The 144,179-nt window shown below is 34.1% G+C and overlaps 8 protein-coding genes and 3 non-coding genes across 17 annotated transcripts; 4 read left to right on the top strand and 7 right to left on the bottom strand.

The window, feature by feature from the left end:
* Window positions 1-47,869: 47,869 nt before the first annotated feature.
* On the top strand, window positions 47,870-63,453 carry LOC132299615 (uncharacterized). 2 transcript variants are annotated; one of them, XM_059796346.1, is made up of 10 exons: window positions 47,870-48,244; window positions 49,336-49,546; window positions 49,651-49,742; window positions 49,896-49,967; window positions 50,819-50,943; window positions 51,252-51,307; window positions 56,027-56,201; window positions 59,527-59,610; window positions 61,062-61,358; window positions 62,325-63,453. In XM_059796346.1, exons 2-10 carry the CDS (start codon window positions 49,412-49,414, stop codon window positions 63,224-63,226), a joined length of 1,938 nt encoding a protein of 645 aa, XP_059652329.1. In that variant the 5' UTR covers window positions 47,870-48,244; window positions 49,336-49,411; the 3' UTR covers window positions 63,227-63,453. The 2 variants fall into 2 exon arrangements, with proteins under 2 accessions (XP_059652329.1, XP_059652330.1); XM_059796347.1 differs by lacking the exon at window positions 47,870-48,244 and having other exon boundaries at window positions 49,481-49,546; window positions 49,639-49,742.
* Window positions 63,454-68,764: 5,311 nt separating this feature from the next.
* LOC132299614 (uncharacterized) lies at window positions 68,765-77,126 on the top strand. Its single transcript, XM_059796344.1, has 6 exons — window positions 68,765-69,044; window positions 69,652-69,799; window positions 69,916-69,974; window positions 70,102-71,886; window positions 73,677-73,863; window positions 76,271-77,126. The coding sequence occupies exons 2-6, from the start codon at window positions 69,697-69,699 to the stop codon at window positions 76,942-76,944; spliced, it is 2,808 nt and encodes a 935-aa protein (XP_059652327.1). The 5' UTR covers window positions 68,765-69,044; window positions 69,652-69,696; the 3' UTR covers window positions 76,945-77,126.
* Window positions 77,127-83,010: 5,884 nt separating this feature from the next.
* Window positions 83,011-84,790, top strand: LOC132299613 (uncharacterized). Its single transcript, XM_059796343.1, has one exon. It carries the CDS (start codon window positions 83,314-83,316, stop codon window positions 84,535-84,537), a length of 1,224 nt encoding a protein of 407 aa, XP_059652326.1. The 5' UTR covers window positions 83,011-83,313; the 3' UTR covers window positions 84,538-84,790.
* Window positions 84,791-91,011: 6,221 nt separating this feature from the next.
* LOC132299611 (protein disulfide-isomerase like 2-1-like) lies at window positions 91,012-106,859 on the bottom strand. 3 transcript variants are annotated; one of them, XR_009480154.1, is made up of 12 exons: window positions 106,610-106,859; window positions 105,209-105,293; window positions 103,847-103,944; window positions 103,673-103,728; window positions 95,895-96,012; window positions 95,645-95,672; window positions 95,456-95,547; window positions 95,049-95,205; window positions 94,824-94,948; window positions 94,545-94,644; window positions 92,108-92,236; window positions 91,012-91,373 (listed from the first exon to the last, which is right to left on the bottom strand). XR_009480154.1 is itself a non-coding variant. In XM_059796342.1 (11 exons), exons 1-11 carry the CDS (start codon window positions 106,762-106,764, stop codon window positions 92,171-92,173), a joined length of 1,080 nt encoding a protein of 359 aa, XP_059652325.1. In that variant the 5' UTR covers window positions 106,765-106,859; the 3' UTR covers window positions 91,865-92,170. The 3 variants fall into 3 exon arrangements, 1 of the variants encoding a protein (XP_059652325.1); XR_009480153.1 differs by lacking the exon at window positions 91,012-91,373 and adding an exon at window positions 91,392-91,668; XM_059796342.1 differs by lacking the exon at window positions 91,012-91,373 and having other exon boundaries at window positions 91,865-92,236.
* A 3,971-nt stretch (window positions 106,860-110,830) lies between these two features.
* TRNAP-CGG (transfer RNA proline (anticodon CGG)) lies at window positions 110,831-110,902 on the bottom strand. Its single transcript has one exon. It is a non-coding gene; the product is annotated as a tRNA-Pro (tRNA).
* Window positions 110,903-110,940: 38 nt separating this feature from the next.
* On the top strand, window positions 110,941-118,455 carry LOC132299610 (uncharacterized). Of its 3 annotated transcripts, XR_009480152.1 has the most exons (11): window positions 110,944-111,271; window positions 111,418-111,498; window positions 111,617-111,641; window positions 111,847-111,929; window positions 112,272-112,304; window positions 114,505-114,583; window positions 114,684-114,736; window positions 116,754-116,814; window positions 117,054-117,136; window positions 118,118-118,275; window positions 118,371-118,455. XR_009480152.1 is itself a non-coding variant. In XM_059796340.1 (10 exons), the coding sequence occupies exons 1-10, from the start codon at window positions 111,251-111,253 to the stop codon at window positions 118,205-118,207; spliced, it is 609 nt and encodes a 202-aa protein (XP_059652323.1). In that variant the 5' UTR covers window positions 110,944-111,250; the 3' UTR covers window positions 118,208-118,455. The 3 variants fall into 3 exon arrangements, 2 of the variants coding, with proteins under 2 accessions (XP_059652324.1, XP_059652323.1); XM_059796340.1 differs by having other exon boundaries at window positions 118,118-118,455; XM_059796341.1 differs by lacking the exons at window positions 118,118-118,275; window positions 118,371-118,455 and having other exon boundaries at window positions 110,941-111,271; window positions 116,956-117,095.
* Window positions 118,456-124,499: 6,044 nt separating this feature from the next.
* Window positions 124,500-125,420, bottom strand: LOC132301135 (uncharacterized). The gene is made up of 4 exons (XM_059798414.1): window positions 125,342-125,420; window positions 125,173-125,237; window positions 124,741-124,966; window positions 124,500-124,621 (listed from the first exon to the last, which is right to left on the bottom strand). Exons 1-4 carry the CDS (start codon window positions 125,418-125,420, stop codon window positions 124,500-124,502), a joined length of 492 nt encoding a protein of 163 aa, XP_059654397.1.
* Window positions 125,421-127,881: 2,461 nt separating this feature from the next.
* Window positions 127,882-131,611, bottom strand: LOC132299609 (GTP-binding protein SAR1A). The gene is made up of 3 exons (XM_059796339.1): window positions 131,155-131,611; window positions 130,502-130,633; window positions 127,882-128,390 (listed from the first exon to the last, which is right to left on the bottom strand). The coding sequence occupies exons 1-3, from the start codon at window positions 131,281-131,283 to the stop codon at window positions 128,070-128,072; spliced, it is 582 nt and encodes a 193-aa protein (XP_059652322.1). The 5' UTR covers window positions 131,284-131,611; the 3' UTR covers window positions 127,882-128,069.
* LOC132302115 (small nucleolar RNA snoR83) lies at window positions 129,602-129,724 on the bottom strand. Its single transcript, XR_009480747.1, has one exon. It is a non-coding gene; the product is annotated as a small nucleolar RNA snoR83 (small nucleolar RNA).
* Window positions 129,866-129,989, bottom strand: LOC132302114 (small nucleolar RNA snoR83). Its single transcript, XR_009480746.1, has one exon. It is a non-coding gene; the product is annotated as a small nucleolar RNA snoR83 (small nucleolar RNA).
* A 1,245-nt stretch (window positions 131,612-132,856) lies between the features above and the next one.
* On the bottom strand, window positions 132,857-140,831 carry LOC132299608 (dihydrolipoyl dehydrogenase 2, chloroplastic-like). Of its 2 annotated transcripts, XM_059796337.1 has the most exons (16): window positions 140,267-140,831; window positions 139,447-139,593; window positions 139,008-139,142; window positions 138,733-138,850; window positions 138,255-138,379; window positions 137,533-137,658; window positions 137,349-137,429; window positions 136,320-136,382; window positions 136,146-136,220; window positions 135,995-136,073; window positions 135,804-135,904; window positions 135,330-135,443; window positions 135,023-135,136; window positions 133,768-133,839; window positions 133,405-133,460; window positions 132,857-133,252 (listed from the first exon to the last, which is right to left on the bottom strand). In XM_059796337.1, exons 1-16 carry the CDS (start codon window positions 140,588-140,590, stop codon window positions 133,192-133,194), a joined length of 1,791 nt encoding a protein of 596 aa, XP_059652320.1. In that variant the 5' UTR covers window positions 140,591-140,831; the 3' UTR covers window positions 132,857-133,191. The 2 variants fall into 2 exon arrangements, with proteins under 2 accessions (XP_059652320.1, XP_059652321.1); XM_059796338.1 differs by lacking the exon at window positions 133,405-133,460 and having other exon boundaries at window positions 140,267-140,830.
* Window positions 140,832-144,179: the final 3,348 nt, after the last annotated feature.

The raw sequence follows: 144,179 nt of genomic DNA, 5'->3' as shown, positions 1-144,179 counted from the left end.
TACTCGAGCTTGTGTACCGAGTATCCTTTCCCCCTTGTGTTGGCCTCGGACTGAGGCTATACCTTGGATCTCAGCCACCCATCCACATGTCTTCAGATTCCCGAATTCAAGAAGGTGAAGAACCTTCCTCGAGGTTCTGCCTTCGTGACCTCGCAGGGCTCTGTCTCGATTCTACAATTTAAGGTCCCCTTAACCAAAGAGGGGAGCTTGTGAAGCAAGTCGGTCGAGGTTGCTTTTTTAGAAGGCAACCTCGGATAAGCAGGGGAAGGGAGGAGCCCATTTAACTGGAGCGAGGCACTTCCACAATAGGAGAAGGGTAGCTACCCCTTCCTCTGTCAGCTAGTCCAGTTATTGAATAGGTAGCTCGAGGATACCTAATCTCATTGTGGGGCACACCAGATAAGCGTTGGCCAAGTGTGCCTATGTTGCAAAGGTAGCGCCACTTAAGCAGCTATCGTGGCGCGATCATCAACAATCTATAATACCCACCGCCTTTGATATGAAATGAAACTCTATTTTAATAACAAAAAATTTCCACCTCTTTTAAAATCACCCCACCTGTTGTACTCAAATGCTTCGCCATCTTCAATGATTAATGATGTCATGTGGAGATACAGCAGGTGCATGCACATTTACACTTATATATATATATTTATTTATGTAAACATGGATATGTGTATATACATATATTCTGAAATATTTTATAGACTAAAAAGCATAAAATTCTCTTTAACTATCAAAAATCAGCATTTTACCCTCTAAACTATAAAATCGAGCAAGTTAGTATCACAACCATAATATGCCTACCTAGGAGTCATTTTCGGTTACCGTCATTGTACATTTACAAAAATGTCCATTATAATTAACATTTAAAAAAACCCAAATAAAAGTAAATTTAAAAAATACGATCAATACCCTCATGCTATGTGCATCTGATAATATATATATATATATATATATATATATATATATATATATATATATATATATATATATACTCCCTCCGTCTCTTTTTAGTTGTCCGCTTCGTAAACTGTGATTCACACGGACAACTAAAAAGGGATTGTGAGTTTAAGAAGCGGATAACTAAAAAGGGATTGTGAGTCACAGTTTACGAAACGGACAACTAAAATGAGATTGTGAGTCACAGTTTAAGAAGCAGACAAGTAAAAGGGACGGAGGTAGTATATATGTATACTCTCTCTCCTCTCCTTTGCCGATTCTGCAGCCCCCTCTCACCTCGCTCCCTCCTCTCTTCCTCTATTTCTAGTTCTCTTCTTGTTAATTTTTCTCTCTATTTTCTCTTTCTGGTTCATTAATTCTTCCTCTCTCTCTGAACTCTTTTATCTTTGAGTCTCTTTCATCTTTGTTTCTGGGTGTATTTCATCCATATGAACAAAGAAATAAATACATCGATCTGGGAATCATTCATCCATCAAAATAAGAAAACAAAGAAATCATTCACCCAAAAATATCTAAGCACAACCATGGCCATGGAATACAGGAGCCAAATGAATCTAAACACCAATATGGCCATGGATTACAGGAACTAACATATAATATCTCTAGAGATATGTTTATACATAAATTATTCATCTCTCTGATTCTACCCCTCTCCAATTTCGCAAAATTGAAGGGAAAAAATGGAGCATTAAAATTCCATTACTGTTCATAAATATATCTTCCTGTTCATGGATTTTTCCTCTTTTCAATTCTGACTCTCTTTGATTTCACATATAAGCCCTAATTTTCTATCTTCATACATTCAATTTAGTTATGTATATGTTTACGTCTAAAGTCTTCTTTTTCTTTTCTTTTTTTTGTTTTTTTTTTTTTTTTGACGGAGCCCATTCTTCAATGAGTAAGATTTTTTTTTTTTTTTTTTTTTTTTTTTTTTTTTTTTTTTTTTTTGCGGATTTCTGTTGTGTTGTAGAGATTTTTGTCTTCTTTTAGGACTTCTATGTGCAAGAAGGATGCCAAATCACATAGAAAGAGTATGAAGAAGAATCGAATAACAAGAGGAGAAATTGACAAGAGAACGAGAAGGGGGTTAGAGAATCGTTTTGACTAACCAGATTTAGAGAGAGAGAATACCAGGTATTTCATTCATTCATTCATGATGATCTAAAAGAGTCCCGAACCAAAGAATGTGAGAGAGATTCAAGGAGAGAGAGTAACTTATGGGATGACGTGGTTGTGCCACGAAGGACTCATACAAAAGTTCGATCATTTTGGTGGGACCAAAATACACACATATATATTATCCACCCGTCTAACCTTAACGTCTTCAACTTTGATGGAGTATTTTTTCTGCACTTGGAGAGGGGAACACTCGGAGGAAGATGATACGGAATTTGGACTCAATTTATAGACTGAGCTACAACGATCATCTATTGGCCGGTAATAACTGCCAGAGGGCAAACTACACATTTGAGATAGTTAAGCTACCAACTTGTTCAATTTATACATCTTATTACCATTCACTAAGATCTTATAAGCGCTTGCTTATTTATTCAAAAACTTAAACTGTTAGATAGTGCTGTATACTTACCCATTTATACTCACTTCAATACCCATCCAAATCCTACGTGGAACAAAACATTTATCCACTACATCAATGAATATTAACCAGATTATGCAATACAAATAAGGAAAAATTAGACTTTGGTGACCAAAATTAAACAAACTTGATGTAAAGTGACCTTAAAGTCAAGAAAAGATGAATAGTCACCAAATCTAAAACTTAATTGCTAACAAGTGACTAGTTGATAGTTATTACGGAAATGTCCTTCTTATAATATATTATTTTATAAGTGGACAAATTTACCCTATAAATTAAACCCAATAAACACGTACTTATTATTTTAGCATCAATTGATTATAAATGAGTAATTTTTGAATTGATCTGATCCTTTGATTATATGTCACCAAATCATACAACAAGAAGGTCACAAATCCAGGTTGAGGGAAAGCACTAAAACAAGGGCTCGCAGCCCTAAAAGAGCCTTGGAATGACAAGAATGAGTGACCACAACTCTAGGATGATAAAAGAGCCTCTCTGTAGCCTTTACCCCATCCTTTAGCATGCACTAAGGTCCCTAAGCAATACCAACCCACCATTGCAGAAGACTCGCTAATGGCTATAGAAAAAAGAATGCAAAAGGATGATATTTTGGGATTGAACTTCCAAATTATAGTCGGAGGACCTCGCCCTTATATAGTCGGAGGACCTCGCCCCTATAAATATTATATAAAGAGTATTTTAAGATTGAACTTCCAAATTATCCTTAAATATTATTCTTGATTTGTCACTATAAATATTTATGTTTTGCGGCCATGGTGATAAAGAAACCCTAATTTTTTTAAATTGATAAATTGCAAACTAAAAATGGAAAAAGAAAACAATGAATGAGAGAGAGAGGAGTATGCTGAATCTAACAATTTATTCTTTGAATTGGATAGCAATTTTGTCATGTAAAATTTATTTTTAGAATGTTTATCATATCTTTAAGTTTGTTTTGACCAAATTATCCTTAAATGGTCACTTACTAGCAATTAAATTTCAACATTGGTGACTATTCATCTTTTCTTGACTCACTCTAGAGCAATTTTGTTTAGGTTAGGTCACTAAAATCTAATTTTCCCTACAAATAAATATAAATAACTTTAAGCTAATTATGGCAATCAAAGATAGGATTGATCTATCATGGCAAGAAATGGTAGGTGCAGTCGAAACTCAATTTAGGGGAATACTGAGTGCCCTAATGAAGGGTCAATGAAGTCTACACCTTTAGGGATTTCTGCACTTGAAAGTACTTTGAACTCATTTGAGTGGTGCATGCATGGTATGTTCATGTTTTACAGGGAAATAAATTGCAGTATAAATGAAGAAGAATATGAGCAGCCTCATATTCTTCTATAAATACCCCAATACTCTTTTCATCCTTCTAAGTTCCATTAGTATTCACTCAACTGAATCACTAATTTCCTCTGCAAATTTGAATAAGGAAAATTAAGCAAGATGGAAAGGAGAAGCTGCTGCTCTGGAAGGAGCTACGTCTCGACACCTTGCAATGCAAAGTCACCGAAGAAGGAAGCAGCGGTGACACCAAAAAAGGAAGAAGACGTGAGCCAGAGACTGTCAAGAAAGAAGCTTTGTCTTGTGGAACTGCGTGTGTGAGTATGAAGTCTCCTAAGGCTGAGTTGACAGAGACTGTTGCTGTTAAGAAAGAAGAAACTGTGAAGGTTAATGCTGGACTTAAGTAAATTAATTAAGATGCTTTAAAGAAAAAAGGTTTTGGGGGTTGGACTACACACACATCTGACATCTTTTTTTTTTTTTTTTTTGATGGAATTGGAAATATTTTTTGGCATTTGGTAATGGGTCTATTTTGTTTTTTATTTTGTTGGAATTAGACATGTAATGGTGTTGGCCTAAAGTGCCCTCTGGTATATATAAAAAGCCTATCTATTATGGTTTACTTCATTCTCTATCACTTGCAATGTGAGTTGTTTCTTTTACATGTTTGTAGATTTTGTTTGGGACTTTTGTTTGGTACAAAGGAAATTGATTATCTTCTGAAAAATAGAAAATATATGGTAAATTATGATAATTAAAGGGTATGGTATTATTGGAAAAATCCAAATCAAAGTAACCCAGTGTACTACTATTTAAAACTAGAAAACAAATACATTCGATGCGTACTCACAATATTGCCCCCCAGCAAGCCTGAACGCTTGGTCTTCGTAACACTTGGGCAATCGTGATCATCTTAATTCTTTTAGAATTATAGTATAGAAATCGCCCAAGAATAAGGTAATACCCACATATGGATAAAGGAAGATATTTAATTCTAACAAAAATATGTTTTGTAAAAAAATCTACTTCAAGTTTCCATTAAAAGAGGAACAATACAGCAGATGAATATATAATAATAATCAGAATAATTCTCCTAATTCTCTTTTCCTTTTAACACTATTTCTGTACCAACAAAATTTATCAAATTCTACATACTAGACCAAACACTCTTTTGGGCCGTCAATCGCTAAAACACTTCCAACAGTGTGCAAGCAACAAAAAGGGATCGACTTTCAGAACGCCAATTCCATGCAATTGAACATAACATAATTATTTATGAAGATTTTTCAGCACACTTTTAAGGAACCGAATTTCAGAGCCTGTTTATTAAACGAGTATAGCTCAAGTGGGTGCCTGTCGGATGTGGCTCCCTCCTGTTTGGAGGGGTGGTCCTGTGCACCATTCGGTGCACCATGTGTTGGCACTCCAGAACCGCTTTGGTAGGCACCAAAACTGCAGCGCTTTGGTGCATATCACAATGTCAAAAGGCTTTTATAACATGGAAGCAAATTTTAGCTGAACGCATTTCCAAGGCTGGTACCAAGCCTGACAATTTTCTACCAGAGATGGTCTGACAATTTTCTACCAGAGATGGTTGGTTTCATTTGCAAACAATATCCCACTGATCCAAAGACTACACCTAATGGGACTTCCAATACCTTCGAACCAGTTGAAGGAAATGAAGCACAAATATTGCCAACTCATTATCAAACTAATTGCAAGTGTCACTGTTTATATTTCTTCATGGACATAAATACCCTTTTACCCTAATTCCAACTATTACTAAAAAAAACGCACATCTAAATCTTCTAAACTTGGAGTATATATGGAATAAAGTGGTATTTGGCACCCTTACATGCAACCAAATCTTGATTTAGGGAAAAGTACTTGGATAGAGGGGAAACAAGAGTATGTCTGTACTTCCAGAAATCCTATTTGTATTCGTCAGCGGCCAAGTTAAGAAGCTCCATCACTGTAAGAAAAAATGGGAAAAAGAAAGTTAGCAATAGTTTATGGTTTATGTCAACAATAAAACAACAGAAAAAATGTGCAGCAAAAAAATAACACAACACTGTTTTGTTCTATAAGAATACCATGCCGGAATAACAAGGTGATCCACACCTCCACAAACATCATTGGATATGTTTTACTTTACACTAAAAGTTTTTAACATTTTTCTTATTTCTTAATATAACAAGAATCTAAGATAAAATTTTCGTGAGTGCAATTGTATAAAAAGAAAAAAGAAATGGATTATTTGTAACGTATATCATCACCCGTTAAATACATAAGATGAGGAGAGATCTGGTATAATAAGTTCTCTGATCTTTCTCTCCAAATGTGAGCTTCCCGTGACAACAAATTATTTATGTTGAGGATCTTAAAGAGATTCAGAGTCTACCACCAAGACATGTGGTCCAATGGTATCTTCTTCTTCTGCTTTTCAAAGCAAAGGTAGGGAGTTCAACTCTGATTGAAATGAAAAATGAAGAGTTCGAGTTTCCCCAGAAGTATATGCACTGACAATCGGTACTGGAGCTAATAAAACTTTTCAGTGGGAATGACATTGAATAATAAAAAAATTAATTTTACACGAGTAAATGTCAATTGTTCTCAAAGAAATTTTTATATTTTGAAATATTGATATGATAACCTATATATCAATGTTATATAACATTGTATATTTCGTAATGTGTATAACTAAATACGAAATTGTTATGGTACTTAAAAATAACTAAAGAAAAACCTTTGACAAAATACAATCCATTAGACAAACCTAGTCACTAAGGCGATGTTTCATAAAAATGAAAATTAAGTACTTAAAATCATAAGGGCTGAATTTTAGAAGTTAAATTTTAAATGCTAACAATAGACCCTTGCCTTCCAATTTTTAGGTCACCTGTTGCAGGACTGGAAGATATTATGGATAATCAAGTCATGTAAGTTTTCAATAAATCAGAGATAATCTTTAAGTGGGTTAAAATAAAATGCATCTTGGACTTCTTTTCCTTTTACTTTTTCTATTTTTATTTTTTATCTCACCTGTTGCTCTTCTGTTGTTCAGTTGTGCTATGTACAGACTTCCAGATGCTCATAAACATATAGCTCGACCACCAACTGGAGTTATATTCCCAAATAAGGTATTTAGGTGACTATTTTTTACACTTCGTCGGACCATCTTTAGTATTTTGTTTTTGTCTTATCTTATCTCCTATGTTGTTCCTACTTCCTACAACCTTGTCATTGATGTATACATATTTAGAAATTTTCAACTCGTCTTGCTACTAGTAAATCTGAATTTTGCATTTTATTCATGCTTATTTTTTGAACATTTGCCATCTGAAGTTCCTTTTGAACATGTTCTCTTTATATGGAGGTGTTGGGGACCTACTTCCTGATATTTGCTGGTTGTCCTGCGGTGGTGGTGAATTTGGAGAAGGACAAGGTGGTGACACTTCCGGGAATAGCAATTATTTGGGGACTGGCTGTGATGGTCTTGTTTCGAGACTGTTATTACATGGAGTCTCATTTGACGCAAATTCTCAGGATTTGAGACATTATAATTTTTTTTTTCTTTCATGGGCCTGTTTTTGAGACATAGCTACAGTCTATATCAAATTTCTTTATTGCACCATAATTCAATTTTTTTTTTTTAACTTTGATGTGGATTGGGTTTATCTCCTTAGTAAATTTTGTTTATGAATGAACTTGATGTTTAATTACAGGTTAACTTGTGTTATATTGGATGACATTTACCAGCCGTAAAGATATTTTAACATGCAAAAACAATAAAGGAAAAAAAAAAAAAAAAAAAGGGCATAAAATGACCCTTTACCAGCGCTTCTTAAGAAAGCGCTGGTAAAAACCCTATACCAGTGCTTTTTAAAGCGCTGGTAAATGGTCAATACCGGCGCTTTTCAAAAAGCATTGGTAAAAGGCTCTTTACCAGCGCTTTTGAAAAAGCGTTGGTATAGGGTTACTAATTAATAAAATAGTCTATATGTCTCTCATGTTTAAGGGTCAAATGTCATGACAGTGATAGAGAACAATTTCATACGACGGCTCTCGTAATATGTATATCTTAACCAATCGTGAATTTGGTTTAAGTCTTAATTAATTAAATGTCCATCCATAATTACCGAGTTTGAATCATTTATGATTACTATTTATAACACTGTATTGATCACCATCACATACATATAAATATATCTTGTAATTAAGTGGACATAATCAATTACATAATGAATCAAAAAATAATACATCACATTCACCAATTGTATAATTTATAAATAATGAAATTCAGATAAGGAACAATGACTTTTACAGTCCAAGCAATAATTTCTAATTTGAGGTCAAACTTGAATTTCTAATGATATTGAACTGGGCTCCTCATTTCATTTGCTAAGTATGTTAGAAATATATAATTTTTAAAATATATTGTAAAAGGAAAAAAATAAAATAAAATAGTTTGTGGAGTTTAACAAAATAGGGCAAAGTATAGAAAACCTCCCTCGACTTGTAACATTTTCTAATAAACCCCTATTGTCTATTTTTTTACCAAAGAACCCCCCTCGACTTGTAACATTTTTCCAATAAATCTCCCTTGTCTAATTTTTTATCAAAGAACCCCCACCAACTATCTGAAAATGGTAAAATTGGTGATATTTAGACCAAAATGCCCTTTTATTTAAATCTTAATTTTTCCAAATTTCAAAAATTCATATCTCACAAACTGTACATTTAAAAACTATAAATAATATATGCACGGAAAGCTTATGAAATAAGGATTCTAAAAATATAAGATTTGTACAACAAACCTTCATAACTAGAAAGAAATAGGCAATCTAAAAATCTACTCTAACAATCTTCTTTTATTTTTTAAAAATAAAATACTTGAGATATTTGCAAGAAAATTTTCAGAATTATTCATTTATATATAGAGCTGAATATATAAAAAATTTAACCCCAATAGAGATCGATTCCATGAGATACCATACGTCAAAGTATTTTAGTTCTTTTTATAGACTTACCATTTTAAAATAAATAAAAATGAATAGTCGGTCTCTATTGGGGCTAATTTTTTTATATGTTATGCTCCATATGAAAATGAATAATTCTGAGAATTTTCTTGCAAATAACCCGAGTATTTTATAAAAAATAAAATAAAATAAGATTGTTGCATTAAATTTTTAGATTGTCTATTTTTCTCTGGTTATGAAGTTTTGTTAAACAAATCTTATATTTCTGGAATCCTTGTTTTATAAGCTTTCCGTGCATATATTATTTGCAATATTTAGATGTACGGTTTGTGAAATATGAATTTTTGAAGTTCGAAAAAATTAACATTTAAATAAAAGGGAATTTTGGTCCAAATATCAATACTTTTACCCTCTCAAATAGTTGAGAGAGGTTCTTTGGTAAAAAATTAGACAAGAGGGATTTATTGGAAAGAGTTACAAATTAAGGGGGGTTTTTTGATAAAAAATTAGAAGAGGTTATGTATTTTGCCCAACAAAATATATAAGTTCTTTCTGTGAATGTTCCAAAAGCTTGCTTCCCAAGTTGGAATTGTCCATGCATAGACCTTTTCTCTGTCCTTCCTAGTCTAAGAAATATAAAAAAAATGGAGGGTTTTTAACACGTGAATTGATATCATATGATATAATAATTTATTGAATATTCTCATAAAATATATTAATTGATTTATTATGAGTTTTTTTTTTTTTTTTTTTTTTTTTTTTTTTTTTTTGAGTTATTGTCAAATTTAATTATATACTTGAGTCTTTCTTTAATAGAATAGTATAGTTGAGATGGATTTATTTTTATATGATCTGGATCTTAACTACCCTATGTCCTAATTTTTAAAATTTTTATGCGTTTTAAAATAAGTGTCGCATTTTAAAAAGTTAATGTACTATTTTTTCATATAATATTATCAATTTATTTTTTTATAATGAACATATAAAAAGTTTATCAACACATCACTATGAATTCATTAAGAGTAAATTTGATAATTCATTCACAATTAATATAATAAAAAATAATAACAATTGTTTTTTAAAAAGGATTGAGTCGGTAAGTATTGAGGAGGAAGAAATTAGAAGGGGTAGATATGATCACAGAAGTCCGTAAGTAAAAACAGTTTCAATTTGTAAGCATTTGACCAACACCAATGAATACTACTGTATAATAATATGTATAATTATTTGGTCAATATGAGCATCACACATGACCAATGCTCATTGACATAATGACAAACTTACCATTAGCCGCTTAAGACGGACCCGTCAGTGAATGGATTTGGGTTTGATTTCAATTCCATTGAATAAGTTGGGCTTTTAAGAAGAACAATAAATTTTATTTGACTTTTATGTGTTAGGGTTCTTTCTTCAATGGAATCAACAAATCTCACAAATTGCCAGCTCACAAATTGCCAGCCAGTGCAGCCACATATTTTAATTGCAGATTGGTGGTCTGTTCAGTTCGTCTTTTGACCAATAAATATACCTTTTGTTATGGTGTAGGCCTTGCTTGGGTGGGAAAAGTACGTTAACTGATAAAGTTGTTTTTTTTTTTTTCCTTTCTTGGCACGTTAACTGATAAAGTTAAGAAGTTGGATTAGAAAGGAGTTGATGTAAAATAAAATTTAGGTTAGTAAGATTATAAAGTCGATACTATTGACACAAACCTAAAATTTACCTACATAAAATAAAATTTTAAAAAAGAAAGCTCTAAAAATCACAAGTCAAACGTCCTCTCGAATTAATTTCTCTCGTAGCTTCCTTATTAAGATTCGAAAAAATGAATATGAAATACGAGCATCACTTTTGAATATTCTTTTTTATAAGGGAAGGAAAAGACAAATGCAACTCCAATATCAACCATCAAGTCATGTCCTTGAAAAGCCAACTCAAAACTCATGAAACTTACCCAAAATAATAATAATAATAATAATAAACTAAAATCAACCTTGAATCAAGGAACCAGAGACTGATTCTGATACTAATTTTCCAAACCTATGAATGTTGCTGAAAAATAAAAAAATCCATAAATCTGACCAGTGCATTGTCGCAGAGAGCTTGGCCTTCGCCGGTTGAGAAAAAGTAGGCTTTCGATGAAGAAAAGATTCTCAAACCTTATCTGCCACGCGTTTATTTCACTAAAAACAAAAAGAAAAGAAAAATCTGGATCCCCTCCGATTTTGTCATTTATGCCCCGGAAATGAATATTTACCGTTTGATAAAATTGGTCACGCCACTTGAAATTTATAAAAATTCCGCATCCTTATTGTTGGGATTAAATTGTGTATGAAATTAAACATGGTCAGTTTAGATGTGGCATGATTATGATCCCTTAAAGAAGAAAAAACAATATACTGATTCAAATGGGTGCACCTGTCTTTGTCCACGACAATTACAGGGCTCAAATAAACTATTGTACCTTTTATGTAATTGTAAAATTCACCCTGTTACTCCATATTTAATTTAGAATCTGACCATTAATGTAAATTAAGAAATACATGAAAAATGAATATAATAAAAGAGATTCAATAATGATACTTTTATTCCATGTATTCAACTAACATATTCCCAAGAAAATAAAAGAAATACAATAAATATAGAAATATATTCATAATATGTTCCCAAGTCCACCACCTCTTGAATCAATGCATAGTGCAATTCTCATCTGCAAATTTAGGACTATCAGTGCAAGGATTAGGGGTAGGATATTTAGGTGGACCCTTTTCATCCATTGATCCTCCGCCATTTGCCTTCGCCTTCGCCTTCGCACCACCATTCAAATTCAAAGGACTTGCAGCTGCTACAAGAGGTTTGGGAGCAAGAATGAGTAAGATAAACATCATTATTTTTGCAATTTTGTACAGACTAGTATTAATGAGGAGCTTCATTGTATGCTATATATACAAATAAAGCTGTGTGTGTGTGTGTGTTTGAGGGCAAGAATAAGAGAGAGAGAGAGAGAGACGAGGGGTGTGGAGGCTCTGTGTGTGTGTGTTTGAGAGAGAGAGAGAGAGAGATACGAGGGTTGTGGAGGCTCTGTGTGTGTGTGTGTGTTTGAGAGCAAGAATGAGAGAGAGCGAGAGAGAGACGAGGGGTGTGAAGGCTATGTGTGTGTGTGTGTGTGTTTGAGAGCAAGAATGAGAAAGAGAGAGATAGACAGAGAGATACGAGGGTTGTGGAGGCTTTGTGTGTGTGTTTGAGAGCAAGAATGAGAGAGAGAGAGAAAGAGAGAGATACGAGGGTTGTGGAGGCTGTGTGTGTGTTTGAGAGGAAGAATGAGAGAGAGAGAAACGATGGGTTGTGGAGAACAGAGGTGTGGTACTTAAAGATTCGGATCTGGTTTGTCTCGACCATTACTTTAAACACACGGCTCTCTATCTCCTCTCTCCTTTGACTCGTTTTCTTATTACTATTATTTAAAGTATTTTTGTTGCTAATTTTTAATAATGTCAGTGTAATCACATTTGATAATACTACATAGGATGACTTCATAAAAGAAGCTGATGAAATTGTTTTTATAAAAAATATAAGGGGTAAATTGATATGTTTTTTTAAGGCTTTGAAATCTTCATTAAGCATTTTAAATAGATTTATGCACAAATAAATTAATTTCTATATCAAATAATAAGAACCAAAATAGTAAAAAATAAATAGCCAAGCTGGGGTGAAATGAATTGTTAGAACCCAATAATGCTACACGTGAAAAATTAATCAGCCCAATAATCCTTTATACAACGCGCGTTTGATCATTATGTTCACCCCAAAACCTCTTCGGGCAGCTTCAAGGCCTTTGAATGTTGAATATGAACGGTAAGACGGTCAATTGAACGCAAGTGCTATTTATTTATTATTAATTTGTTTTCATTAGAAAGTTTAAATGTCACATTGACCAGTAAAATGCTGACATTTTTTAATTAATTAGTTTGTAATGTAATGTGATATAGGTAAGGATATAATACACTATAAAAGGTACTCATTCCTCACCTTAAAATAGTATTTAAGGATTTCATTTTATCTTAAAATAGTATTCAAGGATTTCATTTTACTTGAAACTTTAGTAAATTGCTAGTTAATTTTGAACTCCGAATGATTTTTTATCTTTTCGCTCTCTATCAAACTAGGCCAAGAAAACAAATGAAAAAGCTTTACCAAAATAATAATAATAATATAGATGAAGAAAAGTTAATAGACATGTATTCTCCAATTTGTTAAAAAAAAGAAAAAAGAAAGAAAGAGTAGGAAACTCATTCAATCCGAGTTCACATAAACCAGGCAGAGGCCCACATGAGAATTTATAACACTTAAGCCAATTTAGGGTCATGTAATGCCTCAGTTTTATTACAGATGGCATTTAAGTTATTTTTTCTTTTATATTTTTTTATTTTTTATTAAAAAAATTAGTTTTGAGGGATAGTTTGATAAATACACAAAGATATCGGATAGAAAATGGTCGGAGTTGAAACTATATGGACTAACTTACTCATTTTTGAAACTACATAGAATAATTTACTCACTTTTATACCACAATGGAACTCACTTGGTGAAACTTTAGAAGAATTTTTTCCACTTTTACCTATTTATGGGGAGTTTTCACTCTTTTTTTTCCCATGACAAATTTGATGGGCAACACGATTAGGGAAGTTTTCACTTTTTCGGCCGCTGTATTGTGGGTTATCTAGAAGAATGGGACAGGCGTGGCCCGCACCCTGGTCATAAAAATCAGACTACACACGTTCTTATATCATATGTAATATTTTCTAGCAGGAAAAGATTGACCTACGCAAGTGTCCCCATATTAGTCCCTTGAGTTGGTCTTATTCATATAACATGTATAATTATTTGGTCAATATGAGCATCATACATGACCAATGCTCCATGACATAATATAAAACTGGATAATATAAAATAAATTCATTTATCCTAATATTTTGTTTGAGACTTTTTAGTTAATTAAGAGTAAACTTCAAAATTGTATCATTAGAAGTGAACGTGACATTTACTTACCCAAAAAAAAAATTGCATTTGACATTAGAAGTTAATCTTTATTTAAACTTAGATGTCATTTTGTGTTATTGAATTTGTATAATTCTTACTATTTTAAATAAACTTAAGATAATGCACTAACTATTGCCCACTTATTAAGGTGACTGTCAGTGATGAATAAGGAATAATTCTGGTGGATTTGGTTGAAACTGAAGGTGAGTGAGTGTGACGGTTACGCGTATTGTGTATATATACATATACGGAGTATAATATAAAGGGAGCTGAGCTATACAGCTTAATAATCACGCTAATCCTTTTCACATATATATTTGTGATATAATATAAAAAATAAATAAATAAATAAAAACAAAACAAAACAAAACATTGTAGAGGGGTATGAGAGAGAAAAGGAATGAAATAAAAATTAAAAAGATACATTTATACATTAAGGTCACGTATAATATTTCCAAATCAAATTCAATTTCTCAAAGATACTTATGTAAAGATTTTTAAAAAAATATATACTATAAGGTTACATATAATCCTTTCTAAATCAAACTCAATTTTGATGCACGCTGTCTCCTCCTAATAGCATTAAATTGACCTGCAATACCGTTCTAGTTGATCGTGTTAGTTCTGGGGATATATATTGGTGCCTGGTTGGCGGACACTCAGAGTACCTCTCTGCAAGGATTGCAACAAATTAGTAAGTCACACTCCAAATGCTCAACCAAACTGAATTTTGAATCAATTGGCTAGAAGCCTAGAGCTAGCTTGATCAGCTTCACTGACTTTGTTTTGATTCAACTTTAAAACCATTCTGTAAGCTGTTTTTTTAAGGGATTGTAGTGTACCTTTCAAGCCAATGAATGGGATCAGGGTGGAGATACAGAAGGACTAATTTGAGCTATAGCCCACGTCCAAAAAAAAAAAAAATAGTAGTATTATACATTAGTTTAGTTTACCGTCAGGTTCATATGTTACACTAGTTTTCCTCTTAACCCGATTCATATGCAGTACTATTCTTCTTTTTAGCTTAATCTACTTTGCAATTCGGGCTACGCCTCTGAATGGGATGTAATTAATATTTATCATTGGAATATGTATTCATTAAATGCTCTACATATATAGTTATTAGGGTTAAGAGCAAAAAAAAAAAATTCGTGTGTAGTTTAAAACTCATCTATACTTTGGATTTGGTGCAAATAACCCGCTTGAGATCAACTTAAATGTTTGTAATTCCCTCATGTCAATAGAATAAATTAATAGCTAAAAATACCGGCCATGTAAAATGACCATTTTGCCCAATTACCAAAGGAGTTGTTTGGGAAGCAATTCAACGATAATAAAATACATGGTTCCAATGCATAAAACATACCTGCCATATTTAGCAGTTTGTGTTTGAGATCAACTATTATAGAAACACTCTTCAACCCTCTACTTTTATCTATGAAACTGAACGATGGATTCAGACTCTCTTTCACGTATATATATAGAGGGTTGGGACTATTTCTTAAACATTGCCAAAAGGAGACATGTTGATTCCATCAACTAACACAACCTTCTGTAAATAAATAATAGTTATAATAAATTGTAGTTATATAATACAACGTCACATCTCTTAAATATGGATAATTATAAAATCATTTAAATAAAATTTAAGATTAATTATAATAAGACCATTTTTTTATATTCTCTCACTTGGTCTTATAATCATAATTAATCTTTTATTTATTTATTTATGAAATATATATATATATATATATATATATATATATATATATATATATATATATATATTCTCTAAGATTATACATAAGTACCGCATGTGCTAAACAATAAAGTATTATGCCATACTTCGTTCCTACTGTGTCTCAATAAGGACACACCATGTCCATACACACGTGTACCAATATGAAAAACTAAATAAATGAGGATAATATAATATAACTAACTGTGATCACAAAAACAAATATGTATACAACTGAGTCAAAAAAACAATCTCCCACTAACTAAGTAAATCAAAGCTATCAATAAATTCCATATGAGCAACATGTTCACTGTATAGCTTAGGCGGCAACCCCTTAGTCATGGGATCAGCAATCATTTGTTGTGTACTAATGGGCTCAATAGACACAAGCTGGTTCTGAATCCACTCTTTTACAACAAGGTATTTAATATCTATATGTCTAAATTTCCCTGAACTCTTGTTGTTTCTTGAATACATAACTGCCGCGGAGTTGTCACAGAAAATCATTACTGGCTTAGAAATAGAATCTACCACCATAAGTCTTGAGATGAAGTTCCGTAACCATAATGCATGATGAGTGGCCTCATAACATGCAATAAACTCTGCTTCCATGGTGGATGAAGCTGTTAATCTTTATTTAATACTTTTCCATGAAATTGTTCCTCCAGCTATCATGAAGATAAATCCTGAAGTGGATTTCATGCTATCCTGACAACTAACAAAGTCAGAGTCTGTATAACCCACCACTTCAAGCCTGTCGGTCCTTCTATATATGAGCAAATTGTTCTTTGTCTTTTACAGGTACCTCATTACCTTCTTTGCCGCTCTCCAATGATCCATACCAGGATCACTTTGGTATCTGCCTAGCATACCAACAACAAATGCTATGTCTGTCCGTGTGCAAACATGAGCATACATCAAACTCCCAACTGCAGATGCATAGGGAATGTTTTTCATTTGCTCCAGCTCTAGGTCATTTTTCTTGGCCACTAGAATTTATCACCGGTTTCCACAAATCGGTTAACGTGTCCTCCAAACCTGCGGACGTGTCCCTGTTGCACTTCGTCTTCTCCGGCTCCGACAACCTCTCCCTTCTTCATTAAGGTTCCTAAGGCTCAGTACTAAGTCCCAAACGATCCCCATTAATTATTTAAAGCCTTTATGTATAAATTAGACAACTTAAATCAAGAAATCATGCATTAAAGTACAAAATCAAAAATCATATGTCCATAAATATAAACACTATATTTAATTCGTTTAAGCATGCAATCATGTTTAATTATCTTGCTTAAACATCTAAAGATGTCCTAAACATGTATTGAACCCTAGATCAAGGAAGAGGAATAGAACAAAGAACTTGTCTTTAAGGGTTTTGGAATGAAAACCCATCTCTTTCCTTTTTCGGCCAACTCCTTAACGCCGGCAGCCTTCGGGTTGCCGTCGTACACCTCTGATGGTCCGCTACTAACCCACGCACAACTTCCTTCCTTCTTCCTCCTTGGTCTAGCCTTGGTCTTGGCCTTAGCTCTCACAAAATTCTCTCTGTTCTCTCTCTGTTTTCCTTTATTTTCTTCTCTCTGTCTGCTTTTTAAAACTAAGGTAAAATAACCTCTTATAGCAGACTACACACACATCTATATAGTCTAATAAAACTAATCCTAATCCTAATCCTAATCCCTAACCAACTCACGTTCTGACTTAGAGGAAAAGAAAAAGAAGTAAAAGTAATAATAGCAATTATAACTTAGAGGAAAAGAAAAAGAAATAAAAGTAATGATAGTAATTATAATACTAACCATATACAACAATAATATAATATCATATACATACTATATATACATATATATACCGATATATATATACAACCAAAACTTTCATATATTATTAATCATAATAAATACTAATAATATATATACAATAATATATATATATATATATATGTATAATATATATATATATACCGATATATATATACAACCAAAACTTTCATATATTATTAAGGGTTAATTACAAGGACACCCCTGAGATTTGATATATTAACAACCATATACAATTTAACCATTTTTTGGACAAAGACACCCCTGTGAAAATTTTGATCCAAACAAACCCCTAAAACGTTATAAAAGACGAGATTGCCCTTCAATATTTAATTTATTTTTATTATAAAATATCATAACTCATGAAAAGTCAAATTTGCCCTTATATATATACATTATTATGGTATTACCAGCACCCAATTGAGATATATATATCTACATACATACATACATACATACATACATACATATATATATATATATATATATATATATAGCGCTTGATCTCCTACTATCCCTGCCTGCGCTTTCTGTTATAGGATTTACTTCAGAATTATGAAGATTCAGGCAAATTCGTTATTATTTCCCTGCCTGCGCCTACTTTCATGGTCGCCGAATCCGTCGAACATATGGCCATGTTCTTAGTCGACACCCTCAAAATTCGCATGTAGGCAATTCGGTCTTAGCGCCCATCTTCAGAACTCACTCTCCGGCCATCCTTTGGTTTCATTCTCAAGCTCGATGGCCCTGTCGTGCTCTATCATGGGTTTCAATGTCAAAATTAGGGTTTGACGATATCGGGGCTTCGATTTTGACAGAGCAATGAAAATTTATGGTTCGCAGAGAAGGATTGCGCCGATGATGGTGGTTTGGAAGCCTTTATTCCACCGCCAATTGCTCATCTGTTTCTTTGAATTTGGGCCGATAGTTCTGTGTGTGAAATATACATACATATATATATATATGTGTGTATGTGTGTATATGTATATGTATATATATACATAATATATTAAGTGGTGATGGACTGTGACGGTGGCAATCGTGGCTGCTATGGTGGTATAGGTAGAGTTATGACATGAAGAGAAATATGTTGGACAGTTGGGGTAGAGAGAGATGTGGAAGAAGGTAAGGGTAGTTTGGTCCACTAAAATTATTTGTAAAGGTCAAAGGGTAAAAATGTCAATTATCTATGTGTCAGGTATGGCAAGTTATGAAAAGGGTGTCATGTTAACTTTATCAAACATGAGGGGTGGTTAATGTTCAAAAATTGATGAACTTTCTTTTGACTGTTAATAGGGCAAACCTCAGGTGGTGTAAGTGTAATTAACCCTATTATTAATAATAATAAATACTAATAGTATATATACCATATATATATATACAACAATATATATCTATATAACTCCTCCATGATGTATAATTACTAACAATAATAAATATATATACCATATTTATATATTATTAATAATATATGAAAGTTTATATATCAGTATATATATACACCCAAAACTTTCATATGTTATTAATAATAATCAATACTAATAGTATATATACCATATATATATATATAAATACAACAATATATATATATATATATATATATATATATATAACTAAATCCTCCATGTATTATTAATAATAATAATTAGTAATCCTCCACGTATATACTTTTATATATATATACACATTACTATACATATATATATAACTACTACATCCATTATTATTAATAATTATTATTATTATACTAATAACAATATCCCTATATGAATACACACACACACACACACACGCACATATATATATATATAACCAATGCCCATGGGTCATAATTCTACCCATTTAAACTTCTATCCAAATAGTCCATGTAACCCATTTGGTTGGTCCATTATTACTATCCAAATCCATTCCTTTTAATATAAAATAAAATAAAAACAAACAATTAAAATATTTAGCTAATCACATAACTACAAACAAAAACACCATTAAGTCACATGATCATATCACACAAATACACACAAACAAAACCCACAATACATATCAAACAATTAAATCATTTAAGCACATAGATATAAACACATAACCACATAATTAAATAAAATGTAATAAAATAAATAATTAAATCTCATTTATATCCTTTTGAAAATTAGGAGTATTACACTTTACTATAGGGACAATTCCACATTTCCAGTGCTGCATATCAAATTTTTGAAGAACCTTTTCTATATAAGCTCTTTGTGACAATCCAAGAATCCCACGAGATCTATCTCGACAAATCTCAATGCCAATGACAAATGAGGCTTCACTAAGATCTTTCATTTCAAAACTTTAAGATAAAAAATGTTTAATCTCGTGTAACAGGCCAATGTCACTACTAGCAAGTAAGATATCATCAACACACAACACTAGAAAAATGAACTTACTTCAAAACCCATGACAAACCTACGAGGCATTGAGAGTGGCGGTGCTCGGAGAAAGGAGGCTGTGGATGGAATTTGACAAGTGTAATATCCCTAGTTTTCAAAAGGATATAATTGGAATTTACTTTTTACTTTCTTGTGTATTTTAATGGTTTATGTGGCTATGTGGTTATGTAGCTTGATGGTATGTGTTTAGTTGAATTAATTGTTAAATTAATTATTTGGCTAGTTGTAATTGTTTAATATTAATTGCTTAATTGTTATTTTGTATAATTGTTTAAATTTGTTTTACTTGTTTAATTGAAAGTAAATGTTTATATTATTTTTATTCTTAAACGGAGTTGGACTTGGATAGGATCAATGGACTTTTGGATAGTGTAAATGGGTACAGTTTTACCCATTGATGGATATACATGCATATGTGGGTATATATATATTTTGGGTAAGTTTAATTATTAGTAATTGTTAATAATTAAACTGGCTTCATTATTATATATATATATATATATATATATATATATGTAATATCAAGTTTTAGGGTTTTAGATATATTCATTAAAGTTGCCGACTTATATACATATATGTATTTTATATTTTATTTCTGTGTTTTCTTTGCCGACTCCTCACGTGAATAGAATTAGGTTAAAACTATTTTGCCTATATATATATCGTATTGTGTCTGCTTAGGATTTAAAACACAAACCCTATTCACGAATAGTGAGGTTTGAGAGAAAACAGAGAGAACGAGGAGTGGTATTAGATGGGTTGAACCTATGGCAACAAAGGAGTTGACGACGATCAGAGGTCGCCGGAAAGTCTAGATAGAGGACGGTTAAAGGTTTCAATTTGAAACCTAGAGGCAAGTTCTATTTCTTGCTTTTTTCCTTTGACTTTTGTTCTGTGCATGCCTAGGTAGTCTCCAGGATATTAATGGATATTAAAATTAATCTTTTAATCATGCTTGAATTGAATGGAGTTGCATTGTATTTAAATCGAATTAAAACTGTTGGATAATTAATATGTGCTTTTGATTTAATTCTTGATTTTCCTTGGATGTGAATTTGTTTTGATTCATGTAAGTGATGCATAATTACTTCCTATAACTAGTTGGACTGTCTAGAACTTAGAACAGAGGGTTAGGAACCTTAACAAGGGCAATCGGAAAGTCAGAAAGTAGCCAGAGACGGAGAAGATGAAGGCTGGGAGGAGTGGAGGCGGCTCCCCCTTCAATGGAGGCGGCTCCATTGAAGTGAAGACCTCTCCACACTAGAAAGAGGCGGCTTCTTTGTAATGGAGCCGGCTCCCTTGCTGGAAAACACCTGCGTGTGTGTTTTAGGTAATTTTTGGAACTCCAGGGGCTGAAACGTGATTCTGGATTTTAAGGGGTGGTTCTAAATGATTTAAATAAGTATGTTAAATTCCCAGAATGGTTAATCTAGGCTATTATGTTAAGGGATTGGACATCATGAAGTTTTAATAAAAATCTACATGCTGTCAAGGTTTAAGGAAAGTTTAATTGCTTGTTGATAGTCTAGTAATTAAATGGATTATTATGGAGGTTCTTTGGAGTATTTTAGTATAATGTGCTCAGTTTATATTTATGATAATCATTATATCATTCTTTTTATTTTAATTGATAAACTGTTTTACCTGTGTTATCAATTATTGGATTTGTTTATGGACTGCATGCTGTTAACGGATGTAAGAGATTTAATTGCTTCACTTTATTTTAGCAATTTAATGGACTGTGTCATGATTTTTAAATTTTGTTTTGGATGCACAACATAGTTATATACATATCAGCTTTTGATTATTTTTATTCTGGGTTTCAATTGATGAACCATTAAATTCCGTTTTGTCAATTACATGGATGCTTGGATTTTATGCACCAGTATGGGACGGTGGCATACTAGGGACGGATTAGATCAAAACGCTAAATCCTACCTATTTTGGATTTTAATTGTTGAACTGCTTTATCTGGTTCTTTAGTTATTGGTTTATTTTATGAATTATATGCACTGGTATGGGACGGCGGCATATTAGGTATGTATTAGATCAAAACGCTAACTCCTACCTATTCTGGATTAAAGAAATGGATTTAATTAAAACATTTAAATCCTAATTATTATGTTGTGTCTTGGCAACGAACAGTTGACCGGCACTACATTGGTTTTGGATAGAATTTAAATATATAATTATGGTACCACGATATGAACTTGAGTCTCAGAGTCGATGGTTAGGGCACGTATATGCAGTGGGATGCATAGCTGGTTATGATGGTTTGATGTGTACCCTGCTAGGTCTAGGTACTCATGCCCACTCCAGGTGCGTTTTGCATGATGCCTACTAATCAGGTTGAGACTGACCTGTAGTTCAATGAGAGTCATGTAGTGTGGATACAGCACGAACAAGCTCTAAAACTGGAACCGTTCGATACCTGAAAAATAATAGTGGGTCAGGCCCACGAACAAGTTCTACTCTAACTATATATATATATATATATATATATATATATATATATATATACTAGATAGTTATTGTTGAGTTATCTAGGATGTATCTGCGTATCGGGTCTTTGTTTGGATTGTGGTTAGAGTAGAACTTGTTCGTGGGCCTGACCCACTATTATTTTTCAGGTATCGAACGGTTCCAGTTTTAGAGCTTGTTCGTGCTGAGCAGAGACAGTCACTAATTCTTCCGATTACGTAGGACTTCTTTTTTTTATTAAATTTTGGATTTCCTTGTTGGTTCAATTCATCTTCAATTGGGTTGTTTATTAGGGGTCTACTAGATGGATTCCAGAGTTGTATTAGTAATAGAGGATTGGATGTACCAGAATATTTTCTTATGTATTAAAATTTTATTATGTGGATTTCGTTAATGGATTATCGTTTTAGTTTTCTTTCAGCAATTTTATTTATTCTTTTTTATCATATTTGTGTTCTGTATTCGATTATTGCCATTTGTTTAGATATCCTCGGGTGTTCAGGCGTGGGCCTAGCCAACCCGCATCTGGAAATCCGGGGGTATCACAACATGCGGCTTCTACGTGGGGTTTCTTTCGGATGGTGAATCATGGAGTGCCAATGAGCATGATGAAGGCCATTTTAGAAGGTGTCCGGCGCTTCCACGAGCAACCGGTGGAGACGAAGAGGGACTTGTATTCCTACGATTGTAGCAAGAGAGTGAGGTTCAACAGCAATGTTGCTCAACGTGAACTTGATGCTGCATGTTGGAAGGATTTGTTAACTTGTGTTTTTCAAGATGATACATTGGACCCTGAAGCTATTCCTTTGGTTTGCAGGTACTTCTAATTTCATTTTACATTCTATCGTTTTGCATGCATAAATAGAATGAGTATTAGCTACTCCACCAGATCTAGAGGTTGGGGGTTCGAGTTATGTTAGGTATAATATTGTAAGTGTACTATTTTTTCTTTAAATTTCAAGCTGAAAAAAACTAATGACATATATTAACCTTGTATATATCTAGATCATTAATTGTTTTATATCTTTGTAAATTTGGGTTTGTAGAAAAGAAGTACAGAATTATGTGAATTACATGATCAAACTGAGGGAGACAATGGCTGAGTAACTATTAGAGGCTTTAGGGCTAAGCAGTGACTACCTTTCACGCTTAGAATGCATGAAAGGTGAATCATTGGCATGCCTTTATTATCCAATTTGTCCTGAGCCAGAGCTGACCTTGGGCACCGCCAAACATTCAGACACCACTTTCCTAACTCTACTCCTGCAAGATAACATCGGTGGTCTACAAGTTTTTCATCAAAATCAATGGATTGATGTGGCTCCTATCCCTGGAGCTATAATAACAAACATTAGAGATCTCATGCGGGTATATATGTGTTTTTATCTCGATCAGCTTTATTCATTTGCAGCCTTACATGTTCAGATCTTTGAAATAGTTCAATACTTACTAACTCCTCCTAATTTAATTTTGTTTCCTCTACATTTTTAGATTATTAGCAATGACAAGTTCAAAAGTGTGGAGCATAGGGTGTTGGCTCAACCTGTGGGACCAAGGGTATCAGTGGCATGTTTCTTCATTCCAAATGGTAGGGCTACATCTAAGCCTTTCGGAACCATAAAGGAGCGTCTATCCGAAAAACAACCACCTATATACAAAGAGTTCTTTAGCAGTTAATACTATCAATATTACAAGACCAAGGGAACAAATGTTACCTCAGCCTTTCCTCGTTATAAGCTATGACAATTTAATCATTGCTAGTAATTGCAGAAATAATATGGGTTAATTAAATAGTGTCGCTTAGTTTCCAGATGAACAATAATAATTAATAATGCTTGAAAGTCATTATAAATGACCTGTAATAGTAATGCTCCTCATTTTGACACTGTTTGTGGAAGTGTTTTTTTAAAAATTTATTTCTCTAAAGTTGTAATAGTAGTATTGCTCATTTTGATATCTATGTAATAGTAGTACTTCTCATTATAATTTCACTGTAAGCCTTTATTGTCATCGACTAATCTCATATATCATTTCACACGAGTTTGTGTTTAGGGTAAATTACAATGATACAATAAGAGGTTTGACAAATTATCACATGGAGTGAAATTTGTTTTTCAACTTTTACTCAAAATTATAAACGTTTGATCCATTTTTTCAGTCACGCCACAAATGTAACTTTTTCATATTGCGACTGTGTGAGCTTTTGACATATAAAATAACATTTTCATCCTTTTAACTTTGTGTTTATTTACAAAAAGGTTTTTCATATATAAAATGACTTAACTACCTCCCATAGGACCTATTTTAAGTGACCAAAGTGTTCATTGGATTGAGATGCCTTACCCAAAATAATAATAATAAATAAATAAATAATTCAAAAAAAATTGTGGATGGAGGTAGAAGGAGATGGCATGTGGTGGTGTGGGTGGAGTTGATGAGATGATGGTTGTAATACTCCTAATTTTAAAAGGATAGTCTCGGTAATTTATGGTAATTTATTCTATGGTTTTATTGTAATTTTAGCATTTGTATGTGTTTATTTGGCTTTTTGCTAATTTGGTTGAATTATTGTTAATTAATTGAATTAATTGTAGTATTTGTTTTATCTAATTGAATTATTTAAAATAGGTTATTGTTCTTTTATTATTAAATGCTTATGTGGAATTTAATTGGTTGCTTTATTAAGTGTTTAATTAGGGTTTTGTTTTTGTCTTTTAAGAAATCACGTTGAGGGTTTTGGCCGACTTGTAATTAGCTTGGGATTAGGATTAGGGTTTTCAGTGAGGCCTATAAATATAAGTATTACATTCTATCTAGGGTTTTTCGAATACAAACTTCTATGCACGATATAGTAAATGCAGAGGGAAGTTTGGAGAAGTCTGGGAAGAAACAGAGGAGGGTTTCAGTAAGACTCACCGGAGAATTGAAGAAGACCTCGGTATAAGGCAAGTTCTAATCCTAACTCTATTCCATTGACTCGTGTTCTTTGCATGTCTAATGCAACTCCAGGAATATATAAGGATTAAAATTAAACTGGTTCTTATATCTCTGTTGCTTGAAACTGAACGTAGTTATGAGTTGTGCACCTTTGTTTTATATTCTTTCGTATGTAGCTCATGAACTAATTCTCGTAAATTGATGTATCATTCATGTAAATTGATAGATAAGGATTTTAGTTTAGTCTGGAACACGATGATGAAACATTAAAATAGGTTTGAGTTTCGTGGTTGATTTACTTACACAGTAAACATGGAGGAACTGTAAGTTTCTTGGTCTGCATCCTTCTTGCACTATTCGGGGTTGAATTGTTGACGAGTATTAAACATAGTGTTTCATTGATTCTGGAACACAATGGACTTAGGTTGGACACCTAGGATCCGTAGGTATGACAGATAGATCGTCGAAAAACCGCCGAAGATGGAAAAGACGAAGAACGGAAGGAGAGCCGGCTCCCGTTGAAGGGGAGCAGGCTCTCCAAAAGAAAGAGCAGGCTCCCTCAATGAGGGAGCCGGCTCTAGCAGCCATGGAGGCGGCTCCCCATGGTCGGGAGCCGGCTCCAAGTGAAAGAGAGCAAGCTCCCTCTTTGAGGGAGAGGCTTTCTCCAATTCTTCAGTTTTTTGGGTTTTTAGGCGACTGGTTGGGCTGTGGTGCTCGGATTTTGGGATTTTTAAGTTCTGGTAAGAGCTGTATTGAGGTGTTTTGAGATGATCTAACTCCATATTAAAACTTCTAAGGGTTGATTAATGTGTACTAAAACACCATTGTTCAAGGTGAAACAGAATATAAGTCGGTATAGGAAAATCTGGATGTGGTCATTGGAGATGAAGAGTTTAATTGCTTAAAATTAATTTAGCAGATTACTATGGATGGTTACACCATGTTAATCATGGAACAGTGGTAGGAACAAGCATGCTTAAACTTTAACCACTACTAGCTACGGATTAACTGACGTATATAATTTAACGACTTGCTTCAGTTAGTGTTGGTTTGGTATAAAAGTAAGCATATGAATTTGTATATTCTGTTATGATATCTTTGAGTTAAATTGATGTTTATATGCACGATATGTATGATCAATTATTGGATCTTGGGGAAGTAATATGTATAAGCCTGTTAAATAATACAATTTTACCATGCTTAATCTGGAACCATTGATGTTTATATCTAATGTTTCACTACAAATTGTTAGATATATGAAATAGTTAATAACTACAGTTATTACTTGTTTTATCAACTGCTGGATGATGGATTACATGCACCGATATGGGACGGTGGCATGTCTAGGTTTGGATTAGTTCAAAATTCTAAATCCTACCTACACGGAATAAGGGAATGGATTATAAAATAAATCCTACTTATACTTAAGTCAAAGAAGCTGTACAAGTTGAATGACTAACTGGACTTCTGGTTATCTTCGTTAAGTCAAAGAAGCTGCACAAGCTGAATGGCTAACTGGATTCTTTATGGATGGTTAGGATCGGACTTTAAATATATTTTTATGGTACCGCGATATGAGCTTGAGTTTCAGAGTTGTCGGTTAGGGTGCGTATATGCAGTAGGATGTTAGCTGGATATGCTAGGTTGAGGTATACCCTGTTAGGCTTAGGTATTCATGCTCACTCAGGTGCGCTTTACATGTTGCCTTCTATTCAGGTTGAGACCCCCTGCATAGTCCAGTGAGAGTCATGTAGTGTGGATATATAAATATACATGAATTATATAGCTATTGTTGAGTTGGTTAGAATGTATATGCGTATTGAGTCTCTGCTTGGATTGTAGTAGGTTAAAACTTGTTCGTGGGCCTGACTCACTTCTATTTTTCAAGTACTCGTCAGTTCCAGACTTAGACCTGATCGTGTTAAGCGGAGATTACTACTCATTCTTCCGACGACGTAGGACGTTCTCTCCATGGTTTACTCTGGATGTTCGTTAGTTAGTTTTCATTTCAGTTTGGATTATTATTAGGGGTCCACTAGAGATGGATTCCTGAGTTGTTTAAACTATTGAAGGTTTTAGATTACCGGATATAAGTATTTATTTTTAAAAGAATTTTATTTTAGTTTCTTTTAGCTGTTAATTATTTATTTCTTATTTCAGTTTGTATTCTGTGTTCATTTTAAATATTAATTGTTTGATATTCCCTCGAGTTTGAGCCTGGGCCTGATCAACCCGTGTCTCGGATCCGAGGGGTATCACAATGGTGGTGGAGGTGGCTATGGTGATAGAAGGAGGCGACAGGGGGCAATGGTGGAGTGACAATTTAAAAGTGATTTGTCTGTGTGTGATAGAGAAAAATGGAAAATATGTGGTGGTTTGAATAGTGGAAGGTTGAATATGGAGGGTTTTGATGCTTTTAGTCTTTTTGATGCAATGCTGTTTTTATTTTATCTTTTAAATATTCATCCGGTTTCAAAATAAGTGTCCACATTTTCATATTTAGCTCCAATTTACACTTCTTTATTGAACTTATAAAAACAAGGGTAAGGTACAACAACACCCCCTGAGGTTTGCCAAAAAGACACTCAGATGAAAGTTACCGATGTTTGAGACAATGACACCCCTTGAAGATTGAAAAGTGGACAAAGACACCCCTTGAAGCCAACTGGCATGAAAAATTAACTAAATTGCCCTTTGACCATTTAGTTGACCTTTTTAACTTTACAAGTTAATAAATTGGATGAAACTACCCCTTATGAACAAACAGCCACAATGCGAATATAGACTATATAGATATATATATAGTTACCCCTGATGAACAATTTATGCATCCCTGTAATATAGTTACCTGTCATTACAGTCATTACATAACCAACATTTAACTTCAAAAAAGTAGCCATCCATAGTCTACAATCCATAATAAGCTTGTACCAAGTCATTACACATTACATAACCAACATTTGACATCAAAATTTACATAATCTGTCATTACATAACCAACATTCAAGTGTCAACCAACCATCCAACAACCAAGTGTCAACCAACTAACAAAAAATAACCCAACTATGTTGTCTGTGTCATATTTGGCATTACAAAAATACTTATCCCAGCAAATGTCCCAAAAACATAAAAGCATGTTACCTAAATCTCAAATAGCCATTCAATTGCTGATGGTCCACTAGACTGGGTGGACGGTGTAGTTGTTGCTATACTTGACACTGCATAATTTCTCACCTGCAAAAATAGAAGCACATTTAGTTATAATTGGTAGGAGATTAGAAATAACTTGCAAACAAAAGAATATGAAGAGAGTAATGCTTACATTGGACTGACTGGCTTGTGTTATTGTTCCTGCAACTACACTAGATTGAATGGGTTATGCATAACCACTCACCTGCAATTCTAAATGTACAATTAAAAAATAAAAAAATTACCAACACATTTAGAGGGAAATTTAAAATAACCAAGGTTTACCTGTGCTACGACAACTTTTCTCCTTGTCCTTGCTCCTTGACCTTTCCTTCCTTTCTTTGCTGCTGAAGTTGTTCCTGAAGTTGATCATGACCTATGCTTTCCTTTCCTTGATCCCTGTTTTCCCTTGCTCTGAATTGGAGCCCTTTGACAGCCCCTTTTGTTGTGTCCAGTATCCATGCATATGCTACAGTACGTGAATAATAGTTGACCTTTTACTAGCCTGTGGTTCATCAGCTTGCCTTTTCCTTACCACTCTAGGTCTGCCTATAGGCCTTTTTAGATCTGGGGGAAGCAAATCATTCTGATCTACTTTATCCCATAAGATCTCATAGTGCATGGGATACATCAAATTTCTATATGCTTTAACTTAAGTGTACCTACTGAAGAATCCATGACAATACTCCTCAATATTCCCTCTTCTCCATATAACACATACTGCTACATGCTTACATGGTAAGCCACTGAGCTGTAATTCCCTGCAATCACAAGTTCTACTCTAAAGATTGACAACATATTTCATTGTAGTTTTCTCTATCACCTCAAACATATCACCACTTGGAAAGGTTAGTTGACATGTGTTAGCCTTTTCAATAACTGAGTTCAATTTATTTCTAATTTTTGGGACTGCAAAATTATCCCAAGTAGCATATTTTTGAAACCTTTTGCAAAATTTGCTCATAATCTTGATTCTTATACCCTCAAACATAGCAATTATAGGTTTTTCCCTCACCCTCTTAAGCCATGAATTAAACGATTTTCAACTGCATTATTTGTCAAAAAATTACATTTCTGTCTCTCATCAAACTTATGTCTTGCCCATGTTTCAAGTGGATGATTCATCAACCACTGCCATGCTTGTGGACTGCTACTTTGTATCTTTGTCATTGCTTTGTTGAATTCCAACTCAGTATAGGCCCTAGCTGCCATCCAAAACAATTTTCTATACCTAACCCCAGGATATATTGTCCTAAAATTGGCATAAATATGCCAACAATGCCTCATATTGAGAGCATGAGGATATACTTCATCCACAGCTGGAAGTATGCCCTTTTGACCATCAGTCAAAATTACCCATGCCATATTTCCACACGTGTCACCAATGATTTTGTGTAGGTGTTCCAAAAACCACTTCCAAGTTTTTTTGTTTTCAGACTCCACTACTGCATCTGCAAATGGGTATAACCCATTATTCCCATCAAGCCCCACTACAGTCCTAAAATGTTTAATGTCATCAACAAATTATCCTTCACAAATTTAATCTCACTATGATCGCCATACTTGAACAATATCCCCTTACTAGTCTTTCATCATCACTTTCTCCAATAAAATCAGCAGTGTCAATATAATCAGATAATTCACCACAACTGTTATCAGGACTTTCCATTTCTAATTCAATATAATCCCAATCATGTGCTTCTTGTCCCCCATCTTCCTCATTCCACTCCTCACTATCACTGTCTATGAAAATGTAATTGGTTTTCTCTTCAGAGTCAATATCTTCATCTTCCCCCACAGGATTTTCAAGTATGAATGGGTCCATATAATTGTCTAAATCAATTGGATCATCCTTATCAGCAATCTCAACAATTATATCTATCTCCTTAACATCTGAATTCATTTCAAACATTATGATAAGATCATCATCCCTATTTAATTTCATTCTGCCACTATCCTCAGAAAATTCATAAAACATATTCAATGCCATACCAGTCTGATTATATTCATGCTTAAGCACAAATGCATAAGCAGATGAGTACAACTCCAAAAAACGATAACCATTTGGATGTATCCCTTTCACAACATGTATGTGACCACCAAATTTAACTAAGAGATCATGGACTTTGTTATTAGCCATATGCAACTGAGAAAATTAATTCACACATGCATGGGATATATGCAATGTTATCTTAGAGCATACAATAGAAACATGTTTACAGAGCATGCAATTAATTAAAACTTTAAAAACAACACGCATAGGATAGGCATTGCTAAGACAAGAACCAAACCAAGTGGTTGACACAGTTTATGTCTACCAAAGCGGGACACAAAATTACCACTAATTTTGCATAAAGTCCGTCATACAATAAACATTCACAGATCAATCACTGTGGTTGCAGAAAGTCAGTAACATGCAATCTTATAGCATGTGTGAATTAATAACAAATTTTTTGGTTAAAAATAAAAAAATAAAAAAATAAAAAAAACCACCATTTGTTTTCATGCTGCCACAATTTCTCAAAATTAGGAGTGGCAAGAATTGACATGACACGCTAACACGGCACGAACACGACACGGGTTAAGTGGGTCTGGATTAATCGTGTTCGTGTCGTAATCGTGTCGACACGAAATGACCCGCCAACTAATCGTGTCGTGTTCGTGTTTGAACCTACTAACCCGATTATGACACGATTAACCCGATTAAATATACTCGTCGTGTTGTATTGACACGGATAAGACCCATTTAGACATGTTTACACATTAACACATTTATACCCATATTTACACAATAACACATTTATACCCATATTTACACAATAACACATATTTACACAATAACACATATTGACACGTTAAATTATAAAGCAATATTATAAAAGATAAATGGGTAGTTTTGTAAATTCATTGAAAGATGCCCTAACCTAATGCTGCCTATTTAAGTGTTGTTAACTATTTTGAACCTCAGAAGTCAGAAATACAAAACCAAGAAGCGAGCCCAGCAAAGTCGTCTCTGAGTCTCTCATTTGTAATTTGATCTTCTACGATTCCGAGCAAAAAACACTTGGTTGATCGGCGATTGTGATACATCACTACTCTCTAGTCACTAGTCAGTAGTCACTCCAGAGTCTAGATTCTCCTCAAATTAGAAGGCAAGTTAAATCCTAATTCGTAACCCTAATTTTATTTTATTTTTTTTAATCTCAAATCTCAATGAATCCATGTTTGATGTTTCTTTTTTCTTCTATGGACATCAAACTGGACCCTATTTGTTTTAATTTTTTAAAAAAAAAAAATATTTGTTCACCTTCAAACAGTAATTTTGATTTCTTAAACTAATTTTTTTTCTCTTTTTTTTTTTTTAATTTGTTCTACCCTTCGTTGATCGATTTATTTTTTGAATCCATGTTTGATGTTTTTTTTTCTTCTATGGACATCAAACTGGTCCAACTAGACCCTATTTGTTTTTATTCTTTTAAAAAAAAAAAATTTGTTCAACCTTCAAAGACGCCGCTTCCTCCAGTATCTCCATCAGTTCTTCCATCCTAAAGAAAATCCCAAGCTAGGGACACTTTTTGTTGAGAATTAGCTTCATAAAACAGATCTTCTATCAGAATTCTGAGCACTTACAGCTTCAGAATTCTCTTATGAAAGGTTACCTTGAAAGTACATCATGCACTTCACCAAACCGATGACGTAATTTTAATTTCTTAAACTGATTTTTTTTTCTCTTTTTTTTTTTAATTTGCTCTGCCCTTCGATTTATTTTTTGTTGTACTGATTTTTTTTCTCTCTTTTTTTTATTTGTTCTGTCCTTCATTGATCAATTTATTTTTTGTTGTTCTTTGAAGAGGTTCTAAAATCTGATTTCTTTAAGGAGGTTCTATAATCTGATTACCTTAAGGAGGTTTTATAATCTGATTACTTTGAGGAGGTTCTATAATTTGATTTGTGGCTTGTAAACCATGTGGCTTGTGAACAAATCATTTGAGCCTTGTGAACAAATCTCTGAGGTGTTATATCTATGGATTATTACTTCTACGGCATATTATTATTTTTATTCTGTTATTATGATTTTTATTTTTCTTACTTTAGTTTTATTTTTTATTTTTTTTATAGATGGATTCAAATGATGTTAGAAAACTTAGAAACTCTTGATGGAATCGATGATGAAAATGATGTGGTGGAAGTAGATACTGCAGACGTGAAATCTGTTCAGAAACGAGAGAGAGAGAGCAAAAACATATACATTGTTTTTCAATAATCTAACCTAATAAGCCTATGTAGGCTTATAAATAAAGGTACAAGTCTTGCATAATAAAATAAGGGTCATATCAACTAAATATAATTACATAATGACCCAACATATATATAAAACTTCTAACACTCCCCCTCAAGCTGGAGAATATATATCAAATAATCCTAGCTTGGAACAGATAGTTCTTAACCGATTATGACACAATGCTTTAGTAAACATATCAGCTAATTGATCTTCAGACATCACAAATGGAGTAGAGATGTTTCCACATAATAATTTTTCTCGAATGAAGTGACAATCAACTTCAATATGTTTGGTCCTCTCATGGAACACAGGATTTGATGCAATGTGAACTGCTGCTTGATTATCACAGAACAATGGAGTAGGAGCTTCAACTGTCAACCCTAGTTCTTTTAAAAAATGTTGTATCCATGTCAACTCACTAGTGGTATGGGCCATTGCCCTATACTCAGCTTCAGCACTAGATCGAGCTACCACAGTTTGCTTTTTACTTTGCCATGTAACTAGATTTCCTCCTACAAATGTGTAGTAGCCTATAGTAGATCTCCTATCTGAAGGAGAACCAGCCCAATCGGCATCTGTAAAACCTTCCACCCTGAGATGACCATTTGGTTTATATAGTAACCCAAAACCTGAAGCTTGCTTGAGATGTCGGAGAATCCGAAGAACAGTAATCCAATGTGGCATTCTAAGGGCTCCCATGAACTGACTTATAACACTAACAGTATATGAAATATCAGGTCGAGTGATAGTGAGATAAATTAATTTCCCAACAAGACGACGAAATCTGCCTGGGTCATTAAATAGATCACCCGCATCAGCTACAAGTTTTGTATTTGAATCCATACGAGTATCAACCGGACAACCCCTTAACATACCTGTTTCTTCTAATAAGTCCAACACATACTTGCGTTAGGATAAACTTATACCCGTCTTAGATCTAGCAACTTCAATACCCAAGAAATACCTAAGTTTACCCAAGTCTTTAGTGTGAAATCGATATTACTGAAACAACTTCAACTTAGCAATGCCTTCAGAGTCATCACCTGTGATCACAATATCATCTACATACACCACAAGAACTATGAAGCCAACTTTAGTGCGCTGGTGAAATACCGAATGGTCAGTCTGACACCTGTGAAGACCAAATTTTAATTCCGCCTCAGAGAATTTTCCAAACCAAGCCCGTGGAGATTGTTTCAATCCATACAAGGCCTTGTTAAGGCGATAAACAGTGTAAAGATACTCCCCCTGAGCAACAAACCCAGGTGGTTGCTCCATATAAACCTCTTCTACTAAGTCACCATGTAAAAATGCATTTTTAACGTCTAACTGAAACAGAGGCCAATGTCTATTAGCAGCAAGAGAAATCAAAACACGAATAGAAGAAATCTTATCAACAGGGGCAAACGTCTCATCATAGTCAATACCATAAGTCTGGGTATAACCTTTGGCAACAAGACGTGCCTTTAAACGCTCAACGGACCCATCTGGAAGATACTTCACAGTATATACCCAGCGACAACCAACAGGTTTAGCACCTGGAGGTAATGGAACAAGAGTCCACGTGCCATTCTTATGCAAAGCATCCATTTCATCTTGCATTGCTTTCCTCCAGCTCGAATCAGATAAAGCATCCTACACAGTCATAGGAACAAATGTAGTAGACAACTTACAGGAAAAACATAAGAATGATAGCGACAAGGAATTATAAGAGACATAATGAGCAATAGGATGTTTAGTAACACATGAGCAAGGAGCTTTACGAAGTGCAATAGGCAAGGAATCAGACACAGTGGAATTGTCGGATCCAAAGACTCTGAAGATGATGGAGGAGGCACGACAGCAGATGGCTTTGGTCTTCTTTTATACACCTGTAACGGGGCAGGTGAAGGAGAGCTGGGTTGAAGAGAAAGTGAGGGAAGGAGAACCGCAGGAAGAGGTAACTCAGGAGTGATTATCTGAAAAATATGGGATGGACTCACAAAAGGTTACATCCGGGCTAATAAAGTACCGTTGAGAAACAGGACTATAGCAGCGATAGCCTTTATGAGAACGAGAGTAGCCAAGAAGACACATTTTGTGGCACGTGGGTCTAGTTTATCAAAACCAGGACCAAAATTGTGGACATAACATACACATCCAAAAACCCTAGGAGGAAGAAAAAGTAAAGGAGAATCAGGAAATAAGATAGAATATGGAGATTTGCCATCTAATACAGATGACGGCATACGGTTAATAAGATGACAGGCAGTAAGAACAGCATCACCCCAAAACTGTTTAGGCATACGCATATGAAACAAAAGAGCACGGGTTACTTCTAAGAGGTGTCGATTCTTACGTTCTACAACTCCATTTTGTTGAGGAGTATAAACACATGAATTTTGATGAATAATTCATTTATCACTAAGATATGTATCAAAGGGGTTTGAGGAATATTCCTTAGCATTATCAGAATGTAGAATACGAATTGGACAACCAAACCAAGCCCGTGGAGATTGTTTCAATCCATATAAGGCCTTGTTAAGGCGACAAACAGTGTGAAGATACTCCCCCTGAGCAACAAACCCAGGTGGTTGCTCCATATAAACCTCTTCTGCTAAGTCACCATGCAAAAAGGCATTTTTAACATCTAACTGAAACAGAAGCCAATGTCTATTAGCAGCAAGAGAAATCAAAACACGAATAGAAGAAATCTTTGCAACAGGGGCAAATGTCTCATCATAGTCAATACCATAAGTCTGGGTATAACCTTTGGTAACAAAACGTGCCTTTAAACGCTCAACGGATCCATCTGGAAGATACTTCACAGTATATACCTAGCGATAACCAACAGGTTTGGCACCTGAAGGTAATGGAACAAGAGTCCACGTGCCATTCTTATGCAAAGCATCCATTTCATCTTGCATTGCTTTCCTCCAGCCCGAATCAAATAAAGCGTCAAATTCCTAGTCTTAGTCATTTGAAATTTTTGTCAAGTGAAGTTTGTCAACTTAGTAAGCACCATCGCGTGTCTTTCAAGTCTAGGGCATGTTCGGAAACGAGAGAGAGAGCAAAAACATATACACTGTTTTTCAATAATCTAACCTAAAAAGCCTGTGTAGGCTTATATATAAGGGTACAAGTCTTGCATAATAACACAAGGGTCATATCAACTAAATATAATTACATAATGACCCAACATATATATAAAACTTCTAACAAAATCAAAGAAAGGAAAAGGCAAAAAAAAAACGCAACCGGAGACTCACTTCTCCGGTTTGGTTGTTTTTTGATTTCCTTCCTTTAGGTGCAGACAAGATACAAAAGTGCAAGTGCAAAAAGTGTGGAGTAGTTTATATTGCTGAAAGCAAGTATGGAACTGGTAATATAAAGAGACACATTAATTCATGTGTTAGGAGGGGCACACGCGACGTAGGTCAGCTTCTTTTATCTCAATTATCTGGTGCTATTACCATGCAATCAACTAAATTTGATCCCACAAAATTTCGTGACATCTTAGCTGCTGCTCTAATAATGCATGATTTTCCTTTTCAATTTGTTGAGTATGAGGGCATTAGAGCAGCATTTCGTTACTTAAATGAGAATTATCAACCTATCAGTAGGAATACTGCTACGGCTGATATCTTGAAAATGTAAAAAAATGAAAATGGTAGAATTCGACATTTGTTAGGATCAGTGTAAGGTAGATTTTGCCTGACATCTGATATGTGGTCGTCTATGACCACAGATGGGTATTTATGTCTCACGGCACATTTTATTGATGAAAATTGGAACTTGCAAAAAAGAATTGTGAACTTTTCATACATGCCAGCTCCACACAATGGTGTATCCATAATTGAAAAGATTTATTCTTTGTTGAATGAGTGGGGGATTGAAAAAAGGCTGTTTTCAATTACTTTGGATAATGCTTCTTCAAATCTTGCATTTGTTGACATGTTGAGGTCCCAATTGAATTTGAGTGGTACATTGCTAAGTAGTGGTATGTTTTTTCACATTCGTTGTTGTGCTCATATTTTGAATTTAATTGTACAAGATGGGTTAAAAGAAATTGATGAATCTGTTCAAAAGATTCGTGAGAGTGTCAAATATGTTAAAGGATCTCCAGCAAGAAAACAAAAGTTTGTAGAATGTATTACTCAGGTTTCTTTAGATGTTAAGAAAGGTTTGAGGTAAGATGTTCCTACAAGGTGGAATGCTACCTTTCTTATGCTTGAGACTGCCATCTATTTTCGTCGTGCTTTTTGTCACTTGTAATTGAGTAATTCAAACTACAAGTTTTGCCCAACTCAAGAGGAGTGGACCAAAGCGGGAAAAATTTGTAGTTTTTTGAAAGAATTTTACACTGCTACAAAAATATTTTCTAGAACAAAGTATCCCACAGCAAATCTATACTTTCCACTTGTGTTTTTAGTCCAAAGAAAATTGGTAATGGAATTGAAAAGCAAGGATGCATTTATGCGCAAAATGGCAAGTCAAATGTATTTAAAGTTTGAAAAGTATTGGTCGGAATTTAGCACAATCCTTGCTTTTGCTATCATTTTAGATCCTCGCTACAAGTTTGCATTTGTGGCTTTTTGCTACAAGAAGATTCATGGTAGTGATTCTAATGAGGGAGAGGAAATCCGTGAGAAATTGTTTTATCTTTTTAATAAATGCATGGTTGATTATCCTATATCTGCTAACACATCAACTTCTTCACAACAAGTTGGAAGTAGCTCTCATGAAATGGTTGACGAACAATTTTCAAAAGCAAGTAGGGATGTTATGGAGGTAATTTGCTGCTACTTTATTCATATTTTTATGTTGTTCTACTTTGCAGCATTACAAAACATTCTTTAACTAATTACTTACTTTCATTTTTATATATATTTTTTAATACTTAGGAATATGATACTTTTCAAAGTGGTGGGTTCCTTAATACTGCCCAAAAAACAGAATTGGAATTGTATTTGGATGAACCAAATTTTGATAGGAAGGCAGACCTTGATATACTTTCATATTGGAAAGGTAACCAATTTAGGTATCCAATTCTTGCTCGCATGGCTCGTGATATCTTGACTATTCCTGTGTCTACGGTTGCTTCTGAAGCTGCTTTTAGTGTTGGTGGTCGAGTTCTTGACCAATATCGTACTTCTCTTTTGCCCGAGAGTGTGAAAGCTTTGGTATGCACTAGAGATTGGTTGTTTAATTTGAAAGGTAAATAATTCATACTTACAATGACTGAAATGAATTTGGTTATAAATTATTTTGATTTGTTTTTATTAACATTTTTTTTTTTTTTTGTCTAAATGAAGAGAGCTCGGAACTTGAATTGGAAAAGCTTATTGTGGATCTTGAAAATGTTAATATCAGCAAAGGGGATCCTACTTCAACTGAATGTTACGACGCTATTGATATGGTGGAGTAGTGTCCAGTGAGGTATCATTATATTTAGTCTCATGGCATATTTGATTCATTTAATTAGGCTTTTATATTTTCTTCCATAAGTTTTGCTGATTTACATTGTGGCTGAATGGGTATTGTTTTCTAGGTGTTTGATTGTTTGTGCTTTTGTTTTTTTTTTCGCTTTGATTTTTATTTTACAAGTTTGTTGCCTTTCTCTATAATGTATAACCATTTTTTTTTTCAGTAATCAATTTAAGTTTTGCTGATTTACCTTATGAATTTTGGGCAAATCCCGCTTCTTTTCGCATGCATCCAATTTCATGCCCATTCTGCTGCGTCATTTAAAAGAAACATTTGATTTATTATATGGGAGCATGGGCTAAATCCGAACAGGATTCTTCTCTTTTGCTTTTGCATAGATGCAACTCTGAGTATGCATCAGTATGTTTCTCCACCTCTTTCTTTAAATCTATACAATCTTTTTGCTATTAGCTTGTTAACTTTTGGACAACTTGGACGTTTTCCATGGAGTATTATGCTACGTTCTTGATATATGTATGTTAGTTGTGATTTAGCTATTGAATAGACATTTTTTTTTTTCAACATTGTTGGTTTCTTAAATAATAGAAGATTTTTATTCTCTAAACGACATAAATTTGATAGGAGACGTTTGATCACTTTTGTGTTTTATTTTTGTTCACAATTACATCATACTTTTCTTTTCTTTTTTCAGTAAGTCAATTTACATCATACCATTTTTTTTTTTTTTCATTTTTTTAAGCTTAATCTTTATTAAAGTGTTTCTGTGCTTGAGTTCATTGCAGACAACAAATACTTTTGGGTAATGTTGCAGCTTAAGGAATGATAATTTTCGGGTAATGTTACAGCTTGAAAAATGTGTAACCCTAGAAGCTAACATAGGTAATACATATTTACAGTGAACACACGCATATATTGCATATGCATACGATATAATTTTTAAGGAGCTGATCGACCTTCTGAGTGTGTTTATTAAACGAATTTAGCTCAAGTAGGTGCATGTCAAAATGGTTATGTTTTTAGTAATTATTTAAGAGTTTGAACAAAATTTTCTCCAATCTCAATTTGGTGCTCCCAAACACAACATTTTATTTCAAATATTAAGAAATTCCATTTTGAATTCCTAATATTCCACCATGAATATAGACTACTACAATTTGAAACCCAAAGGTCAATTATTCTAGAACTGTAGCTTTCCATGACACTATTTTAATTCCATGTAGGTTTCTATCTACTTGAAGTTACAATAGGCAAAGAAAATATCATACTAATTCATAAAATATCAAGCATCACATTTCATGTATCATTCCACTTGCCCAAGTAATAAGATGTTCCATGTTAGTAACTCAATCGATTTTTAGAAATATATTAGCTAAAAATAGTAGCCATGTCACTATTGCAATTTCCAGAGTGGTCTGAGGATTTAAAAGAATGGACTGGAGAAAAGCATGTTAAATGCACCTATATTGGTGTTCAATTATCAGAAACAGAATTTCCAAAAAATTGGTTACTACAACTACATATCTCACGTTGGGACAGACTACCACTACTGGAAAGATGACGTATTTATAGCTGCGGTCAAGGGAATATGACCTAGGAAAGAGTTAAAGCTCTTCTAATAAGCCTTCTCTAGCCGTCAGTGAGCACTTCCAGACGCTACCCCTTTTTACTCATGTAGACAACCCTGACCTTTTAATGAGCCTGATCTTCGAGCCCATCTGCGTAACATCATTCATAACAGGAGAGCACTCCCTGAAGCTACCTCTAGACATGAGTCTGATCTCCGATAACCCTTTGGACGGTTCAGGCAGGTCTGAAACCTTGGCACAAATCTAAGTTACGATCGTCTCATAAAGATCAAATGAAAAAGAAAGGAAAAGTGCAAAAATATGTTTTTTAACAGTTTGGGGAATGGAAACAGACCTTCCTTTTGGTTCTCCTCCAAAACAGCCTCTAATTATCCATCTACTAAGTAGCAGCTATTCATGATTCTTAATCATCTTTCATCTATCATAAACTATATTAAGAGTCCTAAACAAGAGAACCTGATCCACATGACCAACTAAAATTGAACAAATGATCCAAAATTAACTGGGGGTTATTTGAATACAAGCAACAAAGTTGGATTTGACCTGCTTAGTGCTTACCAAGAGGTCCAGAGATGCCAGAATAAGCTAGGTATTCTAATGTTTATATGTGTGAGTGTAATATGTAAATCCTTGACAAAAGAAAACCACACAAAATCAACATGATTAAGGAAAGCAAAAAAATTAGAGTGTAAAAAAACCATTTGACCAAAACATTTAATCATTAGGAGATGAAAAAGGCTTTGCATGCACCATTAAGAAAGAATGACTTAAAGAATTTCCCTTTATAACTATGAGAAGAGGATAATACAAATGAAAATTTGCCACAAAAAGGCTACTCAAAGAATACAAAAATGGACCTGTTGTCTCTTTCCATGTTGTTAACATACTTCAAAATATATATATATATACATATATATTCTTGCAAACAAAACTCCCAACCTAAAAAATTCTGCCTAAAAGTGATACTGCAGGATGGTTTTCACCACGGAACTCTTTTTTTTTTCCAAGAGGTAAAGCCGGTAATATAACAGCCGTTTCTTGTAGAAGACCGATATCTGTTTTCCAACATATTTCTTAACCAACCTAACGAGAAGAAAGATTAGTACCTAGTCATTTCATCATTTTTTAACAAACACTTTTACAGTCAATCAACCATAGTCATTTAAGATATAGCTGAGTAAAATTTTTCCAGATAAACAATCATGTGTAGATTTGATGTACTAGAACATTCCTACATAGAAGGATATAAGAAATACCATGATTTTTTATAAAGATCCTAAATTTTTGTAGATATTATCATATAACTAATTTTGTACTAAAACTCTAGAATATTTAGAAGATAGTAAATTTGGGGGAGCCGGGGAGGTGGGCAATATAGATGATAAATTGACTGAAGATGTTGCAAAGGAAAATACGAAGCAATTATCAGACATCGCAGATATCAAATATTACAGGAAATGAGAAAAGATGAATTGGAAGTATATTGGGAATAAAAGAACGGTAATATGTAATGAATAAGTTGCTCAGTTTGTTATGCTGATTACTATCATAGATATAGTCTTTGCTAATTTCCACTGTGATCGTATTTGCTCTGGGCAACAAGTCTTGGGCTGGTCATATTAGTTGGTGTACTGCTTGATGACAGGGCATTTCTGGTCTATATGACCACTTGGCTGGCTACTAAAGAGTGCAGAGTTGATTATAAAGGATTGGATTTATGCTTTATATGCACCTATAGATATATTAGAAGCTTTTGTTTCCCATTTTTAATTAGATTTTTGTGTTTGCTAGACTGTTTCTGGAAATGATTTTTGACCATCCACTGTTTGATGGGGTATGCCCCCTCTGCTTGTCCTTGTAATGTTGTTTTGTTGTTGATGAAAGCTTTACTTGGGGAGAAAAATATTGAGCAATTGCTTCCATCACTACATGTGAAGGAAATATTGAGTAATATGGATACTCTAGCTTTGATTGATTTCGCTAAATCAGTTGTCACTTTGTCTGATGAGGGTAGTGTTCATTATAAGGTAATTAAAGATGTGGCTGCTCCAGGGTTGAAAGAATAAGAGAGAAGATGCAGCATTGGACTTTTTATCAGCATTGCTTTTTCCGTGATGCATTTTTTACCAATGAGTCAGTAAGGAATTAGGGTTTAGGGTTTAGGGTTTAGGAAGATGATGGCAAGAATATGAGATGCCTTGAGCGGCTGAAATTAGTTGATGTTGAACTGCAAAAAGCAGATAAAATTGGAACGCTTCTTCGAAACTTGCTAGATGATCCTAATTACATTAAAGTTTAAGAAGGACAATAACTAAAGAGGTTTAGGGTTGACATAATTTGTTATCTGAGCAGTAATGGTTGATAACAAGAACCTTATCTTTATTTATGTTTCTACTTCCTCTTAAAGGACAGGGGACTGTGAACATAAACCTTTGCGCATAAGGAAATACTGTACAAAACCTAAAAGATTCACATCTTTTCAAGTTTTTCATAGGACTTTTCTCAATGCTACAATGCCAGACAGCAGAGCTCGGAAATAGGTTCTTAAGATAACAAGATTTAAGAGAACAGTAGATATTAAAGAAAATACTTTAGTGTCTAGGATACAAAAACAAAATTTAGCCTGTCCATTAATCTAGATTGATCAAATAGTACACAAATGGAATAGACCAAAACACTAAGTCAAATTGCTCACAAAGATATGGCATTAACAACAAAAGATGAATAAGCAACAACAACGTTAACACTGGTAAAAAAAAAAAAAAAAAAAAAATGTTCTCTCCTGGTATCAGAATTAGCAGATTAATTTATAATTAACACCCAATGGTATGTTACAACTCAGTTTACCATGAAGCCATATAAGATTCCAACAAAACACCACCATATTCACAAATTAAAAGATACAAAAAGTAGTGATTCAACACCAAATTCATTTAGCCCAGAAAAGAAAAGTAAAAAAATTAAAAATTAAAAAGGAGCTCTATTAAATAGACATGCACAAAGCAGATTAGGATAAATAAAAAATATTTTCATAAAAGAAGCATATCCTAAGTGCACTAGCCCACCAATGATCAAATTCTAGTTATTTAAGTTGGAACTATTAAGGACTTCAAACAGTTCGTGGGAGAAACAACAATGAGAGGAAATTCAGTGTGAATATTCAACAAAATATCCATAGTTTAGGCTAGTGATCAACAGAAGACTCAACTGATTTCGTTAACAATATTGATCATTAAAAGGAGAAAAGTAAGCTCAAACTCATTTACAAAAATCACATAGAAAGCATCAACTTAGGTACCTGACAAGAGAGATGTTCTTCAAATGCCCAAACCTGACCTAGGGTATTTTAAACATCCAAATCTATAATCTGATCTTAAATACCCAAATCAAACCGAAATTGAAGTGATATGAAAGCTAAAACAACATCGTTTAATGGATATAGAGTAAATTTGTTTTTGAACCTACACATTCACACTGTTTTAAATATATGCAAATTTGATAGGGGCATTATTGTTACATAAAGATGGTACTTTTTTATTTTTCATAAAAAAATGACATCACGAACAGCTAATTTTCAACAGATTTATTTAATACGGGGCAATTTGCTCAAAAGATATATAATACAATAGGTTATATGCACTTTTTTTTTCTTTTAATAATGGTGTTTTTTGCACATTTTTTATAAAGCGAGTGATTTTTTGCACCTAACCTTGTTAAGAATTTTAAAAGTTGGATAATAAGATTTTTTTTCTTCTTCATATAATTGGGAATGGTAACAGTACGTTAGAAAATCATCCATACCAACTTCACACCTATTTAAATTCGTATGCCATCTCCACATCCACAGGCAGCCGAAGTACTGAAGTAAATGGAGGTGAGTGGCTTATTAATAAAATCATGAGTGAAATTTGCAATAGAAAAATCAAAATCAAGATCTCATTAAGAGATGCAAAAATATAAAACAATTAACAAATAAACACCTCTAATGTGACAATGGAAAATAAAAAAAAACACTAAATCCACTCCTGCCTCAAACGCAGGATGAGTTTTATTTTTATTATCGTATATGTCCCTATTCCATTTAGGGGCCTATCAAATTCATCCCATTAAGGGCGGGGAAATTGCCACAACTACTTATAATGACAATCAATAAATCAAGTTGAGCTTACTTCATGTTCGCTTATTTATTAAATGAACGGAGTTCAAATTAAAGCATTGAACTCGATTATTAAAAAGCCAAACTCAAATATCCATCTGTTTAGTTTGTTAGTTCAAAATCATGCTTGTGAATAAGCTTGACTCAAGAGACAAGACTTGTTTTTAGCTCATACATTACCCCCCCGCGTGCGCGCGCACGTATATACAATTATATATTCTTATGCTAGTTAAAGACACGTGCATGTGGTGACATTAATTTTTAATATTTAACTTTTATTCATATTTTTAAAAATAAATTACAAAACAATAAAAAATAAAATATTTTTTTGAGTTTACGCATGTGATAAGGGACTTTGACCAAGGGAACGAGCTCATAACAATCATGAAAAATTATAAAGAAATTTACATGAATAAATTATTTTATTATTTTCTCTATAAATGATTTGAAACACATTAACCCTCATATAATTATTTTATTTATAAATGATTTAAAACACCTTGATCCCATTATACTTTTAATAACATATATAGTATGGATATAGATTATTTTATTTTATTTATTAATGATATGAAACAAGTTAACCCCTTGTACTTTTAATAATATAAGTATAGAAATGGATAGATATAGATATAGATTATTTAGTAAATATTTTATTTATAAATGATTTTAAATACCTTGGCTGCCTTGTACTTTTAATAATATTGTAAATATAAATAAATAATTTGAAACATCTTGATTCCCTTATAATTTTAATAATAGTATAGATATATATTTAAATTTGTACTTTTAATAATAGTATAAATATGTATAGATAGATATAAATAATATTCCGTAGTAGATATTTATTGTTATCAACTTATCATTTGAAATTATTTTAAACTCAAGCCCAACAATCCAAACCAAGCAATCCCATTTGTTATATTATTTTCTATTTAAATAGCAAAACTTGCCCAAAGATCCAGCCCAACCCAGTTTGATATACTCCTACTGTCTCAAATTTAGTGCCGTCTTTGTTAATCGTGTGAGTCATGGTTATCAAAGGCAATAGGCTATGTTTGATACGGTGGCAAAAAAAAAAAAAAAAAAAAGATAAAATTAGTTACTAGAGAAGAAAAATGAATGAATAATTTTAATCCCTGTTGCGTTTAATTGATTATTAAAGAAAAAGAAAAGAAAGAATAATAATTAAAAAAAAAAATATTTTAGTAAATTTGCTATTATACTTTTTTATATCTTAAAAGATAATTTTATAAGCCTCAAAATTTATAGGCAAGGTCATCAGATAAAAAAAATAAAAATAAAAATAAAAAATAAAAAATAAAAAAATAAAAATTAAAATTTAGGCCAAATAATTTCAGCCTCCCCAATCGCCTCCATCTCTCTATTCTCATGCCCCCCCCTCTCTCTATCTGCAACTGCAAACTACAAAATCTACAAGAATCAGAAGTTCAAAACCCATATATTTTAGTTTATCTATATGTTCGCATGAATCAAAAGTTTAAAACCTATTACCTATATCAAAAACCAAATCGGCATATCATTTCAGATTGTTCAAAAAGTCAAAACCCATATCTTTCAGTGTCCATCGCCCGCTGTTCCAGTTCGGGTTCGCCGTTCGCAAGCTTCAGCCGCTGTCTCTCAACTCTCAAGCTTGCCCCCCTCTCTCTCTCTCTCTGCAACTGCTAACTTGTATGTATGGGTTTTGTTTTAAATTTTTTTCTAAATCAACTAATCAAGCTCTGTAAGAAGTATTTTTCAGCAAATAAAAAACCCAGTTTGGAATTTGCAGGCAAAGAAGTGTATCTAATAGTTGCAGCAATCTTCTCCACTCGTTTTGCAAGCAGGAAGCAAGTAAGAATCAGAAGTGTATCTAATTGATGCAGCTAATTTTCCCACTGTTGTTACAGGGATGAAGTATTTAAACAATTGAAAAACCAAACCTGGAAATTAGATATTCAAGGTAGAGTGTGAGGCCTTACTAAAGGGGTAAATTTGGTATTACAATAGTCTCTCCTGATCGCTCCAACGGGAGGATTACAAAAGTTACTTTTTATATTTATTTCTATCCCTCTAAAATTTTTCATTTATTTATTTTTTAAGTTAATTACATTCACACCTTATAAGAGATAAAAATTAATCCATTTTTAAACAATTATATTCCATCTGAAGCACTCTAACATATAATAAAATGACTAAAATGTCCTTTGACTTGTTAACTGACCCATTAAATATTAAAATTACCAATTTAACCACATAACTAATTTTAATTAACCAAACTAACCTTTAATTACTACACCATAATACATATATACAATATATATCATATTACACATACAGAGAGGAGGATTCGAAGAAGAAGAGGGTGGTGCCACCTCCACTGGCAGCAAACCACCACAGCCAAGGGTAAACTTCAATTTTTATTTTATTTAAAGTTTTAAGCAACTGTGTATAGATGTGTCAAATGTGCATGTGCATATCTCGGTCAACTCTTCCCCTTTCTCTTTTCCTTTTTTAATTTTTTCCTTCCAAAACGTTCAAATTTATTTCTTTTTCCTTTCATTCTAATTCGTTAAATCAAATCTCTCTAATTCAAGGGTTTCTAGGTTTCCAACATATGCACTTCCAAGCTTAATTCGTAATTGATGATTCACTTCTCAGTAATTTCAGAGCTTTTTTTTTGTTGAATTTTCTGATAGTGGTCACATTTATAAGCTTTTTGAGTTAATCTGGGTTTAGATGCTCTGAGTTCGAGTACGAATGAAGCAGCGTGATTGCAATGTTTTCTTCATCAGAAGATTATCTTTTACTTTATTTTATGTAATTTAATTGGATGAGAGATTGAGGGGGAAAATTAATTGGATGAGAGATTGAATTTCGGGTTGCTATTGGTATGGATGAGAGATTCAAGTATTTTGTTCCTTGGAAAGTGGAGATTTCATGGATTCTTGCATCATTTATGTTCTCTCTCTACCTTCTCAGTGTTCTCACCTTCATGAAAAACCCACCATTACCATCGCAACCTCCACCATCACCACCATTGGCACCCATTCTGAAGTGATGGTGGTGTTGTTGGGGGTAATTCAATCATTTACTTATATTTTAGATTAAGAATTAATACTTTACTGAAAGATAATATCGTCTTTTCTCAATTTTTTATGACTTGTTTGGATCAAATTTTTGACAAGGGGTCTCACTGTTCAAAAAGAAGTCAACTTTTTATCTTGCTATCAATAAGGCAAATCTCATAGAGTGTGAGCGTAAGTAACCCTTTTTTTTATTTCCTTCCAACTTCCGATACTTAACACGTTTTTTTGTCACCTTCTTTAACCCTTCTTTTCTTTTCCTTTCCGTTTTCACTCTACCAAACTGGGCCTAAATTTGAGATGGAGGAAGTAATTTTTTCTTTTTAAAATAAAACTAACCCAAACCATTTGTTCCCAGGCCCATTCTTCTGCCGCAAACCAAATCCCAACCCCTCAAGCGACTGATTCGTGTCGATTTAGTGGATTCTAGGTCATGTCCACCATTACCATCGCAACCTCCACCATCACCACCATTGGCACCCATTCTGAAGTGATGGTGGTGTTGTTGGGGGTAATTCAATCATTTATTTATATTTTAGATTAAGAATTAATACTTTACTGAAAGATAATATCGTCTTTTCTCAATTTTTAAGGACTTGTTTGGATCAAATTTTTGAGAAGGGGTCTCACTGTTCAAAAAGAAGTCAACTTTTTATCTTGCTATCAATAAGGCAAATCTCATAGAGTGTGAGCGTAAGTAATCCCTTTTTTTATTTCCTTCCAACTTCCGATACCAAACACGTTTTTTTGTCACCTTCTTTAACTCTTTTTTTCTTTTCCTTTCATTTTCACTGTACCAAACTGGGCCTAAATTTGAGATGAAGGAAGTAATTTTTTCTTTTTAAAATAAAACTAACCCAAACCATTTGTTCCCGGGCCCATTATTCTGCCGCAAACCAAATCCCAACCCCTCAAGCGACTGATTCGTGTCGATTTGGTGGATTCTAGGTCATGTCCAATCGGGTCCTATTGCCTGAAGTCCGATTTCCTTTCCGTTCCTTTTCTTTCTATTGTTTCAAACTGGGTATTATTACTACCGAAAAAGTAGACGTATTACTGTATCAGTCTGCTTATTGACTGCTCAACTCTCACCACCGCCAACATCCGCCGTTACTTCGAAAATCCGCTCCCCATTTGTCCACTCTCTCTCCATATTAGTCCTATTGTGTGTCAGTTTCAATCAGCAATCACTGAACTTCAACCTTTTGTTGTCGTGGGATTACATTGATTAGCTGTTCCACAAGGTAATAACTTCTAATTTTATTATACTTATATCTTCACAAATTGAAGGAATTTTTAGGGTTTTGTGTGTATGAATTTCTCTCAGTTTGAATAGTTAGTTGTTAATGTCTGCTATATCGTAGTCTGTTAACTTCACTACCAATTCGAGCGAATTAAACTGAATTATATATATATATATTATTTGTTGATATTGTAGAAACATATACATACATGAGAGAACGCATTGTTGTTGTGATCTCCCATATAACTTTAGAGTTTACCTTGAGCTATGTCTGGGAGCACGGAATCAATCGTCAAATGCAACATTAGGGTAATGATAGCACGTTTCAAATATTTTTTGCTTTTGAAAATACAGATGCAACAGAAACACCTCCGTGATGAACATGAAACTGAATAATTTGTCTGTAACCAAGTAGCTCATGGGCTTGGAGTTCTTACTAAGAATGTAATTAACTTACAAAAATTAACCATGGAGATGTTGTGTAAAGCATTGATTGAAATAATTGATAATGCTTTTTTTTTTATTTTTTTTTTATTTTTTTATTACTTGAGCAATTTGATCATTGGTAGATTCCTTTATTACTCTTTGATTTATTTAGAGGTTTTGGATTGTCTTTCAAATCCAAAAATAACTTGCCTTTCTTGGCTAGAGCAATCCAATAATTGGAAGATTCTTTAGCTTCTTTTAGATGATTTTTAGAGTCCTTTAGAGTTTTTTGAAATCAAAGAATTGCACTTTCTTATATTTTTAGAAAAATAATTACGCTTTAGTACATGCAGGTAGTGTATAATTTTTTCTGATTTACACATAAAGCACTTTTTAACATCAAATGTCTAATAGGATTGATGTTTAAGATACTTTTATTTAGGTAAATGGTCTAAAGGTAGTATTGTTCCTAAGCGGAGGTTTCCAACAAAAAACTTCTCTTTCAACCTCCTAAATTAACATTCTCCCCCCAAAACTGACTCTACTCAGGGAAAGCCTCTTAAAACCTGTCCGAAGTGTATAGGGACAGGCATTTACCTGAGAAATTATGTTGATTTGCCATCCTAAATTTAACTCTACTCCTTATTTGTTAAATCATTTTTCCAGGCTCAGTGAGCTCTATAGCCCAAGCAGTGTGCGTGTTTGGAACTCTTAAACGGAGTCACTGCTAGGATTTACGGAAATGAATGACCCTGATGCAGAAGGCAGATCATGCAGTCACAAATTGGTGCCATGGATAAGTTGGGACGAATGGAAATTTGTCATGGAGTCTCTCTTCTCCTCTTCTCCAGACTCCAGAACCTCGGCTTTTCACAGAGTAAGCAAGAAAATGTAAAATCCATTTTTCTTGAGAAAGAATCAGGAAATTTTCTGGTTGGAATTTAAGTATTAAAATCACTGGAATAATAGTGTGGTTTTTAGATATCAGCATGGCGAAGCAGAGGATGTCTTCCAGCTGTGATCGAAGTCACTGCTTCAATTATTGAAATTCAGCTAAAAGATCCTTTCTTTAGGTAAACCTCAGTTGGTATAATTTTCTTTATTCAATTAATAATTGGGCCTGTATATTTGTTTTATTTTGTGTATCATTTTATTTTAGGTTGATGTTCTTTTTTAACTCTAGCTGCATATATGTTCTATTCATGCGCATGTTTTATATAATGTAGAGTTGATTCAAGCGACAATGCTTCGGACTCAGAGGAGGTGTTGACCATGCTTTATTGCATGGCAATCATGAGGTAACAACAGTTTTTTAATGTATTAATCTCAAGGATTTTTCTGCTAATGCATAAAATTATATGCTGTAAAGTACATGTTAACAAAATTGGCCTTTAGGGTACATTTAAAATGATACTTCTATGGCCATTAGATTAAACTTTAATATGGAGCAGCCATTGCGAAAATTGTATTGATATAAGGTAGTCTATCAATGAAGAACCTTATTATCACCACACTTATCTCCTAACATAGGTGAAAGAAACTGCGGGAAATTAGGACACACGAATTCCCCAGGTAAAGCAAGAAGCAAGAAACTTGACTTTGAGAAAGAAGGCCATATATTTATTTCATAATCCTAGTGAATGCAAAGAGAAATGGATTGAGCCGCGTGGGTTAGATTATGATTTAGCCTTGACTTTGACTTTTTCTGAAGTTGAAACTGTTGTTTGATGGACAGAGCCTGTGCTGTGCTTTCACTTTGTCTATTCCATATGGTGAAGTTGTGGTTTCACTGTCTATTTGGAAAATTCCCTATTCTGTTTCTCTCTCTCTCTCTCTCTCAATGACATTTGTATTAACAGGCTCTTATCTTCATACATCAGCATCGATCTTTACATAATGCTTAACTTTTATGGCACGCAAAAAATTGTGTCACAATTCCCTATTGCAAGCTGGCGGTTCTTTTCCCCTTCTTAAAAAATTCTTTCTTGGGGGTAGGGTGTTTAGGCGTTATGACTTTTGGTAGCCATTCAAACTTGTATTAGCTTCATATGAAAAAATTGGAATTGATTACAGTGGTGTTTGCATATGTGCTCTATTGGAGTTTGTGCCTTAAGAAATTAGGTTACACACTTGAATATTTTCTTTGAAGGTTGGTGAATGGCACTGTTGAGACGATACGTAAGAAGAGCATGAAGAGAGGGAAGAGAAATATTTCAATTGCCGAGGCAGCTGCTACAATTAACATTCCACGTATGCTGGTTGACATTCGTCACGGTGAGGAACGCTGGCTATCTATTTGGTACAAAGCCAAAATCTGTTCGTTTTTCTTTTTTATAAATAGTCATGTGTTATTTCTGGTAATCTACCACCTCTATGTATGCAATATGTACTGTCCAGCACACCTCCCTCTTCACCCTTTTAAGCTGCATATGAGAGTCTGAAGGCATTCTCTCTCTGTTTCTTTACTGGAAGGCAGTTAGATACCCCATGCCAGTGTTTTTTCATTGATTTGTGGTGCAAAATTTTGGTTCTACTTTTTCCTTTTGTGATTAATTTTTCGTCTGATATTTCTTTATTTTTAGAGGGTTCTCATCGAGATCTCCCTTCACTTCGGCTGGTTCGTCTTGCCTCAATTAAGGTATACTTGTTTTCCTAACTGATTCTATTGGATTTGAGTAGTTCTTATTTGGTAACCTAATGTTATCTAGGCATTGTAAGCATATGCATATCCTAGTACATATTGTGCTGATTAGCTTTGGTTTGTTTGTGGGAGAGAAAAACCTGGTACCTAGTACATGCTTTGCTGATTAGCCTTTGTTTGTTTGCTGGGGGAGAACCTACTGGTTTCCGTTAGTTTCAAATTGGCTGAGGTGGCATATTCTCTTCCCAGAACTTGTTCTGGTTGCACGTCAGCTTCTCTTTAATTTGTGCTTGCTTGTTTAATAAAAAAGATGTCATATTTTATAATTGATGCAAAATTATGTGTGAAGTTAGAACAGCCATAGAAGAGGAACTATTTGATCAATTTCCTGTTTTTAGTTCTGAATGAATTCTGCAAGCCATATAGAAGAGCCACAGATGTTCTCTTGGACCATTTGTTTATTCATTGATATCTCTGGAGGCCTTTCACCTTTTGTGAAGGATAAATATGACCACAAAAAGTTCATGTCCTTGAATTCTAGGTTTTATTTTTATTTTTTAAATGAAGTAGAGCTTAGAGTATTGGCTACTTTTACCCGACTAAACTCGAGTTTCATTGCATCAGTTGAAAATCATATTTTGTTTAAACTTAGATATTATAAATAACTCGTGTACATCAATGTGGAAAAAGAGATCATGTTCTATGCGTGGGATCACATGTTATCATGCTTGATATTCAATAGGATCACATATTGGTGTGTCGATGGTGTTTGACACACACAACTTCCTTATTTCTATTTTTTCCTCCTTGATTTTCTTTTTCAAAAAGGAAATAGCATGGGTGGCATGGTTGGCAGACCCAATGAGTTTGTTATAATCTTAAAATAAAAAAAAAAAAGACAAGACAACCAGGAGCTTAACCCAGCTTGAGCCAGAACGATTTTTATAAAACTCTATTGTTCATCAACATCCAAAAAGACAGGCTCATAGGTCAGTGATTCAATTGGCCAGGAAAGCGGACCAGAACTGTGACATCCTGCTGACATTGAAATTTCAATAGATGATTATAGAAATTTCTGATCGTAATATTTTGATGTTTTATACAAATCCTCACACATAAAAAAATTGTAATTGAGAAGTGGCGGATAAGATTTGTTGATTAAATCTACTGGATGTTTGTAGACCAAATTCGAAGTTTTAGATTGGAGTCCGTTAGCCCCAGACAAAAACTAACAGAGAGATATAGAATACAATTTTAATAAGAGAGGTGATGATGATGATTTGTGGAGGAGTTAAAAGGTAATGTTTTAGGCATTCGAAAGAACGACATTCAGATTTATCCGCCACATTGTGAAGGTTTGAGGGGTTGGAGACTCTCTTAGAAAATGTGCAACACTTCCTAAGAGCCTACCCTCAGATTTAGAGGAAAAATAGTTCATTGAAATAAAAACACTTAAAAGAATGATATTTGGCATCAAGAAAACTAGATTGATGCGCCATTTAAAATTTATTTTGAGGTTTAATGGTTTCTCTTAGTTGAGGAGAAAAAGCTCAGGAACCCTAACAGTTGAGGTGTTCTGGGTAAGGAAAGGCCATTGGATTTGTTTATATAGTACTGTCCAAACCTTCACATTTCAGTTACCCATCAGTTTATTTATTTATTATTATTATTTTTATAGGATAATGTCTAAATTGGACAATATGCATAAGAGAAGGTTTTTTTTTTCTCACTCTCTTTTAGGTCTTTGGTGTCTTTCCAAACCGTCGAAAGATCCGGTTTCCTATCCAGAGGGTTCAACCTCTCCGTGCTATCTGGTTTCCAAAATATTGACCCAAAATGGCTCAAAGCAAATTTACGATAAATCCAAATCTTTCCAACCTAACAATGTCTCCAAGGAGATGGTCTTCAACACCAAGAGATATGCAAGACATATCTGCATACTAAGTTTCTAAACAGCTCAGCTGCTTGATTAACTTGTGCACCATTTTCCTTTCCAATTTGTTTGATTCGTACAAGTATATGGATAAAGAAGATCAATGGATACTTAGGGATGAATTTTAATGGGTTGGTTTACACAGTGAAACAAGTAGTAAACAACTAGCGGACATGCTTCTTTTTTTCTGTTGACAGCAATAAAATCATTTTAGTGTTCTTTGTTCATTATTTGCTGCTTGCCAAAAGTTTAAAAAAAGAAGAAGAAATTTTTGGCCATTTTATGGCAAACAACAAATTGAACTCTTAGCAAGCCCAAGGTCTGGGTTTGAGTCCCGCTGGGGTGTTCTTTGTGGCTAGCCTCAGCTGCCCCTGCAGTGGCTTACCCGGCCCGGGAGGGGAGGCACTCTTCCGGGTTCTCGGGGATTAGTCGGGTTGTTAAGGGGCCCTAAGGGTTCGTGCTATCCCGGACACCCCGGGTTAATTAAAAAATATATATATATATATTGAACTCTTTGAAACTTAATGTTCCTCTGCGGTTATGATTATACTGGTTATTTACTGACAGCAAATGGAGCCTCTATGATGCTTCTCTTTGAATATGTTAATAGTGCACCTTTCTTGATCTTTACAGTGCATCAGATTGGGGTTGGTTTAGTACAAAATGTGTTCCACGTAGCAGTACTCATGCTATGAAATACTGGGGGAGAAAAGGATAAGAACAAAAAGAATGAACTATTCGTATAACATGTAGAACTTGAAAAAGTGTAAACACCACAATCAAGTACAAGCTAAATTGACTTATCAAAAAAAGAAGTACAAGCTAAATTGCAATTATATTAATTGCCACTGAAATTCAGATATTACATTTCTTACAAGACATGAGGCTAATATAGTGTTGCATTCGAAAATTGCAATAAATGAAACATTGAAACCTAGATTTTTGGATCGTATCCCGTGGCTTCGAAAAATTTCATCATCTGAACTATACAAGCACTTGTGCGAAAATTTTGAGCTTGTAATTATCTGCTTTTTAGTTTCTTGTAACCATGCCATGCAATTGAAGGAGGCCAACAATGGCATTAATTAGTAAAAGCCTTTTCTTGCTTGATGCTCTTGATTCATGAGCTTTACAAGCCGGAGAGTCAGAGACCCAGACCTCCCTCCTCTTTTCTACCTTCCCAAAGGAAATGTATCTTTATCTTTTCAATCCTCATTCCCGGATGCGCCTGAAACAACCGTAACCCATGATACAATCCTTATCCCTTGGGCCTAGTTTGGTTGGAAAGAAATGAAAGGAAAGGTAAGGGAGGGATATGATATTTTGTGTTTGGTATAAAATTTTGGAAGGAAAAGAAAGGGAATGGAAGGATTTGGAGGGATACATTAAAGCTTGATGAGTTGATTTTATTATCCTTCTAAAAATGGTAGGAAAGGGAAGGAAAGGCTAGCATTTTTAATGAAACTTTGTTTATACCAAATTTGTCCTCATTTTTATAAAAGACAAAATCTATGGAAAAGGGTATGATGATGAATTCATTAAAATAGTTTCCTTTCCTTTCTTTTCGCATCCTTTCCTTTATTAGTCAACCAAACACGATAAGTGGTTCACACTGTACTCTCCTTTCCTTTTCTTTTATTTTCCGCTGTACCAAACGTAGCATTGGTCTTGTCTTACCCAAAAACTGCTTGTTGTCCATGTCAACACTGTTATGAGACAATAAACAAGAAGATAGGTGCCCATCCAATGCTCCGGCCTGTCTCATAGTGAGATACGAATCACATACCTTTCTGACAAACCAGATTCATTAGGAAGGGCTATATCAACATCTCAGCCATGACTTCTCTTCCATTTTGAAACCTTCCAACACGTGCTACTGCCACAGCACCCCTAGGTGAAGTATCCGTGCTTCCTAGCCCACTCTTCTTGCTGCAATCATTTCTTTGGAAGCTTATTGGACGTGGCATTTGGTAGTATGCTAAATGTATCCTGCTAAGAGCCACATGTACCACTGTGTAAACCATATGACCTAGGAAAGATGCACCGTTTTCTGTTTATGAAGTTTAGGTTCCCCCTCCCCTGCATTTCTCTAGAAAATTTACTTATGTAAGTTCAGTGTTGTTAAAGGTGTGCCTAGGTGCACGCCTAGGCTCCAAGCTCATGCAGGCGTGCAACACTTGCACCTATTGTGTGCCCAGGTGCGCCTTTGACCTCTAGCTCCTTGGGCCTTTGATAACATTGTGTACATTACATGTGATTGAGAATGACTCACTGGTTATTACGGGCTATAAATTCATTTGCTTGTATCAGGAACACTCCCCCTTACCTCAACCTCTCAACAGGGAATCTTTATGCAGACCTCTTGTTTTGTTCTTCTACCTAAATTAGTCTATTGGAAAAACTAACTGGAAAACAGTATAGGAATATTAGTGGTTACTTAAATAGGTAAATGTAATCAAATGAAAGAATGGTCTCATCACTTCATGTATTAGGGCTGTCTGGTTATGAAAATTTTGTTCTCTGCTGCTAACAGCTAAAAGTGCTTACTGGAACCAATGTTAGGAGAAGTATGGGAGTAAGCTTTTACATAAATCTAAATTCCTGTCTATTGCTGGTCACAATTTCAAAATTTTTAATTCAATTTGTAAAGATTATGACTTAAAGTTTCTTATTCAAAATTCAAGTTCCGGCTAAATTCATTTTCTCTTCCAGGTTCAAAATTTAAATATCTGCAAAATTTCACTTTGGTTATAGCTCTAGACATCTTATAATGACAATTTCAGGCACTTGATTGGTTGAAATCTTATTACTGGGAGCCTCAAAAGAATGCAATCTCATTTCAAAATGATGTAACTGCTAGTGTCAGAAAAGAAATCAAGTCTAGACTGCGTGAATTGGCTTTCCGTTTGAAAACCAAGCAGGCAACCCGGTCAAGTTCTATCCTAGTCAAGAGAAAACGTGAGTATGAATCTTTTACTTGTATTTATTTGGTCAACTTCTGATCTTATGCAATAAACTTATTTATTCTTTTTATATATATTTTCTCATGGAACATGTATAAGCATATTAAGTTGCCTTCTTTCTGTAATGCATGTGATTATAACTAGCTTGTGTAGTCTTAGAATCGTTATTACATATGAGCAGTGCATGAACTAGAGCTATTTCCTAGTACAGTGTATAAAAACTGAGCTACCAAGCATGAAAATGCGTGTTCGAGGTTGAAAGTAGTTTGTTAGACTGTGACAGAATGCTAATGGTTGTGTCTGTAACTGGTACACCCTCCCATTAATGAGAAACACACTGGGAAAGCAACTAGCTTTATTGTTTAATCTTCTTATAAAAGTACTGACTACTCTAAGAGGATCCGTGTCCTTGCCCTCTTAGATGTGTGTTGGACACCAACAGTTTTTGAACACTTTTGGACACGTGTCCAACACATTCTGGACGTGTCTTTGATTTGAAAATTAATTTTGAAGTCATGGCCGACACTTCTCAAACACTCGCTGAAATGTGATTACTGAATCTTTTTTTTTTTTTTTTTGGTGGTATCATCAAGAAAGAAAATATGAAAAAAAATCAATTTAAAGGTTTTACAATCAGAAAAGTTTTAAGCATACTAAAAAATAAAAGATGTAGAAAGGTTTTGTTAGAGGAGTTGGTAAACAGAGGAGTCAGCAAGTTATGTATACATATACATACAAACACAAATGCACATACTGGTCATGTCTCTGTTATATTTCTTTCTATACTACAATGGTGGTTAATGTTATATAATTTGTGTTATATATATATACGATCTTGTTTGGCTTTTGCTCTCTTGTTCTTGTTTCTGTGTATTAGGGAAACATTCCCCTTTTGAACGTTTTTCTAATATATCTTTACTTATCAAAATATATATATATATATATATACGATCTTGTCATGCAATATTAGATTTAGCTGTATATAAAGTAATAAAACATATTATTGATCTATATATATATATATGTATTATTGCCACATCCAATTTAGGGACCACCTTGCATCCAATAATTTCATGTTAAAGCACAACCTAGGATATTTGATAAGTTAGGGGAAGACTTCTTCCTATCCTCTGGGTACTTTTAAGTTTGCAACTCTCACTTGGTATTAGAGTCTTAATGAACCTTTATTTTTCCCTTCACTTGGTATTAGAGTGATATATCCGAAATAGTAAGTGAGATCCTTTTTCAAAAAGTTCTATTAATTTTTTATTTTTTAAATCTGTTTTTAAAAACTTCTTTTTTTATTTTTTAAATCTGTTTTTAAAAACTTCTTTTTGGAAAAAAACATTAATTTGCCAATGAGAGAAGGTGAATCTAACACACTTTGTTTGATATAAATCTAGGATGAAAGCTTTTCCTAAATCACTTGATGAAATAGTTTGGTCTTTTCGAATTATATGTCTTGGTCTTTCAGAGTATGTTGTAATTTGGGGTAATATAGGCATTTCAAGGTGTTCTTGGTCTGATGGCTGCATCAATCTCTCCTGGTTATCAAGAACTCATACTAACTTTTTATCTTTGCTGCTTAAGTTATTGTTTTTTTATTACTTATCAAAAAAAAAAAAAGTTATTGTTTATTTATTGGGCACATGCATTCTTATTAAAGGCGCGAAGTGCCTAAGGTGCAAAGGTATCCTAGTGCTTAAGCACAACGTATAATGTAAGAAACGGGTTTGGGCAAAGTAAGGCACGTGTAGAAATGTATATTATATTTACAATTGAAATACTTCAAAATATACAACATAAACTAGTCAAAAATCTAAAATGAGTAACTTTTTGGCATATCAATTAAGAGGGTTAGCTAAACCAATGTGCATGTACCCTTACAATTGACATACATATTCAATTAATGGATATTTTTATTGTATTTTTTATTTGAAAATTAATGAATATTTTTGCCGATGCTATTCTACAAAACCATAAACCTTTTTATTCATAACCTATGTTTTCAAGTGTATAGATTAATTGAGAACAGAATTAGTGGATATTTTCATCATTTATACTTTCGAAATATACCCCCCCCCCCCCCCCCTCTCTCTCTCCGTCTTCTTTTTTGGCTAAAAATGTACCTACAAAATTGGATCAACATAATTTACACAAACTTCGGTTAATGCTCTTCAAATTGCCCGTAGTTGTAACTTTAACAGTCTGAATTTTTATGTAATTATTTGCATTTTAAATCATGGGATCCATTGTGAGGTATTATTTCAAGCATGTCTCCTCACATTAATGGAAAATATGGTAGATCTTCATTTTTACTGACAATTGAAAACCTATATTGCGTATACTCATTGTAGATTGGTGGCGCTTCCTGAGTTACTTGTGAGTTAAGAGAAGATGCTAAGTCTAAGAATATTTATCCTTGAATATCTTCATTTCTGGGAGAATTGTGACTCCAATGACTTGTTTCCGGCTTTGCTCTATCCTTGGTTTTCTATTCACCGGCAGTATCATATCTTCTAGTGCCCACAGAATGGGGAATATATATATATACAGAACTCCCAGAAACATAAAATTCCTAGACTGCTCTCAAAATTCAACCAAAATATCCCATTCCAACCATATGTTATCACAGATTCACAGTCTCTCCAAAAATAATGAAAAACGTCAAGTTATCATATATTCACATCATTATCTCTCCAAAAGTAATAATAGAACTCATATGTTAGTGTGCACACACACACAGACAAACACACACACACACATGTTTAGAGTAATCTCAAGACTCACATGTCTGCTAAGCTATTGCTAGACAGTCTAGACTAGTCATGGTCTGCCATGTAGATACATTATAAGTCCACTTTATAGGATGATGTCTTATTGAGGCTATATACCATGTTATGAATTGAATTTGGTGATGTTCAACCGCGTCTCAGCATATCTGTCAAAAAAAAGGAAATTTGCACATTAGAATAAACAGATAGTAACTCTTGGTTACTGATTTTAAGTTGTTTGTGGTTGTGTGCAGTCTATCACTCGATTCACTCCCTAAGAGACAAGCCAGACACTTAACATGACATTTCTTTTTCCTTCTTTTTTTCTTTTATTCCCCCTCCAAGAATAGTTAGTATGGCTTTACAGTGCATACTTTGAAAATGGATTCATGTGGCCAAAACCCAACTAGTTGGGTTATATCCTTTTTCTGAGTTGAGTCAAGGAAGATAAGTTAAATTGATTAAATTATTTTGCTTAAAATAAATGATACATTAACTAATACTTTATGATCTTTGCTTTCATTGAACTTCTTCCTCCTCTTGTAGTTGTTAAGCACGGCGAACGGTATAGTGGGTGCACTAAGTTTCTCTTTCACAAGGCTGGCAAGCTCCAATCATCCAAAATTGCAGGTGAGACCATTTAGTCTTATTTTTTATTGGTCCTTCAGACACAAAAGGTGGTGATATTTTTCAGCTTTTTTTTGTCTGCCACGAATACTGTCAGGGTACAGAATTTGGGTCATTCAATTATCCATAATGATATTAATGAGGAAACAGATTTGGAAGACTATTTTGCAATATTTTTGGAAACTCGGAGATACACTTTGTAGCTTAAACTCTAACTCATGGATATAAATAAAAGCTCAACTAATACTTCAATTGCATCTCACCCCAGTACACTGCCACCCAGGAATACGATTTTTTTTTTGATAGGTAAAAAATAATAATGTCAGAACGAATGGGTAACTTGGAAAAACATTCATTGAACCTGGTTTCAAGTATTAGTCTAATTTTGTTTATGTGTGTATGTGTGAGTTTTGCCTTTCTTCAGCGGCTTCAGTGATATGATTTACACCTCCTAAGAGAAAGGGTGTGAATTTCCAATGATAAGAATAGAATGATACATCATAAAATATAAGCTGCAAGGCATGTTATGAATTACAAGTTTAGACCACATCATCAAAGTCAGAACTTACAAGAATTATGATACAACTATCATCTGAATCCTACATGACAGGATTGTTTAAAGATTGCTACTACGTAAAATTATGTTAAATATTTGTGTGCGGTTAATATGTCAGCCATTAGATTTATAATATTCAATTAGAGCAAGCATGTAATATCATAATAAGAGATTAAATAGGCATTATCAGTGTTACCAACTCCAAACCAACTCAATTACCTCCATGTAATAGGAAATTTAATGTGTCTATATGCATAGCAGGTCTACCTGATAATATATATAATTTAAATATGAATTTAAAATTTTCTTTATTTCAAAACTTGCAGGTATTGAAGTCACTTCTTTTTGAATTAGATTACTTGATTGGAGTGATAATCAAACTTCCTTTTGAATTAGATTCCTTGAATGGAGTATTACTGATTATCTATCCATCACCATGGACTCTTTTTACACACCTGACACCACCGTAAAGAGGCGCATATTATATATTTCAATAGATGTTTGAGGCTTATACCTCCAGTATGGTTTCTTCCTTCATGTTGGTTTGCTTTCACTTCTTCTTCTTCTTCAATACGTATATATATATGTATGGATATATATTGTTGTTGTAGGTTGATTTCAGGAATTCCAATAGAGGAATATTTGTTTGTGTATGCTTCAGCTGGATAATTTGAGAATGGTCTATGTTTTGTAATTTTGGACAAGACGATGTATTTTGTTTAACGCGTGTATATGTGTGTGTATAATATATATTAAATTTCCGTACTTCATCTATGAAAAGAAGAAATATGCTTTACCACTTATTTTTGGTCCTACTTTGTATTGATGCTTTTTGAGAAATGCTAATACTGTGTATTGTCCCAATATTTGTGTGTTTGCTAATGGTCATGTGTTTCAGGCTCTAGGAAAAAGATAACGAAGCCGTTGAATGCTCTTGTTCGGTTTTATTCTACCTACCCTTCAGAAGTGATATCTGTGTTATCAGAGTTTTTGCTGAAGGCATCAGATTTCTCATATTTGGTGGAGCTCCCAGAAAATCAAGTCAGTAATGGTGCAGAGCATTTGCATTGTGTATTTGATGATTGGAAGTCTCTCATTACAAAATTGTCAAATAAGGAACCAGAATTACTTCTGACCCTTCTCAAGGCAGTTCTTGAAATGATTGAGACTCGGGAAGCCATAAAATATGAAAGTGGTAATTATCAGTCCTTTCTTCTAACAACCTATTTCTAGATCTGCAGTTTTTGAAATGATTGAGATTCAGGAAGCCATAAAATATAACATTGGTAATTATCAATCCTTTCCTTTAACAACATTCTTTTTCCAAAAAATTTGACTTCAGCTCTTATTAGATTTTATGTTAATGGTTGTCATTACACTTCCTGAATATCACGTCACATTGCTATATTGTTTGTTTGATCACACATTATCATAATTGAGATGACACTATTATTGCAATTCTTATAAGATTGTTAAATTGGTGTAATGTTTCTTGAGTTTCTATGATTTTATCAATCACTTTGGCAGACGCTAGTTGTTCCTTGCACCACTCTTAGGCTGTGTTTGGTTGCTATTCCACTTGTCACTTGCTACTTTTGAGATCTCTTTTGGTGACACAAAGCCTTCATGCATAAACAACAACCAAATGCAGATGGATTCTTTTTATTTTTTTTTGACCAATTTCATTGCCGCAATATAGTAATATTTGGAATCTAAGAAGCAGTAGGACTACAACAGAAAAAATGTTTCCATTTTAACTATTGAGCGCATATTGGACACACATACTTTTCAGACAATCAAGACAACGTGTTTGTATACTATTATTGTGTTAATGATATGAAAAATAAAAAATAAAAAATTATGTTCCTAGTTTTGGATACTAGGCGCAGCTTCTCCAGCACACTCAGACACTTCCATGATAATAATGATAAATGTATCTGTTTTTGTGTCCATGCAACATAGCTTGAAAGTTTATGTTAATTTTGAATATATATTCGTTATCACCACCTATTGTAACAATTATAAGAGAGAGATGTGAATGCCTGTTTTTTTTTGCTTCTATGTTTGCGTGTAATAATGTCTTGGGTCTCTAAATTTCAATGATGTTAACTTATTATAGTTGCTACTGCTCTTCAATAAACATTTTGTTGATATGCATCAGGAGGAACACATCTCAAACCGGACTACAGGGCTGAAATTCGGGCCATTGAGAAACTTTCTAATCTGTTTGAGTGGCTCGTTGGAAATCTCAAGGGACTAAAGCCTATTCTCAGCAAAGAACCTGCTGCATCTGAACCCGAAAGTTCTCCAGCGGCATTATATCTGCCAAAGGCAGCTTTAGTTGAACTCCTACGTAAATGTCTTCTGGTCTCATCTCCTGGCAACAGGCAACTCATGGCATCGGCCCAAGTTCTTGCACACATGACCAGAAATGGCTCTCTGGTTCAGAAACTCAACAAACTCTCCTTGCTTGGTGGATCAAATCTGGACTTCCCCGAAGAAAACACTTCTCTTGTTAGTTCTGAAGACTTTCTTACCCTTCAAATGGATTCTATCAGTCAAGCAGCTAGAAAGCTAGATTTTGTTAAACGTCACCGAGTGCAGGGAAATGTTCTGAAGACTCCTACACAAGTTGATGCAGGAAATAAGAAAAGATGGGCTGTGGCAAAGTCGTGGAACCCATGTCCGATTGGCATGTTGTCTCGTGATCTGAGTTCTTCTGGCCGTCTTCCTGTTCTCCACTGTGACGACGACGACGACGATGAAGAAGAAGAAGTTCTAAAATCATCAGATGATAAAGTTGTTCTAAAGTCATCAGAAGGCAAGAGGCGTTGGGAATTAAACCAGTGTAATCGCAAGAGGGAAGCTGATTGTGCCGTTGAACTTTTAGATTACTCGAGCCTTAAAAAGATGAGGGGGACTGAAGAAGGTGGTGGTTTAGATGGTGAAGATGAGATATCGTCAGGAGGTGTCAAAGGCAAGTTGATGATTGGTGGGGTTTGGAAGAAAATTGGGGAGGAAGAACTGCTTGCCATTGCATCAGCTATAAGGATTTTGGTTTAATTCACTTGGATTCTTTACTGGGTTCTATTTATTCTTATGGTGGTCATCACTAACGAATATCAGCGTTTCTGGTGAGGTAATTGATAAGTGGCTGTACCAACAATTTTGAATCATGATTTTTAGATTTTAGATTCCTATAGTTATAATCTCTCCCCTCTCAACCACCGAGCGATTTTAGCCCAGCTGGTATAACTACTCCCTCAAAGGAGAGATGGGGGTTTGAGCCCCATAGTTGGCATTTGTGTGTGTGTGTGAGTATTTAATTGACAATATATATATTCTTATAACAACTGTTCCTAGCCGTGCTTCTCAGGAAATTTGAAATTATTACATGATCCCAGACATGGTTTTGGACCAATCATTATACGGCACGGAAGCGAATGTGTCAACTTTGTGTGCTGGCTATTGATTGGTAATAATTTTTGGCTATTGATTGGTAATAATTTTCCAAGAAGCAAGGCTAGGGACAGTTGTTGAAAGGATCTATATATATGTATACATATTACATGATTCTAGGACCAATCACTGTTGACTCACAAGCAACTTGCGTATTGAACAGTGATTGGCTTGGACCGTATAATAATTTCTCCTTGTTTCTCTGTGCTCTCAATAAATGTTCTTAGCTTGCATTTCAGTTTCAAGCTTCCTGACCACAGCATGATAGATTTGGTCCATAGAAGTGATCATGCCTAGATCTGAATACTTGAGATAGTGTGTGTGTGTGTGTGAGAGAGAGAGAGAGAGTCCCACCAAATACAGAAAAAAATGAACAATGTAAACCTTAGATTGATTGTAGAAGTGGGCCAATGGGCTTTCTGGTTTCATTGATCCTTCTCCCAGCCACAGCAATAATGCCACCAGACAAGTTTGGCCCGATGTCTATCTTCATCATTGACATCACAAAATGAATCAACGACTCTGATTTCATCTGATCAGGCGGTGGAGGCAAGTCCTGCAGGGGCGACCTGAGAACACATCAAGCACACAATAACGCCAAATGTATGGCAAATTTGGTGTCTCACTGTGTGTTTTTCATGTGATCTCAAGTCACTCCTGTTGGACCTCTCCACCAATTTGGCTATTCCCATAACTTTTGGTAACACTCATGGATGGTTCAATGTTATATACAATAGTTTAATTTGGTACTTAGCTTAGATATATGTACTACACAATGGTACTTTGTAATAGATGTACAATTGGTTTGTGCTAAGAGTACAACTTCGTATTGTACCACATGATTAAACTCCAAGAAGTACAAAGTGTACAAGGACCTCTGTGCACCATACACATGTTCAAAAGTCTTTTGAGAATGTTCAATACATCGAACCTAATCACATGTTATACGTGTAGCCGGCCCCCATTCACTTTATTGATCTTTTAAAAACTTTATTTAATTTAATTTTTATTTAATTTTTTATTTTTGTGTAAGACTTTTTGTTGATATTTGTTGCACATGGACAGTCTATTATCAAATAAAAAATTAAAAAAATCTAGAAAAGAAACTCATCGTACCAAATAAGCACTATACTTCAAGAATTAAACAACATGAAAACTCTTTGGAAATGTGGATATAAAAAGTTTAACAACAAAATGAAGTTCAAATTTCGTGTGTTTGAGGAATAACAATGATCGAAAAGACGGGTGCCTTAACGGACAAATAGAGAGTTAAAAATAAAATTCACTAGCCAGCTATCTCAGCTCCGCTCGAGAATGAGTAATGATTTAGAAACCGAATTCTTTAATTACCGAATTCAATTTATGTGTAAGGGGTGGTGGATCCCATCACATAACGTCATGATGATATCATCATGACACTCACATAAATTGAATTAAATAATTATCGAGTTCGATTCTTAAATCATTATTCTTCAAGAATTACAGGTTAGGTTATCTGAGCTCTTTATATTCATCTATCCAACCCTCTGAATAAATTAAATACGCGTATTAAGATTAGAAGGCTTCTTATTTCACAATAACAAAAGCACTTTTTCACTCTTTGTACACTAGGGGATTTCACCTAGAAAATAAAATATTTCATGCTAATGGATTCGAGTCCATAACCATGCGTAATCTTGTAGCACTTACCATTGAAGCGCTTCCACGGAATTCACTTTGAATTTACTAAATGCATTACTTGTGAAGTATGTGTTAGCGTATGTCTTATAGATTTACCTGTTGTTGATTGAAAACTGATATAGTATTCGAAAGAAACGATTGCTTAACTACAATGTTGATTTTGGAATTTATATATCTTGTGATCTACAAAACCAAATGCATTTACTAACATGATTTATATAAAATATAAAGAGTAACACCTGTCGAAATGTTGAATCTATTTTATCTGAACATTTAGATACAACACATGGGTCCAACTCTAATGCATCCCAAGACTATGAGCACATTGAGCACTTTGGCCACACATTTCACTTGAAATGTTCCCATAGAAGCCCATTATTACTTTATTTTGGCTATTTATATAACATTACATTTTTACCTGGAAAAAAAAAATTTGCATTTTTCAGGGAAGGTCACATTTGACTTTGAGCTTGTTTAATGATTAATCTGCAAAACATGTGCAATGTCACATTATCAGCTTTGTAGTCAACAAGGTAATTTGCTAGATTCTTGGAAGATATGAATCTAAGATCTCTGAAGCAATAAAGTAATTGTAGAACATTTTGGCTATGGCACATGAAAGTACTGTGCATATGATGTGATTAAACATTATTCCTTGCCCACTTGCAAAGAAGATAAGACCTCTTAGGTTATTTCTTGTCATGTGATGGACATTATTATTAAGAATGATGAGTTTTTTACAAGAATTTTGTTAGGCTATGTTTGGGGGCATGAGTTTTAATTCACATTCCAAAGCTATTATTCCCCTCTTCGAATTTAGAATGTTTTTCTTGTTTCTTTCAATTAAAAAAAAAAAAAATTCTTTCTAATTACTTAAAAACCCACAATTGACAAAAACTCAAAAGTGTTTGGGTCACATTTTAAGTAAATTAGGTATTTCAGGACTTGAAAATGGTGAAGAAGATTTTTTTTTTTAATTATTATTATTTTTTTTAGAAGGTAACGGTGAAGAAGATTGGTGAGGGTAGAGAAAGGGGTTGTACCACTTGGTTATGGCAGTTTCATTTTTTTATTCATTTTCATCTCTGACCGTTACAAGTACGTTCAGATCTTTGGCTGTAGCGCCCATTTGTTACAACGTACGCTTTTTAACGCATTTATTGTACATGTTTATATTTCAATACATAGAACAAATATATTGAAACACGATTCAAATGTGATGAAACTAAAAATAATAATGTTGAAAAAATATTTCAAAGCAGTTAAAACGTGTTTTAACACATTTGTTCTAAATTTCAATGCATAGAACATCTGTTGAAACTGGATTTAACTGTATTAAAAAATTTTGCATCTCACCATAACAGAAGATCCAGACACATTCCAAAGGTCATTATTTGGAGCGCTAGTCCGAGAGGGTTGGAAAGCAAACTATCCGAGCTAGCTCCATTTCATTCTACTAAGAAAAGAAATTCTTCATGTGCTAAAAATATCACAGACTGTTTTCGTTGACACCTTACCGATCTTTCAAATATTTCGTTTTCGGTACCTCTCTCAAGGATTCTCCATTTAGGTTCTCTTAACTCTCTTTCTTTTGGTGTCTTTCCAAGTATGGAGGTTAGTTCTCTTAAAAAAGTAAAATTATTTTCTTAGTATAAATCAAGCAACCCCTTCAAATTTTAATTTTTGTAACCTATAGATATTTATTATCCTCCATTCTCTATGCAAATGGGGTCTATAGTTTTCATTGTGGTTACTTGTGAAATTTATTGATTTTCTAGAAATCCTACCAGCATTTTATTATTGGTTGAAAAGTAACTTCCCCGGACTTTTGAAGGACAAAGTTAGTTGATTTCTACATTATGAAGGTTGATGGTTATGTGTTTTTAATGGTTGTTGGAGACTTGAAGTAAAAGGTATTGAAAAAAGTTGAATGAGGTTAAAGTAGCATGATATGATGGCACCCCCCCACAGAATTCATTTGTAGGAGTGAGAAAGTGACTTTGTGGAGGAGTGAGAAAGTGAAATGCTGATCATCCCCAAGATTTTGAATAAAATGTAAGCAAAATCTTCTAAGGGCCCTACCTATGAAGTAGGCTTGCTATGTCACATTCGCAAGGGGATGTAAAATTAAACATCTTTCTCAATCAATGCATTTGATAGCCTTGATAGCCGGATTAGACTCTTTCTCTTTCTCTCTCTCTCAAAAAAAAAAAAAAAAAATTTATATATATATATATATATATATATATATATACACCGAACGTTTATAAGTGGCCTTGTCTTTTGATATACGATCCTTTTTAAGTCGATACATTATCTGTATCGGCCAATTTACATTGACTTTGTCTGAATCCGTTACATCGCGATCGTAACTAATACTTCAAATCATGCTCACATCCAAAAAATATATATATATTAGAGCATCCTCTATCACCATATATATGTAATTCTACTTTTTACATGTATCGGGCAATTGTTAAGAAATTTCTCTTAATATGACCTTTAGGAATTCCAACCCCGGGCTTTCTAGTTAGAGAATTAAATCCAACATATAGGCTTCTTGAAAAGCATGGATCTTGGCCAAACTAAAATTCCAAGAACAGTTTTTTTTTGTAACTCCCAAAACATAAAACTGTTTTGAGAGATCCATTCCAGACAGCCCCAAAGATTTTAAAAGAAATTTTTGAAAACACTGTATCATAAATGTGATGAGTAGGTAGGTAATCTTTATCTTCAAATTTATTTCAAGTACATGGTGACCTTAGTGTTCATCTTATTATGTTGTTTACTAATAAGGAAAAGTAGAAATTAAGAATGTTCTAAACTAATAATGAAACATGTTAAAAAAAAAAAACTAATAATGAAAGTATTTTTTTAAAAAATGTTTTTTTTGGAACACATTTAAAATGTTAGCAGGCTAAAAGTATTTTTATATGAAAATTCTCTTTTTAAACGTGCTTGGTTATAAAAATAAATACTATTTAGTGCTAGAGATTTTAGCTTAGTAGGGCTTTTAGTCAAAACAATAAATAGTATTTTTTAAAAGCAGAGGTAAAAAGTATATAGAAATAGCCTATTAATGAAACACATATTAATAAGAAGTGTTTTACATTTGTTATGTTAGGGAGTATTAGATGTTTTGAATTTAGAATTGGAAGAAATTTGTATCAAATTTGGGTATACAAGGGAGGAATGTTGATAGAAATTCATGTCAAAGTGTCAATTAGGTAGTGAATTTTGTTAAAATACTATCTGATATTAAAAAAAAAAAAAAAAAAATTACTTATTTTAAGTTATGGCATTGCCAAACAGGTCCCAAGAGAGTTTTGTGGACTTATTACATTTTTTAAGCAAAGCAAAAATAAATTAATTTATTTGAAATTATTAAATACTGCATCAACTAACGGGTCAGTTTGGCAACAGGTTTTATTTAATTTGTAATAACGGTGAAGACGTTGTGTATTCTCTGTCCAGATCTAAATAATAATAATAAAACTCTCTCTACTCCAGTCTTCTATTTTTCACTCTTTCAAAATCCCTTCTCTCTCATTTGGTACTGTTTCTATTTTTGCCAGAAAATCTCTCTCTTCTCTCTCTCTCCACTTGCCGTCATCACCTCAAAACCCTAATCGAGTAGGTTTAGGCATTGCAGATCTTTACATTCGTTCTTCTTCTTCTTCTACTGAAGAAAACGAAGAGCTTGGAGTGTGTATATTGGGGTTTTACAGCTGAACAGTTTCTGGTGAGTTCGATTGGAATGATTCATTTTACGTTTTTGCTCATTTTTCTAAAGGTATACATTCGAATGCCGTGTTATATATGCGGTGTATCTGTATGCATTTATGTATTGTTTGCTATACTTAAACATATTGTGCTTGGATGATTTTAGTCAATATCATTTAAAGAGGTTGTTGAAAAATATTAAAATTTTCATTTAATTTTTTAAAATTAGTTGAATAAGAGCCATATCTGTGTTTATGTGTGACTGCGGCTTGGAAATTAGTATTTCGGTGGTGGATTTGGGTATCTAAGTGAGGAACGCAGGGTGATTTAAGCTAGAAAGAAATTCATGTCAAAGCTTCAACCTGTAATTAATCTAAACAAGCCATGATATTATCTGTGTAAAAATTGCAGTTGGGCTTGTCTTGATCTTATTTTTCTTTATATATATATATAATTTTAAATATTAAAGTCATTTGGGTATCTGAATGAGCACCATAAGGAATGAATGAGGCAAAAAAAAAAAAAAATTTTTGAATGAGGATCTAAGCTACTACTTCATCCAGCTGCCTGAAGTACTTTGTACATTGATAAATTGATACATAATTATCTATTGTGCTACATTGCAGATGGGCTTCCTTTGATCTTATTGGTTTCGGGTCATAAATGAGAAAATGGAGGCTGAGAAACGAGTATCAAAGGGTGGCTTTCTTCACTTGTTTGATTGGAATGCCAAATCTCGGAAGAAGCTGTTCTCAAACAAGTCTGAATTACCCGGTACTTTTTTTCCCCTTTACACTGAACACTTGCATGCTTTTTCTCCTCCGCCTTCTGGTGATGCCATTATTTTCTTAATTTATTCATAAATACATTTAACGGCATTTTGGCTGCAGAAGGTTCGAAGCAAGGAAAAGAAAATTTTGATTGTTCGGGTTTGTCACAGCTTCAGCAGGTGGGATTTCATTTCTCTCTCTCTCTCTCACACACGGACACGCATTTTATCTTTCTTTCCATCTAGTTCTATAATGGGGTGATATCTACAATTTAGATTATTTTGTTTACTATTGGCATATTTTCAGATGAAGGTGCATGAGAATGGGCTTTGTCCAAGTGTCAAAGAAAGTACTAGTGATTATAGCTGTGATTTATCAGTGAGTGGTGATGAAGGACATGGAACTAAAGCTCCTGGGGTCGTTGCAAGACTTATGGGACTGGATTCCTTGCCGACTTCTAATGTTTCTGAACCCAGTTTTACCCCATTTCCTGAGTCTAACTCTTTTAGAGATTTTCATTCCCAAAGGATCACCACTAATTTTCAGAGCAAGCACCAGAGCATAAACTATGTCAGTGTTCGAGACAAACTGGAAAGGTTGTCTAGGAATCCTGTGGAAGTTGGGCTGCAGAAGGTGCAGAACCGACCAATTGAGAGGTTTCAGTCTGAGATATTGCCTTCAAAATCAACTAAATTGATTCCAATCACTCACCACAAGTTGTTGTCTCCTATCAAGAATCTGGGTATCCCGAGAAAGAATGCAGCGTACATCATGGAGGCTGCTGCAAAGATTATTGAACAGAGTCCTCAGTCAACTACCAAGCATAAGATGGCATCCTTTGGATCTTCTTCAGTTCCTTTGAGAATTCGGGATTTGAAACAGAAAATTGAGGCTGCACAGGAAGTATCCAGGCTTCCTGAAGCATCTCGAAGACCCAGAGAGCCCGGTTCTGTTAAATACACGAATGAAAAGCGTAGAGACAGGAGCCGGAGTCGAACAGAAAATTCGCAACTGTTTAAGGCTTCTATAGATTCAGGAAAAAGCAGTTCTGACAGTTCTAAGAATAAGGGAAAATCAGTTTCTCTGGCAATTCAAGCTAAGGTCAATGTTCAAAGAAGAGAGGAATCGACTGTGACTGGTAATAGGAGTTCAATGGACCTGAAGGATAATAACGAAGTTCAATCGGACCACTGTGATAAGAACCAACAAAATGCGCAAAGGAGTTCACAAAAGAGAACTTTAACGAGAAGGACTTCTGATGTGCTCAGGCAGAATAACCAGAAGCAGAACGGTGTGTCCGATAAAGACAAGGTAAATTCGAAACCATCAGTTTCCAACCCGCAAGACAGAAAATCATTGTCCATGAATGGTTCCCTCAGGCCAAGTAAAACTTCAAATAAGGTTGTTACGAATTCTGTGACTGCTAATAGAAAATCAAAGTCAGTGGCAACTGACACTGGAAAGGAACACTTGTCATATAAAACAAAGAATTTATCTCAGAAAAAGCAGCCTGTCAGTGGGGATTTTCATACTGACGAGCATATTGGTGATAATCAATTGATCAATAAAAATGAAAGGTCTATCAAATGTAATATTGCGGTTGATGGGTGCATGAACTGGGATGCAGTTGACAGGAAAAATAGCATGGATGTTGTCTCATTTACGTTCACGTCTCCCATTAAAAAATCAATGCCTGGATCTCAGTTGTCTAGCCAAGTCATTGAAAATAACGACAGCATTTGCATTGATCCTAATAATGATCAACCTCAATTGAAGCATTCAACTTTATCTTCTCCGGGGTTTAATGTAATTGGTGGTGATGCTTTGAGTGAGCTTTTGGAGCAGAAGCTTAAGGAGTTAACGTGTATAGTTGAGTCTTCCCATAGTACTTTAGTTAACACAGCGGCTGCTTCTTGTTCTACATCCAGTTTGCAAGAGTCAATGTCGACTCTCAAGGTGTTTAACACCATACCAGAAGAACATGACAAGAGATTTCAACTTGGTCTGCAGCAGGATAAATCAGATGGCCTATATAACTTCAAGTGTTCTTTGGTTGATGGACTGCTGTTCAAAGACAAACAGAAGTGGCAGGTACATTTCCTTCTTTTTACTTCTCACTTGAAGCTATTTTCTTTTGTGGCAATTTCCTATGATTGAACAATGAAAGGCAAAGCAAAGTGATGCTTTTATTAATTAATGATACAAATAGATTTATTTTTGAAACGTTCACCGCAGACCAAAAAATTGGAGGATAAGATAGGTGTACAAGTCATCATCTGCTGAGACTCAAAGCTGATACAGACCTATACGATAATATTATGGGATAAGGCACCATTGTAGAAAACTTAAGAATTCTAGCCTCTCTCTCTCTCTCTTCCTCCCTCCCTCCCTCCCTCTCTCTCTCTCTCTCTCTCCACGGATAAGAGGAAACAAAGGGTGCTGCAAAATATTATGTTTTCTATTACATAGACCCTCTCCACATCTGAAATGGATGTTCTTATTAATGTTCAATGATGTCAGGACCTTTAATTAGTGAAAATGAAACTGTATAGTTCTGGTTTTGTAATCTCGCTATATTCTTCTCATCAACTTAGAAAGGTTGGCAGTAATGTTGGAGATGTGAATGGGTAAGGTATGCATGTGATGAGAGGTTCGTATCCTGATGTTTTCTTATTTTCTGGATCGTAGAACCTTAGTAGGCTATTTAGATTTATACTTATTTAGAAAAAGAAAAAAATAGAACATCCAGAAACTTTGCTATTGTTGTCCGTAAATAAAAGCAGATAACAAGAAATAAGACTAGTTCTTAATGACTGAAAACTTAGGATCAGATCCCGGCTATCTATTTCTCAGGTTCAATGTCTTGCACCCAGATTCTAGTAGTTAGGAATTCTTCCGTCATATAATTCTTCTGATGGTACTCATCAACACAACGGTCAATTGCTTGGTGTAGTTGAAAAATTCTCAGATTGCCAAAGCATGAGAGAGCAGGTTTGAGTATCAAAACAACACCATTTGTACAAAATAATGTTAAAGCCTTAAAAGTTAGGTTTGTATCAAGTTGATTCCTCCCAACATTTAATGTAAGCGGCCGTTAAAATTAGGTATGACCTTTTTGGGCACTTATATGATTATATTGATCCCAATAGAAATGTCCGTCTATAGTTTCAAAATAATTGGCGACTTTGTATACTGGATAATGGAGCAATATAAAGTAGAAACACACCCTCTAAACTTCTATCAAGAAATAATAGGATAAATATATTGTGTAGAGTTTCAAGAAAATGGAGCAAAAACCCAGAATTTCCTTGAAATTCACCTCAATGTTTTTCTTTATTTTACTTTTTTCCCTGAAATGGTGTTCAATGTTGAAGCCAAAAAACAGCTGCACCAGGGACCAATGACTGCACAACTAAGAAAGAGATCTGATTCAAGTTAAATACCTAATAAGGAAAAGGGCCAAAAAGAATTTGATCAAGGTTGTAAGAAAATACTAAGATGTGATATTATGATATCAAATAGAATTAAATGGCGAACGAAGGATTTTATACAAACTATTATTAAAATGAGACTTCGAGTGAGTTTAGATTTATAAATCAGCCCTTCCCTCCAGTTCATATGTAGCTCTATTTGTATATCCAGTTATGAAGTCCACAATTTAAAAAGCCAGTATGATACTACACATAGCAGAACAAGCTATAGAGGTAGTATTTTGAATAAAATAAATAGGTAATACTTCAATGATTTTCAATCTATTTGGGTGCCCTCATGTTTTTTGAACAGAGCGGTGTTATCTTGATTGCTGTAGCTTCCTAGTTTTGGATGGTTATTTGTTCTTGTAATACATTGTATTCTACACAATATTTCTCTATCATTTTCAGGGATCAGAAGAGGTGGAAGAGCATACCAGTAACAACGGTGAATATGAAAATGAACATGTTTGTCCGTATCCAACTTTAGTGTCAAGTTTGGAACCCTCTTTCTCAGATGTAGTCTCAAGTTTGGAACTCTCATTCTCAGATGAAAGTTGTAACTCATCAGACGGCAAAACAAGTATCAGTAGCAGGGGTAAGAGTTTTTGAAACCTCTGTTGTTGTTGTTTTTTTTTTCTTACTTTATTTATTTATTTATGTTTTGGCTAGATAAATGCACAGTGATAAATCTGAGCTTCAATTACAATTTGTGACGTGAATAGATCATATATTTGGAAGTTAATAAAGAATACCATTTATAAAATAGCAAAGTTTAGTATGGAAAACAAATACAATGCAATTTATATACAGGTATGATATGTTTTTTTCTTGAAAAAGAAAACATAAAAAAAATTGGCATAAAAGAAGATCAACATATGGCCAATTAACCAGAATGGGATCACCGAAAAGCCTCAACCAAATAGGAAAAACAAATAATGTTATATATATATATATATATATATATATATATATATATATATATATATATAACTACTATATAAGCCTGACCCTGAGATGTAGATCATCCAAGGCACATTAGCATGGCGTACTCCTGTTCGAACTAGGGGGTGAAACCAAACTCCTCCTCCGGATGACAGATGGGGCGATTCAGGTGCCGCGGCCTCTGCTTCTTCAGGTTGATCTCCAAATTGAGGAGTTACTCGAAATGCTGCCAATATATCAGTATCTTTGGTTTCATGGTATATTTGCCAAGATATGAGTTACTCAGAATAAGTCATTTTTGTACTCACCCCAGCTTTGAATCCAAGATGATATTTATATATTTATGTATATATATATATAAGATTAAGATTTATTCTTTTGGCATAGTAACACAAAAAAATAAATCAAAGAAATTAAGAAGTACCAAACTTAGAGGTGTCTTTATTCTTGTTTGCTTTTCAAGTGCTAATTTTATAGTTAGCTAACTTGTAGTCTTTAACACTGGAAAAGGCTCAGTACACAAATTAAGGAGTTATTAGCCCTGGGGTGTAGGTGGTTTGCCAAGATAAGATGGGTTCTCTCTGTTGGTGCTTAGCAATGCTTGTGCTGGTCAGTGATGCCTGGGAGTAGAAAGCTTGTCTCCACCTCTGTATTTGGACAACGGTGGCTGATAGCAAAGATGGGGGCTTTGGAGATTAGGGTTTAGGTTATAAATGGCAATTCACATTTTGATCGTGCTCATATTATGAGGTTCTTTGGTGTTTGTCATTTGTTGATAAAAATTTATGATTGAATGAAGTAAAGCAGAAATGAGTCTTACAACGGTGTTTAAAATAAGTAGAACTAAGACTAGATACATGGCATATAACTTTATTTTGGCAATACTAGAATAAAAGTAGGTTTGTGGTAAAGACCGAGGATCATTAGATACTGTGCAATTTTGTTAGCAAGACTCGATTTTTCAGAGAATGAGAGATTGGAGATGATGTTGCTTATTGAAAAAGTCTGATGGGTTATATAGTTTGTCCAACATATATATCTAAAAGTAAGAAGGTTAAGTCTACAAGACGGTTATTAGAGCAACCAGCGTTTCAAGACAGACTGTTAGGCTGCTACATAATAATATATTCATTAAATTTGTGTGGTCAAAAATGCGGATTGAGATGGATGTGTGGAAAGATAGGAAGGATAAAATTAAAAATATATATATATTAGATTCGTGAAACTGTTCAAGTGGCATCCATTGGAAATAAACTGAGGTAGGATCAAATAAGATGGAAGGGCCATATGCAGCAAAAATAAATAACCCAATAATTGCACTAGTAAGAAAGAGTGGTGTGGTCAAAATTGAGGGGTATTGTAAGAAAAACCATATTTAGCACTGCTTTAGATAGCAAAAACAGATACAAAATCACGTGGTTCAAATGAAATTGTGGTCTTAGATATAGAAGAGTCTGGCAAAATGGAATTCATGTAATTGACTCCAAATAGTTGGGACAAGGCTTGAGTTGAGTATGGTCTCAAGGATGCAGCTTATTTCCTCGCCAATGTTTGTTATGTTCTTTACTTCTTATTTTACTGGGAGGGTCCATTATTTTAAATCTGATTGGTATGGTTAACAAACAAAGGATTTTTTTTTCCTTATATTATTCAAGGAAAATAAGCAAAACTGAGTATTGTTTCATAAAACTCATGTACATGTATAATATGCATACTAACCAACTATGAGTTTAGAAAATGGTCAGGAAACTTAGTGGCTACAAGAAAATTCAGCAGGAACTTCAGAATTATTTCATAAAAAAAATAATAAATTTCAATGGAGAGAAGCTCTTTATTATGTTGTAAAATTTTGTGGGCAGAATGGACTTGTTTTCATCATCCACACATTCTTGGATTATTATATCAGGATTTAGGAATGTTATATGATGTCATTTTGAGTTTGGGAGACATGCACCAAGTTACTAATATAATATAAGCTTTATCTCAAAATGATAGTACAAAATTTGCTCAGTTCCTGCATAAAAATGCATGTTCTAATTGAAGATTCATTCCATTTTCAGGCAGCAAGCACTGTTTATCGGCTGAAGCTCAGGGAAAGTCCAATTGCATCTCTGCTAAAGTACCCGAACTGGTGGAAGGTGAGACAGAGCTATCAGATTCAGCCTCTTCTATTTCTACAGGGTGCATGGATAGAAAGGATAGAACTACTACATTCTGTTACGTAGATTTCAAGCAATTGTCTGACTGGGAATTAGAATATATTAGAGATATACTTTGCAACGCGGAGTTGACGTTAGAGGGTTTTTCATTGTGTCATCCACACGAGGTCATAAATCCTGATATGTTTGATCAGTTGGAGAATCAGAGAACAGGATCACACAAAATTATGGAAAAGTCCTCCAAGCTTGGGCGGAAAGTTTTGTTTGACTGTGTGAGCGAATGCATGGGATTGAGGTGTGAGCGGCTTTCTGGTGGAAGCTGCAAAGAATGGACAAGATGGGCAACACTGTTTCGAAGGAAAGGGTGGTTGGCAGACGAATTGTACAAAGAGATATCAAGTTGGGCAAGCATGGGTGACTTGATGGTGGATGAGCTTGTGGACAAGGACATGAGTACTCAGTATGGGAAATGGGTTGACTTTGAAACCGAGGCATTCGAGGAGGGTGTACAGATTGAGCAGGGGATATTAACTTCCTTGGTTGATGAATTGGTTACTGATATCTTCTTCTTCTGAAGCCCTTTCAAAATGGTTCTGTTTTATTTCAAATCCATTTTGTTACATTTTGGTCAATTGTTAAATTTATGAATCTTATAATTTTTTGGTGTAGAAAAGATAATTTTATGGGATAAGGTAGAATATCTGTGACAAAGATAATTTTGTTAAATTAACATTCACACTTTCTTTTTGAAAGCCTATTCATGATCTTTCATGGTATGAAATGGCCTTGTAAAAATTTACAACCTCTCTCTGTGATATTTTTCTAACCTAAATTCTGCCTTTCTGCGGAACTAATGCATCCAATGGAGGGCAAGATATGCAGCTCTCGTGACAAATATAGCAAAACTGACGGTAGGTCACGGTGGTCAGTCTTAGTAGCTGTGTTGGTATGGAGGCGGTGATGGGTGTAGTGGTGGCTTCCTGTTGTGGAACCATTTGGGGTTGTGTTGATGGCTTTGGGTGGTGGTGTTGAGAACTAGGTTTTTGGTTTGATTGTTGAGGTACTTAATAGTTTAGGACTTGCTAGTGGTGGTGCAATGGCAGGTCTTCACCAACTCTTTTTTCTTCTCATTTTTATTCAAATTTGTTGAAGTTATCCAGTGATTTTTCGAAGTGTTGGGGTGACAGTAAAAGATCAAAATCAATACAAGTTTAGATAAAACACAATTTAATTGCGTTGAAAACGTGCAACATGTTATAGCAAGAACCCCAACAGATGATCGGGATGTTCATTTTTTATCACCTCCATATATATACGTAGAAAAACTCTAAACTTGTCAAGAGTTGAAATCCAGCAGAGGATCTTGATGCTCATTTTTTATTACCTCCATATATATATATATATAAGAAAACTTTAAACTTGTTTGAGAGTTGAATCTCTACAGAGAATCCGGATGCTCATTTTTTATCACCTCCATTAATATATATATTTATATATATAAAGAGAAGAAAAAACCCTAAACTTGTGGAGAGTAGACAACCGACTGAGAAATATAAGGTGTGAACATTCTCATGTTTTTAAGTAGGTTGTCAACTCTCGGCAATTATATCGGGGTATATATATACACACACACAAATATAAATAGAAAAATATGTCAGTTGAAAATGTTTCCCTAGTTTTTTGTGGAATAACCTCATTGGGCAAAATACAGACGCAGCACATGGGATACTGGGTGGGAGACTTGTGGGCATTTATCATGTAAATGTACTAATGATATATATACACACACATTACTCACAATAATAAAAGCAGAAGTTTTGTTGTTAGTGACCCCATAATTCATTGTGGAACAAACAACTCACATGCGGTTTGCTGAACACATCACGTGATCGTACTTCTTCCACACCCACCCAACATCTTCACCATCTCACTCTCTCCTCCACCACCACCATATCAAATTAGTCGTCTCATTTATATAGACATTTTTATACACATGCACTTTATTTATTTATTTACAAAAAATAAAGGAAATAATAACTTTTTTTTTTTCTTCAAAAACAAACTCATACTCCGCAGTTATAATAAAAATTAAAAATTACATTTCACCTTGAGAGGAAATTTCATCACTACAAAGTGCATTTATTCTGAGGGATACACATTATATTTTGTTAGGCTCAAACACTCTCTCTTTTCTAAGGGGGGTGATTTCGGAGAATACCATGAATAAAAGCAACGAGAAAAAAAATAAATAAATAAATAAATGGATGAACTCACATTTTTTACTTTATATTCACATAATAAAAAATAATAATAAAAATCCAATTTTTTTTTTTTTTTTACTGAACTCTTTACTGTTTTTTTTTTCTTTTCTAAATAAGATAGAACAGAAGATAAGACCGTGTTGAGAATAAATTGGGTTCGTTTCTATTTTCATTTAGTTGAAGAAAAAGAAAAGAATAATGAAAAAACAGAGGATATTACATGTTTTAATCATTGTACCCTTAGGAAATCATGACAAAAAGTAAAAATAAAATAAAAAATAAAATAAAATAAAAAGTTCCATTTTCCTACTTTCCCTTTCACTTTTTGGAGGTAAGAATATAGAGAGCTGGGAAAAAAGAACCCTCCTAATCTCTTAAAGTTGTATCAAACAAATATATAAAAGTTGGTGCATGCTTTGAGGTGCCCAATGGTCGAAGAGTGCCGTTGGGCACTTCAGAGCACGCACCGAGCATTCGGTAGACGCTCTCCGAACACTCAAAAGGTGCCACGAGCACCCCAGCATGAGCTTGGGCACGGTCCAAGGGCTTGAGCCTAGCCCGACGTATTAATAAGCCATTCAACAAACCCTTGAAAAAAAAAAAAGTACGGTCAAAGAGAGAGAAAAATGGAATTAAGTAAAAAGACAGAGAACACAAAGTAAAGGGATTTTTGGAGGCCATGTTGCAAGGAATCTTGTGACAATGAAGAAATATATGGTCCTGAGACATGATTTTTTTTTTTAAAATAAAAATTAGAGTTTTTGAAAACCAAATGTAATTAATGGGCAGTTGGGCTTTCATTGCCCAATTGTACTTCTCCTACAGTCCTACGTGAATTTTTGAAGGTATTTTTACAGAGCCATGGGCTCAAAGTCAATAGGACTATTTTGAGGGATTCTGACCCCTTCCAATAGAACTATTTTAAATTTTTATGTCAGATGCACCCCCAAATCATAAAATATATATATATATATATATATATATATATAATCAAATTAGGAAAATCAGTTTCATGAGCCTGGTCCAAACAATATTTTATGAAATAGATGTTAAGTTGAATAATAAAATGGAAAGAAAAATGATCAAACAAATATTTTAGAAGGATAATTTTTCTTTTGCAAAGATATATAGCATTACTCTTGATAAAATAATATCAAGTGAAATCCACATTAGTGCATTTATATATTTCAATCTTTGGATTTTGAGCAGCATTACTTAATTATTATAAAATAAAAAATGATATAAATGTAAGTTTTTCTATCTAATGATATTACAGATAAAAGATTTATTTATAGGGTCTGGTTGATTAGAGGTGAAAGTGAAGTAAATGAAAGATAAATAGTTTTCAACATATGTTTGGCTAACATAAAAAAGTTTAAAAAAAAAAATGTGTGAAAATACTTTTTATTAGTTCGGATCGTATGAAAAAAAAATGATTCTACTCACCAAAACTATATTTATAATTTCAAATTTTAAAAACATAAATAATTTATGTTAGATGAATACTCTTTATATAAACAATTGTTTATATATATTTTCACCCAAAAAAATAAAATTATTAAAAATAATAATATAATTATTTGAGTCAATTTTTAAATTGTTCATATTGAAGAACACTTCATAACATTTTAAATAATTAATCTGAGACATTTGGAAAGTTATATGAGAAACCAATTTCATTTCAATAATGTGTCTTCTTAAATTTCTGTGTGTGACTGTGTGTAAACAAGACTAACAAGCTAGCCTGCATGATGTATGGCCACCATTATTCTACCTTTATTGGGCACAGTGAAATCTGAAAAAGAGGTCGGCATTCTGTAATACTACTATATAAAACTAGATTAATATATGTTTGTTATATTCTGATTATTTAACTACCTAACTATATATTAGATGATTTAATGATTGATTATTAATTAGACTGACTTTAGCCTCGAAATAGCGGCCCCAAAAGTCAGAATCCTATGGAGGAGCTTCGGATTTGTGTTCCCCAAGTGTACGTATTCCTGGTATGATCAGACTAAATCTGACGGTTGTTATTGATTTTGATTGGATTAAAGTACATACATAGTAGATGTAAATTGTGGGTGAACAATCGACACGTGTAGTGTGCAGGGAAATAATGGTGGGTGTGACCACAGAGGAGTAGTATATTTATTGAGACGTAGTCTCGTTGTCCAAACAGTACTTTCCCATTTTCCCATCTCGATCGACTATTCTTTATTCTCTCAATGTTCACACCTTTTTTATTCGATGTTGTTATAGATCTATAAATATTTATAGCATTAAATGCCCCTAGTAGTGTTATACTTTTATTTATTTAAAATTAATTTGACAAAAAAAAAATGTTGAGAATTAAGATTATTACAAGATTGACTTCATAATAATTGTCATAAACTCTCTTTTAATTTGACCCCTTGAGTAAAAAATATCATTACATTACTAATATAAAATGATTTCACTATAAAAAAATATATTGTATATCAATTCAAAATGGGTAAGAATATAATTATACATGTAAATCAAAGATTACAATTAAATTACTTCAGATTAAGTAAAAAAAATAAAGGGAGATAAAAAGAAAAATACTATACTTCACGAATTTTAATTTGTGATTTTATCTTGAATTGGAGCTTATTTAGATTGCTTTGTGTGTTTTAAAAATAATATTTTTTAATACAGAAAAGCTCTTAATATAGAAAAGAGAGAAAATCATAATATAACTTAATAACTTATATCAAATCTTTAAATAATTGAAGTAGAAATTATAATTTTACCATGAATGAGTAACATCTTTCCCTAATTTACATAATTCTTGACGTTTTCTATAATTGTATTTTGATTTGCTATTTTCTTATTGCAGTTAAATTTTAATGAAAATACTCAACAAAAATAGAGAGTATTTAAAAAATATAAAGAGTGCAGAAGATAATATATATATATATATATATATATATATATATATATATACTTGTTTTTTCTTCGATTGTTAAAATAAGAAGCACAAATGCATACAAGAATAAGTTGTAATATTTATTAAAATAGAGGACAATAATATCTATTTAGCTATCGCCACATCAGGTAAATATTTGACAAATCCACGTGATTATTTATAACTAGATTTTGGTATAAATTTTTTATTAATAAATCTCAAACAATTATCTTTCAAACGATTATATATGTCTTTATTTATATTTGATTATATATGTTATGAATATTTTAATAAAAAAATATAATTAATAATTAATATAATTATTTATTATATTTATAATGATGATTATCATCATATGATTTAAATAATATTTATGAAATATATTATTTCTATCTTTATATTAACTTAGATGTTACAACTTTAGTCTCTATATAAATTCTAGATATATAAAGAATCAAAATAATATCTAATGTGTAAGGTATTTTTGAGAGTGACATTCGGGTGTAAGGACTTGGAAAGATAAATTTTTATTCTCATCCTTCTTTAGTACTCTCTAATATTGTATCAGAGAGTATTATACATATTGTGTCGACAATATTATACATATTGTGTTTATGGACAATTAGACACATATAAATTTGGACCTAGTCTTCATCTGGTCGTGTACATGGAAGAGACGCTGTTGCGAGCTTAATGGAGAAGACGCCTCCTTAATGGAGGAGATGCCGCTGCAAGCTAATTGGTTATATCTTGAAGCTGATTAGTTTCATCAATACTTGCACGAATGGAGAAGACGCCTCCTTAATGGAGGAGATGCCGCTGCAAGCTGATTGATTATCTTGAAGCTGACTAATTTCATCAATACCCGCACAAAAGGCTTTAGGTTACAATCATGTCAGCAATTTGTTACGTATTTTACTATTATCATTTTACTTCTTAATTGAGTTAATGTTAATATTATATTGACGAATTATTTATCTTATTAAATTCTTGTTCATTTTTATATTCATGTTGTTCATATCGTTATTGATGTATTATTTAAAGTTAATTATTTATTATTTTACTTCATTTCATTGTCTAATGTTGATCTATTATATTTGTGTTATTCTATAAAATATGGGAAAAAACTTGTGTGTAATGTTCACCGTTAATGAGTCCAGTATGAGTGGTGGCCTTACTGAAAGATGTAATGTGAGCCTATGATGTTATTGGTGTGTCAGTGCTCATTGTAACGGCAATAATTTAAAAATCAAAATGCGAGAACGGGGTTAAGAAAACCGAGATCCAAAGTAATAATTTTAAATATTGTAGAAAGTTAAAAATCCTATAAGTTCTGTATAATGCATTAACTTAAAAACATCCCAAATTAATTTATCAAAATAAATAAATAAATAATTTTATCATCAATCAGTTTATCAAAACAAAAAAATATATAATAATAAATAAAAGTAGGGGCATACAAGTACTTACATAAAACTGCTAGGGGGTGCTGACGTAATTTCAACCTGTCGCATTCATATCCGGTACAGAGAATGAAAAGACAGTGGCATTACCTTCCCCAAAAAAAAAAAAACAAAGACAGTGGCATTTACGATATAACTTCACAAATCCAAGCCCATTTATAACGTCATCGTTCACCATCTATTTTTTGCACACATCACAACAAACCCAACACCACCCTGAAACTCCCCACTCGTTCCTCAGAACTTTCTCTCTCTCATCATCACTCTCGAAGCGTTCTCTCTCCTCACATGGAAGAAGAAGAGCTCGAAACTCAGTCACGCACCACCAATGGCGGCACTCACAACCTCCTTCGAAACCCTAACAATGGCGAAACGTTCACTTCTCAAGAACACAACTGCTTCGACGATATCGACAGCGCTTGCTCCACTCCGTACGTCAGCGCGCCGTCCAGCCCCGGCCGTGGGCCGCCCCTCGCCGGCGCCGGATTCTTCTACAGCGCTCCGGCGAGTCCAATGCACTTCATGCTCTCTTCATCTCCGAACTCGCCGTCTAACGCGTCGGAAGCGTCCGGGTCGGGCTCGTTCGAGTTTGAGTTCTCGGCGAGATTCGCGTCGATCGGTCCGGCGTCGGCTGGATCGATGAGCTCCGCCGATGAGTTGTTCTTGAACGGCCAGATCCGGCCGATGAAGCTCTCGACGCACCTTCAACGACCACTAGAGCCATTGCTGGATCTGGAAGAAGCAGAAAAAGGAGATTTGGAGACGAAAACTGTAACGAGAGGACGAGATGTGATTATGCGAGACCGATCTTACCGGAGAAGAATCAGATCTCTGTCGCCGTTGCGAAGCGCAGCATTTCAGTGGCTCAAGAGTGAAGAACAAGAAGACGAAGTTAACGAGACTAATGAAATCGATCGCGGCTTCGAAGATGTAGAAATCAAAACGACGCCGTTAGCGAATCCGGCGTCGAGTGACGAGACAACTCCGTCGTCCTCGTCGGTGCCGTGTTCGAGGTCGTCGTCGGCCGGCCGGAGCTCAAAGCGGTGGATCTTCTTAAAGGAGTTTCTCTACAGAAGCAAAAGCGAAGGACGAAACAACGGTCACAAGTTCTGGTCATCGATATCATTCTCACCAGTCAAAGACAAAAAACTCTCAAATGCTTCTTCTGATTCAGCAGCTAAAGACAAAACATCAGCAGCAACAACATCGTCGGCGATGGCGGAGTCGTCATCTTCGCCGGCGCCGGCGGCGAGTGTTGAAACGAAGAAGGCGAGTAAAAGACCTGCGGTGGCCGGAAAAGTGATGAACGGGGTGGGGAGGCGGAGGAGGGTGCCGTCGCCGTCGGCGCACGAGCTGCATTACACGGCGAACAGAGCACAGGCGGAGGAGATGAGGAAGAAAACGTTCTTGCCGTACCGGCAAGGGCTGTTGGGGTGTTTAGGGTTCAGTTCAAAGAGCTATGGAGCCATGAATGGGTTTGCTAGGGCTTTGAACCCAGTGTCTTCAAGGTAAGAAAAGATTACTGCTACTAAGATAGATATAGATATAGATATATTTATATAAATATATCTATGGTGTGTATAGATTTTTATTAGTATCATTTTGTTTTTTTTGTTGTGAATCTTTTGAACTAGTAAGAGCTATGATGATCAAGATCAACTGTGTATGTAATGTTGATTTGTTCCCCATTACATTGATGAAATTGTGGGGGCTCTTTTGTTGTTGGAACTTTTAGTTACATACATTTCATGATCATGACTTCATATATTTTTGTGGTTTTAATTTGTTGTATCATTTATGTTTGGAAAAATAAAATAATGTAATTGAGACTTTCTAAAGTGGAAGTCGGAGGGAGGGTTCAAGCTCTTGCAAAGTGGATAAATTTTTAGATGTCCTCTCAAATCCATCTCAAAAAATTATCATCAAATTAAAAAATAAAAAATGACTTTATGTAAGAACAAAAAAATTGGATGGAAGGGAGAGATGACATGACAATTCAAATTGGATCGGAAGGAGAGAAGAAGGATGAATGAGACATCGTATATGTTTATGAAATAATTGTTTTTTTTTTTTTTTTCGGTTCGATAAAAGAGAATAATATATGAGCGATGGAAAAATAAAGTTTTTATTATTTATGATATTATAATTCATATTTATAATATTATAATGCATAGAAGATGATACAATAATTTAAAATTTGTGTAAATTTTTTTTTTTTGTTTTTTTTTTGAATTGTCGGAAAATATTTATGAAGAAAAATAATTTATTCATAAATTTTTGACAAGTTATTTTATATGTTTAGTTCGATGGATTCGATTCGATCTCAAATACCGATGAAGTAAAAATAAAAGAATAATTTAACTGTAAAAGAAAAATATTTTTTCAAAAAATATATTTTTAAAAATATTTTAGGTGAAACAAATGAAACTTTAAGATAATATTTAATTTAAATTTTTTATCACACCCCACTTTTTTTATCAGAAGAAAGGATGACAATAAGTTAGTTTTTTTCTTATTTTCTTTTCATACCTCTTTCTTCCTACGCAATCAATCCATCAGGGAAGATGGTCCACATTCATAAGTTAATTATAATAGAACACACATTTCAATTTTTTATTTCTTATTTTTATTTTTTCTTGGTTTTTTTTTTGTAAGCTAAAGTGCTGCCAAAATTCAATTATAGATGGTACACTCCAATCAAACTTTATCCTCTTTTGTTCAAATTAAACTGTCAAATTTCACCAGCTAATGATTTACCACTTTAATACAGACAACATGATGATACAATTTGCATTATTTTTGTTCCAACTCTCATGATGTCCGACTTTATGATGGAATTTTTTCTTCTTTATGGTCCTTATTTTTTTTAATTTTTTTTTTTTTTTTTTGGCGGTTGTCTTAGAAACTTGCACTTCACTTTTAAAAATAAAATGATGTTGGTGTCTCTAACTCGCTAGTATTAGAAGTAATTTTTTTTATTTTTATTTTATTTACATTAAGAAAAAGACTAAAATTGAGTGTAAACAAAAAACGTGAAAGAAGGTGCCAATATTGCCTCTTCTTTTTCCGAATGATTGAAAGTGAGCTACGGAGGCTATCTTGAACTCTGAATTGCAATTGTGGCGCACAATGGTTACCATAAAACTGTAATTGGCTATGGTGCACCACCACCATCATTATCCTTTCGTCGGCCACATTAATTTTTATTTAATTTAAATTTATCATACACCACGTGGTCTCTTAAATTTAAATTTTAGTACGGCACTTTATTGCTTATCTTTTAAACACACATAATGTGTATATTGAATATGGCTATATACTTTCTTTTTTTTTAATTTATTATTCTCTGTGTCGCAAAATACATATTTTGTATGAGAAATTTATATTTTTTATGGTAATAGAGTTTTAATAATTTTTTAATATATTGATAAAAGTAAAGCTTTAAATATCTTCTTATTAAAAAATAAAATAGTACTCCATAATTAATACAGTTACTTATTTAGAAAGATAGTTTGAAATGTTATAAAAAATAATACTTATATTTAATTTTAAAATATGATATATTTTTTGAAACATTTCAAAATAAAAAAATAGATCAATATTTTAGGTCGGTAGGAGTATTATAGACCCTATACTTCGTTTAGCTCCCCACTTCGCTATTGTGCACCATGGTGGCATGATCTATTTGCCTAGTGAGGCTAGGTATTGCCTCCCTCTATATGGTACGTAAGAGATTGTGTAAGGCCAATCTAATCGAGTGAGCCAAAAATAAAAAAAATGAGAAACATTGGGTTTTTGACATTTTGTCCATTAGTGATGATTGTTAGATATCTATTTTTTTCGGGTCACATCTATCTATTTATATAGGTGGGACACAAGTGCAACAACATTGAAATGTCATGCAATTTGAATATTTTAAACTTTTATTGATCAACTATTTCTACATTTGGGACACTTTGATGATAGGATTGGAAGGTATTTTTAATTTGAAATTCAAAACAATTTAAAATATATTATAGGTTAATTAAAAATAATATTAAATTAATTTGAAAGCTACCATTAGTAGTATCTTGCAAAGCAACAACTTCCTCTTCCACTGTGTTCTCCTCATTTGTACCATCATTAAAACCTAACAACTCAGAGGCATTAGAAGTAGAAACTCCATTAACAGTTTAGAAGCTTACTATGTCTCTCGCACCCGCTTACGACACACCCTCTCACAAGGTCATCACAATTCATCCCTCTCGGAGGCTCGACGTCTTCGTCGGCACACTTCCGACTGGGTCAAGGTCTGATACCATTTGTAACGACCCACTCCATCACATGGTATGATATTGTCTGCTTTGGACTTAAGTCCGCACGATTTTACTCTTAAATTTTACTCTAAAAGACTTCATACCAATTGGAGATGACACACTTATATATAAACATTTCACCTTTTCTTTCCCCAGGCAATGTGGGACTCTACACCGTTAACTCACTGTGATAACCTGACAGTGTCTCTCGCACTCGCCCACGACACACCAGCTCACAAGATCATCACAATGAGACAAAACCACGAATACCCCAAATTATCCAAATATATAAAAGTAACAAACATCTACTCTCCAAATTATTTCATTCATGATTTCGTAAGTAAAATGAGCAAATTTATTATTTTTATTTATAATAATAATAAACTTACTAACCCAATCAAGACTCATGTTAAGTCTAAATCTTTTTAATTATGATATGACCCAAACTAACTCATCCTTTATAAATTCAAAAGAATGTCATTGTCGTGGCATGTTAAGTCAAATCCATTTTAATTATGATAAGACCCAGCGTAACTCATTCTTATCCCTAATTAAGCATAATCTTGGGACTATGACTTCAAGGTTGTTGCAACAAGATTTTATTGATGCATGTGTGTCGTTTAGGGAAAGTGGGCCTGCTAATTTGTTGAAAAAAAAAACATGTATTAGGTCGATGTATTTAATGAAGTTCTAAAATAAAGAAGTAATGGTCTCTTGGGCCATTAATGTAATGTTGTGGGGGAGAAAATGTCAAAATGTATAACATGGTCCCCGAGTAGTCTTAGTTCGAGAAATTATTAAATGGTTTGAGATTACATGATTTCAGTCAATCACAGACAATCACGTAACTAGATTTGTCAATTTTATTCATTTTAAAAAAAAATTGTGTAAGGTTTTGTTAGATTTTTCAATTCAGCGCTTAATTTATCCCAATTAAGTGTGTTTGATAAACAATTTTTATATTATTGAAAACGGTAAGCATCACTTAAAATGGAATAAAATTTTAAGTGACAGTAGCATTACTTATAACTGAATTTTGAATGCTGAAAATTTTTAAAGATATAAAATATATATATATATATATATATATAATAAAATAAAATAAAAAATTGATTACCACTTAAGTACATCAACTTCAAAAATTTTCGTACATAATTTTCAATTTTATCAAACAACACTTAAGAACTAATTATTGTTTAATCGGAGAAAGTTTACAATGCTCCGGAATAAAGTGTCCCGGGTCTCTCAACGGTTGAACCATCTACCAGGTGGATCCCACCACCACATCCAGATTGGAAAACCAAGGAATATGATGCCCGGGGTATTCTAGGTTTTTTCGGTCGGCAGTCGGGACTATATGGTCCGGGCCCGGGACCATCTAAAAAGTCTTAGTTCTCTTACTTCTTACAATTGCATTACTATGAAAAGTGGCCATGTTGGAATCTTGAACCAATGATTCCACTACATGGTCTAGGGACATAGACTTGTTAGGTATAGATCATAGAAGCCTTAGAAGGCCCTTTAGACCCACAATTGCAAAAGGGGTCCCCATATCTGACCAACAGCTAAGGGACCTTTAACTGTTTTGGTTGTATGTATCTTCTGGGCCAACCTTGTGATTCACACAAGTTGTGCATATTGGGCTTTGTGGTTGTTGGGATATTAGGATGAGCTTTCTTATTGTTATATTTCTTGTAAACATATACATATACACATACTTATAAATATATATTGTTAAGTTTGGGGACCATAAGAATCGCATTGTCTTTTTCATTTTTTTTTTCCTTGTGATTCTCTAATACTGTTCTTTCAATTGCCTTTTAACAAATGAAAATGATAGGTTTGGATGAGATAAAAGGATAGAAGCTTGTCAACCCCAAGTCTTATGGGTCATGGTGTCTCCTAGACATTGACATAAAAGGGGTATGAGATGAGATTATGAGGCATTTGATTGTTCTGATTTACTTTGTTGTCACTCTATTCCCCAACAGTTGTTTCATTTTTCATCTTTTTCTATGTACTTTTAATCTTTGAGGGTTTTTTTTTTCTTCTTATTTTTATCATTATATGACAATTTCATCATCACCTTTAAAAGTTAGGGAAATAAAAACTTTTGAGCATATTCAAACTACCTCATATAGATATACCTTCAAGTTTAACTTTTTGTCATTTCATTAGTGGACCATTGTATAACATGATTTACAATAAGCGAAGACAAATATATAAATTTATCTCTCTTATTTAAGAAGTAAGGTAGATAAAAGTTAAGTCACATAAAGCGGGAGCGAATTCGAAAGCGGAAATAAAAGAGTAGCATGCTTAAGTCATAAATAATGAGAATTTGAGTCAAAACACGTGTAGAGTTTGAGAACGGGAGCGCGCTCGAAGCGTGAAAACATTACTCATTAAAAAAAAATGATGTGACTTAAGATAAAAGTTCTGACGTGACATCTTTTACAAATGAATGAAATTTATATTTAATTCTTCACGTGTTATTGTTAAAAAAGAAAAAAAAAAAGTCTATGAAAGAAGAATTCAAGGCACTTTCACCTTTTTTTTTTTTTTTTTGGTAGACATTAGGTATAAAGTTTGAGAAGAGTTCATAGCCTCACACTATATTCAACTATCAAACTCTTGGTTACATGATTATTACATCAAAGCCCTTGCAGATCTTTTGATTGTTATGGTGGAAAGAAATAGCTGAAAACTCTTGGTTACAATCAAAGCCTTTACATCAAGGGACCCAACTCCTTTGTTGTTCCTAGACCACGCTATCTTGCGCAATTTGTGGTTTTCCAAGAATCACTATTCGACAATAGTGATTCAAGTACAAGTTTTCGCAAGTTTGCAAATTCAATCCACCTATCCGGTCAACCAACCTTATCATGAACTCACACATTTGAGTTTAGGTCAATCAATTTATACCAATGAAATTGTATCACCAACTAATTACGGCTCAAATTATGCATTTGTATACAAAAACTTAATTAGATGGTAATACCACAAGTATTACGGTTGCGCTGAAGACCTTCTAGAGAAAGGGCACGAGCAACTCCAAGCTGTTGGATCAAACACCGAGGTTATTAGTCCGACACCTAATGCCACTCAAATTATGTCTTTTTATTAGGGTTGCAATTTGGACGGACCCAACCTGAAATAATCCAAGCCTAGCCCAAAATTTTGTATACTTGGACGATATTTTTCTAATTTCGGTTTGAGCCTGAGTTATATATTTTGAGCCAATTTAATTCGGGCTGGGCTTATGTTGATATGGATGAAGCCCAAAGCCAAACCCGAGCCCGAAAATATTATATATATTTGTAATTAAGTTGGTAGCATGCTTGAAATTTATGCTTAAGGTTTCAAGTTCAAGTTATGGGTGCAACATTAATTAATTTATTTTTTACACACAAATTCTTCATGTGGACTTGGGCATCTCAGCTCGGGCTTAAGGCGCGCTGGGATTGGGCTGAAGATTTTCTATATGGCCCTAACCTGAGATGAGTGCGAAGCCCACCTAGCCTGTCCGAGTTGCAACCCTACTTTTTATACATAACATAATTGGTTGGTGATATCACATGCATGGTATTATCGCTGTAGGAAGTCATTCTCAATGAAGGTCACCTCAGAGCTGTTGGATCAAACAACCACGAGGCGGTATCTCAAACATTTACATACACGTGTGTGTGTGTGTGTGTTACACTCAGTACATATATGGTAGGGGCCCCTTCAAGGGCTGTTCTGGTGGCTGGAAGAGCCGAGGGGAAGGGACAATTACAGAAAAATGAAGATGACGTTAGGTAAATTATTACTGGAAAAACTTCTTGTCACAAACTAACAATCCGATCTAATCACTCTAATCTGGATAAGGCTTCACATGGATGATGGAACCTTGAACAGTATAGAGGGCCAAACAAGCATGTTCCTTTGTTTGGTGGGACAAAATGGTCATCATCCAAATTGAGTCTTTCATTGTTTATTTTCCATGCAACTCTTAGTTATCATTTGCATCTTGAAATGCCTTCCTTTCTTTGTCTTTTTCCTCTTCAATTCCTATTATTCGAGTCCCAAATCATGCAAATGCAATAGTTGCTGTTAATCCTTTGTTTGGGATAAAATGGTCATGACGTTTGAAAAGCATTTCCGTTTTTTTTTTTTACATCCTATTCTCTCTCTTTAAAGAAATGATAGCAAGAGCAAAGAAGGAAAAAGAACGGGCTGTGTCAGGTCTCTTTAAACACTCCCATTATCCACCACCGGGTACATTCGGTCCCTCCTTCTCACATGGGCTGGACAATTACCGGAAAAATTCCCTAGGGGTGGTTCTGGGGAAATTTTAATTCCCGACCTGCAAGTAGTGAGATGAGTCTTTGTCATTAGGCTATCTCCTTAAGGTTGATCATACGTCTAATTGTGTCCCTATCAAATGCACTTCCCATTTAATTGAGAGGCATAAATTTAAAAACCAACAGCAAAAGGTGGCAAATAATGAAGAATGGCCTTCACTATATGGTCACCAAGTAAGTTAAGCTTGGAATGTATCATTCAATCAAAGAAACAAGAAACATGAATCAATAGCCATCAACTCATGCTGTGTTTCTGTCAAATTTCATAATTATAAGAATTCTCCTACATGGAAGTTATATTATTGTTAATTGTAACACAAAAAGGTCATCCTCTCTTCTACGATTATATTTTAGGTGCAAAAATGGGCGGTGGAAGTGAACTGGGAGGAACACTAAAATAAACTACGTCCCCGAGCTTGGAAAAAAAAGTTGGAGACCAACCTCAGGAAGGAGCCTATGGGTACCTCCGAGCTGCAACACCAAGGATGTGATTCTTGTTACGTATCAGGCAAAGGAATAAAGGATATTCCTCTTGAGTGTAAACTCATCAGCTTTCGCGGGGCTGAGTGCCTGCACCAAAAAAAAACACAAATAATGAAAGAACTATTAGATTTGTTCACAGTTAGAGGCCCAAAACACAATCTCGGAAATGGTGTTCGTCCGAAACAAAACAAGCATGCCTCTCAAAACACCACATTTTCCGGAAGAAAATATTACAATAACAACCTTCATCAACATTTTATTTCAGGGTTAAAAGAAATTTTAGCCAAACTGAAACCTTCTTTTCTCTTCTATGGCCCCCTATGTGGCAATCTCATCTCATAAACACCCACGAAATATATTATGTTACCATATATTACAGTTTTATAATATATAACGCCAATGTCTAATATTCATAGGATAAAATAATTAATTTATTGCTGTATCTTTTCATTTGCTTACCATCTTTATTTGAAATACCTATCCCTTCCTCTTCTTCTCTACAATGACTCTTTTCATCATTTTACATTAAAACGTAACTATCCTTTAGATTAATGGACTTTATATTCTTCTTTATTTGGTAACTGTTTTATCTCATTTCCAAATATAATATGAACATCTGAAGGAACCAGTCCATAACTTCACGCTAGTAGAAGCTACCTCCAATGCCCTGTATGTTCGATAGAGCCAAAGGTTCCCCCCACAGGTTGGAGTACGCCAATAGATTTTTTTATTTATAACAAGATTCAAGCTAGTTATATTTCACCTGATCTCAATTAACAACCAAACTGATACTATATTGCTTTGGATTTTGAGTCAACTTTGTTCCGAGAATAAGTGATTTCTGACTAATAGGCAAAAGATGGGCAGATGCCAATCTCATTATTTATATTATCTTTACAAGCCAATCTCATTATTAACTCATTATATATAGGATAAAGAGCAAAAAAAAAAAACCCTTAAACTATTGCCTTTTACAAATAACCTCCTAAACTACAAATTGCCCCGCTGAACTATTGATTTGTTGCAATTAAGGACAAACCCATCACAAAAGACTATTTTACCCTTTCTCATTAAAATTTGTCATTTCTTATTAAATTATTTTTATTATCTTTTCTCCTATCTAAATATTAATTATACAATTTACCTTAATTTTATTGTTAGTATCAATTTATCATAAAAATAGAAAAAAAATAAATAGATTTGTAACTACCATTTACTAAAATAATTAACTTATAATTAAAACTTAACTATTTATAATAAAACTTATTATACTCAGTTTAAACTTTTTTACCATACAAAATACCTTTTTCATACAATATATTCATAAAAAATTAATAAATTACTTGAATAAAAATAGATTAAGTGCAATTCAATAATAAAGGGCATTAAGGTCATTTAATGAACAATAGTCTAGGCATTAGTGCATTTTGCAACAAAATGTGATACATTCTAATATATATTATCTTTACAAACCAATAGCATTCTTTAACATTGTCTTTTCCACTACAGATTGTTACAAATGAATACAAAACAATAGGTAAATCTCTAGATAAACCTGCGTGCACACAAAAATCGATATTTGAGTACATTTCTTCTACTTCAATTCTACACTTCCTTATTATTATTATTTTTTTGTGGCTAACAATGCATAAGCTTATGATTTTTCCACTTCTATTGACCTACCATTTTGCCCTCAGCTTCTACTAGAGAAAACGTCTGTTTTACTTCTTGTTCCAAATACTTTTAAAAAAACTTTGTTAATAAATCAATCATTTTCTCTTCAATAATATTATGATAAACTGATAAAGGTTATTTTTCACTTCTTATCCTGTAAAAATAGTCATGAACTATTTGTTTCATGTCGCCTATTTTTATTTCAAAAGAATAATTTCCTTTAATCAAAACACCAAATTTATACTTTTTAACAATCATTTTGAAGTTTTGTTTCTCTCAAATTTTATCAATCATAATAAAAATATAAGAACAATATATTTAATCACATTATTTATAAATTAATTAGCGATTGAAATAAATAATTTAACTACAATTAGCAACATTTTTTTAATAATAATTCTAATTATATATGATTTTTTTCTGTTTGCCTTTATTTCCATGCATCACGCAGGTTTGCTGCAATTAGTTTTTAAGTATTCCCTTTATTTCTTTCTTTCTTTTCTTTTTTTTTTTTTTTTTGTTTGGGGGGGGGGGGGGGGGGGGGGGGGGTGTTGGTTAAAAAAGATCTCAGAATGTCTCTTGTTACCATATGATGGCATGACAGGAAAGAAGGTAAATATAGTTTTTTGCAGCCAGTTAGAAAAATATTTAATTGGATGGAAAGAATTTAAACAGTTGGGGCAGGCCAAACAACCATACAAGAGGTATAATCAAAGACTACCTTGTCAAGCATGCGTGCCAGTCGCTGGATTTCATTCTTGGCATAATCAGCACCTTTTTCCATACAGCTTTTGGCACATTTCAAGTAGATCTTGCCATATCTGAAACGAAAACATAAATAAATAAGAGAACAGATGAAGAAAGAAATGAAAATATGAAAGGAAAAAGTTTGCATTTCACCAGAACTAATTCCTTACGAGACTCCTACAAGATGTAATGATGGTCACCAACAACACTCACTCAAAGGTTTGTGTGATTTTGGGAAGAATATAAATTATACCTCGCAGTGGAACCCTTAAGCTTCTGAACTTCATCCTCTATTTTGGCAAATACCGCTTTCTTCTCATCATTACTAGCACTTAAAAATTCCTTCACTAAGTTATCCAAAGATGCAACTGTACCAGCCTATATTAACCAAAAAAAAAACATAAATTCGGAGTATTTTTTAAATAAATAATAAAAAGAAATTACTCAGGGTTAATATCTTGATAAATGTTCCACTGACATGTGAAGTAAGTTGCCCTGATGCATCACGGCTAGTGCCACTGGCATCATTGATAAAATTAACAAAATCATTTAAATCTCGGCCACCACCATAATCTTCACCAGCTTTGTTGTTCTTGGGAAAGAATTTCAATGTAGGATAGCCACTTACATCATACCTGCATGAGCAGAATATTTGCATCAAGGCCATCCGCTTCGACCCAAAAATAAAAAGCACAATAATTACAATAAAAGGTAATGATATCCAGAACAAAATATAGTCCGTGAAATATCTGCTGAGATTCAGGTTCAAATATGCGTGAACTCATGTATGCAAGCTATATTATTTACAGAACACAGCAGAATTTTGATCGTGCATTACCTAAATTTCTGAAGTAAAAGGAATTTATAATTATTCTTACAACTCACTTTTCTCCCAGATCTTTGTATTTGTCGGTATCAAGATTAGCAATCACTACATCTTCCTCCATTTTAAACGCTGTCGCAACCTTTTCATAGATCTACATAACAGACAGCAAAGGAAAAGTCAGGAATTTCTTTGAGCACAAGACTAGAATCCAGTAATCAATTCCATAAAAAAGATATTAATGTACTTACAGGAGCAAGGTTTTTGCAATGGCCACACCTATAAACACAAAGCATGATTCAGAGGTGCAAAGCAGAACTATGTTGCTTTCCACATTCAAATTAACTCAACAAAGCTAATCCTCAAAACCTGGTGTTGGCTAAATTGAACATTTTACACCATCCTAATCTATTTTACGGAGAAAAGTAATTTAAACAACTTATTGTCTTGTACCAGAATATATGACAAGTTTGAAAAGAAAAAAATATTGAAGATTCCTACCAGGGTGCATAGAACTCAACCAGGACATCCTTTGTTTCATCCAAGACAATGTCGTCAAAGTTATCTGAAGTTAGTACCACTACGCTTGAGGGAGTTGTAGCCATTTTCACATTGGTCCCTGAAAATAGAACATTGTAATGTCATTATGTGTTCACCAGACATCATTTGATATTTGGAAGCAAATCAAGGAAGACTTGTCTCTAACCTACACTAGAGATGAATTCTAATTCCTGCTCATAATATGTAATTTTTTTTTCCCCGGTAAATACTTATAATATGTAATTGGTCCCTGAAAACAGAACATTGTAATGTCATTATGTGTGCACCGGACATCATTTGATATTTGGAAGCAAATCAAGGAAGACTTGTATCTAATCTACACTAGAGATGAATTCTAATTCCTGCTTCTAATATGTAACAATTTTGCTTCCCCTTTGCAATACTTGCAATACCAATCGTGGCACACAACACGCCAAAAACATGAATGTATTAGAACTCTGTTCATTGGGTTGTCGTTTAAAAAAGATAGCAAGTTCAAAAAAACAAACATATATATAGTTTGATTTGATATATGTTTGATTGTGGTATCATCCTACAACTGTTTTCGTCATCAACCAAAAAAAGAGCAACAAAGTTGTATTATCCCAATAGAAGTAAAAATTAAACTTAGGTAAAAGGCTTACAAATGGAAACCTGAGCCAATAATTTCACTAATGGAACGTAAAAAAAAAATATGATGATTCAACCTCAAGTTAAAATTTGACAGTGAAGGTATCATTTGCAAGAAGGCTAAAGAACAGTCTAGGAGTATGAGTTATAGAGTTTTTGTAGAATGAAGTGAAGGTTTAGGCAGTCTAATAAGTTCAAGTCAACTAAACAAAGCCTTCTCCAATGTATCAGCTGCATGAATCCTGATTTGTCATTCCGTTCTATCTAGGATTATAACCTTTGTTAAACGACGACTATGTTTTCTTTCATTACTACAACACATTTTTCTCCTAGTCTTCCCTGTTGGCTTATGGGGACCAGCATCCACCCTGTTACTTGGGGCGCCCCCTGTTAGCACGGGGTTAGCGTAGGGAGGACTAACCGCCTCCACCCATTGGTGCTGTATGGGCAGCATTGCAAAGCTCCTCATGTCCGCCCATCGCTTAATGTGGGGTTCTGAGCTGCCCTTTAAAAGATTAATTTGCGTGTCTTCCTTAACAGCTGATTTTAGGAGAGTTGGTAAGCATTTGATCCTAACATTTCCCTTCCTCTAGCATTACCCTCACATATGGACCACATTAATCTTTCTCACTGGTGCAGTTATTTATCTTTGTTGCACACGACCAAACCATCTGAGTCAATAATCTCATTTTATCTCCAATTGGTGCTACTTCAATTGTCTCATGAATGCAGGTCATTTCTAAAATAATGTGATAATATTGGTATAATTTATTTGCCCCTTTTGGTGATCAATGCAGAGAAGGTGAGACAAGACAACAAACGACAAAAAAACTGAAAGATAGGAAATGTAGATACAAAAAAGGATATGCGAATTTTGTATCCTACTCAACAGCCTCCTGAATTGGAAGAGGGAGATGAAGGGAATCTCAGGGTCCTCAGACGTTTCTCCTGGAAGCCCCATTCAGCTATTTTCTCTGTAAAGATCCATCAGATTTGCTTGAAAATCCCTCAGTTTGACTTAGCTCTAAGGAGATTCCTGATGTCTTCAACAATAATCTGAATGGAATAGTGGGTGACCTGGACAGCTCTAGTGGAAGCAAGAATCAGTGTTTGATTATCTCCTTCAACTAGCATGTTCCAAAAACCATGAATACCATCCCAAGAAAAAGCTAAGGGAGACGCACTAGCCTCTGTGCTACAAGAGAAGATCAAACTGCAAAGGGACTCATAAACGATATCGTATTAAAATCTTCCTTTTTATTGTTCTAGCAATGGCCATTTCACAGGCCATACCATCTTTTTTTTTTGATAAGTAAATTGTATTAAAAGCGTTCAAAGAGGGGAACGCGACCCAAACTATACAAAGACAAAACGGAGCCTATGAATTCAAAGAGCTCATAAAATCAACAATCTCCTCAAGAGAGGAGTAGTCTCTCCCCTGACCCCAACAAAACAAATTACAGATGATAGAAAATTTTAACACCCCAATGGAGGATTCCTTTCCCTCAAAAGATCTTCCATTACGCTCTCTCCAAAGGCTCCACCAAATACCAAAAGGGATCACCCTCCAAAAAACTCTGACCTGAGCCCCCACCCATTGGCCCCTCCACATATCTAACAACTCCCAAGATGTCCGAGGCATGACCCAATGAATACCAAACAGGCCAAACATCAAACTCCAACAATCATGAGCCACAGGACAGTGCAACAAAAGATGATCCACCGACTCCCCATTAATCTTGCAAAGACAACACCTATTAACAATGATATGCCTTCTCTTCCTCAAGTTGTCCAAAGTCAAAATCTTACTCCAAGCTGCAGTCCACACAAAAAAGGCCACCCTAAGAGGCGCCTTAGACCTCCACACCGTCTTCCATGGGAATGAGGTACCATGAAAACCAGAAAGGCACGCAAAAAAGGACCGGACTTTGAACATCCCCTGAGAAGAAGGCACCTAAATCAAGGAATCTGTCCCAGACCCCTCCACCTCCTGTCCGTAAAGAAGAGCCAAAAACCCAGTGACATCATCCAGCTCCCAATCCTGAAAAGCTCGCCGGAAACGCGCATCCCAAGACAACCTTCCGCTATCAAGGCGATAGTAGTCAGCAACCATTGCATGTTTGTCAACAGCAATCCTAAAAAGCCTGGGAAACAATAGGGCCAAAGGCCTATCATCACACCATGGATCCTCCCAAAACCGGACAGTTCTTCCATCCCGAACTCTGAATCTAATATGTTTGGAAAAGGCATCCCACCCCTTACCAATGGCCCTCCACACCCCCACTCCGCTAACAGACCTGACTGGTCTAACTGACCACCCTCCTCTCTCCTCCCCAAAGCGACATGAGATAACCCTTCTCCATAATCTATGTCTTTCCTTACCAAATCTCCAAAGCCACTTACCAAGAAGAGCACAATTGAAAAGGGCCAATCTCCTAATTCCAAGCCCTCCCAACCGAATAGGTCTGCAAACCTGTTCCCATTTGACAAGATGATACTTGAACTCTTCTCCGCGACCCCCCCAAAGGAAATTACGTTGGAGCATTTCTAGTCTTCCAACAATAGAGGCTGGAATACGACAAAGCGAAAGAAAGTACGTTGGAAGGCTTGACAAAGTGCTCTTCACTAACGTAACTTTACCGCCCTTTGACAGATATTGTTTTTTCCAACCCGCCAATCTTCTCTCGACCCGCTCAATCACCGGGTTCCAACTTCCCACCCTCTTAGCCGAGTCCCCCAGCGGCAAACCCAAGTACGAGATGGGAAAGCGTTGCGTCCCACATCCTAGAACAACAGCCAGAGTGTCCACCTCCTGAACGTCCCCCACAGGAACAATCACACTCTTTCCCACGTTAACTTTCAAACCAGAAACAGCCTGGAAACAAACCAAAACACATCTCAGATACCTCAACTGGGAAATATCAGCCTCACAAAAAACAATAGTGTCATCCGCAAAAAGTAAATGAGAGATCTCCAACTGCTGAACTGATTCAGGGCCAATCTTGAAACCCCTAAGAAAACCCAAATCCACCGCCCTTCTCATCAGCCTGCTAAGGGCCTCCATAACAATAATAAAAAGAAAAGGGGAGAGAGGATCACCCTGTCTCAACCCACAAGAACTGCCAAAGAACCCCGAAGGAGAGCCATTCACCAACACCGAAAACCTGACAGTGGAAACACAAGAAACAATCCACTTCCTCCATCTCTCACCAAAACCCATCCTCTCCAACAGATAGAACAGGAAATTCCAGTAAACATGATCATAGGCTTTCTCAATATCCAGCTTGCACAGAACACCAGGAGTCCTACTACAAAGTCTAGAATCCACACATTCGCTAGCAATAAGAGCGGAATCCAGAATCTGTCTACCCCCAACGAAAGCATTCTGAGACTCAGAGATAACTCCATCCAGGACCTCCCTCAATCTAAAGGCAAGGACTTTTGCAATGATCTTGTAAATGCACCCGATCAGACTAATGGGTCTAAAATCCTTGATATTAGAAGCACCACCCTTTTTAGGAATAAGGGCAATAAAAGATGCGTTAAGCGATTTCTCAAATCGCCCCGTGGAATGGAACTCATGAAAAGTGCCCATAATCTCGTACCAGACCACCTCCCAGCTTTCCAGCAAAAATCTCATCGTGAAACCATCAGGACCTGGAGCCTTATCACCATTGCAACTCTTTAAAGCCTTCAGCACTTCCTCCTCTGAAAAAGGATTTTCCAGCCCATCTCTCTCCAAGGCAGAAATAGAATCGAAGTGAAGACCATCTAGACGAGGTCTCCAACGAAGAGGCTCAGAATAAAGTCCTTGATAGAAAGAGACAATAGCACTTCGCACCTCCTCCTCCGAAGACAAAACTGCACCATCCACACACATCCGCCCAATATGATTACTCCTCCTATTAGCATTAGCAGTTCTGTGAAATAACTTCGTATTACGATCCCCCTCTTTGAGGAAAACTAGGAAGTATAGCAGATTTATTTCCAACTCTCACAGAATAGAATATAGGTTGACCTGAATCTTCTCAATAGCAACTCCATTGTGCCAGAAATAAATTTAATCCATGAGAGAGGTAGCAAAGGACATAATCTAAGCAGATTTGGGAATTGGCCTTCCATAATCCAGACAATGATGATGAGGATAGGATATGACTAATCCAATCAGCTGCCAGAAGGTGTGAGAAATTCTCATCCTAAGTCCCCTTTTGAGAACCACAATACCTTTGTGGGATTACAGAGAAAGAAAAGTGTTGGGCTTTCTGGAGCCGTAACGTTTAAGGTGCATCGCATTGAATCAAAATGAAATCTGTTTGCAAGAGTACACCTGAGTGGAAAGGAATCAGAAGCTATTCTCCATGTCAAAACTACATGCTTTTCATGAGTTGTAGATTTTAATAACTTCTTCCAGGAAATGAATTCCAAGATCTAGGAGTACTCAAAGAATTTAATTTTAGAAGGGCGATTTTCTAGAGAATCACCTAATTTGGAAGTTGGAACATGTAAACAACTCTGGCCTATCAAAAATAGGAAGAGAGAACATTCTAATCAGGCTTATTGTTTCTAATCAAACAGGTAATGCAGCAATTCAACCTCTAACTGTGGCTATTATGATCAACACGGAGTTTCAGAAGGGGATTTTCACAGTTCATCTGGGCATAGAGAAGGCAGACGAAGAAAACAAGTGGAGAGAGAGATGGAACCAAATGTATTTCCTCACCTTATTGTGAGACCACTTCTGCTGCATATCACAATACCACCATAAACAATTTAGCCTATCAAGATAAGGAAAGACATCACTTTGATCTGTTTATTTATTCTTGATCAGAAAGGTGCAGCAGCAACTTGACCTTCCAACTGTGAATTCTATGTTCAACTGGGAGTTCTGTGAGAGGATATTTCACAGTTTACTGAGTGAACAAAAAAGAGGCTTATGAAGAAAGTAAAATGTAGATACATTGATAGAGAGAGAGAGAGAGAGAGAGAGAGAGGGTCGCATAGGCATAATACCACGTTATAACGAAAACATTTCTGTCATTTCAGAAAACAACCTATGGCAAAGGGCATCTTCATGTTACCAGCACAACTCCTTTATTAGAATCATCAGTGGGATCAAATAGTTTTTAGATTTGAGCTTTTGGGTGTTTCAAACTAGGTAAATGCTATAATAATTTTTTGGAGTACAAAAATAATAATAATAAAATCTGAGGGGCTTTGTGGCATTTCACCCTAAAAAATACAATGGCAGGTTTCTTTAAATTCAGGAAAAATCTGTTCATAAATACAACATTGAGTGGATCAGAGAACTCCAATTTCCAAAATATCTCATCTCTGCATGTGCTTCTGCAGCAACAAAAACAGTTAACTCCCTTTGGATTAAACAACACGCAGATCCCTCAAAGTATAATAAACTTGAGACCGCGGTCGGGATTCAAGCTATTCAAGATTCCAAATGACGCAAGATGGATATATGAAGGTCATTTCAAGCAATAGCAAAACTTTGAGCAACAGTTCCAAGGATAATTAAGGACATGAAACGTAATGTAATTAAATTCAAAAGAATTGGCTGAAATTGAAACCAATTGGCACACAATTATAACATGACAATTAATTCGGAAAAATATTAACTGTGTAATATAAATTACCTTACTCATGACAATGGCATTTATATTTATTATAAGGGTTAAGTGCAAGAAACACCCCTATATACAAAAGGTGTAAAAAACACCCTGCTGTTTCAATTTGTGCAAACAAGGACATTTCAATTGAAATGTCTGAAATACCCCCATAAAATTTTCTCCTCTCTCTTCAGATTCTCTCTCCCCCTTTCTCTTGCCACCACAGCCACCACCTTCTTTCTTTCTCTCGCCACCACCTTCCTCACCACCCCACAGCTGCTACCCCCACCGGCTCACCATACAGAGCTCGGTTGACATTGTTGTGAGCTTCTTCGGTCTGATCTTGAGCTTTGCCACCCCTTGAGTGGGTCTTTGCCATTGCTTGGGCACTTGACGATGTGAACTGGGTTTTGCTCCTTTGAGCTCACCGGAAATGATGGAAGATTTAGTTGGGCATTTGAAGATTGTTGAGCTTCAAGCACTGCCCCAAAAATGGGTCTGTAGAGAGAGAGTAAGTTACAGGGGTCAGACCGAAAATGAGGAAGTTACAGGGGGTGTGACAGCGGCGGCAACAGAGCCGAGCTCGGTGGTGGTCATTTTGGCAGAGGTGGGGGAATTGAGTTTGGCATCGTAGTGGAGGAGGGCGTCCAAGATGGGTTTGGGTACTGGCCGGCGGAGGTGGTGGTGGTGGTGGTGGTGGAGATGAGAGGGAGAGCAAAGGCGAGTGTGACGAAGGGGAGGAGGATGAGAATCCATTTAGAGAAAATGGGTCTGTAGAGAGAGAATCCATTTGGCCGCCATTGATGAAGCTTTCCGGTGGCTCTCTCTCGCCGGCATAACTTTGAGCTGACGTTCTTCATCACCATGAGAGAAAGGAGGACATTTTGGGATTTTTATAAAAACATTTGGTCAAAATTTGTGATTAGGGGGCAATTTGCTCATAAGAGGTATAATATAGGGTGTTATACGCACTTTTTTTTCTAGTAGGGGGTTTTTTGCACCTTTTTTATATAGCGGGGGTGTTTTTTGCACTTAACCCTTCTTATAAAGAAGAGGAATTCTCAAAATCTTACAAGAGCAACTCTGAACTATAAGGTCCAGTTTATTTATTTCCCATGCCTTCTCAACAATTGAATGAACATTAAGGGAAGAAGGATGCAAGGTCGCAAGAAACTTTAATTTCTATAAAATGTTGGCCGAGAAAAGATTTCATAAAAGTAATGACATCATTACATGCTGAAAAGTATACTTAAGATCATATGTCAAGATACATTCCCCTTTTTTGGCAAGTAATATGTCTGCGTGCCCCATTGACAGGGTACAAACTCTTCAAAGTTATATCGATCATAAGTAACAACTAGAATTTCATGCAAGAAGGCTAATGGATTTCTCATGCGCATAAGAAGGGAGTAGTTAAGTTTACCGGAAAAAAAAATTAAAATAAAAAAATAAAAAAAAAGCAGTTAACAATTTACAGGGTCAAACGTTTACCTCCTTGCGTATTCACATATGCAGCAAGGGCTTCAGCTGTACGTGCACCTTCATACCTAATAAATAAAATATTCCATTAAAGAGAACACAGATCTGTCAATATTTCCTCAAACGTTTTCATAATTAGAGAAGAGGAAAGGAAATAAGAAAAATATGAAAATTACATACACTCACTTTTCGGGCTCCAACGACCCTTTAGGAAACCATTTGATTGTGGGGTACCCAGCAACCCCATATTTGCTACAAACACTCTTGTGCTCATCACAGTCCACCTGCAATAAAAATCATCAAATTAAATATAAAGACTAAAGACCATCTAACTAATCTTCTCCGTCATAAAATTAATGAACTAAAGTGACCGATCATTTTATATTTTGTGAAAATTGTAGTTTTAGAAATCAATTCAAATGTAAAGACAACATATTCATAACAATGAAAGGGGAGATCCACCGATAATTATGAGTATTTATAATTTTACACAACGGTTTTAATATCTACTAGGTATGGGTAGACAATGAACCTTATGTCCAAGCCATGCCAGGGCTGCCACCAGCCCGAAAGAAAGTGGGGTTCAATTAATTACTTTGACTCTTAGAATAACATGATATTACAAGGTAAGGAGCATATATAAATGAAATTAAACAATTCTTGTACACGAACATTAACCTCGCAAACAAGTTTTCACTTAAGATATTGTTATCCATATTTAAGGGTTCTAGATAACAATGATGAAGGCATAAATTTACGTCTTTATTGTTAATGGAGTTTATAGAGTAGTAGAGTACCAATAGTCATAACAACACATAAATTTGACTTACATAAAAGTCCAAGAGCACCCTATCTAGTCCTGCCAACCTCATATTGACTGAGGTGGCAGCAACTATTTCAGAATTATGGGATGATGATGAGTAACAGCAAAAAAATTATCTAAGTTATGCTAACAAGTCGAGATTATAGCATTTCTCGGTGCAAATAAATAAGTCAATAAATAAAATCCATGAATGTGCATTTAAAGAATAGAAAACTTGTGGCGTACTGGTCAAATTCAGAATCAAATAGGAATGTTAGTTTATTATTCAACTGTTTGATTCACAAAAGAGGAAGAATAAGAAGAGGAACTAATTAAAAAGTGGAACTGTGATAATCCTTTCGGTAGTTCACCAAATTTCAAGCAAATGCTTCAATAGGAAGTTAAATTTTGTTGTATTATTATAATATATGTAAATTCCTTTTTTTTCTTTTTTCTCTGGCAAAGAACTCCCACAATACTCTTGTGGAGAGTTGGACTCTCTAACGCTATGAAAGGATAGAATGTACCCATATGCCACATGCATTGGTGGTATCATACATGTAAATTTCATGTTGTCAAATTTCAGTCAAGTTCAACAATTTGACAAAGTCAGATTTATGAAGCAAAAAGAAAATTTATACCCTGCTAACATTTTTGTTGATAATTATAACATGTACACATACAAGAAGCACAAATATAAGAATAGACAAACATAAAAGGAAATGTCTAGAGTACTAAGAGCTAACCTTTCCAATCAGAACTGATTTTGCCTTCTTGAAACTTGTAGCAAGCATCTCATACTCTGGAGCAAGCTTTTTACAGTGCCCACACCTACCAATATAACAGAAAATTGAATTTTTTTGCATCATGATGCCCAATAAAATAGGCATGTAATGAAAAAGCACATCAGAAAGAACTAAGAAGTAAAAAGAGTTTTTATAAGTTGAATGTCAATATTAATTTAGCATGTTTTTGTTATTACGTGCTCTTATTTTTTGAATCACCAACTTATACTTTCTATGGCATTTGAAAAGAAAATTCATGTCCAAAGTTGGGCTATAAGAAAAATGGGGAACTTAGATCATATTTCTTAGCTGTGTTATTTTTTTAGGTTTGCTCAAACAGGAAAAAATCACATGTTTTGAGAATATTAATGAGATAACTGCCATTTCTTAATCCAAAATTTATGTGAAATGTCAACAAGACCAATAGGTTATGTGATGGCCAAAACCCTCAAAACAAGAGCTTTTAGTAATGACTTGGAAGCACTTGACTGGAGAGTTTTGGGTATAAATATGTAGATAATTTTGGAGTATTAGGAGCTTACTCGGTTTAGATAATAACCTCTTAATGAACAAGAGGCAGAAAAATATCCACGGTCCCCAGAAATGAGACATGATAAAGAAATATGTAACCCTATAATAAAGGTAACATACAGTCTGAGACCATATGTTGGCATGTCCTGATTAATTGTCTTTCAGAAATGCCATGATCTATAGCACCTTACCATGGAACCAAGTTTGCAAATTAATAATGTATCTAATTACACAGTCAACCCTTGCATTTTCCTTATATGGAAAAAAACTGAAGCAAATATAAAGTATGTGGATTGAACACAGCCACATCTTAGGTAATATTTAATTTAACATTTCAATACCACTTTGTATGTTTTCCAAACCCGATAAAAATTAATCAAAAATTTTGCTTCCAAACGGCTATAAATATTTCAACAATGCTAACCAAATGAGCCTGTGACTACCAATATAAGAGAAAAATATGACTTCTATTAGTACCAAACGCCATATATATACATACCATACATATAAATATATATATAATATACTGTTTTACTGAATAATCAGGTCGTGTTTAATTAAATTGCAACACAAGCACTATAATCGAGCTTAAACACAAATCTTTCAATTAAACACTTTCATTTGACGACGTATTTCAACAAATCAAAGATGAAAACATCAAGGACGGGACTATCAGTCAATAATGCATCGATCACTGTCCTGAATTCTAAATTCCAATAAATTTCAAACACAGATATTAAATACAAACATACATACATACATATATATAAAATATATATATGTGTGTATATGTATAATTTGAATATATAATTGTTAATGGAATTTTCTTACCAGGGAGCGTAGAACTCTACGAGAGCGCCTCGATCTTTACCAACCTCATTCTCGAAGCTGTCTTCAGTCAAAACAACGACGTCGCCCGCGAATGCCGATGAGAGGAAGAACAAAGCTAGGGTTACGAAGCCAAACCAGATCGCTGATCTCAACATTTTTCGAGCTAAAACTACTTTTTCTTCTTCTTCTTCCTGGAAGTTGGACTCTGGTGGTATTTATAGTCATCCCATTTTGGTTGCCATTTCTCTTTCATGAATAAAATAAACCACTTCAATTTCGTCGAGAAAATAATATAACAATAATAAATAAATAAATACTGTAGTAAATATTAGGATAAAGCCGCAAAAAATTATCTAATTTGCAAATAGTTCATTCAACTATCATATTTTGTTGCAAAATCCTCGAATGTCTATATTATTTTTTTTAAGATCATAATATCCTTTTCTTATTGAAGTAAATTGAACTATTTTAGTGAATAAAAAATAAATATAAACATATTTGATATTATAATTAATATAAAATCACAATATACACACGTATATAGTTTAAAATTTTGTTTTCCATTTAATTATATGAATATATAAGAAAGTTTAAAACCGTAGAACATAACTAAACCAAACCAATTATAAGTGGTTTGGTTCTCGATCCAGTTTAGTTCTAATATTTATAAAATTATGGAAAGTGGTTTGTTTTGATTCAATATAGAACAAGTACCTTGATAATACAAATAATATATTCATATGTATGTTGCACCTCCACATAATCATAAATATATATGTATAATTACACTGACCTGTTCTGAAGTTTGGGCAAATTATACATTGCTTAGATTTGGAGAATATATTAAACGACACTCACTCCCTATCATTAATAAAATTTTAAAAAATAATTAAATTATCATTTCTTTGTATTAAAAGACCTCGGTAACTTTATATTTTATCACTAAATAACAAAAGTACCAATTTCATATTATTAAATTATATATATATATATATATATATATATATATATATATATTTGTTAATGGCTTTTGATTAGGTTTCTTTTTTGGGTTTGATTAGTTTTATTTTATTTTAAAAAAATAAAATAAAAATTAGGTAGAGTAATATAGTGTTTACAATAAGGGGAAAAAAATAGATAACATTGTCTTTTAGTTTGACAATTTTTTTATTAAATTATATAAGAGTATGAAAGACATTTCGCTTTTTTACGAGAGGTTAATATAATAAATGTCAATCGCTATATCCGCGTGTAATTTATCCAAACCTTAAGTGAGGTTAGTGTTGTAATCGGTTGCTGAAATGCAATTGTTATAAAATATTATGAAAAATAAGATTAATAATTAAATAATTGTCCTAACCTAATAATTAAAAGATTTAATGAAAATAAGTTGTAATTTTTTAATATAGAATAAAGTGATAAGAAATAGATTTAAAAAAATAAATCTAGATAGAGAGATATGACTTACGATGTTAGAATGTAGTGAAGAAAGAGAATTCGGATGGTAGATCTCAATTAGTACAGAATAAATTCAAGATGATAATATGGGCACTAGACATGAATCACATATGTTGGGAGCAAAGCAAATTGATCAGGTATTAATTTAATATAATGCACATTTGATATAATAAAATAAAAAGACAAAATGAAGTTTAATTTTTAATTAGAATCTAAAGAAGAACGAAAATGAGATGAGAGAGATATTTTGATGAAGATAAATTCGCCCTTAAATACTATTTTGATTAATGCAATTTGAATAACTTAATAAAGTAAGTTTTATTTGGTTAGATGGAAGGAAAATAGATTTAATTATAAGGCATTTTTATAGGAAAGAAAAAGTGTTTTATTAATTTTTGTTTGTTTGAATGGAAGGAATAGTATAAAGGGACAGAGCCGGGATGTAAAGTACCGGGGGTAAAAATGAATTTTGGAGGGATAATAATGTATTTTTTTAGCAATTTCAGAGGGGCAAATTTAATGTATCATGGGTATATTACTGAAAATGAACAAATTATAATGGTAGATTACTAAATAAAATAAAATAAATCAATGGAGGCAATTGCCCCCACCGACTTGAACGTAGCTCCGTTTATAAGAATAGATGAAGTGACATACTTTCTTATTTTTTAATCGGAAGGAAGGGGATAAAAGGTAGGCAAAAGTGAGAAGAAACACAAAAATAAATAAAAATAAAAATAAAATCCCAACTAACTCATGTACTGTCACAAAAGTAAAAAATAACTTTGAACTATCTAAACATAGCAAAAAGGACCCTTTCGATCATCGAATCACATTTTTCGGTATCGGTTGATTCGCACGCTTATGTATTTTCATGTAATATCCAAATTACCCTTTCAAATGATTATTATTACCCTTTCAAAAGTGCAAAAAAAACCCTGAACTGTAAAAAAAAAAAAAAAAAAATAACCCTTTGAAGTATTTCTGGTTGCAAATCAAATCATGAACTATACAATTTATTTTTGTTTATTATTATTATTTGAACTATTTTTTATAATTTATGAGCTTTCATAAACTGTTTGTAGGTATATAATAGATCCATCAAACAACTAATCAAGTAATTTATTTTTGTTATTATTTTAAATAATACTCCCTCCATCCAAAAAAACTTGTCCGTATTTCTTTTTATGCTGTCCAAAATAATTATCTACTTTCCTTTTTAAACAATATATTTCACATTTTTCCACATTTATACCCTTAGAGTTTAAAATTTCAAAGTTGAATATTTAAATAAAGGCGACATTCCTACTCCACTTTTCTCCAATTGCATTCCACTTACCTTTTTCTTTTAAAAAAATGATAAGAAAGTCATTAAATTCATTAATGTATCATCCCTTATTTTATAAGAGCTGTCTAGCCATCTGTTAAAATATTATTTTGTGTAAAATATAGACTGTCACGTATAATGTGTAATTTTTTTTTAATGTCCGACAATCTATTAAGATAAACTTGTTAGTGTATTTTACACCACTTTGTAAAATTGTTAGTGTATTTTACTCCACTTTTTACATAGCCACATCAATATATTTCATTTTCTTCCATCTTTTTCATTCCATTAACCAATCAACCCTATATTAAGTAGGTTTGTAAAATTATGTGAGTCCAAACATGAAACTGATTGATTGTTATTGGAGGATATATTTTTACACAAAAGATATAAAACAACCGCTAAAATTAAAAATAAATAATCCAAATTTTTTGTATAAATCTATTATGACACAATAGATAATTTATTCAATAGTGATTTTTTTTTTTGGTACAAATAATTTATTCAACAAAGTTATCTTTTGTTACAGTCTGGTCAAAAGAGTTAATATATATATATTTTTGATAATTTTTAATGGGTCCTATCAAAATAAATATTTTATTCAATAGAAATAACTTCTTTTTTTTTTCTTTTTTTGGCTTTTATCAAAAGAGAAAATTTATTCAATATATATATATATATATATATATATATATATATTTAGGTTTTTTTTTTTTTTTTTTTTTTTTTTGTCAAAAGAGATAATTTTTTTAATGGTCACTATTTATTTATTTTGTTTGTTTTGGTCCGATCAAAAGAGGTAATTTATTCAACATATATATATTTTCTGTCCTGTTAACTAACTGCTAAGGGTTTTTTTTTATACTTTTGCCTAAAAGGTATTACATATTTTTAGGGTAATTTTTCTTTCTTTTCCTCTTGTCTTCGTCCAATTTTGAATGAATAAAAACTTTCACAAAACATAGACTACGAGGGTTGCTACCGTTGCTTTATCATTTTTGTTACATTAGGCTCCCTGTATGCATTGAAAGATTTTGAGGAATTTGAAAAAAAAATGACAGTGCCCTCGGTTTGTCTTAAATGGAGATAAGAGAAGTGATTGAGAGAGATTAATGCTATGTTTGGTTTAGTCGGGAAAAAAAAAAAAAAAAAAAAAAAAAAAAAAAGAAAATAAAAGAAGGGATAACCATTAATAAAAGAAAAAAAAAGAAGGGAAAAGTTATTATGTTTAACTGAAAAAGAAAAAAATATGTTAGAAATCACGTTTGAAAATAAGAAAAGAAAAATAGAGAGATGAAATGAAATTATTTTTTAATAAATTTATTATCACACACACACACACACACACACATATATATAATAGATTTTAATAAAGATAAAGATAAATTTAGTATTATTAATAATAAAATTTCCTACCCGAGAAAATTAGAATTGAAGGGGTGTTGCGAGAATCGAACTCGCGGCCTCTCGCACCCGAAGCGAGAATCATACCACTAGACCAAACACCCAACCGCTTGTATGAAATTAAATAACATATAATTATTTTAAAAAACAAAATAAATCCATCCATTTTTTTTTGGTTCTCTTCTCCTTCATCAGTTCTATTGCATTGGCGACTTAACGCAATTAGGGTTTCGTTAATCGCCCTTTTGGCCCCAAATTTGCCACTTCAATCTTCATCACTACGTCTTTTTTTCTCTCTCTCTCAACTCCATTTCATGCTGGAACTGATTATCAATCCCTTGTTAATTAGGGTTTGAAGTTATAGTTTCAGTTAATGAATTCAATTCGATTATTGTGAAAATCTTGTCAATATTGTTCAGGTCACTGTGTAATTAGGTTGTGATTCTGAAGCAATGGCTCAGCCGAGCAACAATGTAAGCTCACACTTTTTACATACTTTCTTTTATATAGTTATACCAATGTCTTTGTATGTATGTTACGTTCACATTAAAGTTACTCGACGCGATTGATATAAATAAATATATATGTATATATATCTCATGTACTGTAATTGTTACAGAGTGTTGGAGTCGACAACACGTTTAGACGGAAATTCGATCGAGAAGAGTATTTGGAACGTGCTCGCGAGCGTGAACAAAAGGTTTTTTGAGCGCCAATTTATTATATATATATATATATATATATGTCGAAATAATATGCCATTTTTCCTATTTTATTTTGTATTTACTCAATTAATTCATTACTGCATTCTAATGTAGGAGACGGAAGGGCGTAAATCCAAATGTAAGTTGATCCCTTCTATTATTTGTCTACCTTGAATTTTTTGGTTTTCTTTTCTTATCCCATCTTTTTTTATTTTATTATTATTTTTATTTTTATTTTTTTTTATGTATATATGTAGTGTATCCATTTGATAGATGTGTCTTTGGTTGAATTTGAAGTGATGGGTTTGTGTTTTGAAGTGTTTTAACATTTTTAGAATGTGCAGCAAAAGGTCCTCCAGTACAAAGGAAGCCTTTGAAGCACAGGGATTACGAAGTGAACCTTCAATCTCGCCTGGGAAAGACACAGGTTAGACACTTTATTTTTATTCATCGGAAATTGTTCTGTTAAGTAACTGGGTAATGGGTAATTTGGGATATTGAATTGCATTGGGTTTTTGACTGTAAACTTTTGGTTTCTTTTCCATAAACATTTTGTTGGTGTTATGGAGTGGTAGAGGCTTTTCTGCATTGTACTATTATATGGAGTGGTAGAGGCTATGTCAATCTTAAGATATTGAAACATCTTATAGACTTCTTATAGTGAATATATCGGCCTTCAGGCTTTTGCTATTTGTTTGACTTTTTTCACATGGTTCGTGACTTCAATGTATTTACCTTCATCTTATATATATTTTAAATTTTTTGGCAGGTTGTTACGCCAATAGCACCCCTAAGTCAGCAGGTATTCTCTACACACATTTTAATTTGTATCTTCTCATAATTTGGTACTGTTTAGATAACTATATGTTTTTTTTTTTTTTTGATAAGTATTTAGATAACTATATGTTGATCTATGATTGGTATTAATATAGACCAAAGATTATACTATATTTGATTATTCTCTCCATTCTTTAGATTTTATCAACATTGAAATTATGCATTTTAAAAATTTGTCTTTATTGTTGATCTGGTCTTTTATTTATTTATTAAATAACAGAAATGCTGAAGTGTCTTTGAAATCAACCTTGTTCACTATGATAAAACTTGTTTAGACTTTAGATGTGTGACTTCTAAGAGATTTGGGCAAGTTCTGGAGAATGGTGTGAATATTTAAGCAGTGGACATGCTTGGGATTTCATTTTGCTGGTTTTTAACTCGTAATTTAGTCATTTTTTGGGCCAATTGAGTTATGGATTTATGAAATATTGATTGCATAGTCAATAGCTCAACTAGGTAAGAATGATACTCTGTTCCATATTATAGTGGTCTTGGTTCAGTTTAAACTTTACATTTGAAGACTTTTTGACCCTTGAAGCATAGGCTTGCAAATGAGCTGAGCTATTCACAACTAGCTCAGGCTATGTTCACTAACAAGCTCTTTCATGATCATATATTATCTAAAACGAGTCGAGCTTGAGCATCAACTTCGAGAATGTTTGCTAAGCAATTAAAAGAAAGGAGGGGGGAGGGGGTAGGATGGGATCATGTATCATTTCCATGTTTCTGTGTTCTTTCTGCTATCCCTTTATTTGGGATCTTTTTTCCTCCTTTTTCCCTCTTATGATATCTTTGATGAAATGGAAAAAGAAGGAAAGAGGTCGTTGTTGAAGAGTATAATGCTAAGGGGAATCATTGTATTTTTTCCTGAATGGATGGATAATCATTATATTTATATTAGCCTATTAGGCAACAGTAGATATATTTGGCAGATATGGGTCATATGGCTGATTGACGTCCTGTTCAACTCACAGAAGGTGGCAGCATTAGACGATCCTAGTAAGAATATTAGTAAATTCAACAATATTATTTTGCAACCTCAAAATAAGTGTAATATTAGTAAATTCAACAATATTATTTTGCAACCTAGAAATAAGTGTGCTGCTATGTGGTACAATATGTGTCGTGCATAACAGAAGATCTGGACTCTAACCGATCCAGTCACCTCCACTGACCCACATGCTATAATGCCAATATACGGTGCAATGGAGGGGCAGTGAAAAATTTAATGCTTGTGTGAGAAAAAGGAATCATGGCAAAAAACATTATATGGTGCAATGTAGGGGCAGGGTGGTGACTGGTGAGCTGTGATTGTGATTCCTCATGGGCTGACCTAGTTTACCACTATGCTAGGTGATCGTGGTACATAACCAAGTAATGGCTGAGGTCATGAGGTCATGCACTTGTGATACCCCCTAATTTTGGAACACGGATTGATCAAGTCCGCGCACAAAATCAAGGGATATCAAAACAATTTAAGTATTTAACAAGCACAGAATACAAAGAAGAATAATAAAGAATAAATAAACCGCTGAAGAAAACTAATAAATAAATATTACTTAATGATTCTCCAACAATTACAATTCGGAAATCCCATAACTCAAGGACCCCTTAAAACATTATCCAATAATCCAATACTATTTAAAAGTACACAAGATGAATAGACGAATGACAGTCTCCCAGCTGCGGATCCTCAACCTCGAGACTGGAACCTCTAATAACCTGAAAAATAAATCGTGGGTTAAACCCTACGAGCAAGTTCACTCTACCAGGCCTCTGAAAACCAATAAGCAGATCATCTCTGATCAAAACCAAACCTAATAAAGTTTTAACTTTAATAAAGCACGATATACATGTCTATATATAATTATATATACTATACTAATCACATCCATTAATAGGTTTATTAAATCTAGCACTCAATAAAATAAAATAAATCATTGAAAAATAAAATAAAATAATTAATCCTAATTAATAAATCTTTTAAAATTATCGGGGTATTACAGCACTTGTGATTGAGATGGTGTTGTTCTTTGTGTGAATTTAGCATTAGTATGTATATAAATATTCTCAAAAGTGAAAACAAAGCAGCGTAGAGTTAAATGTCTCTATTCTGTCTTGCAATTTGTCATCCTTGGTATGCGACAAAATCAGTTCTTTTGCAGGCTGGATATTTCTGCTCAGTTTGTGAATGTGTTGTAAAGGATTCTGCAAACTACTTGGACCATATCAATGGAAAGAAACGTATGTTGCCATCAATATACAAACTGATTTCTCTTGTTTCAATGAACTATACTAGTCTGATTATCATTTTCTTGTGGTTCTCTCGATTTCTGTTCTGTAGATCAAAGAGCTTTGGGTATGTCTATGCGGGTGGAACGTTCGTCTCTTCAGCAGGTACACAATTATAAATTTTTGTATGTTTCTTTTGGAAATGTGGATAGTTAAAGAACCAGATCAATAGAATAAAGCCGAAATCTTACAATCTGATGAATGAAACGATCTTTTATTTGTAACAAGGACCATGTATCACTATTGCCAGCTGTTATTCGATGATGTGCAATTTCACATTAAATTGGTATATTTGGTTTATTAAAGTATTTTTTAAATTGATGGCAAATTAATGATGATTATATGAATTGCTTGCAACCCCCGTTGAACGGGCTTCAGAATAAAGTTATCTTACGGCCAATAAAATGATAATGGGATGTTATCTTACCCCCATTTGGGTCATGGGCTGCTCATTTGGCCCTCTTTTGCATATGTTAGGGCACAACCTGTGGGCTTAATGTCTGCCTTCTCATTTAATCGATACATTGGGCCGTCTAGAGAACATCAAATCACCACTTAATTGGCCATATGATAACCTTATTCCAAAGGGATTTAGCAGGTCATAAACAAGGCATTTGATTGGCATACGAAATCCAACTGGTTTCTCTATTCACAAATTTCGGGAAAAAAAAAAGAAAAAGAAGAAAAAAAGAAAAAGAAAAGAACAGAACATAATAGCTAACAAAACATCCCATCCTTTGGGGATTTTAGAATTGCCACTGCCACAGCTACGGCAGTATAGATAATTGGTGCCCCAACTCAGTCATTGAAGATAACATTGTATAGTCAACTCTGTAATAATAAATAGTTGTGGGAGACACTAAATTATTCATCATCATCCTTGACGACTCCTATATGAATGGGGCTGGCCACATGAATTCTCTTTCTCCATTATTTTCTGTTACAAACCATTCTCCTAATTTATTTACTTTTAAAAATCATATATAATATCATCCTATGTTAGTTTTGGTCAAACTCTCTGTCTTTTACCTTCTCTGCAAATTAATTACTCTTCATTTTCTTTCTATTGCATCCAGGGTCTCCTTTGTACACATTTATACCATCCTAGTTTACTTTTATCTTATTTAATCACTAGTACATGTTGATTATTAACTTTATCTCTTCTAAACAATTTTTTTTTTTTTTTCATAATTGGTGTTGGTATTATAAAAATGATAAATCTTGATGTACATGAGCACATAGGGCATTCCCTCAGATTAAAAGCCAAAATAAACTAAGTAATGGAGTAGGCCCATTTCCAATACAATACAAAGGGTAAATAAACAAAACCAAAGAAGAATACAATAGAATTATTAAGTAGCTGGTTTTCTACTATTATTGTTAGTTAAATTTTTTTTTTAAAACTTCTGACATAAAAAGAAAGAGAACATATTTATTGTTAGCATATATCAACCATTTTATACATCAAAGACAAAATGATAATGCAAATCCTAACTTAAATACTAGTAAGAGGCCGGATTATAATGTTATTGCTTGGTGCAATGATAATTTAAACTGATAGGTGAGAATGCATGTTTGAGCCTCACAATAGCCATTTGTGAAAAATAATATCAAACGTTAGGGTCTGTCTCTAATTTTGCCTTCCCAGCACCCTACGTATATGGGACATACATTGGGTAAATGCACTTTTGGGTAACTTTCATTCTGATAAGTAATAACATTATAGAGCTTTTCTACAACACTTGAGCTATAAAGAGGTCCTCATATTGCACATTTGCTTTTGGGACATCGGCAAAGATAAATACGTACACAATTAAACATGCGTGGTAGTTATCTTATGTAGGAAAAAACACTTCAGAGTATCGTAGATTAGATTCGTGCCAAGATTGGGAATTTGGTAAGAAGAAGCTGATGCCTCCTTGCCCTAATGTATATGTGGAATTTCTGAAACTGGCAATTACAGGAGTGGCTATATCTTGGAGATATAATTGGCAAAATAAGCTAATTTCATTGTATGATTGTTATTCACTGGACCCATTTTCTTGCTTATATAAAACATTCTTTCTTAGTTTTGGAAAAGAAATGAGTAAATGTTAAATGCTAGTTCATTTATGCTGCACAGGTCCAGGAACGATTTGAACATCTCAAGAAACGGAAAGATACCGGCAGTTTTACTGAGCAAGGTAAGACTTAAGAGAATGAGGCCTAACTAATATCCTAGGTCGTTGAAATCTAAGGTTTGGTTTAGTTCAGAGGTTTACTTAATGATTACTGTATATAATATTATTAATTGTCATTTCTTTGTTGAATTCCTTTTCATTCAGATTTCAACTGTTTCTCTACCTCATCCATGACCACGTCTTGAAGCTATAAGAGGAAAAAGGAACGGAAAATTGATCCAAGTACCCTTTTCTTTTTGTAGATTTTGATGAACGGATCCTAAAACAGCAGCAAGAAGAGGAGGAAAGGAAGCGCCAACGTCGAGAAAAAAAGAAAGAAAAGAAGGTTGGTACCATGGCATGGGTTATTGGAGTCATTTTTTTTTTTTTTTTTTTTTTTTTTTTTTTTACTTACTTTTGAGGGCTTTTAAATTCACAAGCTTAAACGAACAGGGAATATAACATTCTCGTGCAAACTTAGGTGAAGTTTTTTGGGTGAAAGTCATGCGGATTTCCAGTAAGATACAATATCACATTTGAGCCTGTCAGTTCAGCACTAATGCCTCTGAAAAAACTAAAGGAAAAGAAAAATGAAAAGAAGCGAATCGGTAGTGTCATTTGAAGGGGCCAACAAGTGAATTTGACTGAGCTGGCCATTCAAAGTATTTTGAACTTTTTCCTCCTTTCCCTTCTTTCGAATGACTTTTAAAGTAATCTCTCTTTCTTTCATTTCTTTCTCCCTAGAACAAGTCAGTCCCCTCTTCTTCATTTATTCTTTAGAAACAATTCTTGGTTCCTCTCTCTTCAATCTCTCTCTGTAGATAAGAGTTTTTTCCCCTCTCCGTATTTATCTTCATTTTATCACACTCCAAATCGAGAATGGTTACAACCATGAAAGGAACTCCAATATGGACGATGTCCATGGTTCTTTTTCCTTTCGAAAGAAGAAGGGAGGGGATCGTTATTGGTGCTGACTGGACTGTGTAAACATGTGGCCTAATAATCCAGTTGTGGACCTTCGAGGGAGGGGAGGGATCTCTCTATGGTGTAGGTTGTCTCTGTTTGAATGAAAAGGGATCGTCGTTGGTGCTGGCCCGATAAACCAATTGGTGACCTATTTATCAAAACAAATATATATATATATATATATATATATATATATATATATATAATCCAATTGGTGACCTCTACAGATAGATATGTCTATTACAGATAACCGAACCTCCTATTTATCCAGTATCTGTGTGTCTTTAAAATTTATTTGTATGTGTTAGAAGTTCTCTTACCTAGTTCATAATGGTTCTTTTTTTATGTATATTATGATCAGCGAGAGCAGACTGCAGAGGAGGAAACTATAGACGACCCCGATGTTGCAGCTCTGATGGGGTTTGGGGGATTTCGGTCGTCTAAAAAGTGATTGTGCTCGACTCGTTGTTGTATGAGAAGCGTTTGATTTGCCCAACCGCCCTTCAGAGCCTCTAGAAGGTAATGTTCTGCAAGAGGCACATTAGTTTAAACCTCACTGCCTATTAAAAATAGTAACTCACAAATTTTGATTGTGTTCCTATTTAATTGTACAGATCAATCTCCACATTCTATCTTCAGTTCTTGTACATTTGTTGTTACTGGAAATGTTACTGAAATAAATAGTGTTCTTATTCTCTACTTTGCCAAAAATATTGTATTAGTTTATGATTTTGTATGCTTGTGTTGGGCAAAAGGAGCGCTCGGTTTTGATGGCATGGTATGTGAAATTGTGAATGTGGAGATTGGATCGGAGATGTTTACCCAAAACCTGAAATTGTTGCATTGGAATCGAAGAAAATTTAGTTTAAACTTTGAATTAATTTTTCTCCAGAGGTATAGCCAACTGTTACACCGTGTCATCGTTGCAACGGTTGTAATGAATAATTTCTCGACTGGCTCTAATATTTGAATCCGATCTCTCAAAGCTATTTGTATACCGAAGGGTTTAGTGAATGGAACCAATACTTGACCTTACCCACTACATCAAATGAATATTAACCCCTTCGGTTATGCTCTCGGCTAGACTAGCTCTAATATTTGAATCCGATCTCTCAAAGCTATTTGTATACCGAAGGGTTTAGTGAATGGAACCAATACTTGACCTTACCCACTATTTCAAATGAATATTAACGGGTTTAGTGAATGGAACCAATACTTGACCTTACCCACTACATTAAATGAATATTAACCCCTTCGGTTAATGAATATTAACCCCTTCGGTTATGCTCTCGGCTAGACAAATAGATATAAATAGCTTTTACTCTGGGAATACAAAGTACCCTCGTGATGAACCTGGTCAATGAAGGCCAGACTTTTGGGATTTCTGCACTTGAAAGTGCATTGCACTCATTTGAGTGGTGCATGCACACTAAATTCATCATGTATAGAGAAATAAATTGCAGTATAAATGAAGACGACTATAGGCAGCCTCATATTCTTCTATAAATACCCCAACAATCTTCCCATATTTTTCATCACTTCCATTGTTTTCTCTCAACTGAATCACTAATTCCCTCTACAAGTTTGAAGAAAAAAAAAAAAAAGTACGATGGAAAGGAGAAACTGCTGCTCAGGAAGGAGCTATGTCTCAAGTCCTTGCTCTTCGAAGTCGGCGAAGAAGGAAGCAGTGGTGACACCAAAAAAGGAAGATGTGAAGCAGCCAGAGACAGTGAAGAAAGAATGTTGGACTTGCGGTACTGCTGGTGTGAGTGTTAAGTCTCCTAAGGCTGAGGTGAAGGAGTGTGTTGCTCTTAAGAAAGAAGAACCTGTGAAGGTTAATGTTGGGACTTAAGTAAATTAATTAAGATGATGCTTAAAGAAAGAAAAAAGGTTATGGGGGTTGACCTACACATACACATCTTTTTTTTTTTTGATGGATTTAGAGAAGTCTTTTTTGGCATTTTGTAATGAGTTTTATTTTTTTATTTTAATTTTAGTGGAATTTAATATGTAATGTTTTGGTATAAGGTGCCCTCTGGAATATTTATGAAGCCTAAAAATCAAGCTCACAAGAACAATGAGAGCAACCCTATTGTTCGGACTACGAAAGCGTTCTCACATTGCTTGTATTGTTTGTAAAACTTTTTTTTCTTAGGCAATAGTGACTATCAATGTTTTTTGAATAATAATAGAGGAATCACCTAAGAATAAGGAATGCACAAAGATATATGAAGGAAGACGCTTGAATTCTAGCCAAAAAAAAATAGTTTATCAGAAATTTTACTTCAAATTTCTTTTAAATAAGGAATAAGTATGATGTGGCTGTTGAATATATATAAATATTCAGAATAATTCTCTTAATTCCCTTTTCCTCTAATACTTTTTCAATACCAATAAAATTTTAGCAAATTCTACACATAACACTCTTTTGCAATTGCTAAAATAGTTGGGTACAACTTAAGTCGCACAATTTTTCTAAACGAGTGTTGTTCTTACGTTTCGTGACGCTTTTGTTTACTGTGTGAGACTTAAAATTTGTTGTTTTTGCGCTTCCGCTCTGAGTGACTTAAAGTACAATAATAACAAAATAAACTCAGACATGAATAGCAGGCGTATGATTGGATTGAGAAGTCCATCTGAATTGATTGTTTCATTGTACAATTATCTGATTTTTCGATATTAAAAAATTGAACCAAACAGAAAACTAAATTTAGTTTGGATTCTTACCACCTATATTCGTTTAGTAGGAAAATTGTCCTAATCCGGATGCAACCTAATTTATTATTCTACTGTTGATATATGGGATAAAAGGTTAGGTTTATTATCATTATTATCTGTATTATCTGTATTATAGTTCTAGTTCTCAGAGTCGGCTCAATAAAATGTCAATTAAAGTGCAGGCCTAAGGCAAAACTTTAGGTTTTCAATTAAAAATTTGGCAAAACAACTTAAACTTTTGAAAATTTAATAAGTAATAGATATCTAGTTTCTCCTTATTTGGTTTAAATTTATTGTTGTTGGCAAATTATTAATCATTCCTCAGTCTAAATTCTTTATTTTAGTACATTATACAAATGCAAAATTTCACAATTCAGATTATTTGAGGTTATTGGCAACAAGTTTTCAAATAACGAGTGAGAAGAAGTATAGAAGATGAAAATGTATCAACAAATGAGACCTAAGTTGAACATAATAGCTCTGTTATAGCATATACTGACGACTTGAAACATACCTAATATTTGATATTGATATTTTACAAAGTGACTGCTTCGAAGTTTGAAATCTCGCCATTGACACTTGAACTTTCCAACCAAGCCCTTGTCAATAACGTGGGAACGTAATAATATGGATGGTCATGATCATTCACATTTGTGGGTGGGTCCCACATGTGTGAGATCCCACAATATGGATGGTTAGGATCATTTACACTTGTGGGTGGGTCCCACACGTGTGATATCCCATTTCAATATAACATTGGTCTATCAACATCATGGCAAGACATGAACGATTAATGTTATCGAAAACTCATTCTAGGGATCTGTTATAATAATTTTCATTCTCCTGAGCCTAAGCAAGCACACTAAATATCTATTTGAAATAGGAGGTGCCCTTGTGACTTTGTGAAGGGTCAATGAAGGCTTGACTTTTGGGATTTCTGCACTTAAAATTAATTGCATTGCACTCATTTAAATGGTACATAGAAATTGTCAATAAAGTGGGTTAATATTTCTTTTGGTGGACTAATAGCAATAATAATTTTTTTTTTTGACTAAGCTAAAATTAGGTATGGTAAAAAAAAAAAAAAAAAAAAAATTGTTTTGGGGTGGGCTTGAGCCCATCCAAACCCTCCCCTAGATCTGAGATTAAGATTCATCCTATACAATGAAATAAAGAATATGAGCAGCCTTATATTCTTCCATAGATACCCCCAATACTCTTCCCAATCTTCATTCCATTGTTTTCACTAAACTGAACAATTCCTCTGCAAGTTTGAAGAAAAAAAGCTTAAGGAAGAGATGGAGAGAAGAAGCTGTTGCTTAGGAAGCTATGTCTCTAAGTCCTTGCGCTACAAAGTCGCCGAAGAAAGATGTGAAGCCAGAGAATGTGAAGAAAGAAGAAGGTGTTGTGGATGCCAAAGGTACCATGTGTTGTGGGACTGCTGGCCCTGGGGTGAAGACAATTGAATTATATGATAGGTGGCTTTGATATTACAAAGTAATTTGGTAAAATTAGTGTACTCAATTTAAGAGCCTGACTATCATTACATAATAGAGAAAAATTATAAATATGGAAAGAGAATAAAAATCAAATGCCTAAATAAAAGTTTAAACATTAGCCTATAACGAAGACCCAATAAATCTGCCACAATCATCATCGAGTCAACTTATAGATATAATTTTCAACAAATATTATGGCTGATGTTAAAAAACAACTGTTAAGAAGGAAGAACCTGTGAAGGTTAAAGCCTGTTTCAAGTAAATTAAAGAAGAGGTCAGTGTTTCAGCCACCAAACTTTTGCTTGTTTTGGAACTTTCTTTCTGGGTGTTATTCACGTGGAATTTAAACAACCTTGTAATTTGATTAATGAATTCATTTTTCTTCGATCTGTATGTGGACTGATATTGAGCTTAGTTACTAATATTTTAGGTGAAGCCCTCTTTGCGTGCGTGAATATATATATATATATATATATATATATATATATTATATTAGTTGTGAAAAAGAGACTAGTTTGTAAAGAAGGTATGAAAAATCTAGTTGGTTCAAAACTAAATGAAATAAAATATTAAACAAAGACTTCAAAAGATTAGAGGAAACTTGACGCGTAATAAAATAGAATAGAAAACTGTTATACATTTTATCAACCCAACCCAACCCAACCCAACCCATTTTCCTCTTTATTATCGTCTTTGGGCCCGCCCCATTTAGATGTCTTGGCCCAGAGAACCATTCTGGGAGATCAAATGCTCACTTGGCCCGTTTAAACATCTAGGCCCAAAAAAAAAAATTCATTTTGATACTAGAGGGCCAGAAAAGGAGCCCAATCAAAAAATATGAAAAAGGGTGGAGATACGGGGTGTAGATCGCCGTAACTCTCGTAGAATCAGCGAGCGCCCGACCATCTGAGCTACAGCCCCTTTATTGTTCAGGTTTGTTACAGAAAGATATTTCTATATAATATCATTCAATATGAAGAAAAATTCATGAAAAGTTTCGATTGCACCTACCACGTCTTCGTGCTGCATATTTCAATTCAAAAATTGTCCTAATTTGAATGCCATCTTTTAAAATAATTTTTACACTAATATACGGAATAAAAGTCGGATTATTATATATATATATATATTGTTATCCTAGCAAACTAGGGGAGGGGGACTCAACTCAAGTTCAAACCAACATTAATAACACCTAACGCGTATAGTAGCATGGCAAGACGTGGTAGGTGTAGTCGAAAATCAATTTAGGAAATACATGAAATTTTTAGATGGTTTTGATCTATTATCACTTGATGGCCTACTTCAATTCAAACTCTTACATTAAAAAAATAGGAAAAAATATTACATGGTCTGGACCAATCACAACTCGATACCGAGCAAATCTGTAAGTTTTATTCAACTTTTTAATTACTTATCCAATTGTAATTGACCGAGACTACATAATTTCAGACCATATAATAATTTATCAAAAAATAAACTCACAAAAGTATAATAATATATTATAGAGATACCTTTAACAGTAGTTTTGATTGGATTGGACCACTACATACAACCATCTAATATGTTAATAGTAATTTTGATTGTACTGTACCATTAGGTGAGAAATGGTCCACACTATTTAATAATTTATTGGGAATGCAGAGTAGCTTTATAAATGAAGGCCAGACCTTTTGGGATTTCTGTGCTATGAAAGCGGCACTCGTTTAGATGGTGCATGCATACTATATATATATATATATATATATATTGGTTCATCATGTATAGAGAAGAAATAAAGTGCAGTATAAACGAATAAGAATATGAGCAGCCTCATATTCATCTATAAATACCCCAACAGTGCTCTTCACCATTCTTCATCACTTCCATTGTTTTTTTCTCAACTGAATCAAAGAAAAAGTATTAAGGAAGATGGAGAGGAGAAGCTGCTGCTCAAGAAGCTATGTCTCAACACCTTGTGCTACGAAGGCGCCGAAGAAGGAACCAGAAAAGGAAGAAGTGAAGCCTGAGATTGTCAAGAAAGAAGTTGCTGTGGATGCCAAAGGGACAGTGTGTTGTGAGACTGTTGGGGTGAAGGCTCCCAAGGCTGAGGTTAAAGAGACTGTTAAGAAAGAAGAGCCTGTGAAGGTTAATGTTAGTATTGAAGTAAATTAATCAATATGGTTTAAATAAAAGTTATGGAGTGGTGGCCTACACATACACATCATATATATATATATATATATATTATTGATGGATTTAGAAGTCTTTTTTGGTATTAGTAATGGGTTTTATTTGTTTGGAATTTGATATGTAATAGTTTTTGTTTAAGGTTCCCTCTGGTATATATAAAGACTATCTATTCTTGGTATACGATTTTTTTTTTTTTTTTTTTCATCTCTCTCAATATCTGCAATCTACATGTCCACCATATTGTTCCTAACACGGCTCAAACACTTATGTCCATTGATCTTTATCAAACTTTTTTCTTGAACAACGATGATCATCTTGACACTTTTATTAAAACAAAATTTTAACAAATTCTACACACTAGACCATCAACAAAAACCACCCAACCATGAATACCACTAGGGCATAGAATTTGATTGGATTGAGTAGCCCATCTGAATTGCTTGTTTCACTTTGTATATAGTCTCCAACATTGAAGTTCCCTAGAACACATAAAAACAGAAGCTCTTAAAGAGAAAATAATAATAATAATAATAATGAAAGCATATTGTACAAAAAATAACTGCATTTTTATTTATAAAAAAAAAAATTGAGTGCTGACCTCTTTGGCTAGTGTAACTACATCCACCATGGAGAGTGTCTCTGATGTCGCGAACTCCGGCATTGTTGTAGAACAAGAAGTGAGAGACTATGTTATCGATGCAGTTGAGCAGTGATTGTGTTTCAGCTAGGCAAGGTCCATTGCAGAATCCATCAGTTGCTTGATAGGGAACATTTATATTCCCATTCTGGTCTAATCTATACGCGTCTTCGCAGCTAATATAAATCTGTAAAATCTCAGATTTGAGTTCAAGAATTAGTAGAAGCAAAAGATTAGATTAACAGTACTGGTATACAACACAAAGATGGTTTTGTAATTGCATGGTCACGCTAAGTTTAAATGTACCCTTCCATGTAATGTGATGTGATTTATTCATGTATTATATAAAAAATAAAAATAAAAATGTTAGATTATACTATATATTTTACTCACAAACTTATTATTGAAACACAACAAAGCTTTTGCAGCTATTTGTCCAGGATCTTCCTCTGCATTTCCTGTTCAAAATTGTTCAAACAAGAAAATCCTATAACAAAAGAGAAATGAAAAGGGAGAAGAGAACACCATCACATACATGTGTGTGTTCGTGTGTGTGTTCTACCTGAGTAACAACAAAAAACAGCAGCAAAGAAGAGAGTGAAGATGAAGTATTTGCATTTTGAGGAGATTGGGGTAACCATCACACTAGCTTTGGATAAATAAAAGAAAAGGATATCTTACTTGAGAATTAGCAAATGGACTGACTTTTGTTGATTTATATATGTTGGAATTTTAATATACTAATGTTAGTGATAGGCCAAGTAGGTTGATTTGGTGACAATTTCAATTCCAACCCATTACATAAAATGCCAATATGCCCTCCATTAGGCCTTTTTCATAACCATTTGTTAGCCCAACTGCATTGCCCTTGCACCATGATGTGGTGCACTGTGTTCGGTGGAATACTATAATTCAATTAGATAGAGCAATGTGAGAAAGAGTCTACATTTCATCCTCCTCAAACTTCGACTCTCGTATTGCAAGATTAAATAGGAAAACAAATCAAATACACACGGATTTGGCATAGTTCACTTAAAGAATTAAGGCTACGTCTACTATTGTAAAATTTTTACTACATTTAGAAAGATAGTACATAATATAGATAATTTAAAATGAATAAATAACGTGTCCTTGTGCACAAGGATAACATAATAAGTGCACAATATACCAAAATACTTTCAAAATTTGAAAATTTAAACTCTAATATATAACATTTATCAGGCTTCACACTACGTCGTGTACTTAGATTAGTTCAATTTATAAAATAATGTGGTAACAAGTAATGGATGAGGGGCACTTGACCAAATAAAGTAGGAAAAGAAAGAGTAGATAGTGGTTAGCTGTAGTTTTAGTGACAATGGTTGAGACTTGAGACAAATGGACTCAAAAGGAGGAAGGAGGCCGGTGTTTAAGCCACCAAACTTTTGCTTGTTTTGGAACTTTCTTTCTGAGTGTTTATTCACGTGGAACTTAAACAACCTTCTAATTTGATTAAATAATTCAATTTTCTTTGATCTGCATGTGGACTGATAAACTTAGTTACTAATATTTTAGGGGATAATGCCCACTCCCTTCTCACCTCTTATATGTTTTAATAATAAAATAACACATCAGTATCAAAGGTCCTTTGGCCTAATGGTATAATCTCCCCATCTTTAAAGAAGAGGAGAGAGATTCGAGCTCCAGTGTGGACAAAAATAGTATGTGTGTGTGTTTGCTTTACTATGCAAAATATATATATATATATTAACACATCAACTTTAATAACAGAATAATTCACGCCCTCCTCTACTTTATCGGATCAACCATTTAATAAAAATATGGGACTTTTTTATTATTTTGCTGATTTTGTTATTAAAACTGATGTATTATTTTGTTATTGAAATACATAAGGAGTAAATAGGGTGAAGCTACCCGTGAGTAGTTAAGTATTGTCTTATTTTAGGTGACGCCCTCTTTACGTGTGTGAATATATATATATATATATATAGTTGTGAAAAATAGACTAGTTTGTAAAGAAGGTATGAAAAATCTAGATGGTTCAAAACTAAATGAAATAAAATATTAAACAAAGACTTCAAAAGATTAGAGGAAACATGACGCGTAATAAAACAGAATAGAAAACTATTACACATTTTACCAACCCAACCCATTTTCCTCTTTATTATCGTCTGTGGACTATTACACATTTTACCAACTATATATATATATATAGTTGTGAAAAATAGACTAGTTTGTAAAGAAGGTATGAAAAATCTAGATGGTTCAAAACTTAATGAAATAAAATATTAAACAGAGACTTCAAAAGATTAGAGGAAACATGACGCGTAATAAAACAGAATAGAACACTATTACACATTTTACCAACCCAACCCAATTTCCTCTTTATTATCGTCTGTGGGCCCCCGCCCCATTTAGATGTCTTGGCCCAGAGGACCATTCTCAATCAAAAAATATGAAAAAAGTGGAGATGCGGGGTGTCGATCGCCGCACCTCTCGAAGGAACAGCAATCAGCGAGCGCCCGACCATCTGGGCTACAACCCCTTAATTGTTCTTATTGGCTACAGAAAGATATTTCTATATAATATCTTGCAATATTTGGATTTTTGTAAGTTCTGTGGGGGAGTATATTGAACGATTCGTATCGCATTTTCTTGATTACTGTTTAATCAAATTATTAAAATTTTGATCAACTTCCTTATTACACCTTTTTAGTCTTGTATGATATTCACCAACAACTGGGAATCAATTGTGATTTCCAAATTACTTAAAATCTACCTAATCGATGCCTTGAAATTAGAATATAAAAAAAAAAAATTAGTTTAAAATTTAAAATAAATTTCCTCTAATTCTAATTCCAAGACCACCAATTTATTCAGTGCTCAACAGCAAAAAACAGTTTCTTCACTGTGAGCAACAAAAAGGAGTTTCGGAACGTAAAATTGCAGTTAGACGAATAACATTGGTTTCCAGAAGGATCTTCTAAAATTTTCTTCACAAGCAAATGCAAATATGTAAATCTTATCATTAGAAGTTCATGTACCCAACAATTGTTAGCAAATGCTAACAAAAATGATGATGCTTAGCAATTGTACCCACAGTTCCAACAAAGTTGGTGTTCTTCAAATAACATCAAATCACAAGCATCATTAAACGTTTGTCATTTCACCAGAAAAAACAAACCAGAAAAAAATACATCTAACAGTGGTTTCAAACAGATATGTCCAACACAATTCCTGCGGGAAATAACACTTCTAAACAGGAACAAAATCTCACTTTTCATAGATCCCTACTTGATGTATTGAGAGACCCATTTGAAGCCATCCCCGTAACCCATTTTACGCACAATGCTACACATGAAGACCTCGATAGGACGGACACCGGAGTCTACCAGGTTTACCTTCCCCTTGCCAGTGGTTATGCCTTCCAAGCCCATGTTGTAACGGAGCTCTTCTTCTGATGCAGCATATGGGATATCGATCTTGTTACCCAGGATCAGGAAAGGAACGGTCGCCAATGACTCATCAGATAGGAGGGCATCCAGCTCTTTCTTTGACTCAGCGAACCGCTCCTTGTCATAAGCATCCACCAGGTAAACTACGGCATCCACCTTCACACCCGAGAACCAGCTCGTGTTAATATATATCATTATTTGATAATCATATATCATATAAACAAACATGCACGTAACATCACATGAAATAACATGTTGCCAAGGAAGCTATTAAAATCAAAACAAGCTCCAGACACTCCAGTTCAAGCCACAAAGGCAAAATCAGATTAATTGAATATCCATAATTTTTAATTTAATAGTTCATTTTTTTCAGAAAACTCAAGAGTCAATGAACATCTAACATCGACCAATAAATGAGCCAGGACATATGGAGGGATAGGAATGCTAGAATGACATCCCTTACGAAAGGGCTTTGTTTATGCATCATCACCTGAAACCCAGATACAACAACAAATTTTAATATTTACTTATTTACTTTTCAGCAAAGTACTGTGCACACTGGGAAACTAAAAGTGCTTCCAGCAGAAGCAGACATCAAATTATGATAATGAGCACAAGTATAAGAACTAGATTACGAATCAAATTCCAGTATCCACTTTTATTATTGATATGAAACAGTATCAGAGGAAACATGGGGATAACACTTGAAGGAACAAAGGGAAATAAAAAAATAAAAAAAAAAAAGTTTAAAATCAGTCTACCATGACTAATACAGATTGAAAAAGAGAATTTCGTCATCCGGCGTAGGGAAAGAGGGCATGCATAAAGATAACAAATGCCAAAAGGCAAAACTTCAAAAAGTTGCTATGATTTTTTATCCCAATTCTTTCATTCCTGAATAGACATTTCATGTTTATTTTTTTTCTTACAATAAAAAGTTCACTCTAAATCTTTTATAGATGTATTCCCTCCTTTATTGACTTCAGGATATTTTTAAGTTATCAATTTTTCTCTTATCAGAGTGAAGTTACATATTCCTTAGTAAAATAAAAAGCCTTTATTTAGATTGTTCATCAGCTTGAGCCACATAGACTAAGCAAAAAAAGATTCGATTTTCCCGTTATTTGCGGATTTAGCGGATTTGGCGAAAAGATGACGGTGGGTACTCCCCCAAAAGAACAGGGGCTTCAGCCATTTTGCAGATGACTGCATGAAACAGTGAAGCAGCAGTACTTGCAATTATAAGAAAAGTCTAATTACCAGGTAAAAGAAAGAAAAATGAAACCCCACTCTCTACAGTAAGAGCTTGCATGGAACTTTCTCTTTAATATATAAACAAGATATTCTTACAAGTTACAAGAAAGAATATTTTTATGGTGAGGTACTATTGAAACACCTCCTGGAAAATGAAAGGTGCTATCAGCAAACTACCATTGTCGATTTTGGCCTCCCATGAATCAAATAAACAGAGAAAAACGTTTATTTGGGATTATGAAGGCACAACAAACATCCCAAGTTTAAAAATGTGCTGGTGGCAATATAACAGTCAACAATTGGATTCACTCTTTAAGGTAAGAGCTTGTATGCAACTCTCTTTAATAGATAAAGAAGATATTTTTAAAAGAATGAATATTTGTATGGTTAGGTACTATTGAAACACCTCCTGGAAAATGAAAGGTGCTATCAGCGAACTACCATTGTTGGTTTTGGCCTCCCATGAATCAAATAAACACAGAAAAAAAGTTTATTTGGGATTATGAAGGCACAACAAACATCCTAAGTTTAAGTGTGTGTTGGCGGCAATATAACCACTCAACAATTGGATCAACTTGTGTTGGAGTTAAATTGGATATTTTCTTCTATGTTTAATGAATTCCTTTTTTTCCCCTATAACATAAAGTATTTGAACTTGTCAAACATTGAAAAATGAAAAACCTATAATTGGATATAGGATTCTTCTCATAGTCAGAACTCAGAAGAAACAAAATTCATCCTACTAAGGCAAAAGAAACGAATGAAGAAAAACAATCATCTTCACCACAAAAAATTATATATATTTACAATCCTACAAATGGTGAGAAAAAAATCAAAATCATCAAACTAGATCCAATATAGAAATAACCAGTCTTCTTCAGTTTCTGAGCTTTCATCAAGTAATTGGCTACTGCTACACAAGTACTAATAAATTTTTCAGTATACTAACAAATTAGATATTTTAATACAATTATAAAGAAGAGGGAATTAAACATTAAACATGGAAAATCTACCTTAGCATAATAATCTTTCCAAACCCTTCGGGCAATTTGATGCCCTCCCAAATCAAAAGCCTTGAATTTAATTTTCCCAATGCTAAGCTCCTCAGAAGTTGGGTACTGGGTTGGCTGATGCTGAACCAATCTCTGCCAAGATCCAAAACCAATAAATTACATATTAATTCAGAATGCATGTATTTATTAAAGCTCATCGTTTGGTTGGTTACACACAAAAGGCTGGAAAACAAAATTCAACGACTAAATCTTCTAAATTTCAATAATCCCATAGAACAACAATCTCCACTGAACTGAGCCGAATTGAATTTGGCATTGTCAAAGTGACGTTTTTTTCTTATTATTTTAATAAAAATAAATCAGAATAAGATTTCATTGAAAGAAAAAACTAGATCCATATATCTCCACTAATAGTTATCAAAAATATAATATTTTTCTTAAAAAATAAAATATCCTTACAATTTAAAAACAAATTCACAGAACTTTTCGCATAAAAAACAAACAGGATAATCAGAACAATATAAAAACATGAGATTCATTACAAATCTTCTTTTCTTCCTGAATCAGCAATCAAACTGAACACCATAAGAATATTACAAAATCAATATATATACATATGCCTTATATTGATATACATACAAAAACAAACAAACCTCATCTTTGAGCATATGAAGCAGCGTTGTTTTGCCGGCATTATCGAGTCCCAAGAACAAGATCTTGGCCTCCTTCTGCCACAGACCGAGAGATGCAAGTACACCATAGAACCAATCGACCAAAAACATGATGCTAATCGACTATTCTAACTCCGATCCGATCGGAACAATCAACCCTAAAAGAATTCGAAATTGATTTCGAAAAACTACCAGATCGATATACGAACACAGTGGTTCGCAATCTCTCTCGATCGAATCAACAACAACAACCAGTCCGAACGCTCGAACTTCTAGAGAGAGTGTGTGTGTACGTGTGTGTATGAATGAGTGGAGCTCTAGAGAGAGAGAGACTGTGTGTTTGTGTGCGTATGAATGAGCGGAACCCTAGAGAGAGAGAGAGAGAGCTTTGTGGCAACGAATCACTCTGTCGTTTGTGTGAATGTCACAGCATTCCAACATGGACTTGTAAGGCATTTGTGATGCCGATCAGCTGGAAACCGTCTACGGGCTGATCCGGTTAACGGGTGGGTTGTTTTTTTAAAAGCGGTGGGTATTTACCGGGAATTTACGGGTCGGAATCTGTTGGCCAATTTAATTTTTAAAGAATAAAATTATGATGTCAAAGGGTGAATCTAAGCCGTTAGATTGAGAAAATGACGGCGGTGGATCTTATTTTTATTGGAAAAAACATGGTGTAACATTTCTACCAGAGTTTTGAAAACTGAGGAGAGGGAGAGGAATTTTTTGGCAGGGAGAGAAAAAAGAAAGAACTATAATCACTAATAATACAAAGAAAGATAAAATGACGAAGGGATTATTTGGTTAGTTTTTTAAGAGCAACTGGAAAAAAATAATAATAATAAAAAGTCAAAATTCATTTGATCATCAATTCATGAGTTAGAAGAATATAAAATAATTAGTTACAGAAAATTTTCAATTGCTCAAGTTATTAAATGGTAATTATAAATTAATTATTTTTTGAATTTAAGCGTACATCGTTCAATGATAAGTGAAATTACTATTATTTAAATTTTCAGTCTAATTTTAAGTGGAATTTCTAAGTGATATTCAAATTGAGTGAATAAATAAACTTAATTAATCTATTTAGAATTAAGTGGTAAACTGAATTATAAAAAATAAAAATCCAAACACTTTCCTCTAAAAACAGGTTAAAACAAATTTTAAAAACTCTCAACTCTCTAGAAATGTGTATTTTTTATTTTTTTTTCAAATCTCACCCCTTACCATTCGAGTTTAACAAAATTTCCTTTTTCCATTTTATTCCTTTCCTTATTGCACTTAAGTCAAATCCGTTTCTTCCTTTCTACTTCTTCAATACATATAACCAAAGTTCCTAGCTCATTCATGATGTTGATTGTGAAATGTGCAACTTCAAAAATTTGTTCCTGAACATCACATCGAAATTCTTTGTACAATTAATTCGTGTTTCAACGCATTACTTCAAGCATTAAAATAGAAGGTACAATTAATTCGTGTTTCAACACATTACTTCAAGCATTATAGTAGAAGTGACGGTGTCGTAACTAAAAATAATGGTGTTAAAAAAAAAGTTAAAAATAATTTCAACGCATTACTTCAAGCTAAACTATATTTAATTGTGTTGAAAGCACCTACAGCGCTGTATAGAGGATCCTGACTCGTGAACATGAGAGGTAGAGAGTGTTGGAAAAGAAAGAAGACAAACAAGTGAATCTGAGAATTGTATTAACGACCAACTCTTCACAAATTCTTACATCTCTCCCTATATGGATAGGTTATTTCTCCACAACAGAACTTGACATTTCAAATACTATGGAAAATTAAAATTGAACATCTCAGTCTTCCAAATGGTAACTAATGTCCGTATACAAGTCTACCAAACAAAAACAAGCACCTCTTCAAGGTGTATAACACAAAATTGAACAAATAATATAACGAGCACTGTCGAACTACCACCCCTAACATAATTTTTTCCTCGGGGAAGATGAGAGCAGGCAGCTTCTTGAGAACCCCAGTAAATTCACTAACATCCATAAATTATACAATGCCGAGAAGCTTAGACCGCAACTGCTTCAGCAACTGTAGTAGAAACGTGAACCTGAATCGGATAGGAAAACAAGAGCACCAAGTTATTTCCGAGCACTCTAGGTATTATTCGATTCCTCAAGTTGTTAAATCTGATTGCAAACACCACATGAAAAGTAGAAGCTGTGTGTTATGAAAATATTTTGGTATAGTGATCTAATGTACCAGTGTAAAATGAGAGAGACTCTCAGTTCAGGACCTAAGGAGGCTTTCCTCCTTACCTGCAATTTGTACATCAACACATGTAAGGGGTTCTTATAAGCAGTTGGCAGTCTCACCTAAGATACCTGCACTAGGGATTGACGTAAACATATGATGTTTAAGCATATGATCTAGTGCTTTGTTCGGCAAGTTAAGAAAAATCAGTTAACCATCCATTCAAGTTTGCAATGAAGATAGGCTCCATTAATCTGACCTCTATCGGCCATGAGGAAACTAGGCTGTTAAAACATATTTTCTCCTCTTCACTCATCAGAAATTCTAGTGTAATTATTTCTCAGAGGCCTATAGAAGGAATAAAGAGCTTACCTTTGCTCCTTTGAAGAGTTCATCAAGCACTTCAGATAACGTTGGATGAGCATGAACAGCAAACTTTATGTCCTGCAGGAGGCAAGCGTTAAAGCTAATGATAGAAGGTACAAGAATAAAATCTGCAATCTTTTGAATTATGTAGAAAACATAAGCATGCAATAATTGCAAAAGAAAAAAGTAACCTACATATATTGGAAATGCATATAAGTTGCCAGAAAGGTGCACAAAAAGATGGGGAATTTGATATCTCATACAACATCAAGTAACTTCAATCATCTTCTCAGAAGCACTTGTACATTTTAATGGACCCATTCCGTATTACATATAGATTACATAGGCAGTACTTTGTACATGCCATGCATGAGGCGACTTGTTATACTACACAAGAGAGTAACATATTTTGCTATTTCTAATGCACTGCTCAGTGTGAGGGATGAAAAATTGGAAGGGAAGGTCTGTAACGAAGAGGTATACCATGTTTGGTTAAGGAGGAAGGAACTACAGAAAGGAAAGATTATCATGATTTAACCATTATACCTTTCCATTAAAAAGGGAAGTGCTTTTTTTTATTAAAAAAAAAATATATGTAAAAACAAAAGGGGAAACAACTCCCTCCTCCCTTCCTTTCCCCTCCCTCTTCCTCTCTTGGCTCCACCAAAAGAAGGAAAGACACTCCATGCCAACCCCCTTTCCTTTTTCTTTTTTTTCTCCTCAGCAGGCTATAAAGCATAGGAAAGTTTTATAAGGTACCTTGACGTTTAAAAGGGAAAAAGAGAGATGTTTTAAAGTCTTAGAGATGAATGCTGATTCCTTAAAAGTAGGAATCACTTTTTTCCCCTCATCATCGTACGGCTTCTTCTACACTTCAGTAACGTGTCTTAACATTTGTGTGTGCGTGAGAGAGAGAGAATAATGTTGGTCCCTTAAAAGTATGATTATTTTCATCATCGTCATGACAACATTCTGCAAGGTATTTCAATATTTGAAAGGAAAAAAGAAAGTTTTACAATTTAAAGAAGAATGTTGCACCCTTTTGGAAATGTTTTCTGCGAGAGACCTGTCCAAGTACCTCTGCAGTGCTTATGCTTCTTGCAGACGGATCACAGATCTTGGAATAATGGAACATAGAATTTTATTAATTATTCACGTTAACAAATAGCAAGCTGTCGGTCACCAATTCTCCCTGAAAACTTCTATAGAGAACCTACCAAATAAAGTGCTAGATCATGCAAGTTAAATGGCAAAAGTATACCTGTAGACGTGTCCCCATAGCTATCGCATTGGATGCTTCATGTATGAGGTCTGCAGCATGTAATCCAAAGATATGAACTCCGAGGATCTCTCCATTGTCAGGTCTGTAAATCAACTGCATGAAAACAATATACTTCAGTAAGTATGCAACCTATTTGTAACTCACCACCAAGGAAACTTGTATCGGTTTAATAAGGTGCAGTTATAACAGTTCCAAACAAAATTTAGAAAAAAAGAAAAAGAAAAAAAAAATGAAATTCATCATGCCTAGTCACAGAACTAGAATCCAAAGAGCTTAAATCAATTACCTTAGCAAGTCCCTCCCCTTCATTTTCGGCAAGGGCTTTTGTGTTAGCCTTGAAACTAGTCTTGGCAATACTTACTTCAAATCCCTCCTTTTCAGCTTTTTCTCTTGCTTGAGGCTGCAAAAGTGGAAATAATTAAATGAAAACAGGGATTCTAAGAAACCACTTTGAGAAGATGGCTTATTTCAAAGATAAACTGCATATGATTTCCGAATGGTAAATATATATATATATATATATATATATATATTCATTTGAAACCATTTCAGAAGGTGAAACTGCTTCTTATGCAGGACGAGGTAGGGGTGCTTCAATATCTAAATTGTCCTAGTCTGAGAATGAGAGAGAGAATGAACGGTAAGAAGAATCAGAAAGTGTGTTGTGGTTCGTGAGAAGTAACATAATATGTACTAAATCATAAACAGTATAGATAGGATCATAGACACAAATCAAGAATTTTTTAAGGCACAAATTTACCTCTGTTAATCCAACCATACTGATTTCAGGATGCGTGAAACATGCTGCTGGGATGCTCAAATGATTTAGCACATTGTCTTTTCCACAAACTTGCTCAACAACTACATAAGAAAGCAATTCCAGGTTTCATTAGTATAGCTGAATAAAAACACTATACGATTGATAAAAGACTTGAAAATGAGGTTGTTTACCAGAGATTCCTTGTGCACTTGATGCATGAGCAAGCATCATTTTCCCATTTGCATCACCAATGCAATACAAGTGAGGAACCTAATAATCAAAGACTACTTAAGCAAAATACAGATGTAGAAGCACAAGAAAAATAAAGGAACCATGACCAACCAATTTTCCATTTGCATCAATTACTCGCATCCTTTCATCAATAGGAACAAATCCACGTTGAGTTTGTACATTGATCTGCAAATATATCAAGCATATTTACATCACTAGATTTTAGCACTTCTGAAAGTTGATATTCATTAGTAACTCAAACTGTTATTTAAGTGATCTGCTTACATTCTCCAAACCAAGCCCTTTTGTGAATGGAGCCCTTCCAGTTGCAATGAGGGCAGCATCTACCTGCAGCAGATAACATAGTTCAAAGTTATGCTAGGACAGCCGCAAGACAACAATATACCACAGATGACAGAACATGTGGGACAAAGTGATTATAAAGTGGGGCTATCTCAATAAATTTTACTTTTGGAATTCATTATCATTCTTGATGACCATAGTTTTGAACTGGCAGTGCTGACAACTAAAGTCTTCCTCCTTACCAAGAAAAAGAATCTAAAGTTCTTCCTGAGAGTGAAAGCAAAGTAAAACATCTCCAGAATAGATAGTTGAGCAATGATTGTCCGACTTAAAAACTACTTTTCCATCAGTTAGTTTTCACTTAAGAATGGCACATACGTTAAACTCAAATATGCATTTAATTTGCATACACAATTTAATTAGTCACTAAGGACTCCTGCCAAATGAATGCAGAACAATATGCATTGACAATCATTTGAAATTACTTTACATGTTTATAGAGTTACATATGACCAAATTTACCCTATATATGCAGAACGAAAATAATTTTTACATAACCTACCAGGAAGATGAATTTTACATATACTTGTACAATACAAACAAGGTCAGTATTATTATAATATTAGTAATATCAGTTGAAATAGAAAGTATAAATAATGCAGGAGTCAGGTCTGAGATTCTGCAAAATCCTTGCCTCAAATCCATAACATGAAGTGTCTTTGCTACAAATATAAATGACCGGGGATACTGAGAAAAGAATCCTGGATGATGGGGATGAACTGCCACCTGAATTCTACTACAGTATTTTTATTACTATTGTTAATATTATTTTTGATAAATACTACAACATGTATTTAATATAGGGTGATTTACTGGATCCACAGTTAAATGTTTAATCTAGCAGAGATCCACTTTATAAGGTGCCACAACATTAATTTATTACATCTAATACTGCGCAGCATTATTCAGGACGCTTAAAAATGTAACCTAGACTAGACACATGCAACTTGCCTCCAAAGTGCCCTTTGGTTCCTTAGTCTTTGCATCAATAAGTTCAATTGTTACAGGTTTTCCATCCTTCGCTGGAGTGATCTGTTACAGGCATTTACAAAAGAGAAAAAACACTGAAATAAATATCATTGGATATCACCATACAATTTAGAAGCAAATAAGTGAGAATGACCAATAATAGCACCTTGCTTGCAAATACACCAGTATGATAATCAATTTTTCGAGGATTTATTAGAACTCGCTGAGCCAATTTACCAATCTCAGGATCGAAACCAGGCATGAGCTGATCAAGAGCTTCAACAAATGTAACCTGTGCAGTAATACTGTTGTTAGCTTGGTGACTTTGGGTAGACTGCACTGAATTTATAATGGTCTACGAAAAAAAGAAAAAAGAAAAAAAAAAAAGAAGACATGATTGCACATTGTTTATTAAACATGATCCTGCATAATTTACTAGGGAAAAAAGATAAGAAAACATGATCCTACATGGAGCAGAATAGTGAAACAATGCTGCTGTAGCCAAATTCAGATATTTAAAACAAAGCTTTGCTGAATTAAATCGAGGAGACACCCTTACCAAAAACACAAAAAACAAAAATCAAGGAAACACCAAAGGGTAATCTAATCATCTCTTTATCTGGATTTTCTTTCGTCCTTGATCCTCCTTATCTTTCTCTTTGATATTAAGTCATACAGAAGATTACTCAATATTTTCAGATATAGATTACCATCATTTTTCACTCATGAGTCATGTATGTGTAAGCAAGACAGTGCCAAATAAAATAAAATAAAAATTACCTACTCTTCAAACTAATTATCTGAACCAACCAGTACTTTATTACTGCTGTTTGATTGAAATAAATTCACTTTACATATAGTATTTTAGAAAGGATAAATCATGCCTACCTCACTTCCAAGTGCTGTATAAACATCACTGAATTCAAGACCAATGTAACCACTCCCAACAATGGCTATCCAGTCGGGAACGAATTCCAGTTTGAGTGCATGATCACTGGTTATTACAGTCTTACCTGCAAGAAACTATGCAGTAGTTTTTAGTGATCCCGTGAAGCTAAAAAGTATAGGCATTGTGCAAGGCTTAACAAGCTCAAAACTGTCTCATGATGTCTACCTTAATGTAATAGCCACAGAATGTGATAACACCAGCTATCTAAGTAATGTATTTCAACACCCGCACATAGTACTAAGTACCTTAAAGTTAGTGAAACTATAGCTGATTTTAACAGAGCATGTTAAATCTCAAGAACTTTTATGCAATCTTTCCATTATAAATAATAATGTTTTTCATAAATAAACAATTTTGCTTCTACAGTTTAACTAGGAACTGTAGATAATAATAGATGGATGAAGAACAAGCACTTACCATCAACTTCAATTCCCTTAGGGACAAGGGGCTCAGAACCAGTAGCAATGATTATGTCTTTTGCTGTTATTACATTGTCTGTGGACCCAACTTTTCCATACTTCACCTTTTGTGGACCCTGGATATGTCCATAAGAAAATCATAACTCATGTATTCAGTTTAATTATCACTTTATAAATGTCACATGATAATAGGAAACTATATGGCCATAACTCTGTTAAATTCTAATATTAATCTGAAATAACCGAATTCCAGTGGGAGCATATAGAACATACCAAAATTGTGCCAAAACCTGTCAATATGTCAACACCAAGAGCTTTTAATGAATTGGTCAAATTACTTCGGATTTTTGAGGCAAGGTTATTTGCATGGTCAGCAACTCCCTGTCTGTCATACCCAGCAGCTGCAACCTGTCGTCAAATGATTTACGATACAAGGTCAACATTCTATAACTAATATTTAAGCACTACAGGAAAGACAATAATTAGTTCAATGGAGAAAGATCATTGACATAGTGTATAAGAATTTAGTAAATCATAAGGAGTTAATGGCACAAAAACTTGAAAAGACCAATTGATTGAGAGCGTTCATAAAATGATCACAAGGAAGCCCACACTAAGGATAACAAAATAATACAAGATTTAAATATAGCTTTGGAAGCTAACATAAGTTTTCAGTGTGATATGTACAATACATTAAGCTAATGCTCTTCACCTGTAAGCCAAAGGCCTTCATGTGGTGTTCATTCTGAAGCTCCCGCATCCGACCACTTACGGCGAGGAGGGCTTTGGAAGGAACACAGCCCCGATTTACACATGTTCCTCCAACCACATCCCCCTCAATGATAGCAGTTTTCAAGCCCTGCAGAAAGATAGCATGAATTTATCATTATACCTCAAATGTATATCAGATATAACACATAATAAATAAATAAAATCATAACCCATATTGCACTTATGCAGGGCGCAATAGCTATAAACTAAATAACAATGACAATTCAGTTCAGTAATTTTTTTATCTGCTAGAGTATTGAGACTACTAGATCGTACACCATTGTGTTTAATATATGCATGACAGGCACCCCAAGAAAATATGATCGAAAGATACATTAAAACATTTTTTTATAAGTAAAAAAGTTAGATCAAAACATTAGTTAAAAGAAGATTTAGTATCTTTCCTTTTCGGTGAAATAAAGAAGATTTAGTATCAATTAGTTGGAATTTCAGTCTTTAAGTGTTGAAGTTTTTTTTTAGCAAAAAATGTGTGATTAGAATCCAGATGATAGATCAGCCACTATTAAATTGCTTAAATTTGAGAAAAACAAAATAATTAGCTGGTTTATGGTATTTAAAAGTTTATCTACAGTGTAACCATTTAGGATATAAACTAAGGCCGCAATTTGAACACACTTATGAGAAGTGCTCATTTGTTTCTATAAGGAAAATTAGCTAAACCCTTTAGCTCAGAAATGCAAGTAGAAATTCACTAGCAAATTTGAATATGTAATTGAATCAAAACAGAGAAACCGCATTACCTTCTCGACGGCGTGAAGTGCAGCGCCGTGACCGCCAACTCCGGCTCCGATAATCACCAGATCATAATCGAAACCCTTCGACGGAGTCCCATTCCCGGACAAAGACGCAGATACCTTCTTCGAGTAACAATTCTTCGAATTCGCTACGACTCGACTCAAATTCAATGCGTTTGAAGATTTGAATCCAAATGCTTCTCTTCTGAGGCCACAGAACCGAAGTGACTGAGGCGTGAACGAGGCGTTTCCGGCGAAGTTTTCGATCGCTGTGCGATCGGATCTGGTGATGGAAGGTAAAGAGAGCGAGAGGGACATTGATGATGGCATTTTGTGGCAGATTTCTAGGGTTTTTTCTTCAAAGAACAAATATGTGTTTTTGTGTGTGTATATAAATATATTTATGTAGAGAGAGAGAGAGGTTTTTATGTAGAAATGGGGGAGGCTTCGAAAGCTCCGTTGAAGTGGCGGAGCTAACGAAGTGTTGAAAGTAGTAAGTGGTGTTTGATCAACAGACTTGCCGTTTGGCGCTTCATTGAGTGCTTTTGTTTTTGTTGTTTTCTTTTAGTTTTGGAGTTTGGCTTTGGTTGGAACTTGGGTTGGAAGACATGGTGAGTCACGTGCCTGTATTGCCTCTTAGTGGACTGACTTGGGCCTGAAATGGTGGCCCAAACCCAATTAGGTTTTAGTGAAGAGTTGGGTGCACTTGAAAACAAATGTGTCCAATGATTTTGGGCTTAAGCAGTTTTAAAATAGGTATTTTATATTTGAGTTTTTAGAAAATAGTTTTTAAAAATCTTGTAGATCAAACAATATTTTGTACTATTTTTTTACATTTTTAGTTATATGAAAATAGAATATCCTTTTTAGAATGCTGAACCAAACAAATACTTTGTAATTAAGTGTTTTGTGATAAAATAAAAGGTTCAGTTTTACTTACTAATATCCTCAATGAAAATATGTTTGAAGTATTTATTAAACCGGAAAAATTTACCCTTAAAATAAATAAAATATTACAAAGAAGTACTAAAAATTTCATTATTTTATTTTCAGTTTTATAACATGCATTTTATCATAATATATTGCTTATGAAGAATATATGAGATGTTTTCGACACCGATAAATTATTAGATGATTCCGGCCTATTTGACATGTGGTGGACTAATCCACTGAAAACTCATGTTGAGATTTATTTATAATATATTATTAATACTTGATTCAGGCCTATTTGACATGTGGAGTAATATTTTATCAATTTGAGAGTATGGATTTATCTAATCCACCAAGTCTCAATGGATTAACAGAATTAAGTAAAATTTTTGTATAATTTTAAAAATTTTAATTATTTGAAAACATAAAAATAATAAATAAAAAAATGCTAATTTTGGGGACTCCTATAAATCATTCATTACTATGGGATTCTTGTAATTAAATTATATAAAGATTTTTTTTTTTTTTTAATTTGATAGACTTCTAGTCTTGGTCTATGTCAACCAATGAGAGGTTTGGAATGAGTACACCCACTTTTCAAAATCGTTACACAAATAAAAATCTTTTATCAAACTCATCCAGCATTGGTCGAGACTCCTCAATTTACATATTTTTTAAATAAAACAATTCAAGTTTAAACAAATTTAAGTTAATATAAAATTAAAATTAACTTTAATAATCATAATAACGAATATGTTGCTAATAATAATCATAAAATTATGATAAGAAATGAAAAAAGCTAAACTATAACTAATAATAGAATATTCATTAATTTATATATTTATTACCAATTAGAGGTTGGGCTAACATGAGCAACTGATTCTGGGCCAAAAATTTTATGCTGTGTTTGGTGTGCAAGAATGGAATGGAATGCAAGTGGGAATGGAATGAGAATGGGAAAGGAATGAAATGGTCATTCTCATTCTATTATTTAGTTGTAAATATGAAATGTGTAGGAATGAAATGATAATAACCATTCTAGTGTTTGGTTGGACCAATTTTAAATTTAGAATGAAATAAATTTCAAATTGAATTATCCAAAATATCCCTGTTAGTAATAAATAAATAAAATTAACAAAATGATATTTTTCTATAATTTTTTAAAAATAAATGGTGGTAGTGGTGGTGGTGGTGGTGGAGGTGGAAAGCGGTAGTAGTGTAGGTAGAGGTGTTAGAAGGCGGCGGTAATGGTGGAAGGCAGTGGCAATGGTGCAAGGCGGCAGTGTTGGTGAAAGGCAGCATTGGTGGAAGGTGGTGGTAATGGAAGGAGATAGCGGTGTAGGTGGCGGTGGTGGAAGCCAATGGAGGTGACTGTGGTGGTGGTGGAAGGTAGTAGAGGTGTGGTAATGAAAGATGGTGGCGGTGGTGGTAATGGAAGGTGGTGGTAGAAGGTGGTGGAAGGAGATGATGGTGGCGGCGGTGGTGGAAAAAGGAAGCGGCGGCGGTGGTGGAAGAAGGTGGCGGCGGTAGTGAAAGGTGGAAGCGGCAATGGTGGTGGAAGGCGGCAGCAATGGTGGTGGTAGTGGAAGGCGATTGCTGTGGTGGAAGGTGGTGAAAGGCGGTGGCAGTGGTGAAAGGAGGTGGTGGAAGGCGATGGCAGTGGTAAAAGGTGGTGGTTGTGGTGAAAGGTGGTAGCAAAAGGCGGCGACAATGGTGTAAGACGGTGGCGGTGGTGAAAGGCAGTGGTGATAGGAGGAGGTGGTTGTGGTGAAAGGCGGTGGCGGTGGCGGAAGATGGTGAAAGGTGATGGTGGTAGAAGGTGGTGGCGGTGGAAGGCGGTAGTGGTAGTGGCGGTAGCTGTAACACCCCCACATTTTCCACGCATAAGTTGATCAGGCTTATACACGAAAAACGAGGGATATCAAAAACAATTGGCAATATACAAGCATGGAATACAAAATGATGGAAATAAAAGAATTTAGGCAGGAAAGAAACATTAAATAATACAACATCCATCCATCCTTTATTTAATACAGTACTTCATTACAACTTGGAAATCCTACGTCAGGGATCCCTAAATATAACCCTGAGAGTTCAACGTCAAAAGTAAATAAAAACTGAAACTGAAGTATTACATAAAACTTCTACCCTGAACTGGATCGTAAGAGTAGATGAGTTCGGATGGTGGTCCCACACTGCTAACCTCAGCCTTGAAACGAATACTGACCGTATCTTGAAATAACAACAATGGTGGGTCAACCCCACGAGCAAGTCCTCTCTACTATGACCCAAATCAGAGAATCAAATAAATTAATCATTAGGAATCGGTTGAGTACTATAGTTGTATACATCCTAAGGGAACTATCCCATGTATAACATGACCTCAACCAGAATAGACGGTGATCACTTAGACTCACACTAGGTGGTCAAGTGTCGCCTTTCCCTACCCGGGAAATCAGCTATTATACACGGTGCACGATACTGATATCACAGACTATAACGAACTACACAGTGATAATACCTCTCAAAGTACTGATGAATATACTGAGCATACAAATTAGGCAACACATGCCAATAATATTACTAAATAGACTGAGCATGTCCATTAGGCAACACATGCCAATAATATTAAACCACATACCCCGACAGCCACACATCTGTCTATAGCAACGAATGCATAAGGTATAAATGAGTCTAAACTTATTAGTCAGCTCACATGGTTCTATATGGCAACACATCCATACAATATAAATGCGACATAATAAACAGTCCATTTATTCCCTGAAATGCACACAGCATAATAATCATGGTTTATATATCAATTAACAGTATAAACATCCTATAAGATATCATGGATAATTTATCTGACTAAAACCATGGCCTTATTTAATTTAACAGTAATGTTTGATACCATTTAATACGATAATAACACTATTTATATTTAACAATGTCGTTAAATAAATCACATTAGTATCCGTACTGTGAACGA

Source organism: Cornus florida, unplaced genomic scaffold (genome assembly GCF_030987335.1).
Source record: "Cornus florida cultivar Cherokee Brave unplaced genomic scaffold, ASM3098733v1 CherokeeBrave_3.0.0_Hap2_Chr03, whole genome shotgun sequence".
NCBI lineage: Eukaryota > Viridiplantae > Streptophyta > Magnoliopsida > Cornales > Cornaceae > Cornus > Cornus florida.
This window is presented reverse-complemented; position numbering and strand designations above follow the sequence as displayed.

Coding starts and splice junctions, on each gene's coding strand:
- LOC132299609 (XM_059796339.1), bottom strand. CDS start 131,283: ATGTTTTTGGTCGATTGGTTCTATGGTGTACTTGCATCTCTCGGTCTG. Junction 130,634..131,154: donor TTCATATGCTCAAAGATGAG/GTTTGTTTGTTT, acceptor GGATCTTGGCAG/AGATTGGTTCAGCATCAGCC. Junction 128,391..130,501: donor GGAAAGATTATTATGCTAAG/GTAGATTTTCCA, acceptor TCGGGTGTGAAG/GTGGATGCCGTAGTTTACCT.
- LOC132299608 (XM_059796337.1), bottom strand. CDS start 140,590: ATGCCATCATCAATGTCCCTCTCGCTCTCTTTACCTTCCATCACCAGA. Junction 139,143..139,446: donor TGAAGGCCTTTGGCTTACAG/GTGAAGAGCATT, acceptor ATTTGACGACAG/GTTGCAGCTGCTGGGTATGA. Junction 136,221..136,319: donor AAGGGCTTGGTTTGGAGAAT/GTAAGCAGATCA, acceptor ATATATTTGCAG/ATCAATGTACAAACTCAACG.
- LOC132299610 (XM_059796340.1), top strand. CDS start 111,251: ATGGCTCAGCCGAGCAACAAT. Junction 114,584..114,683: donor CCATATCAATGGAAAGAAAC/GTATGTTGCCAT, acceptor TCTGTTCTGTAG/ATCAAAGAGCTTTGGGTATG. Junction 117,137..118,117: donor AAAAAAAGAAAGAAAAGAAG/GTTGGTACCATG, acceptor TATTATGATCAG/CGAGAGCAGACTGCAGAGGA.
- LOC132299614 (XM_059796344.1), top strand. CDS start 69,697: ATGGAGGCTGAGAAACGAGTATCAAAGGGTGGCTTTCTTCACTTGTTT. Junction 69,800..69,915: donor AAACAAGTCTGAATTACCCG/GTACTTTTTTTC, acceptor TTTTGGCTGCAG/AAGGTTCGAAGCAAGGAAAA. Junction 71,887..73,676: donor AAGACAAACAGAAGTGGCAG/GTACATTTCCTT, acceptor TATCATTTTCAG/GGATCAGAAGAGGTGGAAGA.
- LOC132299611 (XM_059796342.1), bottom strand. CDS start 106,764: ATGTTGAGATCAGCGATCTGGTTTGGCTTCGTAACCCTAGCTTTGTTC. Junction 105,294..106,609: donor GTAGAGTTCTACGCTCCCTG/GTAAGAAAATTC, acceptor TTATATTGGTAG/GTGTGGGCACTGTAAAAAGC. Junction 95,548..95,644: donor ATTGCAAAAACCTTGCTCCT/GTAAGTACATTA, acceptor TCTGTTATGTAG/ATCTATGAAAAGGTTGCGAC.
- LOC132301135 (XM_059798414.1), bottom strand. CDS start 125,420: ATGGTTACCCCAATCTCCTCAAAATGCAAATACTTCATCTTCACTCTC. Junction 125,238..125,341: donor TGTTTTTTGTTGTTACTCAG/GTAGAACACACA, acceptor AATTTTGAACAG/GAAATGCAGAGGAAGATCCT. Junction 124,622..124,740: donor TAGTTACACTAGCCAAAGAG/GTCAGCACTCAA, acceptor TATGTGTTCTAG/GGAACTTCAATGTTGGAGAC.
- LOC132299613 (XM_059796343.1), top strand. CDS start 83,314: ATGGAAGAAGAAGAGCTCGAAACTCAGTCACGCACCACCAATGGCGGC.
- LOC132299615 (XM_059796346.1), top strand. CDS start 49,412: ATGAATGACCCTGATGCAGAAGGCAGATCATGCAGTCACAAATTGGTG. Junction 49,743..49,895: donor CTAAAAGATCCTTTCTTTAG/GTAAACCTCAGT, acceptor TATATAATGTAG/AGTTGATTCAAGCGACAATG. Junction 50,944..51,251: donor GCTGGTTGACATTCGTCACG/GTGAGGAACGCT, acceptor CTTTATTTTTAG/AGGGTTCTCATCGAGATCTC.